The sequence below is a fragment of the Chanodichthys erythropterus genome, chromosome 3, assembly GCF_024489055.1.
Source record: "Chanodichthys erythropterus isolate Z2021 chromosome 3, ASM2448905v1, whole genome shotgun sequence".
NCBI lineage: Eukaryota > Metazoa > Chordata > Actinopteri > Cypriniformes > Xenocyprididae > Chanodichthys > Chanodichthys erythropterus.
The window spans coordinates 35,379,272-35,523,450 of NC_090223.1; the positions used below are offsets into that span (position 1 = coordinate 35,379,272).

Sequence of the window (144,179 nt, forward strand, 5' to 3'; positions counted from 1 at the left end):
AGGCTAAGGTTACCATTAACCCTGGGTTTAACAATTACAAGTGCTGGTATGTTTAAGAGTAATGAAGCATTGTTCTTGAACAGAATTAAAATTCAGTATAAATGGTAGACATCTAAACATGCTCATGTTAAAAATGAACCTGGGTAAACAATTTCAAGTATGCCAAAAGCTTAAAAATCAGCCAAACATGAACAAATACAGCAAACACTCCAATGAAGACCAAAGAGGTTTAATTATAGATTTATTTGACCAACAAAATGGAGTAAAACCATTGAGACAACAATTGTAACCATCACCACATCACTATTCCATTACTTATTTCTCCCACTAAAAATGTAAAACTAGGTCAAGTTCAGTAAAACACAAGCTTTAATGGGGACATGTATCAGTAATGATACACTTCCACAGGCAAGTCAAAAAAAGGAGCAATCTAGACAACTAAATCCATAGTAAAGAAGGACAGGGAGAAAATCTACAATACACAAACAAGATCAGAGATGCATACTAAGAAAAAAAGCATTTAGAAACTGATTTGCACATCTCACCACATTGAGTCTGGGTCATACTCAAAGATCAAATCAAATAGAGACCACAGACTGAGTACTTACCAACTCCAAGCATATCATTCATTGTGCCAAACACTGAGAAACTCATGACAGTGAATGTTCCCAAAGCCACTTTGCGTTTCGCCTTTTAATTGTGAAATGTGTGCAATACATTAGTGAAGGTGTAAAATAAGTTTTTGCAACGTTTCCTATATATACTTGAGGGGGAAAAGGTCTTTTTTTGTGGTTAAGAACAAACTCTAAGGTCTGTCAAAGGCCTTCTGGCTTTGAATGGAGTCCCTTGAGCCTTCTAGTTACACAGCCCCCCACACCCGCTCCAGCAGGAGACAGCTCAGCCGCAAGTCGTGCATGACCCTGGGCCATCCAAAAACAGAGGCCAGAGCATCCCTCGAAGACCGGATCACCCTTTCCTTCCACTCTCGCAAAAATGTAGTCTAGAAACTCGCTAATTACCGCAGACCTCTGCTTTAAGAGTGGATAAACTGTCTCCTGCAAATTTTCCCTGTGGCAAATCCTATTTGTTTTGATAGTTGACAGACGTTTATTTGTTGTTGATACAGGGGTCGGTTGGGGGGGTAGTTCAAGCCATGTGCCTTGTTCCCCCCCCACCCCGCCTCCCCATCTTGGTGAGCTCCCACACATCCCGGGGAGACAGATGCAGACCCATTTCGTTTTGTTAGCTGGATCGCCGGATGTAGCTGTGCTACGGGGATCCGGTGTGGGCCTGAGGGAGGGTCTCTACACCCCCCCACACTTTCCTGCATGGTGCTCTGTGGCTCCATTGCCCCAGACCCAGTGGATTTTGGTGGATTTCTACCCTCGCTGGACCAAAGTGATCTACAAGGATCCCGTTCACACCCATGCCGTCCATCCCTCGTACAACTGTGCCAGGTTGTCCACGTTTGTCGCCTCTTTGATGACATAATCCACCTTAAAGAGAGACACACGACAACTTATATGCATTAAGAAACATGCACAACAGTAGCAGTACGGTCTTATATGTCAAGGACGAATGCTCACCTGCTCAGTGACACTCATTCTCCTGTTAGGGTCTACATCTCTCCCTTCCAGTTTGGCCTTCACCCTCTTCCACACACTAACAGCGTAGGAATTCCTCTCTTGCACAGCTGTAGGAAAAACTGCTGATCAGTGATCTTAGCAAAGCTTCAAGTTGATGCATAGTAGGGTTGGGCGATGTCTACCAAATTGGCATCGGATGATGTCTACAGTAAAACATTGCGATAGAGGGGGGCTGAGCATTTGAGCATCAAGCTCAACTTCCATTGGAATTAATTAAAAACGCTTGCTGTGCTCCGCACCGTTAATGTGGCACACGTCTGGAGAAAGTGAGAATGCACACAGAGCTGAAAGGACTTGAACGAAGCACATTTGGCTTTAGATAAAATTATTAGGGGATATAGTGCTGAAATATCATTACCACAAACGATCCTGAGTGCTTGTGGTGTGATCCGCACCACTGTTTGACGTGCTGCTCACTTCAACTAGAAACAGAAAAATGGTGCTACTGTTTTGTCTCGCAGTCCGGATGGAAACATGCCGGGGTTCGGATGCGGACCACATGAATATCAGTGGTTTAGTTTGTGTTAAACATCTAGTAGCCTATAATTCGTTTGGCATTTTTTGCACAAAATCTTTACTGTTTAAGTTATGTTCATTGAACTGTTATTAATGTAATTTGTATTGTGATTGGGAACAACTTCATTATGTTATGTTACCTAATCCAAAAATAAATAAATATATATATATATATATTTTATTTTTTTTGAAGTAACTGTGCGGAAATTGCACTGGCGATTTAAGAAAGACTCCCCCCCCCTTTTTCTTTCAAATTAAATTTTTATTCAGCAAGGACACATTTTGTAACATTATAAATGTCATTACTGTTCCTTTTAAACAATTTAATATTTCTATTTAATATAAATGGAGTTCTTTTAAACTTTCTATTCATAAAATAATCCTGATAAAACGTATCAGTTTCCACAAAAATATTTAGAAAAACATTTATGATGTTTCTTCATCATATTAGAATGATTTCTGAAAGATCATGTGACACTAAAAACTAGAGTTATGATGCTGGACATTTAGCTTTGCCACAGGAATAAATTACATTTGAATAAATAAATAAATAAAAATAATAATAATAATCATATATACATATATATATATATATATATATATATATATATATATATATATATATATATAAACAAACTTTTGAACAGTAATGTAATATAATTATCAATAGATGTTAGAACATAATCTGGTTTAACACATGAGCAGAGTTAACTTGGTTCTGAAAAAGCACTTGTGACTGATCAAACTGTTGAAATATGCAGATGTAAAGTTCCTACATTTGCAATATATTGGAGTGATGTATGAGATCAAGGCATTTGCATTATGACTAACCTCTCCCAGTTTTGGGATCCCGCACAGCTCTTTTGGGGCTCGGGGCCAGTCCTTTACTGTTGATCATTAGAGTGCTGGGGGGAGTGTCCGCTGGGGTCCCAAAGTTTCGAGGAATTGCTTTGCGGGCATTCTGAGACATGCTGTCCGGCTGGGTCTTCACTCCGCTACAGCGCACTGCTATAGTGACAGGAGGACCAAGCTCAGCAACACTGAACAGAAATCACCTACAAAAAATGTAAAAAAAAAATCAACACCTTAAAACTTACCTGCAGCAAAGCTGGTCTGGACTGTGGAAGTGGGACTCACACAGTCACTTCCTCTCTCAGTGACAAGGGGAGAGGCAAAACCCACCAAGCCATTGTAGATGCTAGGGAGGAAGAAACATTTAGAACTACAAAATCCACTTGGAGGACATACAAGTTCTGTTCTGAATCCAGTGTAAGTGCTCACCCCTGGCTCTGAACCTTTAGCTCCTTCAGGGTAGCAGGAATCTCCTGCAGCAGCTCAACCTGCTCTTGGCTGCGTGGTTGACCTGTGGCTTGCACTACTGTGAATAGCACTATCTGCACATTATCTTGCCATGCCTTGTATTCTGACAGGAACTGACGCACACTGCCCTCATAAGTCACTTCCTCTCCCTCTGCAAGGGCATTTTCCTCATCCTGCCAAATTGAAAAGCAGCTAACATTAGAGCAACTAACAAAAGCTATTCTAAAACACACAAAAAACTTTTTGGCAGCAGATAGGCATCCAATAAAGGAAACAAATCAACCATTTGAATATTACACACCTTTGCCATTGCACGCAGTAGGTGCTTGACATCAGCAAGTTGGCGGTTGTGACTGGACAGGATGCCTTTAATGGAGTCCACCAGAAGCTGTAGTGTCTCTGTCACGCTCTCCAGCTGCTGCTCTCTGTCCTCCTGCATGGCTCTCTGACTGGACATCTCCTGGGTGAGGTGATTCTGCGCATACACCAGCCACTCAGGCCCACCAATGGACAGATCCATGGCAGGACTCTGTAAAGACACAATCAAGTGGTTTTCAATTTGAAACTGATGATGACAACAGATTACAGAAAAACAGATCACCAAATACTTTGGCAGATAGATCATACTGGTAATCACATGTTGTGCTGTATTATATACACAAAGGAATGTTGCTGGTTCAGCTTTCAGAGTCACTGTCAAATACATTTCAAAGTGAAACTTGACAAGGTAGTGTGATTTGTTGGGATGCACCGAAATTAACATTATACACATTATTTTGACAAATGAAAAAATTCCAAATGAGAGTCATGGATAATTGGATATGGATAATTAAATAATGTCAATACGCCAATATATAGTAACGCACAAAAGTAAGATTTTTACTTTGAAAATAACTGATACTTTTATTCAGCAAGGATGCATTAAATTGATCAAATGTGTCAAGTCAAGACATTTTCTATTCATTAAAGAACCCTGAAAAATTTCTGAAGGATCATGTAACACTAAAGACTGTGGCAATAGCTGCTGAAAATACAGCTTAGCCATCACAGGAATAAATTACATTTTAAAATAGAAAACAGTTAATTTGAACTGTAGTATATTGAATATGTATATTGGTGGTGTAGTGCATTTTCAATATAAAATGTAAAAATCAAGCGACACAAGCAACACCCACCAGTCTATGCAGCAGCTGAAGTTCCAGAGGGGACACAGAGGTGCTGAACTGAGCAGCGTAGGAGCAGGTGGCCTGGCATCGTTTCACAAGTTCAAAAAGTGTGGCATCCATATTCAAGGCTTCAGGGGTGCGGGTACGTAAACCTTCGAAGTTGAGGATGGTACTGCAAAGAAAAGTAACCTGGTTGGCACGCTGACTCTCCTTCATCACCAAGGCACGGCGTTCTGCTATAGTGGCCTCAAAGTCCTGTAGCACTGGGGCAAGTGCGGGGTTTGCGCCACCTGCCCACTTCAGCCTCTGCTCTATGCTGCCCTCTAGACCTGCCAACTTCTCCTGCAACACAAAACCGAAAATGGTTTAGATTAAAAGGTTTCTATTTCACATTGACATGTCCTCCAAAACAAGCAAAGGCTTTAACCTGGACGCTGCCAATAGAAGCTTCATCTTGACTGAGTTTGTAGAGCTTCTTCTTCATGTTGCTGAGGATGATGGAACGAGGCGGGGGACTGACCGTCATGGGCTGCGTCCTTGCACCGATAATGTCCTCATGCTGCCACTGATGAGATGGATTGGAGGGTTACAACCAAAACCGCTGTCATTTTTTTCATAAATAAAACAGAACCAGTTCTTACCTGGAACATCGTGATGTGAAGCTGAGTCCTCTGCAGGCTGACCTTACAGGCTTCAATGCTGACCTCCAGACGTCGCACCAGGTCCAGTTTTTTCCAGGCCGTGTCGTAGGAGCTGGCCAGCACTGTGGCCCTGTTGAGCAGCAGCTGGGATATCCGCCCTGCCTGCACCCCTTGCTCTACTGCCTTCTTGCACAGGTCATCCAGAGAAACTTTTCCCTCAGCGCCAAAGTCCTTGGCCTCCACCTGGGCGATAAGGTCCATGCCGAGCGCACTGAGAGTGCTGCAGATGGCTAGGCCCAGAGCCTGGGTGGGGAGCCCCATTAGCATCTGCCTCACAAAGTCTGCAGTGAAAGCTTTGATGGGCCGCATCATCTGGTCCTCGCTCACTACAGTGGAGCCTCGATACAAGGGTTTCACTATGGGTACTGGGCCATTAGTGGCTGGAGGCTCATCTGTGGGTGTAGGGCATGTTCCTGCCGGGAAAAGTGAGAAGGGTGCCTAATCAAGAGCCTTATTCTGCACTATAACATACAGGAGTATATACTGCAATTTATTAAAGAAATGTTTGAGGATAAAAAAAATTCATTAGCTGTTTACCAGAGAGCGTCTGTGCAAATGACCCACACAGACGGAAGAAGTCTCGGATGGTCTGGAGTCTCTTCAGAAAGAAAATCTCTTCCAAGACCTGCCTGGTCTGAACATTATCAAAGAAATGGACCTGTGTAGCTCTTGACTCCCTGATCACATCCACTTTTCTCCAGGCAGCAGGAACATCCATAGAGTTCAGCTGAAGGGGAGAACAGGATTCATTCAGATACCACTCTAATCTAATAAACATCTCAGGCAAGTGGTCAGCTAAGCACAAAAAAGAAGGAAAACCTGACCACCCCTCAACCCCACCCTTTTTGAGTTTGAGGTAAAGAGCTTTGATTTAACACAAAAATCATATTACAATTATTTTGTCTTTTTTTTTTTTAAATAAATAAATAAATAAAAATATTCTACAGTTGTCTCAGTTCTAGTGTTGTCAAAAGTACCGACTTCGATACCAAATCAGCACTGAAATTTTAAAATTATGCTTTGAGTGGATTTCGGAAACACCTGATTGGCCATTGAGTTCACGATCTCAACATATATGTCTGTGATTGGCTACAATGATCAACGCACGGCAGCGTTTGAAAGCGGGAGCATTTGAAAGACCGGTCCGCTGATAGACGCGTTGATCATTGTAGCATTGATCATTGTAGATCAGTGTAGTGTTTACGAATCCATTTAACAGTGCTAAATTTTTTTTTTAAATTTCAGTATTGACTTGGTATCTAAGTTGGTACTTTTGACTACACTAAGTTCACATTCTGTTGTTCTTGTAGAAACCATTTAATATGACTATTCAACAACAATAATGTTAATAAAAAATGCTTATTCTATTAAAAAATAAAATGAAAATTAAATTATATAAAAACAAACAAAACAAAGAAATACATTACTATTGTAATAAAACTATTGAACTGTAAACAAAAAATAGCATTTAATAGTATGTATATAATTACATTACAGCCTTTGTAATTAAGTTGTACTAATCCATTTCATGTTCAATTCACATGGGTCACATTTCTCAAGTCAGACAAATATAGAAATCCACAGAAAGACAAAAAAAATAAAAAAAACAAAAAAAAAAAAAAAAAAAGAAGAAAAACATCCCTGACATCTGTATTCTTGAAATTCAGTGCAGGTTCAAAGAATACCTAAATTGCAGATCAGACTCAAAATATTAGGCAATATTATACTTCTATCCAAAAAGCATTTTAGCTATCAGTTTTTTACCTTGTCAATTAGAAGTCCAAAAGCAGCCTCCAGCTGTGCAAACATGCCATCAAAAGCTACCAACAACATCTGACCAGCACTCATCTTGGGCGTTTCCTGCACAGAGCTCTCCATGCTACGTGGCTGGATCAGTTCTGAGTACTGAGCCCGCAGAATCCTGACAAGACAACACACAAAAAAGAGACACAAAGTTAAGTCTGTCCTAAAAGTAAATCAGCTTTTACATACACTGTAAACATTTCCATGTTACCTGGTGACATCCAGATAGTGGTCATCTGGATCCTCCTCCAGGCCCATGGTGGTGTTGCGAAGGTGAGCCTGCAGAATCTCCCCCAACCTCTGCAGCGAAACTCCATCTGCACACTGATCAATAAGTGCATCGAGCTCTGCTAGCATGGTCTCTAATGTGCTTTCCCCCTTCAGCATGCATCGCAGAGCCTCTGGGAAGATGATCTGACGGAAGTTTGTGTTGAGCTCCTTCAAATATTAATAAAACATGTTTGAGAGGGGAAAAACATCACTGAAATCACTGAATACCATTAAACAATGAGAACATCCTTACCTGAAGACAGGTGTACACGCCATTGGCCAGGTAGACAACTTGCGAGGTCTCAGCAGGACTGAGGATATCCAGGTCATGTGACAGAAGCTGGCACTGCTGCAACAGTTGCACAAGGCATGTAATATTCCCACTCATACTGCAGAGCTCCTCCAGGAACCAGGCGCCATCACGGGAAGTCAGTTCTACCAGTTGCTCTCCGGCACTGGCTGCTGCTCCCTCCATCACCAGGTTACGCCTGCAAAGCACAGAAACATACTGTATCCTTTAATCCTTTAAAGACAAATTTGGGCATGGAGGACTAGAAAAATCTCTGGAGGTTTTCACAAATAAAAACCACAGAAACAGACCTGGTGAGTGCACAGAGTGCAGAGACGATGATGCCGGCCAGGCTGAAGGAGCTGAGCTCGGCGTCCTCATGTAGGAAGACTTTAATACACCGCTCAATCTCCTGCAGCTGCTCCTCACACACAGGCACACCGGCACCCTCTGCTTTCAGACGCTCTACCTGCCGCATCAGCCGAGTGTTGGTTTCTGCTGCGTGGTGCTGCAGCGCCATCTCGATACTAGACAGAATCTGACACGTGGCAGGAGGGGGCTGGGGTGCAAACTGCATTTCATACCTAAAAAAACAAAAAAAAAAACAAAAGTTTCATTTATATTTGATTAATAATGTATCATGAAAATTAAATTGAAAGTCACAGAAACCTTTGTGATTATAAATTTAAAAATGATTGCAATTATTAAAATTTAATATTTCCATGTTTTTCAGGACATAGGAACCCCTAAATTAAATCTGTTCATCATATGAAGCGATCGTGTCTCTTCAGAAAACTTGCACTAAACCACTCAATTCATATGTATTAGTTTTACAATCCATTTATAAACTTTTTGAAGTGTGGTAGTTGTGTAGCTATCAATAGTTTGTGTGTTCTGAAGACGTACAAAAGTCTTACAGGTTTGGAACGACATAAGGATAAGTAATTAATGACAGAATTCATGGGTGAACAATCCCTTAAAAAAAAAAAAATCTTACTGACCACAAAGGGAAGGAAAAGCAGCCAATAAGTGTTCAGCATGTTTTTTTTTACTAATAGTGAACAATCAGTAGATGAACTTACTGGTGATAGATTGTCTGGCAGTGATCAACGGTCATGTCACACACCAGCTCCTCCATCCACTGTTTCCACGTGTGAACTCTGTGTCTGTGCAGCACTGCACGGGGGTACAGCAGGGCCACAGTGGCGTAGCTGTGCAGGTGCTCAAGACAGCCACGCAGCTGAGAGCGCCGCTGCTGTAACAGAGCGCTTACCTCCGCCTCCAGCGCCTCACATTGGCTGATCAGATGTGCCTGGCCTGCATTCTGCAAGAAAGCTGTTGCTGGCACATAGCTGGGTGGACCTGCAGTTTCAAAAGGACCAAAAGAACAAATTGGAAGTTTGTTTCTCATCATATTTCAATTCATATTCAGTAAAAGAACCCAAAACAAATTTTGTACCTAAATCAATAGGGCTACTGATCTCCTGAAGGAGGCTGGCAAGCTGGGTGGCCTCTAAACTGGCAAAGGCAGCTTGATACTGAGAAATCCACTGATCCAGATCTGACAACTTCCCCTGAATGGCATCCTGTACAGTCCTCTGCCTGGACTGCAACTGAGTGTGCTCAGAGTATCTACAAAGGGATGGGAAACAGAACAAGAACCTTTAAAATGTACAATCAAATCTACACCAATGATAAACGATCAAGCAATAGTCATGAACAGCTGAACATGATTCCTTTAAAACACTGGTTCCCAAACTGGGGTACGCGTACCCCTGGGGGTACGTGATGTGACAAAAGGGGGTACGCGAACAAAATGAGTAGTTCATTTAATTCTACCTTAAAATTAAAATCGAGCATGTATTTCTAACTGTCAAAATGTCATAAATTAGGTACATTTAATCAGATTACCTCATCATTTGCAGTCAAAAATAACTGTATCCACACAAGCAGCATGGCATGCATATGATAGACTGCGTAGACTGCACGCTCACTTAAATTGCGCTAAATTATTGCCGTTCTCGACAATGCACCTTTGTAAAAGTGGGGAATTTAGCACTTACTCTCATGAAGAACAAATAGACACAGTTAATGGATTAATATCGATTTAAGACTCAAACTTTCTCCGATACAAAAACATACCTTGTGTGAGTTCTTGTATTTAATGATTATAACGAGCAAGAATGCAGTTGTTCCCAAATACCCACATGACTGCAAACGTGACATACGACAGGTCAAAAAATAAAATCTACATTTTAAACACAGTACTGTCATACTTTATTTTGCGATGAAATAATAGTTCTAACGAAAACCACAGCAGAACTACAACACGTCTGTTTCGCGAACAATTCTGCAGCTTTGAACAAATCGTGAGTCAATGGTTCAAAGATTCATTCAAACACACTTGCTTCGTTACTGAATGAATGACTCACTCATAAAAACAGTGACTTGGTGCCACCTACTGGCGGTTTTACTTTAATATTTAAAAGTTGTACTTAATTTTACCCATTGCATATTTCTCTATTGAGCATTTTTTATTTAAAACATAATAAAATAAATAAAGTTATTCATAAAGGTAAAAAAAATGCACTGGAAAAATCAATTTAGGGGGCAAATGTTGTCCCTTAATGGTAAAGGTGTGACTGCAGTCGAAGTGGAAGAGAGGGGGTACGCAGAAGGATGGTAGTCACTTCAGGGGGTAAAAAGTTTGGGAACCACTGCTTTTAAAAAAAAAACAACAAAAAAAACAACAACTATCTGCTGACCTGTGCTCCAGGGAGTGGATTGGATGATCTGCTCTGGTGTCAGCATCCTCCAGAAACTCCATCTCCTCCAGCAGCTTGCCCTGCACTTTCTCGACCTGTGTGAGCTGCCCCTGAAGGTTCAGGTACTCCTCCACTGCCTCCTCCACCTGTGGCAGTACACCAGTCATCTCATCACGGTTCTTAAACCAATTCACCTGAGAAACAAGAAGAAATTTATTTGTACAGCGCTTTTCACAATACACAGTTTCAAAGCAGCTTTGTGGAAATTCATGAGGTTAATGTTTATATCATAATATCTTCATACCTTATAGTTGCATTTTTAGAGCTGAGCGATAATACAGTTTGCATTATGTGACGATACAAGCAATCAAGCAGTTGCGATATGCTATACAAATCGCACAACACAATTATTTTGTATGTTTTCAGATAAAGTTGGACATAATTTCATTGGCCAGCTCTTTATATAAAGCTGGATATATTAGTTACATTTTGTGATTAAATAAATCAGGCAGTTGAGTTTTCCTAAACGGTATGCAAGTATTTAATTTATATTCAACTTTATATGTAGAGCTGTGTAATACTTTATGATAGTTAACATTTTGTGACAACATAAACCAGTTTGTGTTAATTTTTGTCCCATCCAAGCTTAATAAAAAGAAACAACTATAATTAATCAAATCGTGATTAAAAGTGATACAGAACCATGGCTCAAACAATGGAAACAGTTTTTAATTGGACTATGGACAATTCCATGTGCTGCAAGCATACCTCACATTTAAGTGCATTTCTGTACAAATTGCACATTTCAGAATTTGCAATTCTCACCTTAATCTCAGCCACACGGGAAGAGAAGAGGCTACGTGTGATGTCTCTCTCCATCTCTCTCTTGCTCTGCTTGTTCTCCGCCTGCTGGCCACCTCCTCCGTACACAGCTCCTGCAAAGCCCACCTCACCACCTGCTGTCCAGTCCACCAGGGGGTCATACACAAATGCCTCTAGAAGAGTCAAGAGGGTCTCCCTACCACGCCGCATTATCTGGATCACCTGAAAGGGAAGGACACCATTCCAATTTGTATGCACTTTCTAAATTAGACATTAAATTAATCCTTCATTAAATTAATTCTCACCTGTTCACAGGAAAGCCTAAAGATGCCCTCCACTCCTGTGACCCCCAAAGCGGTCTCAATATTGTGTGTCATACGGAAAGGAACCTTTTCTGGTACTCTCAAGCTTTTTCCTGTCAGGATAATGAAGTATTTATATGTCAATGCAAATGAAGTGTTTGGATACATTTTCAAATGAACAAGCACTCACCTTTCTCAAAACAGACATTGTAGTCAATGTGCACCACCTCGCCTGTTGTCATATCAATCAGGACGTTGTCCAGGTGACGATCCCCCAATCCAATGATGTATCCCACCATTGACATCACAGCAGTAGATCTGGCATAAGACTAAATGAGACACCCAAGATTGTGTTACTTATAATACGATGATGAACTTAATCTAACACTGTGCCGAACATGGTTAGGACATGTGAATTGTGGTTCTTCTAACCTGAGTCACGCTCCACCACTCACTGGGGGTGGTACAGGAGCACCAGAGCTCCTTTGCCAAAAGGTTAGGGGGCGTGGCCTCCATCAGTTCTCGTAGAACGTCTCTCATGACACTCAATGGCCAATCACGGCGAGACACATCCAAACTAAGCCCGACAGCCTTTAAGGCAGGACTGATCTTACTGTAGTAGAGCTCACTAGGCCGTGGGACCATGGGAAGATTCTGAGGCTGCTGGAAGGAGTCCTGTGCCTAAATTTAAGAAAAGATACTACATTATCAAAATGTTTAAATGTATGTTTACACATAAATGTCCATAATAGATAGTCAGTTGCCATAACATAAACAAAAGTTCCTGGAATAGCATAACCACTTAATTAGAAGAGGATTACTATGGGAGGGGGGAAATTTATGGAAATTTAACACTATGGAAATTTAAAATCTTTTTGTTGTTTTTTTGCCATTTAAAATGCATCAAGATTTGCTGTGCTTATATTTAGGTCTGTACAATTTGGTTAAAAGTATCAATATGACCAGAAAAAAAAAAAAAAAAATCAGGGTTCGTACACATTTTTACCAATAAAATTCCATGACTTTTCCATGACTGTTCCATGACTTTAAGTAAAATTTCATGACCTAATGTTTCATGAAATGTCTATGTATACATGTTAAATAAGAAGAAAATCCATGTTACACCCAACATATTTTTACTAAAATAAATGACAAGCTTTGTAGTGTACAGTAGAATATGAAATATTTATTTAAATAACGCTTGCACACAGAACGCGTCTTTGCGTCTAAAAACGTGAGACGCGGCGCTCAGGAGTGGTTTTTAAAAAAGCGCAGCATAGAACGCGAGTGTCTCGAAACGCGCTTTTGAGACGTGATAAAATAACGACAATAACGGAAATAATAGAAATAGGCAAACTGCAGAATTTACAGATACAAGTTTTGACATGGAAAAAAAGAAAATAAGATAATAATGAGCGCCTCCTCCATGTTGCCATTATATAAAACAGTTGTCATGCCAACTCGCAACGCTTGCCCCGCCTCCAAGTTCTTCTGATTGGTCCACTGTTTTGGAACTGACATTGATGAGCGGCGCTGCGTGTAAAAGTTGAAACTTGACACGGCACCTTAAAAACGCGGAGCTCATGGGAGAGGCGCAACAATGTTAAACTAAAAAATAAATAAAAGTGTCCAGCAACACTGTCCTGAGCAGTACCTCTGCAGTTAGGGTTTCGTTTCTGGATACAGCACTCAAAATGGTCCCTTGTTTTACAGTGGATGAGAGGGAAGCACCGCAGCTGGGAGCGGGCGTCATGTCAGTCGCACAGATGAAAAAGCCAGCGATTGGGTTGGAAGCAGTCGAGCACACAGCTGCATACTTTTCATCATGAAGCCATACATTTTTAAATCTGCATTTCCCTGGCATTGCTACACAATACTAACATTAGCTGAAACTGCGTTACCCCAGGCAGAGAACGTCACGTGACGGATAGTGCGAACGTTAACTATTGTAATTTGACTAATATTATCAACTATATTCGAATATACGGAGATTGTGAAACAAATTTCCATGACTTTTCCAAAACTTTTCCAGGCCTGGAAATTGCCATTTTAAAATTCCATGACTTTTCCAGGTTTTTCACGACCGTACAAACCCTGAAAATATATAAATATATTTATTATGATTACTATTACTAAATATCCATCAAAATAAAAATATTACTAGTAATATTTTGCTGTGAAACAGAGCATTTAAAAAATATATAATTATCATATTATTTGACAGTACAACTCTAAAATTACCATACTAATATTTATGGCTGTTATATTTCCTTCATTTTCAAATGTTCAACCATCAAGCTTTTTTGGTGCTTCTCTATTATTGACAACAGCTGGTTTCTAAGTGCTTCCCATTACAATTACACATTTAAATTTTTTTTAAGTTAACGTAGTAATGGAAATGCTTTGTTTTTTTATGATTTTAGTTTCGGCTAACTATAATAACCCTGGCAACCACGTTATGTAAAACACTAACAATTTTCAGAAGTGTTTTGTGTTAATTTTCATCCTCACCTTCTGGGCTTGGACGACAGCCTCACGCTGCTGCCAACGTTTGTACAGGCCAAATAGTGGAGTGGCTCCATCCACCCACTGAATGAGGCCTGATCTGGTGCCCAGCGGTGTGACGGAATAATGACGAGCATGAAACCTCGGACTCTCCTGCTGATTCACCTTAGTGAACATGGTGTTGACGATAGACAAGAACTGCATGATCCTCTCGTCCAAATGCAAGTCCTCTAATCCTAAAACACAGAAATTGGCATGCATTAAAGGGATAGTTCATACAAAAATAAAACTTCTGCCGTCATTTACTCACGCTCATGTCATATAAAGTGACTTAGATTAAACCACTGGATTCATATGAATTGCTTTTACAATGTCTTTATAAACTTTTTGAAGCATCAAAGTGTTGGTGAAATGGATTTTAAATGGAGGGATAGAGGGTTTCATTAAAAGTATCTTTGTTTTTGAAAAATGAACATAAGTCTTGTGTGTTTAGAACATCATGAGGGGAAGTAAATGATGATTTTTCCTTTTTTGAGTGATGTTCTTAACATGAGGGTAAGTAAATGAATTTTCATTTTTGAGTGATTTTCTTACCCATGTTTTGACTTATTCATACCTTTGAACAGGTAAGGATAGTTTCTGCCATCAGAGCCTAAGAAGTAGAGCTTCTTGGGTTTAGTTTTAGTTGGCAGGATGGTGATGGTGTTGCCTACACTCTGGATGGTCACTGCATCTGTAGCAGACACCTCCCCCGGTAGCGCCATCTCGGTGTTCGCCATGGCAATCAGGCGTGGGCTGATTTCATCCAGCCTCAGGAGGTAACTTGTTCGTTTCTGCGCTCTCTGCTGCAAACTCAGCATGATCTGTGACAGGACGAGTAGAAGAACAAAAGGTGAAATGCAGAGCATGCATATCCTTTTTTTTTTTATTTCATACCATCAGAACTCCTATGCACACCGCTGTACTAACCTGTTTGAAGGGCACCCAGCTGCTGGCAGGATTGGCTGGATTAAGAGGGTTCCTAAGTCTCTCTAGAGCATTGTGGATGGCCTCTCCGTACGTCTCCTGAAACCACGCCTCATGAGGTGTCTCTGCTGGAGCAGCAGTGATGCTACGTACGTGATCCAGTGCAAAAACCACAGGTTTCATCAGAGCAGAATGCTTCTCTCTCATAATAGCCACCTTCTCATCCCTAATCCACAACAACCACAAGAAAGAAAAAGGAAATTTGAATTTAAATGATTTTCGAAGAGGCAAGAGTCACGCTTAGTAATGCAGTTTCTTCTATATCGATTTCCAGGGTCATGACTCACTTGCGCAGTGTGTTGTTGTTCTGAACTCTCTTCACCTCGTCCTCCAGCTGTTGAATCCTGCGCAAAACATGCATGTGTTGCTGCTGCAAGACCCCCAGCCAGAGCTCGTCCCAGAGCAGAGTGACCCTCCTCAGCTCACCCACCAACATTTGCACCTGCACACACAAGAACCAACAAAACAACTCTTACACACAATGGCCTTTAACACAATCACACACTTACAGAAAAGTAAAGACATTTCTGTAATACCTGCAGCACCATGGTGGGGTTTGCAGAGGAGAGCTTGTCTACAATCTTGCTGTAGCAGTCCTGCATCATGGCTTGGTCCTCGCTAGAATACATCACCATCTCCTCCCCGCGGGTGCTCTCCTGTGAAGTAGGCCCACTGCCCATCTCACTCTCACCTCCACAGAGAGCCTCTCCCTGCATGTTCCCCAGCAGGGTTGGCAGGGACGATGGCAGCTTATTACCTGAAAGAGGTGAAAACATTGAATACTAAACTTGAATACACACTCCCTTAATGGAGAACTTATTGGATGTTTAAGGCAGTGTGTCCACCAAAGCATTTTATCTATTTTTTGAATTGTCTACAATTGGAGTGCTGTGTATTTTAAAATAGCCAAAAGAGGAAAGAGGCACTGAGTGCTTCTAATTTTTTTCAGTGCCAGAACCAGTGACCAAGAAGAAAAACTACAGTGATGAAAGCAAGAAAATGAAGTGTCAAGAGGGCAGACACAGATTTTTACTAACTAATTTTACACCATCTTACCTGAGCATACAAATATGAAAAAATTTCATAATGACATGGCTGATATTGCTGGTCTCCGAGTATCCTTGTCTGTACCAGAGGACAATCCTGGACTACCACAATATTAATATGAAAAATAATGCTTACTAATTAATGCTTAATACAATTTGTTCATCATGGACACCAGGGCTGGGACAATACATATCGATGCATCACAATTTGTGGATCGATTCTGATATTTGGATAGACTGGATGGATAGAGAGTCAGACTTGTAACCTAAAGGTCATGGGTCAAATCTCAGGTCTGGCAGGGATTAACGGTGAGGAGAGTGAATGTCCAGCGCTCTCCCCACCCTCAATACCACGACTGAGGTGAGACCCTTGAGCAAGGCACTGTACCCCCAACTGCTCCCCGGGCCCCGCAATAATAACTGCCCACTGCTCCGGGTGTGTGTTCACTGCTGTGTGTGTGCACTTGGATGGGTTAAATGCAGAGCACAAATTCTGAGTATGGGTCACCATACTTGGCCACATGTCACTTCACTTCATGTCACTTCACTTAACAGCAGATGGGACTCTAGGCTAATTTTTAACTGCATGCTCAAATGCTCATGAAGAAGACCACTCGTGCGTTCAGCTGAGACTGAAAAAGTATTTGCACCTCAGAATGCTTCTATGATGTGAGATTAATGTAAACAGCCCACTGCAAACATCCTTGGAATTCGCTTCAACCTTTTCTAACTTAATGAATGATATTTTATAGAATGTTCAAGCGATGTGTTTAAGGGATTGGAAGGAATTGGGATTGGGATTGCCTGCAAGTACAGTACATACCTGCCGCCTGAGCCTCTCCGCCAAGAGAGATAGATCCCACAATGGCAGGGTAGAGAATGAGGTGGGGTGAATCTTGGGCAACTCTGCAAAGCAGGCTGCAGATGCTCTGTCGAATGTAGGCCTCAGGGTGATTTAGTCTGGAGAATAACTGAGGAATGATACCTAGCGAGAAAACAGACAGCATAATCCATCTGATGCTAATAAAAATATCTACATGATGTATAAACAAAGGAGTTTATTACTGTATTGAATATCCATGTTCCTACCTCTCCAGGGCGCAGTGGGGGTGGATGCCAGGCCGTGCTCAAGACCCTCTCTCAACTCCCCAGCATGCTTTACCAGCAAGCGCAGCAGACGGAGGGTTGCCATGACAATGACATCATCGCTGCTCTGTTTGCTGCTCTGGCTGTTCAGGAGCAGCTTTGGATCATCTTCATCTATGGGCACCTGATGATCAAGACACCAAGAAAATTTATTTATATAAGAAATTTGTCCAATCGCTGCATAAATACTGAAGGAATCCGCTGACCTGTCCAGCGTTGAGTTTGAGGAAGGTGAAGTATGCCCTGCATGAGACTCGGTACAGGCTGAAGATCCGATCAACCACTCTCCTCCACACGCCGATCAGCCCGTCAGTCACAGTGTCCTCCACCTCAGAAAGCCATGGACATGCACTAAACAGCTGTCGGCCGATCACATCCACCATGTCGTCCTCCTCATCCTCTTCATTCTGCAAGGCCATGTCTTCATCCTGCAGGAACACAACAACACATGAATACAACAAAGCCAAACCTATTCACATCCTACAGTGCAAATAAATGAACTTAGTCTTAGGCATAAATCTTAGTCTGAACTTAGTCTGAGTCTTTGGCATAAATCTACATAAAAGCAGTATATAGACAAAATAATACCTACATTACAGTTTGGTGTCAGTAAGATTTATTTAAAGAAATTCTTTATTCAGCAAGGGTGGATTAATTGTGGATAAATGACAGTAAAGAATTAAAATATTACAATTATTTCACATCAATCCTGAAAAAACTAACAGTTTCCACTAAAATATTAAGCAGCACAACTGTTTTAAACATTGATAATTATAATAAATGTTTCTTGAGCAGCAAATCAACATTAGAATTATTTCTGAAGGATCATGTGACACTGAAGACTGGAATAAATTTAAATTACTTTTTAAAATATATTAAATTAGAAAACAGGAATTTTAAATGACATTTCACAGTATTACAGGTTTTACTGTATTTTCGATCTAATAAATGCAGCTTTGGTGAGCAACTGACATTAAAAGAAGTCTGTCAAAAACATTTTTTTAATGACCCCAATATTTTGAAAGGTAGTTTATTGAAATAAATGGTCTCTGTTTTGTGTTTTCATAGTGTGTAGTGTTACCAGTTTGAGACCCATTAATCTATAATCATTTGTACAAACGGTGAACTCCATAACCTGAATTCCTGCTGGGCGACACATGGCTTGACCCAAAATGCCGAAAATGGTTTCCTTGTCTTCATCACTGGTGCCTGCTGGGAGCAACTCCTCTATTTCTTTCTTCTCTCCAAGGAGCAGAGGAACCCCCTCTCCTTGACTATGAAAAAATAAAATAAAAATATGCAATATGAGCACATCCATTTTTTCCCCCTTTTTACTAAATATTTACATTTTTCATAGTTAAAAATACCTGGCATTATCCACAACCTTCCTGCCCCATCTGTATGCCCAGCTGGCAAGAGCAGCCCATGATTTGGCCACTTCAGGAGCCTGAGTAGTTGAGAGCTGGTACAGCTGCCCAAGGACAAAGTCTGGCTCCCCAACGCCAACACTGACTGTGAACAAAACAAACCTTTGTGTTCATGAAGGAGAAACAATGCCAATCAAATACTAATACACAACATAAGTCACAATGTAAAATGCAATACTATTGTCATATTAATCAACCATTCAATGACACAAATAAAATGGCATTAATATTATGCTGATATTTTAGTGGGCCAAAAGACAAAGTCAGGTCTGTTTTTACCTGTAGTCTCAGTAGTAATGTGTGGCATTCCCTGATCTTCCAGTGGCAGCTCCAACAGGCCGGAGATGTTTTTGGAGAGAGCTGAGAGGCTAGTAGAGCCAGAGTTTTTCTTCACCACCATTTTAAGTTGTGGAGTCAGATCTTTCCAATCAGCCAAAAGCCACTTGCACAGAGTGAGCACAGAGCGACATGCCGCACGTTCGCACTTCCCAGAGTGACAGTACGAAAGTGCACAGGAGCTCAGCATTTCCATAGCAGATACAGACTGACCTAAAAGGGGAAGAGGAAGTGCTTAAAGATTCAGACTGAAACACCACGACCAAGTAAACTGGCCCAACTAAGACAACTCAAAAACACTTACCAGCAGCAAACAGAACTTTAGCCTTCTCGATCTCCAGCTCTGGTCCCCATTTCTCCCCAACAGTGCCCTCTAGTGACAGCTGCCTGAAGCTTTGCACAAGGTCCTGACCTTCAGAGTCATCTGCGGATGGCTTGCTGCACAGGCTCAGCAGACGAGTAGCCAGGGCGATATTTCCTTGCTTACGAGCAAATTTCACCGCAGTCAAACAAAGTTCCATCAGATGAGAGTCCACTGGAGCAGAGGAACCTGGAGGAATCATTGAGTTAAAGGGGTACTTCACCACTGGCAAAATGGGCTTTTTCAATAAAACTTGGATGCCTATACAGTAGAAAGTCTTTATAATAAATAAATAAATAAATAAATAAATAAATAAATAAATAAAGGGTGCTACATGACTAAAGTAAACAGAAAAACTTCCCTTTTGCCAAATAATTAGAACACCCATTATGCACTGGGCATGTTTCCATCCGAGGCCACTCCCACCAGCCTGCTATGAATACACTTACCAGAGTCAAATAGCTTTCTTAAGTAAAAAATACTTTGTGGCAAACTTTTAGTCCTAATGGCATCAACTTGCATTGTTCCCAGTATTGGTCATCCAGTTTGAAATGTTGACTATAAACAGTGTTTTAGGCCAAATGGAGAAAAACAAAAAAACAAAAACAAAAAAAAAAACACTGAAAGAAACTGCTGTTCTGCCAGTTCTACCCAACCCCTGAAGCAAAGCGCTGTCTCGTACAGGTAGGAAAGCTATTGCCCTAGCGTTCCATTTTTAGCTTAATGTTTAAAGAATAGATAAAGTACGATACAATTTTCAGTGATAAACCTACCTTTACAATAGCTGTCCTGTTAATAACCCCTAAATCCGACCGTTACACTTTAACAAAACTTCATATTCATAAGTCACACTTATACATAAGTGACAGATCTACCTTTGAGTTTTTGAAAGAGCTGCCGCTGGAAAGTGGTGTATCGGAGAGCATGCAGCCATGGCTGAACATCCTGCTGCTTGCAGGTGGTCAAAGCTTCACTGAAGAGCGGAATAAGACAGTCCTACAGAAAGAAAAACAAAGAAAAGGGATGTTTTTTAAAGGGAAATGACCAAGTTATAATGTATTTGCACATTTATGAGGTTGACATGGTGGCTCAAACCTCTGGGTGCTGGTTACAGAGGGAGTTCTCTAGAGAGTTGGCACAGTGTAGCTGCAGGGTGCTGAGGGTGGGCAAGGAGTCAGACAGGGTGAGAGTGGAGAGACGCAGCGGACCCAGAGAGATGCGACCAGTCTGCTTCAGGAACTTCACCAGGGTGCTGAAGTTGAATACATAAAAGTAGAACTACTATCAATAAATGCTCAATACTCAATTTGTAGGAAAATTTACTATAGCTATATATTCACTTACTCAGATGATACGAGAACCTTCTGGTCCTGTTCGTGATTGGTTGCGGTGATGGCACCCACAGCGCTTCTGAGCAGCTGTACCTCAATGGCCTTCTGGAGTTCTGACGGGTCTGGACTCAACACAGCAGGAAGAAGCCTCTTCAGGTCTGTCAAAACAAAAGACAATTAATTCATACTGCACCACAGTGTTGAGTGAAGCTGACCATAAAAACTGATTGCACATGTTCTGACCAATGTAAAACAAACAGATCATGATTAAATTATTAACAAATAAGGATTTTTTTTTTTTTTTTTTTCATAAAAATGTTATGGAGATTATCCTTACAAACAGCAGTTTCCATTCAAAGAAATATTTTTGAGCCAAGCATAACTATATGATGGAAAAATGATAAAAATTCCAAACAGATATTCTTTTTATTGCCATGTCTTTTCCCAAAAATTCACAGCTATTTCCTGTTTTACCATGACAATGGCTGTTATCATACCAATCTTGTCTTTAGTTGTAGAGTTGAGAAGGCCATAATCCTCCCCGGGGAGAAGCTCTAGTTGGGCACGGCACTCTGTAAAATCCCCCTCCTCAAACCTGCTCAGTGCTCTAGAGGACAGACAGACCAAAACAATTATTTAAACAACTCTCATACCTACAGTCAGGAGAAATTCATTCAGAATCATGTTCAACAGTTCTGCTGCTTCACACCTGATATAGTTAAAGTCTGTCTTGAGATTGACACTGGAACTGCTGCTGTTCTTTTTGAGGTTCATCATGCTGGCCTGCCACTCCTGTACAGACTCCCAGTCACTCAGGGCTACGTAGCACTCACAGGCCTTATTAGCCAGGAAGTTCAAAACCTCTGGAGAGCACTCACTGGACTTCAACAACACAGTTTTTCGTCCCTCTCCTATTAAAATAGTCAGGACAGATACAAACAGAAACATCATAAAATAGATCAGGGATCAACAACTTCTGATATCATTAATGATTAGCGATGGGAATCTTTTGGAATCTCATGATTCAATATAGTAAAACTACACAGCACAAACATTTCTAGAAGTTTGTTTCACATCTTTCATTTCTGGATGATAGCAATTCATTTTTATAACCGTGGGCTTTGTTTACAATAGCGCATTTTCGTTTTAAAACGCACAACTTTTGCTACAGCTATGCCCGTTTACACTTCTCCGGCGTTTTCGACCCTCGAAAACAGAGACTTTCAAAAATGCTGCAGGGCCTCTTTTAGTTTGAAAATGCCAGGGTTGCATTTTAGTCTAAACAGACCAAAACGGAGACTTTTGAAAAGGATGGCGTGGCTGCCCATGTTCGCTCTGCGTATCTCTGACGATCATGTAAACAATAACATGGGGACTGAACTGCAATCTTTGATGGCTTTGTTGTCATTTTCAGCAACCACTGTGCAGTTAAACTCTTCATTTTTAATACTGCAGCTACCTACATGGCCAAGAGGCAACCGTTTACACTTGTACGCACATGCCCAGTGTGCATGAACGTTCATGTGACGAGAATCATTTTAATTTTAGAATGCAGTTTTAAAACAAAAACGCACTAGTGTAAACGGGGCCTTATTTCATGTGTTCATTCAAATGGCAGATTCATTTAGAAACAAAGCAAGTCACCATCTTTATGAACAGGTCATTGAATCATTCAACTCATTTAATTCAAAAAGTATTGAAACATCATTGTCTGTTGCATGGAGATGTGTAACGGTTCAATTCAAATAAGTAGAAGATAGAACTGTTACTCATATGTGAATCAATTTAGTGTGATTTGTGTGAACTCCTCACCACTGGCGGTGTGTTTAGGGCTGGAGGTGTTGGTGCCAGTGAGTTTCAACAGGGAGCGATCAAAACCTTTAATGGAGCAGTCCATCCCTGTGACAGCACACAGCTGCTCTTGGTACTCTAATGCCGCCTTTTCAAACCTTGGGCACAATGCAAAAAAAAAAAACAACAACATTTAATGAGAACAGAGTGACAAGACAAATTTGTATGGTATAAACTGGGTTAATTATTTTCAGAACACAGAACACTTACTTTCCCTCTGCCTGCAGTGCCACTGAGCCCAGCCAGCCCAGACTCTTGCCAGTGTTGGCCAGACTCCAGGCTGCTAGACCTTGTATGGCCTCAGGGCATCTCAGCTCACACAATGCCTCCACCAGCATGGTGACTGGCACTTCCATTTCAGGACCCTACAGGACAAAGCAGAGAGCAAAAACTATCAAGTAAGGCTTTTGGTTATTAAAGTCCAAATGGTGTAGAGCCAGTGCCTTATAATCATATATTTGCAACATTTAAAATGTATTACATAAAATTAAATGTGTGAAGGACAGTGAAACATCTAAAAAACTTAAGATTTTATTTTTGTTTAATCCACATTTTCCATTTGTTCACAAATATTTTTTGTACCCTCTGTTGAACAACACTGGTTTAAGTCTTACTTGTGCACTGCTGTTCTTGATCTCAGTGAGCAGGTCAAAGCCATGACGGACTGTGACTGCTGGCTGACCTGAGAGAAGGCCCACTCTCATCAGTGCCAAACGAATTCTGGTTAGCCAGTCCTGGCACGTCTGTCTGTTTGTGTAGAAAAACGTCCGGATGCCCTAAATAAAGAGATGAAAAAATTAAACAAAAATGAAGATAAAAACATGAAATGCCAGTGGTAACCCCCATTAATAGTCCTGGAAAAAATAAAGCTAGCACTCCACAGTGTTAACATCAAGGCTAGCTGTCTATATACAGAGGACAGACCTTTGGGGGTGCAGTGAGAGCGCTGGCGCAGCCTTCATAGGCATTGTACATGAGTTTCTCCAGGTTTTCTAGGAACTGCAGGAGAAGAGCCAGGCGGAGCTGATTGGTGTGGTGACCCTCATCACTCTCTCCTCCACTCCAGTGACTCAACTCCTGCTCTGTGTTCAGACTATGAGCCGCCAGGCTGCGGATCATACCTACAGCAGCACAGGGATAAAATTGATTCATACACAAAATATATATTTATTATTATTATTTTTTTATTATATAGAAATTAACTCTTATTTTAGCAAGGACCATAAATTAATCAAAAGTGACAGTAAAGATAATTACAAACAAAAGATTTCTATTTCAAAACAATTGCTGTTCTTTTGAACTTTCTATTAATAAAATCAATCCTAAAATGTATCACAGTACACAAATACAAATATATTAGGCAGCACAACTGTTTTAAACATTGAAAATAATTGTTTCTTCAACAGCAAATCAGCATATTAGAATGGTGTCTGAAGGATCAAGTGACACTGAAGACGGGAGTAATGAAAAAAAAATAAAGTCCAAAGTCACAAATGAATTAGTTACCCATAATGTATTCCAGCTTTAAATCTTTTTAATCATTTTTTTTTTTTTTGAAGATTGGTCATTAAATTCACTGTAATCACAAATACATGGAATTGAACAACCAGCACAGTCTTCAAAATGTATAGTCATACAGATTTTGAATGACTTAAGGTGAGTCAATAGTGTCAGAATTTCAATGAGATGAACTATTCCTTTAATAAATCTGGGAATGGTTTTGGGATCAGTTAATACAAATTACAAAAGCAAAATTTCACAAACCCTCAATGGTCTGGAAAGTATCCTGGGCTCGTCCAAGAGGAGTACGGAGTTTAGAGAGAACAGTGAACTGAGCAGCCTCCCACACTGCCCACTGCCACAGCACTGCTTCAGTCTTCAGCAGGGCACGAGGAACCATGGCAGAGTCTTTCTTCTCCAGCCGCTGACAGCTGTGGTACAGCCTCTCCAACCAGGGCTCCTTACTGCAAATCAAAGAATATCTATTAAACACAGGGTTCCCACTCTTTCATGAACACCAGATACAAGGACTTTAAAGCACCATTTATTTTATATCAAGCACCTATCAAATTCACATCCCAGCATATGGAGCGTCTTGAAAGATCTCTTACAGTACTTAACATTTTAACCCTCCTATTGCATTTGCATCCTTTTTAACCCAGAAGAGGTACAGAATCATTTATTTTCATTTACATTAATTTTGGAAATATATTAAAACCATTTGCAGCTTCCTTATCTCTAATGTTAACAATCTTTTCACACTAGTTTTGGTTTTTATTTTTTATGAATCATTACTTGAATAAAAACATTATTATATAGAGTCTTTAGTTGTAGAGTATAAATATATATATATATTATATTTATAATATTGTAAAAATTAATTTTGCAATTGAGTGAAAAAATTATATATGTTATAAGGATTATATGGATCGTAATTGTGGCTTATAAAGTCAGAATATATACAATATATTATAGATATAATCTTGCAGTTCTGAGAAAGAAAAAGAATTTAGAGATATAAATGAGCACTTCTGAGAAAAAAAAAAAAAAAAATTAAAATGCAATTTATACATCATAATTCTGACTTTTTAACTCGCAATTGTGAATTTCGGGTGGGGGAAAACACCCCCTTGGGGGAAACTAACTCTGCATAATATTCTAATTAATAATTAGGGGTGGGGGATATTGCAAAAATATCACGATTCATGATTTGATCAGAAATCTTTTTCATGTTGGTTTTGCTATTTTTCCAGTGACTGAGCAGTACAGTCAAACTAATTTCCCTATATATTAAAAAATTAGCCTTACAAGGTAACACATATATATATATATATATATATATACATATATATATACATATATATATACATATATATATATATATATATATATATATATATATATAGTTACCTTGTAAGGCTAATTTTTTAATATATAGGGAAATTAGTTTGACTGTACTGCTCAGTCATATTTTTATCTTCATCCACTTTTTTTTTATATATATATATATATATATATATATATATATATATTATATATTATATATTATATATATATATATATATATATATATATATATATATATATATATATATATATATATATATATATATATATATATAAAAAGTGGATGAAGATAAAAATACTAATTTCTAAAGCCGGGCACACATTTAACAACTAGCTAAAACAAGACTGTGCTCAACATAAAAGCGATTGTTTCCTGTGACTGAAGCCGATTTAAATACTTACACAGAGAATTTGAACACCGACTGTAATCGCAGAATGAACGCAACTGACTCTGACTGAGCGCGATCAGTCATAAGTATCAATTTACATTCATAATCGGCCTTACAATCATTAAATGTGTGCCCGGCTTAAGTTTCTTGTTAAAGCTACTGTATTAAAGCAATTTAAAAAAAAAAAGGAAATTCTGTCATTATTTACTCACCGTAGAAGTTCTTTTAAACCTCAATAAATGTGTTCTCTTGAACAGTGTTTTTTTTTTTTTTTTAAGAATGTTGGAAACCAAACAGTTGTTTGTCCCCAGTGAGTCCCATAGTAGGAAAAAATGTCAATGGGTACCAGCAAATGTTTGGTTACCCACGTTCTTCAAAATATGTTCTGACAGAAGACAGAAATTAATACAAGTGTGGATAAACTTTAGAGTGAGTAAATAAAGAATTTTTTGATTTTTGGTTGAACCACCCCTTTAAGGACATGTCGCAGCATGTGTTTTCTGTCCCTTTAATTATCTGACACGCATTCGATTTTCTCTCATCTGTTTACTTGGAATTTACACTTAACCGATGGTGTAAACCTGTTGTGTTTTTGACGGTATCAACAGAGTAAAATGCAAATGATAACATTGTCCAGCAAATGCAGTGTTTGACAGGCTTTATAGAGTGTGCGTGCTTCGGGTGTATCTGCTCAGAAAAGCATGGTTTAAAGCCTTGCTGGTTAAAAACTGATGCAAATAATAAACTTTTGTGATTGTGAATAACTGCAGTGTTCCGTGAGTATAACTCTACCGCTGTGTTAACATGTTATGTGAATGTATGGCGCTTTGTCTCAACATACTGTGTAGTACAGAGGCGCCAGGACTGCAACTAGCACGATACAAACGTTATTTCTTCAAAAGCAGATCATGCAGTCCTTTTAATCGATCAAAATTGCACACCCCTATGAAGCCGCCTTTCACCCCCTAGCGGCAGTCGCACGGAACTTTGAAACTGGTCGTGAAGAAACCGGTTATTATTGTTCCTCTCAGCTTTTCACCATGGTAAACAACGATTTTATTGAATGTAATGTTAATGCATGTATGAATATATCCAAAATGTAGTTGAAAATGTATTTCAAATTTAATTCAAGCACTTTCAAGGACAAATATTTGTTTTCAAGTACTTTCCAGGCCTTGATTTCATGTGTCTGAAAGCACTTTCAAGGCGCGTGGGAACCCTGTAAACAATTCAGAATATAATGACTCCCACCACATGCACAGCTTTTATTTTAGCTGAGGATCATCTACATTACAGGGTTTAATAAGTTCCACTAACAAATAAAAACATTCAAATGAACAAACATGTACCCATATGTTCTCAAAAAGTTGAGAATAAACAAAATCCTGGCCACCAGAGCGGCTGTACGCTGACGTCCAGGCTGCCTACTCACCCTCCACGGTGGACCGTTCCATACAGAATAAACCCAACAAGGTCAGAGAAGTCCTGTGGGTGGAATGTGTTGCTAGGCACTTTGCTCATGTGTCGGCGGATGGCCAGAGAAATCTCCTTAATCTCAGAGTGACTCCGGGCACTGCTGGGAGACAAGCCAACAATTAACATCATATCAACTAAAGCTGGAGATAAAACAAGGTAGGTTTTATTTCTCCTCCCCCAGGTTTATATTGTATGGATTGGAGGCAGATGAAAAAGAGTCTGGCGAACCTCAACGCGATGTGCATGGGTACAGATCTCAGCAATTTCCCAAAGGCCTGCCGAACTCGGACTGCTGAGTGGACAAGCTGCACTCGGCACACGTCCACACACCTGCAGAGAAAGAGGAGACAGAACCAGTGCTGATCAGACAAGATGTTTTTTTGCCCCCACCTCCAAAGAGCAGGAGGAAAAGTTGCAGCACTAATGAATGTTCCTGCAGGAAGACCGTGTCTAGCAGCAGAGAATGTGTGATTACCTCTGAAAAAGCTCTGTGGTCAAGGAAGACGACAGAACCTGTAGACTGTTACATGCCTGCAGACATATGGTTGGGTCTTCATTCAACGCTGCACAGAGGAATATCAACATGTAAATGCACATTCACTTGGTAACCAGATTATTATTTTCTTAAGCCATTATTTGTTTACCACCTACTGATCTGGAGAATTGTTTTGTGTTCATAACATTGTTTTGCCTCTGTGAACTCAAAATGCAGAATTAATAATAGGGATATTTACTCACAATTCGCCAGCAACCCTTTGCAGAATTTGAGAAAGGATGGGAGTGAGAACAGAGGGGAGTAAGTTTCAGATTTCTTCATCATCAAAGACACCTCCAAAGACCAAGTGAGTAACAGTCGCCTAAAAATGAGAGGTAAAAAAAAGACAAATAATAATTATTGTCGTGGCAATACAGTGAAATTACAAGCAGTGGGGTCTGAGACCATACTGAAAATCTGCGATTAAAAATCTCATTAAAGTTTAAGGAATCAGAAAAAATTAAACAAAAAACATTATATCGAGTAAAATAAAAAAAGAAATGGGCTAGTTAAATTAAAATTTCTTTGTGTTTAGGATGTATCTTCCTTAATTAAAAATCTAAACTCATGTAGAGGTTTTCACTGAAATTATGACTGAAAACAAAATTAAGAAAATTTGAATTTGAATACTGAAAACACTTCTGTTTAACATTTTTGGACCCCACTGTACACGCTAATTTTCTAAAACACTAAACTGTTGCCATATGCAGATAAGTAAGGAATTAAAGAAAAGGTATAATTACACTCATCACTGTACAAGTGATTATAGCATCTGAAAGAGCAAGCGGTTCAGATATATTATCACAACAGGACTCATTATAGACAGCAGTGTGAGCTGTGTACCTCGCCTCAGGGTTGAGATGATCCTTGCTGAGCAGCATACCCAGCAAATTAAGGAGTGTGCTGAAATGCCTTTTGGTTGCCGTGGTAACTGTGCTGATGACAGCACCGTCGAAAAGGGATGGAGACGAGGAGCTCAGGCTGCTTGAGATAAAGTGATCATGTCTTGAGAAATAAAGAGAGAGAGAAAAAAGAAAAAAAAAAAACAGCAGTCTATCAGTAATCATGCCCAGAGTGAGTGAGGCTCAATTCAAGCTTATGTCCGAGTCGAATGACAGTGTTCTTTGACAGTTTTATGTACACTGGGGGGTGGGGGTGGGGAAACACTTACAATCTATGATTCACCCATATAGCACTGCATAATTCATGAAACCACACTGCCACTTGCTGAACACTGAATTCAGCGTCTCAGTATTGGCTCAGCATTATAAATGTCTTCACTGATCAATTTAATGCATCATTGCTGAATAAAATGATCAATTTCTAAAAAAAAAAAACAAAACAACAACAAAAAAAAAAAACACCTTACTGACCCCAAAATTTTGAACTAGTGTAAAATGAAATAATAATCTGAATATATTCAAGAGTTTTCCATTTCATGACAGTGGGAGCCCTGTACATTTTTCAGGTAGCATCATCTAGATGTTGCATTGTTACCTGGTGCAATGAGAGTATAGAGTGTAGAGCACTGCATACTGGACAGCAGGGTGATGAACTGCCAAATCAGAGTGAACTACAACCAGATTCTGACTGAGCAGGGCAAACACAGTAGGAGACAAAGCCCACATCTGTAACACACATAAAATATAAGTGTTACTACTCTTCCTGATGTAAAAGTTACAGACTATGACAGCATCTCAAAACAATTATTTAAGAAATGAAGAAAAACTGAGTTTGAATTCATGCTAACCCCGATGAGGGAGTTCTTTGTGTTGCCAATGGTGGTGAGAGCACTGAGGTTGAAGATGAGGATAAACTCAGCCCTCTCTGGGCTGAACTGCAGCTGGCTGAAAGCAGGATGTTGTATGTGAGGACAGGCGGCAGACAAACCCAGAGGGCTCAGCAAGCTGTTCAGTGCACAGCCCATCTCGCCCAAGACCAGTTTATAAGCTGCTTCCAGGATAGGGATGTTCTTCAAGCTCAGCACAGCATGATACACTCCATGTGCTGCTGCCATTACCTGTGACACAAACCCATTTAATAAGTGTTAACTCAATGCAGTTTGACACGTTACGTTTGATGAATTTAAACAGCCGTGTTTACTGATCGTACCTCTCTCTCTCTGTGGAAGCGCAGCTCCAAGAGTTGAGAATTTGGGGCCAACAACTTTTCCACAAAAGCAGCTGGGAGTTTGGTGTTTATCTGGTCAACAATCTACAACCACCCAAACAAATAGATTAAATGTGTGAAAAATAATTTTAAAATCACTGAAAAACAACTGCAGAAGTGAGGCCAGTGAACAATATTTACATAAAGCCCATAAATTCTAGTCTGGTCTGTCGATTATTGGATTAATCGAGTCAAGTCCTACCAGCGTAAGCAGCGTGAGGACGGACATGCTGTATTCTGGTCCGCAGCACTGGCAGCTGTCCAGCTGGTCTAGGCCATAAGATATTACAGCATCAATCAGCAAGCTGCCCAAGTCCATGCTCACCAGCAGAACACACACACACTCATTTCCAGCTGTCAGCACCGCCTCCGAAAAGAACACCTGCTTAGCTGTGGTGACACAAGCCAAAACACGGTTCAAAACCTGTAATCAAGAAAACACCAACAATTGATGTCTGATCAGTTAGGGATTGTATGCGTGGAGTCAACGTGTCAAAAACTGTTGACAGCAGTTTATCTTAGATGATCTATTTGTATTGCAGTTAAACAATTAAAACAGGGGTCATGCATGTTGGATACTAACATCAGTGACATATGCTTCTGTGATCGGAGGCCCACGGATGGGGTTGAATCGTTCTCCGATGCTGTGCACAACAGTGCTAAAAACTCTCAAAAGGGCTGCCAGTTTTGGCAGGGATACTGTGGGAGGGGGAATGTCCTCATCTCCTGATTCTCCAGATACAACATGACTCAAATCCTACGAAGGAGAGTGTATTAGAACCTCAGACATCTCATAATTAAGGTACAATGGGAAATTAATCGAAAACTGTTTACTTTACCTCAGCATATGCCTCCATATCTTCCAAAAACTGACCCAACAGTGTGGTTGAGAAGGCCAAATCCGCCACCCAAAACTGCTCCAGACTCTGTAACCAGCCTAAAAAGATAGAATGAGACAGGTTAGACAGGTTATTTCCCAAAAAGGGGAAATGAAACTAAATATAAAAATCCCACCAGACACTTGTTGAGTAAGAGACTGCTTCTGTGTGTGATCTATATGCCAGCCAACTAAGATATCCACTGTGTCCTGGAAAACAAAAACAGGCGTTTATTATCAAATTTGTACTTTCAGATTTTAGGATTAAAGTTAAGACTGCTTGTCCTTCTTACTCTGAAGTTGGTGCTGAATATGTGTGGATAACAACGGGCCACCAGCAAAATACACTTTACACTTTGGCACAACAGTTCCGGTGTGTCCAAGTTCTCCAAGATAGACTGAAGGCTGCTCATCACCAGCTGAATGAGAAAACGGTAAAACTTTTCAGCCACAGAAATAGATTAAAAGCGTAATAGAAGAGAAATCTGAGCTGAATAAATACCTGCATTACTGCTGAAAAAGCCTTCTTCTCCCCTGCTGTTTCAAGTGCTTTGTGCACTGCCACCAGGTACAGCAGCTTCACCTCATCCTTTGTGGACACACTAAACTTGAGGAACATCCACTTGAAGATCCTCTCGGCTTCATAACTGAGGGCGGCACAGAGCAATCCCAGACAGCATGCAGCCTCCTGCCTGAGCTCGTGCAGGAGCTTACTACTGTAAATCCAAACAGAAATGCATAGAATCTTGTGATAAGGTATTGTAGGGGTTTATTTTTCAAAAATGAGTAGCTGATTGCACGTTATATTGCAATATCCTAAATTGTAATTATTTTATGATGTGAGAAACGAGTGTAAGAGATTGGCTGCTAGGGACAATAGCCAAATATACATTTTAAATCGGTCAGTTTACAAAAATATCAGACAGCAAAATGAAGTGATTGAGAAATGGGAATCAAGTATGTCATGTAGTAATGGCCAGTTAAATGCTTTATGACTAGGATTCAGTGTGGTGCTCATGATATGAACAATGAAGTGCTAAATATATCCCCTCAAGAGTGAATTCTGATAACCCCACATTGTGTTAAAAATAGGTTGTGCGGTCGCACCTCTCATTCAAAATGTCATTCAGGGTGCTCAAAATGGAATCCAACTGTTTCACTAGGACCTGTAATGCATGAATACAAACAATACAGATTAAAAACACTAATTCCAGGGACACATTTAAATCCATTTGTGCACGTCAGATCATACCACTTTATTTTCAGAGTGCACAATGAACTCCCTCATTTGTTTCACAGTGGCCAGTCTGCGTTCTCGGTCATCTTCCCGTGATGCTCTCCGCAGAAGATTGGCCAGACGAGACTCCTCAGAGTGAGCCAACGGTCGGTCTGGAACATAACAGAGAATGTGATGCTGGTAAATAAGCGAATTAATGAGTCTTAGTTAATCTGCAAGCAATGTATGAGTACTGAGAGGTGAACATACCCTGTGATTTCCTCATGTCCTTTGTAGCTAAAGCACGGTTTCCATGCTGAAAAGTGGTTATATCAGAAGTCACATCATTGATTCTCAACTCTTGCCCCACCGACTTCCAACCATAAGTATTTTCAGAGAGGCCTCCATCAGCATCATATTCACCTATTAAGCAAGAATACTGTCAGTTTCCTTCTCTAAAGGCATAACATTTGTTTGTGAAAACACAAGATGGGCCAAAACATTGTGCCAACAGCAAAGTAGGTGCTATGATTCATAATCAGGGCAATACGAATATAGGCTCCAGACTGCAACCTTTTTTCTTGCCAGCGCGAGTAAGATTGCCCACCACGTTGCCCTGCTGATAAGATCTGCCTTTTCTGTTGCATATGAAAAACATCAAACGGCAAACGAAGCGAAAGCAAAATGAAACCACCCTTCACATTTGAGCTGTGGACCGTTTATCTGTTTGGACCAATTTAGAAAGCACAGAGTGAGCTCAGAAGGTTTACTCGTGAGGTGATCTCGTTCATGTGACATGTGCTGGGAGGTCTAGTGAGAAAGCGTTTGAATTCGCTGTGAGATCTAGTAAGAAGCATTCAAATTCAATGCAGAATTTAAACCACAGCAGATCTCAGATCAAGTCAAGTCATTTATTGTTTATTTATTTATAACTATATTCAGCAAGAATGGAGTTGCACTTTGCTAGGAGAAGAGTGAAATGTTATTACAATTTAAAATATCTGTTTTCTATGTGAATAAATAGTAAACTGAAATTTATTCCTGTGATCAAAGCTGAATTTTCAGCATCATTACTACAGTCTTCAGTGTCACATGAAAACTGTGGAAACTGATATATTTTATTTGCCAGGATTCTTTGATAAATAGAAAGTTCAAATAAACAAGCATTAATTTGAAATAGAATCTTTTGTAAAATTACAAAATGCTTTCCTGTAGCTCAGTGGTTAGAGCACTAGCAATGCCAAGGTCATGGGTTCGATCCCAGGGGATTGCACATACTCAGATACAAAATGTATAATATAATGCAATGTAAGTCACTTTGGATAAAAGCGTCTGCCAAATGCATAAATGTAAATGAAATGTCTTTACTATCACTTTTGATCAATTTAAGCCTAATGTGTCCTTGATGAATTATAGAATTAATTTCAACTTAAATGAAAGTCAGCTTAAAGAAATGGTGCACTTATGTTTGAAATGTGATTTTTTAATATAAAAAATGCTTGTAAATGTGTGTTCATGAAAATTCGGTGAAATTTTAATAAAATCTGGTTTCAATTTTTTTTATAAAATTGATTGTTTATTGATCTCTTTCAATAGATTTTTAATGAAATTTAAAGTCTTTGTGTCACTTGGAGCGACCACACATCATGTGGTGCGACCAATAATAATAATAATAATGGTATTAAATTAAAAATAAAATCTCATTTCTGTGGCTGAAATATGAATCACTGATACAGTATGTTTAAGTGAATGGCATTTTTAAAACATTTTTATCAATTTTATGCTGTTTTCGGGAAAAATAAGTGTTAAACTACATTTAAGGTGGCAACTCTGAAGTTATAGAGCAAAAATATAAGGTCATTCTTTACAGAATCTCAAACAAACTGCAAATACTTTGATTCTAATCACTTTAATTACAGATAACTTGTAAAAAAAATAATAAAAAGGAAATGAATTAATTTTAAGATAAATCACAGTTGCACCATATGACTTTTTTTAAGGCTATGGCCAATTTTATCTAGATTAAAAAAAAAAAAAAAAAAAAAACTAAAATCACTTAATTTAAAATTTTAATATGAATTTATGTGTACACAACATTCTTAATGTTTGAACAATTGCAATAGATATTTTTTGCATTTTAAAATTGGCCCGTCGAAAATTTTTTATAATACGTCATTGACCCATATCTCCCTATAAAAGCTCAAACTCAGTGCCTCACTGTCAAATATGCACGTATATTACAGTATAATCTAGGGGTGGGCAATATAAAAATTTCACGATACAAGTAATATTATTTCACAATAAAATTATTTTGGATTTTTTTGTTATTAAAAACAACAATACAAAAATAATAGGACAAATATATTGATATTGATATAATATTTTAAATCTCTATCAATGAATAATTTATATCAACACAATATATATCATCATACTTCCCAACTTTAGATTAAAAAAAAGATGCTAACAATCTAATTAAATATGGACGTATTTACACAAGGAAACTCTGGGACCTTCCAAAAAGAAAGTGAACACTTGCTGGAGTTACTTTCTCTTTTTATTTCTATAAACAGAAACCTTAACCAGGGAGACACACAAAAGATGAATCAAACAAACAATCAACAAACCTTCAGATACCAGCCCAGCACATGGTTATTGATGTTGAAAACCATAATAAAGCGGGTGAAAAACACTGGGGCATGTAATCCAGCTGATTAAAGCCAGGCTAAACAAAGGGTCGAATGAAGCACGCACCTCCTTCTTCGAGTATGTCTGTGGCAGTGAAGGCATCATTGTGCAGTGGTGGGGTGCCAGGCCGGTCAGAGGGCAGAATGTCGAAAAGAACTTCTGAACCACGGTCTCTAGAGACACTGCACTTCACGCCGTCCTGGCTGGCTGACAGACTGTTGCCTCTGAAAAGCATTCAATATACCATCAGTGACTTCACAGACGAAAGTTTTCAGTGTTTCTAACATGTTTTTGTAGCCAATCACAGACATATCTGTTGAGCGCATGAATGCAACAGCCAATCAGAAGTGTTTTAGTTGGTCAGAATCCGCTCAACAGTTTTTATTCAACGCAAGTTCTAGACGCTCGCAAATCCTTTCATTATAATACTATATAAAGTATAAACAATATCAGTAAGAGCTTCATTGCATTGCATTCACAGCATAGACAGTTTCACTGATTGTAAGGGAAGTCTTTGCTGGAGTGCAGCTTTGTGCACCTCGTGTTGAACAAATAATTGTCAGCTTCAGTGATTACAATGGCAGCGATCTTCACTCGCTTTCTGTAGCCTTACAGAATATATATTTTTCACATGCTACCAACTACACATAGCAAAGTCTCTGGATTGACAACTGTATTTAAATGTGCGACAATCCGAATTACAGTGATAATCAATAATAAACCTGCCACTTTTTCTATGTAATGTGATACTTTGCTGTAGACTGGGTAAACCCGGCCTGATCTGCCGGCGATTTGATTTCGCCCGGCAACTCAGTCTGGAAACCCGTACATTCATTTCTGCTGCATCTGTTACACTTTTGCGGGAACTAATCACAGACTGGTTTTTATCCACCTTCCTCGCTATTGGCGGGTGTAACACGATGATGGTAGAGAAGCGACAGCAAGCACGACCGTCAATCCAATTCCTTTTAACCTCTCGATGATGCTGAATGACTTCTTTAGTTCAGCAAACAAATCGCTCGAATGGGTGTAAATATCACTCACTTTCAATTTTTTTTTCCTCGCAACCTGCAAAAATCACTCTGCCATTGCTGCTTCTACAAACCGCTGATCAATGCTACAAACCAATACAAACTAAACCTGTCTGGAGTTTTCGCGTCGCTCTGCAAAAGTACGTCACCCGGATCGTTGATCTGATTGGTTGAAGGACTATCCGACTGCGTGAATAATGCTCGTTGATCACGCCACTTGTGCAGTAGAAAACACATACAGACTCTCCAGACCAATGTTCAATTTGAAATTGAGCTTGGTCTGGTGATAACCAGACAAACTTTGTTGTTAATTTTACTAACTTTACACATCAGTCACTCAGTGACTTTTTACATATAAATTTACAGATTCTTAAATATAAAATAGTTCTACGCACTGATGTGTTTTAATAATGATTATTTTTTATTTCATAATTAAATAGGACAAGTTAATATTATAAACTGTTTCTTTGGATTTATTTTGGATTTATTGTCAGTACTGGGCTCGCAGTTCACATGGGTAGAGAGTAGGGTGGATGACATGGATATGACAAGTCCATTTTTGACCCAAGAAAAACCCTTCACATCAAACATGTACAACCTTCTTCTGTGGAACACAAAATGATAAACTGCATCAGTCCACTTCACAAAATGAATGCATCATTCAGGTTTAGTGAATCGGATCAGTTGATTCACTGAAGAGATCAATGAACTCAAAAAGAATGAGGATTCAATCACAAATTCTCATTAACTTTTTTTTTCTCTTCATTTTGGAACTTGAAATGAAAATTGAGGATATTGTGTTGTGTTGTTCAAAAACTCGTATTTTGTGTTCAATTAAATCATACAGGTTTGGAACATGTGAATGGAAGTGGATGAGTAGATGACTGAACCTTCCTTTTTTAGGTGAATTATTCCTTAAATAATCTGGATTTACCAACATTTTGAATTCCAACATTTTATAAATATTTAATGTTGATTACTTACAATATCTGCCAAATCTTCCTAATATGGCAGAAATACCAATAATACTCACAAAAATACTCACAATTTGAACCACTCACCCGATAAAGATACAAAGTCAATGAGCACGATTAACCAATCTTCCAGGTTTTTCATAAAATTACATCTGCATCCGGGACTTCTGGACAAGACGTCATTTGACAGTCCAGCTGAGATTTCATTTTTCCACATGGTTTCAAATAATGCAACTCAACTGAACCAAGCTGTGAATGAGCACTCAAAATAAATGCATCAAGTAGTCGTTCCAATGTTCATATACTGACTGGACAATGACCATTTGATTTTAAGGCAAACTGAAGACTGAATTCAAACAATTAACCAGTTTTTAAGCTCAAAGTCCAATACACTCGCTGCCAATTCACAAGCTTTCCAGACAAACAGGAGGCACACAGAACTGACTGACAATCAGTCCAGGCTTCACTCGGCTTGTCCGAAATTGATCTATAAAAATGTTTAAATTAAAACAGTTTAACCTAGGCCTAAACTTTTAAGGTTATACATTAGAAATCAGATGCACAGTAAGGGGTACAACAAATAATGCTTAATAAACTGTCTTGAAGAGTTGAAAAAAAGAAGCGCTAAATCAGTACAAGACTGATTTATGAAAATATGATCCCGTCTGTATGCAATACACCTACAACATGAATCGACTCCGCTAATGATGAAATACTATGAAGTTATGTAGCGTGTGGCTAAACGTGTCAGACCAGACGCGTGTTTCCTCACACAAACCACAAATGAAAGCCACGACACACTGGACACATAAGCATGTCCGTCGAAAATATAAATCACCGCCGTTATAGTCACATTTATGTTCAGTCTACAAACCAACGCTGGCAAACAAACAATAACATGATAAACATCGCCAGCGTTCACCGATTGTTTGTGAGTTAGCTTATGCTAACATCTGCTAACCAATCTGAAGAATTGAGCATGAGCGTTTGACATTTGTCGGTTTAGCTGTGCGGTGTTGTTATTCCCACAGACTGAAGCCCAGTGACATTATCGTGGGGTGTGAAATGAGACGAATGCTTAAAAAAGCCTCCTCACGTGGAGAGAGAGGCTGTTGTGTTTGATAAAGTGGCGGACGAAAGCAAGGCCTCGCTGAAGCTTCGGCCTGTAGTGCGAGCGCTCGGCCGTGTGGTGCGCTACTGACCTGGGCTGCCAGTCATTCCAGTTTCGCTGCAGTTTGTGGGCGCTGCTCAGCCGAGACCCGAGGGCTTTGCGGCTCATTACCTTCCCGAAGACAGCATGACCCGTCTAACACGGGAAGAGTCTGCAAACAAACCCTGATTTCACCGTTCACTTTATGTCCATGCACAGGTTTGAAAAGCACTGAGCGTGTTTGAAACTGAGAGCCAGCGGCCTGACCCTCCCATCTATTTCTCTACTCTTTCCTTCACAGCGGTTCACACGGCAGCAGCTCCATCTATCGGTGGACAGAAGTAACTGCAGCGCTATTAGTACCTAGGCAAATTCATTACGCACAATGGCAGAAACACGGACGTACTTAAAATAACTCCAAGGCTGTTTGTTTTCTTGAAGCTTAAAATAAACGAGTGCCAAGTGTAGGCTAAGCAGAAAAAGAGTAATTAACTGAATGTGATATTTCACCTTTTCACTCGAAGCAGAAAATAGAAACATCTGTTGGTGTAGCCCGATTCAATGTGTGGTTGCCTAGTGACAACAGGGAGTCTGAAATGGAGAAAAAAGGAAGAGAGCGTCAACTAGAATAAGAAAACAAGGCAAACCAAAATTTTAGTACTGAAACGCATCTTGTATGAGTTTCCCATTCATCATAAAGGTTCAGGTTCATTCCTATGTCCTCCTTCAATCCTCACACAGCTTCAGGCGATTAGCGATTCTCTGTTACATGCATGTAATGAATCTTAATTTTTTTTTTTTTTTTTTTTTTTACCGGAATAGTCTCTCTTTCTCTCTCAAATCAAAATTTCTTCAGCTTATGGTTTTATTTTTAGTGCATTGTTCTTGGTAGACATTTCTCCAATTCTCCATAGTAAAAAGATATAATGTTTTTTTGCATGAAGTACACATCTGTAGATTTTGTTAACTATTATTGTTAACAGCTTATATGGCAACAGATGGGACTTTAGTCTTATACAAAAGCATTTAATTATTAGGCCTACATAATATTAACATATTAATAAGAAGAAAATGTGTTTGTTGCATAGTTTGTAGTTCATTATTCAAGGTCAAACTGTTATTTGCACATCCATTTACCACACCCAGGGTTGCATAATTATACCACAAGATGGTAGCAAGGAGCTAAAGGAGGCCCAATATTTTTCTTTCAAGTCTTGCAATGACATCCAGTAACACTCAAGCCATTGCACTTGTTCCAGCAATTAGAAAGAGATGGTCCACTGAAAGCTGCCCATTCTCTCATACAGAGCATTGCTGCTGTGATATGTTTTGTGGCACCACTGCCCAGCTCAATGCATGGATTGAAGTTGCTAAGCAACAATGTGCACAGTAAACACTGTAGGAGTACCCAGGGATGACAGCTGGTAACTTACGGAGATTATCTGCCTCACAGTGTGTTATTGCCGCCTTTGAGATTAATTGAGACTATTTAACTAGCACAACCCATTATCGGCCATGTTTTTGTGTTTTTTTTTTTTGAAGCACTACAGAAAGCAATGGGAATTGCTCATCTGAGGTCAGCAGAAAGCTCTCATAATTAACAATATGTGCAGCTGTTCGATTGTCCTGCAACAGGAAGTGCTGAATGTCACAGCTGTTGCTTATCTAATGTGCACTACCTTCTGCACTACACCTGAAGGATTACAAGCAATGTAGGGAAATGTTGCAAAAGGTAATTAGAGACATTTTCCTGAAATGAATCATTCCCCTGTTGAACAAAAAAAGCATATGCTGGTTAGGTATGTTTTGAAGCATGGAAGTTGGTTTATGCTGGTCCTTTTTGAAGTTGGTTTGAGCTGGTTTAAGATGGTCAAGTGCTGGTCCTAAACTGGTGGACCATCTTAAGACCAGCTTCCATGCTTCAAAACATACCTAACCAGCATATGCTGTTTGAGTATTTTTCAGTGTGAAATGTGTAACTTACAAGTTACAAGAACGTATTTTTGTGAATTCTGCTGGTGATATGTTTTATCACATGTCTGCACATCAGCTGGCTTTGAACTGACTCAAAATCAATACCAGACTCAAAAAAGATATTTTTAGCTTGCTCACATGTCTTAGTTCATCTTCCTCAAACAGATCATGCGTTCGCCCAATGATGGATATGTCTGAACTACTTTCTCATTGTTGGCTTGGTCGAAAGCTTGGTGATCCAGGGAATGAATTGAGTGTGGCTCCTAGTCCATAAGGATGACTTTGAAGAACCCTGATCAGTAATGTATATCCAGTTTATACAGTGAAATAGGTGGTCGTACATGTAAATGATGCTGAAAGCTATAAGAAGGACTCATTTGGAGACCATATTTATCAGCGATCCCATCTGAAAGTCTTAAATGGAAGTCTTCTTCAGTATAAGAATGAGTCATATCTCCACTCTCTTGCCCTTAGCTGTTATAGGCGGCAGCCCTCACAAAGATAAAAGAAATTCTGGGCCTTTTATAGCATGGGCTCCGTAGGTCATGAGATAAAGCAGACACGCTATCAAATGCAAGACGGTGTCAGGGGAGACTAATGGAACTAAACAAGTAGTGTGAAGTGGGTGTTCAATAACTCTGCAGACAAGCTGGACATCATGATACTTTCAACAAATTATTAGTGTGAAATGTTTCCATGGATTTGAAGGTAAACCATATAACCATTGGTTATTTTCTTGCTTTATTCTAAGGCCAAACATATTTGAAGCATCATTAATCTTTACCCACTCCCGGTTGCTGCGTGGACACTCTTTATATCATCTTTTCCCACTGATGCCATGAATGAGGTTGGGCAATTTAATTTCACAAGTTAAAGAATCAAGAAGGAATCGCAGGTCAGTTGTGTTTAATGTTTCTGCAACAGTGCAAATTAGATGCAGGCCATCTGGTTATGTAAAACGATGGTAAACTTAAAAACTGAATACACTGTAAAAAGTAATACGCTCTATCTACTCAATAAAATTGTGTCAACAGATTACAAGCAATATTATTAATTAAATTCAACATATAAGAATTGAGTTAGAATTAATCAAATTAATTCCTTAAAAGTCAACAATTTAAAGGTGCAATATAATTTTGCAGTAAAATATCCAAATCCATACGTTTTGTTCACTTGAGTACTTACAATATCCCAAATGTTTCCAACTATTTGTAAATCATGAGAAAATTGCAATTTTATTCAAGGCTCCGGGACGTGTGATGAGTCGTCAATTGCGTCATACGCAAGTTACCCTCGGTTTCCGGTTTTATTTTGTAGAAACCATGGAAACGCTTTAATATATTACATGTTTTAATAGAGAAGGGAACAATTGTTTTGATATATTTATAGAGCAAAAACAAATTATTGTTATATAACTCAACATGTTTAATATTATTATTTAAATCTATTTTTTTTTTTTTTTTTTTTTTGCGAGTACCATGCTTTACCATGCCTCAGAGAAAAACACTATTTTGTGAAGTAGCTAACATAGCAGAATCAGATGCAGCTTTATTTTTAGTAACAGTAATACGGAATCAATACGTTTTAAAATTAACTGCATGCCATTTATCAACACAAGCCATCCAGCATTTAATATGATATTCTAAAATCGATCTATCTTACTGCAGTGTGTCTCAAACAAGTGTCTCACAGCAGCCGCCGAGTGAACGCACAGAGTAATGTTATAACATCATTTTCAACACTCTCAAATGTGTCTAATATGATAAACAGAGCTGTGTTACCTCGTAGTCATGACCGGAAAAGCGGAAGCAGCGCCGGCGACTGTGTCATAATAAAAGTTCAGCTCCCACAACACTCAGTCCTGCTCTGCTTCATATTACAGTAACGTTAATAATCGCATCCATGAACATGATTTCTTCCCGAGTCCTATCCCGAATTTAACAACCAGCTGTGAGGTGAAGACCACATATCCCAAGATTCCACGCTCAAATTTGCCGTCATCAATCTATGCCTTTGTTTTGAATAGGCCTCTAGCGACCTCCAACGGACAGAAAATTGTACATATTGTAGATTTAAAATGTGTAATATTAGCAAACACCATTACCAAAACCACAAACTGACATAAAAAGCAAAGAGTCAAACTGCCCAACTAAACGAAACACTGATCAACATAATAGTGACAAACATTTTCAATAAATTCAACATCAACATCTAAACCTCCGTTAATTTGTGTGTTTCTCTGTCCTTAAGTGATTCTGCTTGTTATCATCAGGTGTCTTCAATGATGGCAATAAAAAATAGAGTTCTTAATTCATCTTTGATGTTTAAATTTTGTTTAAATTTTAATCGTTTTAAATGGTTGACATTTAAGGAATTAATTTGATTAATTCTAACTCAATTATATTTGTTGAATTTAATTAATAACATTGCTTGTAATCTGTTGCTAAAATTTTTTGGAGTAGATAAAGCAAATTACAGTGAATTCATAATCCTCTAACAGACTTAATATTGACAGATATTTCACCAATAAAAATAATATTGATTGATACTGATTAATAATATTGATTAATCTTAAATAATGACATTTGAAATGAAATGAAATTAAAATAAATATGAACCAGATCTGAATCCAGGCTATTTTAAACAATAAAATAGTGTGAATTAATTTATTTACATACAAAAGACAAAAAAAAAAAAAAAAAAAAAAAACTCTCTTTATATGGCAATAATTTAGAGTGCCATCAGAAATCATTCTAATATGTTAATTTGTTGCTCAAGAAGCATTAATTATTTTTTTGTGCTTATTATGTCCCCCCCCTCAATATATGTAGTAAATTGTCCGCCCAGTGAGAATTACATTGAGTTAATGACCCAAAATAACACTTTTAGGCTCTTGGGTTCTCTCTTTCTCCCTTTACAGGGTCTGATGTCAGTGTTCTGGACTTGACCAAGTAGGAAGAGTCCAACAAAAAGGCAGAGGCTGAGAGAGGCTAACACACCCTCTAATCTCCCCTACACTCCACACAGTCCTGCAGCACACATGCTCACAAACACATACACACACACTTCTATCTCATCTCTCTTGCACTAAACATGCTCTGTTGGGAATTGAGTTTAGCCCTACTGTTCACCGGCTTCTCAGCGTGGGCTCTGCCTTCAACCAACATCAAGATCACACAAGGTGAGTGCCACCAGAACCAAAGACAAGGAGACAACGCAGACACAGATAATATGCTTTAATTAGCTTCTTTAAATAGGAATAGATAGTCTCAAGCTAAACCAGAGCTGCTTTGCCAAGTTATAGATGCTTCTGTTTGTAATGTATGGTTTTAACCTCTATTTTGCAGTCAGTTGTCCCATTGAATGAGAATGGGACAGTACATAAATGCTATGCTTGAAATGTTTTATTGATTTACAAGAGCTCAGACTAACAGTGAAAGCACCTTTAAAGGTTAAACATGACTCATATTTAGTAGGCAAGAAAAGTTTTCTTGTAAAATATATCAAGTTGAAAAAATATTGCCACAATACTAGTAATGCAGTTAACACTTAATGTAGTAATGCAGTTAACACTTTACAATAAGTTTCCAGTTGTTAACATTAGTTAACATGAAATAATACTTTTAAAGCATTTATTAATCTTAGTTAATGTTACTTTCAACATTACTAGATTATTAAAATTAAACTTTATAAAGTGCTTTCCTTATCCACAAATCCCATAACATTGAAATTAACTGATCAATTATTTATTTAGAAAGCTTTTTTCTGACATTAAGCTGACTTAAATTATTGTAATGTATTTAAATAGTGTATAATATATTTAACATTTTATGTGGAAAGTGTACCATATTGGTTTTTGTTGCTTAACAGACTTTAACTCGTGCACAGCTCAAAGTAAATTGAATCCAGGCTGCTGTAAAAAGGAAACAATGACAATATAGTTTGTAATCATCTAGATACTTTCCAGATGATGTTTCAAATAACGTAACATTGTATTTTTGTCAAGTGTTTGACCTATTATACGCTCATATCTGATTTAAATCCAAATAAACACTGCTAAAGGATTTAATGTCATTACCATTTCCTCTAGCACTGCCCCTGCAACTGTCAGACTCAAACCAGCCTGTGACATGTCCGCTCTTCTGGACTGAATTTGAGGGTTACTGTTACCGCTTCTTCCCCTTGAACCGCACCTGGGCCGAGGCAGATCTGTACTGCGCTGAATTCTCAAACGGACACAAATCAGCCAAACTCACCTCCATCCACAGGTATGATTCCTCACCGACAATGCTGAGATCCCACAATTTGTCTTACAGTACAGGATTTTGCTGGACATTTTATAACACATGCACTTTTTAATAACTTTTTTCATTATAGCTGGGAGGAAAATGTGTTTGTCTATGATCTTGTGAACAGCCGTGTACCAGGAATTCCAACAGATATTTGGATTGGCCTTCACGATAGAAGACAGGTAAACATGATATCATTCTCTATTAAGCGCAACACAAAACATTCCCACGCAGTGCATTTTATGAATGATTCATTGATATATTAGGTTGCAATATTAAGCAGATTCTTAGTTACACCTAAAACACATTAATAGCATCACTTACATGTGTTGTAAAAGGCAAGCCCAGTCTGTCACTAATAATCTCATGATTGGAAAATATAGTTTCTTTGAGTGACGTTTAATCATCTCCAGACACTGGTCAACCAATATTTTGGTCTAACACCAAGTTGACGTTGATAGTTTATGAATGACGTAACAAATCCTCTAAGTGGTAAAGCATTGGTTTCAGATGATCCAAAGCTCCTGATCTGTGAACTCATGCCTGGCAGATTGACTTTATTTATCACTTCAGCGTCAAAGGGCAAGGAACTAGAAAACATGATAGCATTGTTAATCATAGTTTGTTGGTAGGAGGGCACTATGGAGTGGACAGATGGGTCACCCTATGAATACAGTTACTGGGATGGAAATCAGCCAGATGATGGCATCCATCGCATCCCCGAGGAGGAGGACTGTGTGGAGATCTGGTACAGACAAAACAGTGGTGAGTGTTGCAATGAACTGAATCACTAATTATTATGGCTATTTGAACAACTGTGAATAATTTAGTTAATTTAGTAGAAATAATATAACGTGATAAAACAACAACAAAAATGTATAGCACTGCTACCGTTCAAAAGTTTGCGGTCGGTAAGTTATTTTTTAATGTCTCTTATGCTCATCAAGGCCATTATTTGACAATAAATACATTCAAAATAGTATTATAGTGAAATATTATTACAACTTAAAATAACTGTTTTCAATGTATTTCAAAATGTAATTTTGGCAAAGCTGAATTTCCATCATCATTACTCCAGTCTTCAGTGTCACATGATCCTTCAGAAATCATTGTAATATGCTGATTTGCTGCTCAATAAACATTTATTATTATTATTATTATCAATATTGAAAACAGTTGTGCTGCTATTTATTTTTTTATTTTTTTGGAAACCTTGATATATTTTTTTTCAGGATTCTTTGATGAATAAAAAAAACTTACTGACCATAAACATTTGAACAGTAGTGTATCTACAAAAATACTATATTAGTAAAGCTTGTTCACACCAAGAATGATAACAATAACTATAACGATAACTATATTTGCATCCACACCAACGAATGATAACGGTCTGTTTATTCTAAGCTAATGCGCTGCAGTTTTAAAGTGTTTTGTGCTGTTCTTGTTGCATTTACATGTCCTCAGCATGCTATGTTTCGAGTGAATAGCTAATGTAATCGATCTAATCTAACAGTGAATTTACCTGACAAAGTCAATATAGTGGAATAAAAACAACGGCTAGTCTTTTTCACTGCGACCTCAAAGGAAGCAAGACAATGTTGTTGAAACTTGCACTGGATACCTGAGAGGTAATTTTATGTTACACTGTTTGCTAGCCTGGCATAATGGTGTAATCGTTAATATTTCTCACCATTTATTCCGAGGGTATGACTGATTGTTTTCCATATATCCATTTTCTTTAAAGTATCCTTGAAAAGGGGGGTTGACTTGCAAACAGTGGTGGCTTTTTCTGGACCTCGGCGATTAACTTCTCTGCAATGTTGTTTGCCATTTTAAATATGCGAGGCGAGCCTTTAAAGGTGCCCTAGAATTAAAAATTGAATTTATCTTGGCATAGTTAAATAACAAGAGTTCAGTACATGGAAAATACATACAGTGAGTCTCAAACTCCATTGTTTCCTCCTTCTTATATAAATCTCATTTGTTTTTAAAGACCTCCGAAGAACAGGCGAATCTCAACATATCACCAACTGTTACGTAACAGTCGGGATCATTAATATGTACACCCCCAATATTTGCATATGCCAGCTCATGTTCAAGGCATTACACAAGGGCAGCCGGTATTAATGTCTGGATGAAAGGCATTAGACAAGGGCAAAACGTCTGGATCTGTGCACAGCTGAATCATCAGACTAGGTAAGCAAGCAATAACAATAGCGAAAAATGGCAGATGGAGCAATAATAACTGACATGATCATTGATAACATGATATTTTTAGTGACATTTGTAAACTGTCTTTCTAAATGTTTTGTTAGCATGTTGCTAATGTACTGTTAAATGTGGTTAAAGTTACCATCGTTTCTTACTGTATTCACGGAGACAAGAGCCGTCGCTATTTTCATTATTAATCACTTGCATTCTGTATAATTCATAAACACAACTTCTATATAATTATTTATAATTGTTATTTATAATTCTTTATAAATCTCTCCAACAGTGTAGCATTAGCCGTTAGCCACGGAGCACCATCAAACTCATTCAGAAGCAAATGTAAACATCCAAATAAATACTGTACTTACGCGATTAGACATGCTGCATGACGAACACTTTGTAAAGAACCATTTTGAGGGTTATATTAGCTGTGTGAACTTTGTTTATGCTGTTAAAGGCAAGTGGAAGCTCTTCGGGCGTGGAGCACGAGATTTAAAGGGGCTGCAGCCTACATAGGCTCATATTTATTGATGCCCCAAAATAGGCAGTTAAAAAAATAAAAAAATAAAAATCTATGAGGTATTTTGAGCTGAAACGTCACAGACACATTCGGGGGACACCTTAGACTTATATCACATATTTTAAAAAGACGTTCTACGGCACCTTTAAATTTGAATGGATTCTGATTGGCTGTCAGCTGGAAAAAAAAATCGTTCTGAAAGTGATTCCAGCGATATCATTATCAATTATCGTATTATCGTTATAGTTGTGGTGTGGACAGTTCTATTCTTCTATTTAGAATGATTTTTAGAACTATATCTTTATCGTTATCTTTTGGAGTTATTGTTCTTGGTGTGAACGGGCCTTTAGAGTACTTTTTGGTGAATCAGAATATTTTATAATTAATTCTATTTTTAACTGATTGACAGCCCCACTAATTATGTAACATTACTAAGAAAAGGCATTACAAATTGAAGAAACTGTTTGCATTTTTCATTTTTTGCAGCACTGAGGTCTTGGAATGACAACAACTGTGATAAGGCCTTTCCATTCGTCTGTAAGATTCCTACACTGGAAAACTAACCTCAGATCTAAGATTGTTTTTCCAGTTTTTTATCATCAACAATGACACACCAACATCCCTTGATCACAAGATGTCCACTCGTCTACATCCCTGCAGTGATGATGGCCTCTCTCTAACCTGTTATAGGCATTTCACACGCATTTCTCTCCCCCTTTCCAATTCCCTGTCCCTAATTACTGTTGCTGTTTTCTTGTTCCTCTGGGGCCATGACTCATGACACACACATTCCTCTGTTTAACACTTAAAACTGGAAATTAACCTTTTTTTTCTCACCAGTGGTGCTGTTGATAATATGTTGATATTGTTGGGAATTATAGTTACAGTTAGAGACCTGCACTGGTCTCCACAGAGTTGCAGTATTGGTGTTATAGACTAAACACTTAGTTCACAAGGAAAAATGAGGTCCCCACCCTTAATCATCTGGCTTTTCTATATTTGCAGAACCCCCAAACATTTATTTTTGTAAAAAGATGGTCATATTTTTGGATGTGGATGTGTCCATATAATGACTCCTGAGTCTGGATCTGGCATCCGGAACACTGTCCATGTCCGTCTGTGCACATTTTATCTATCAATGACCTAGAAGGTGAGATTCTGAAAGAGAAGAGATTTAAGTCTTTGTTGACTGCAAAGCTTCAAAAGACAGAAAGAGCTTAACCCCAGCTAGGCTTTTAACCTTTCCACCTTTCCTGCTTTTCTCTCCAGCTCATGTCCCAATTAGTGACCAAAAACTCTCTGTTCTTATCCACACACAGCCATTGGTAAAACAACCTTGCGCACCTAAATTTTCACCACTGACAGGGTTGAGCAAAATTCAGAATTTTTTTTTTTTTTCAATTCATGAGATTATTTGGATTTTCACTTTTTAAGTCATGAGCTGATTTGGATTTTAAATTTGATGGTTTTACAATTCAAAGAAATTTAACCCAGTCACCTGATAGAGGAGTTTGGTGATGAAATAAATAATTACATAATTTTCACTAATTTTCCATCCTTTTTTATGTTAACTTTTGCAAGATAGACATCGTTGACCATCGCGTTCACGTCTTTTGCAGTGTCTTGCACTGTTGTACATTAAATGTATCTTCATTGCTATGCGTCTTGTGTTTTTAAACGTACGGAGTCCCTAAAGGGACATGGTGAAGGGGGAAAAAATTAGATGGTAAGAAAAATAGTTTGTCAATGCTTTTGTGTTCTCCTGCAAAATGTTTTGCATTATCCCTAGAAACTTTGTATTCGCTCGCAAAACTTTTGCGTTCGTTTTGTGAGTGGACGCAAAGTTTCTCGGGAGAACGCAAAACATTTTTCCAAGAAATGCATTGACATAATTTCTCTTCAAACATCTCATATTTTTTTTTATCTTTAATTGCTATTCTGAATTGACTTTTTGTAATAAATGCCCATGACACAAGGCAGAAATGTCCTATTTTGAAATATGTCAAGAGCAATATTAGAGTTTGTTGATATGATCTCATCTGTAAACATGGTAGTTTTGAGCATTTTGTGCCTGACTCAGACCCAGGAATAATGTTCACAGTGGGGTTAAGCTGTTCCCTTGTTGCTGAAGACAAGTAATTAAGCGACCCTCTTCTAGCCCTCTAGAGTAATTATCTCCCTCTTAAAGTCTGCAGAGGGAACATTTTTACACAAACAAGCCTGAATAATTTTTGTGATTTAATTAGTGTATTGTCAGGATCATCACTGCAATTGCAAAATATTATGGTTTAAACAAATATTTCAAATGAATAACAGAGGGATAGTTCACCCATTTTTTTTTAAAGCCAATGATGTTACTGATGCCCAATTTGCACTAAAGAGCAGGTATATGAAATAGGTCTAGTATAGTAGGTCAAGTATAAGATGATTTACACTGCGTTCCAAATTATTATGCAAGTGACACATCAGTAGGATTTCAGTACAATAAACATTCAGATTTTAGTTTTTCTAAGAAAATGTTTGTTTGTTTATTTATCCATGTCTTTTTAGATAACTAGTATCAATCTCAGACAAAATAATTTGCCATGTCTATGGAAACCCTACTTAGACGTTGTTCTGCTGTGCTCTAAATCACTCACAAATCTTATGATAATTTGATAATCTCCATTCAGTTTCACACAATATTAGTTGTTTTCATGCCTTTTGCACAACATTCCACCATTTCATGCTTTTCATCTTCAGAAAGATCTTTCTTCCTCCCCATATTGCATGAGAACTGTGACTTGCTCAATAATGTAAGTAGGGTTTCCATAGACCTGGCAAATCATTTTGTCTGAGATTGATACCAGTTATCTAAACAGTTATCTAAATGTTTATTCTACTGAAATCTTACTGATATGTCACTTTCATAATAATTTGGAACGCAGTGTAATAATAAAAAACCCTTCTATTAAAAAAAATAAATTACAAAACATACTGAAACAAAGGGAGAAGCCCAGTAACAAACATCACTTTAATGCATTGTGGAACAACCAAAAGACAGTTTCCTCACTTAACATCTCTCTGAAGGATTCACACATTACAATCACTGTGAAAGAGACCTTTAAAGGGATTCTGCTGATTTCTTCTCACACTTAATACACCATGGACAGCATCAGCGTAACAAGCTCTCAGAGGGTTCAGATCAGACAAGACAGTGGACTAAACATTATTATTATTATTATTATTATTATTATTATTTTTTGGACATAGTTAAAAAGTTAACTTTGAAACCAAAATTTCAACAACCTTTTCATTTATGATTTATCCATATTCTATTTCTATCCATTTCTTTTTTCACCTATTGCAACATGCATTTGTTCAGTACTCTTTAAGTTATAAATCTACACAGATATGTTTTACAGATAAATATATATCTATTATTATATGCATTTAAAAAAAAAAAATCTAAATAAATATAAACATTTTCACTGGCACAGCTTCATTATTATTATTATTATTATTATTATGTGTTATTATTACCACTATAATCATTTGTACTGTCATCTACACTAACATTGACATTGGTGGAAACATACAATTGACTCTTCACCTGAAACTCTCACACAGGTCACACACAAGAAAGATTACGAAGAAAGATACAGTAATGTTTCTGATTGCACTTTGATTCTATGCTAACTACATTGTTTTCCCAATCATATCTTGTTTATGCTTATGTACTTTATAGACTGACTGAGAAAAAGACAAAGTACAGCTCCAACATGTCGATAATATACAGTATATGAACTGAACTTGGCAAAAGCATTGGACTAGGTGTGAAGGTGATAGAGCAAAGAGAAATGCATCTATCTGCACCTTGGCGTGGCATTATTGCCTAAGCTGTGAAAGCATGTTCACTGTTGTGCAGAAACTAATGCATTTATACAGTGATAGAGACCTCTACGGAAGCCTTGAGAGGCCATAAATGATTACTTCTGTCTTTTGTTGGGAGTCTTTTGATTTGATTTCTTAACTTGATTTCGAAACAACAAAAGAATGATTTCTCATGTTGCTGTTTTTCAAAAGTCAGTAAGAATTTTTAATATTTTTTATAGTATCTTAGTTATCTTATGCTCACTAAGGCTGCATTTATTTGATCAAAAATACAGTAATATTATTACAATTATATATTTTAAAATTTAATTTATTCCTGTGATGTAAAAGCTGAATTTTAAAAAGCATTATTACTCCAGTCTTCAGTGTCACATGATCCTTTCGAAATCATTCTAATATGATGATTTGCTGCTCAATAAACATTTCTTATTATTATCAATGTTGAAACTCACTGCTTGATATTTCTGTGGAAACCGAGAGGCATTATTTTAGAATTCTTCGAAGAATAGAATGTTCAAAAGAACAGCATTTATATGAAATAGAAATCTTTTGTAAATGTCTTTTGATGAATTGAATGCATCCTTGCTGAATAAACATATTCATTTCTTAAAAAAAAAAAAAAAAAAAATCTTCCTAACCCCAAACTTTTGAAAGGAAGTGTATGGATATAGAATTATGTTCAGGAGAAGACACGAGAAATATAAGAAGTGAGCAACATACAGAAAAATTAAAGTAAATAAACCTTTGGTATATTCAGATCAAGAAAAAATTCAGTCAAGAGTAATATAATAAATAAATAAAATAAAATAAAATAATGCATGGCCTCTTAAGGTTTCTGTAGACCTGTCATAAGTGCAAACATTTACTAAACACACACTCACAAACACTTAAACACAATCAAAGGTCAAAATGTGCACGGAGAACAGTGATACGGATCACAAAACACAAGCTTTGGTGTAAAATCGGATTTGAAACATTCAACCTGTGAAATTAAAGCTACTTCAAAAACTGCAATCATATTGAAGTCTGAAAAAAAGAAACAATATGATTATTAAGACACTGCAGACCATACCAGTGGTTTGGTATAGTCCAAACTGCCTGAGCCTCATAACCGCTCTTCCTCTGGACACCTGAGCAGCCTGAATGCAGCTGAGGATCAGATGATGATGAGATTATTTATAGTATCAATGTGATAAAAAGAAAACATGGACAGCAGGCTTCTGCTCATCATCATGAACGGAAAAACTCTCCGAGGTCTTTTCTACGATCTACGTCTCCCCATTATATTAACGGTAAGGGAGAGTGAACACAAATAACACAGAGATAAAGCCCCCCCATTCTACAGAGAATCGATTCAAAGACACTCAAGACACTCGAAGATGTTTGTGTTTTAAGTTTTAGGCCAAAGTTCTTTCCATACAGTAGATCACTGACTCGTATTATGTGACCTCGAGAGAAGCGGGAGAGACGCGGTCACACTCGGCACGGGAGCGCAGACTGTGCCACTGTTCCACCGGGGTGCGCTGGGAGCTCATGAGCCGCCGCCAGTGCGTGGTTTCCTGCAGGCCAGTGGAGAACTGGCCAATCACGATGCGACCAACAAAATCGTTGCTGCTCTTCACGTTGTGCCCGTAAACTAAGAAGGAAAAGGCAGAAAAACAATGTTACATCCAGAGATAATCAGTCTAACACCTTATTTGCAATAATGGTTGCTTGGAGTTTCTGTACTGTGAATTAATTATACTGTAGATCTCATCCCTCCACCCACTGTTTTATACACACAAATCAGGGTTATTAAACTTGCTTTATTTCAGCTACAGTTGCCGAGGCAACATTTCTCATTTTTGTTTAGTTTAGTTGAAGTACTTAACCCTTAAATGCATACATCGGGTCTTTAGTGACCCGGGACGTCATTCACTACCCTCCTCCTCATTCATTTTTTAAAGTTAGACATCAACCTTCTTGGTATTCCTCAATCAATTCATTATAAAGAACATAACAAGAAAAATATCATAAAATTATAAAAGAATGCCTATTGTTGTATTCATTTTTTGTAAAAATTGTATAGGGTTGCAAACGACCCGAGGTGTGTATGAGAGTACATTTATTTTTTTCTGCACAACAATAATTGAATCTTAGATGATGGAATAAGTGCAATTCACCTTTATTCCACAAGGTTGCAATGTCTGATACACAATGCTGAAGTGACGACTCATTCAGACAGAAAACGAAATAATAAGAAAAACATGAAATGGCTCAGCGATTTACTGCAGAGCAAGTACTGAACGCAATTATTTGCTGAATTTACTGGCAAATGAGCTCTGACGAGGACAGTGTTGATAGCATAAAACATTTATTTTATTCTTCTGTAATTGTTACTCTAATATCAGAGGAGTTTTATATTATCGCGACAGGTAGAGATCCTTCCGTGTTAGATATAACGTTAGATCCGGGTCGATAAAGACCCGAATATGTAAGAATGATTGGCGAAACAGTCATGCATTTAAGGGTTAAATAAAACTTAAACTAAAACTACTAATAGTTAATAATAATAATAAAAACAAATTTTAATTAACAAAAACTATAATAATATATAATCAGTGATACTAAAATAACACTAACACAAATGTGTCCTCTCATTTATTTGGCTTATTATTCATCTTTTCTGTCAATCTATTTTTCACCGCCTCAATCCAATTTTGTTAATGGAGTCAGGTCAGAGTATGAGGCACTGTTAATTTCATCACGTTGCTCATAAACAAGATTGAAGACTTTTCTTCCTGTTGATTTTCCCCTCTTTCCTGTAACTGGCACTGGAGTGCTGGGAAAATAGCAGGAAGCGCAAATAATATTGTCACAAAGCCCAGAGGTGGCAGTCAATGATGCAGCCGCACTCCAGCATCGCGACTCCAGCTGCAGACCAGAGCTGGTGAAACACCGTCTCCAAGCAACATCAGCTCTTGAGAAGAGCTTTATCCAACTGAACGCCAAGGACTCCTTCACCTTGGTGTGGCTCAAGTATACAGCTAAAGCTCTTATTACAGCCTACAGGAGAGTACACAATATGTATCTCGGCTACTCCTTATCCTCAACACTATTTGAATTCAACGTGTGAATTAAACCACATAAAAAGGATGGGAGACACTCCTATTTATAGTGGACAGTTTCTTTTTTTAAGAACCTTCAGTTAGCTTAGTTGATGTTCTTTGTGGATCAAAACGTGAAATGTGGTGAATTTTGAAAAATATCAAAATTAAAATAATAATAATAATAATTATTATTATTATAATTATTATATATATACACTACCGTTCAAAAGTTTGGGATCGGTAAGATTTTTAATGTTTTATAAAGAAGTTTCGCCTGCTCACCAAGGCTACATTTATTTAATTAAAAATACAGTAAAATCAGTAATATTGTGAAATATTATTACAATTTAAAATTACATTTTCAAATATTTTCAAATAGAAAACAGTTATTTATTCTTGTGCTGGGTAAAGCTGAATTTTCAGCATCATTACTCCAGGCTTCAGTGTCACATGATCCTTAAGAATTCATTTTAATATGCTGATTTGCTGCTCAAGAAACATTTATTGTGCACAGATGTACAAAATATTTGTGTACAATATTTTTTTTTCAGGATTCTTTGATGAATAGAAAGTTCAAACGAACAGCGTTTATTTGAAATCTAATCTTTTGTAACATTATAAATGTCTTTACTGCCACTTTTGATTGATTTAATGCATCCTTGCTGAAAAAAATATTAATTTCTTTAAATTCTTCTCAAAAAAATAAAAATAAAAATTCTTACTGACCCCAAACTTTTGAACGGTAGTGTATAATGCTACAGAAGCTTTGTATTTCAGATGAATGCTGTTCTTTTGAACTTTCTATTCATCAAGGAATCTTGAAAAAAAAGTATACAACTGTTTTTAACATTGATAATAATCTGAAATGTTTCTTGAGCAGCAGATCAGCATATTAGAATGATTTCGGAAGGATCATGTGACACTGAAGACTGGAGAAATGATGCTGAAAATTCAGCTTTGCCAACACAGAAATAAATTACATTTTATATTATATTCCAATAGAAAACAGTTATTTTAAATTGTAATAATATTTCACAATATTACTGTTTTTACTGTATTTTTAATAAAATAAATGCAATCTTGGTGAGCAGACAAAACTTCTTTTAAAAATATTAAAAATCTTACCGATCCCAAACTTTTGAATGGTAGTGTATATATATATCAAGTTGTTCCAAACCTGTATGAGTTTCTTTATTCTGTTGAACACAAAAGAAGATATTATGAAGAATATGGGTAATTGAACAGATGATGGGAAAAAGTACTATGGAAGTCAATGGGGCCCATCATCTGTTCAATTACCCATATTCTTCATAATATCTTCTTTTGTGTTCAACAGAAGAAAGGAACTCATACAGGTTTGGAACAACTTGAGGGTGAGTAAATGATGATTGAATTTTCATTTAATTATTCCTTTAAGTTGTCCGCATGACTGTTGCGCTACATTGCACAAGACTCTTAAGACATTAGACTTCAAGAGTTTAATATCTTCAAAATCAGTTAATTCAGTTCATTAAACTATTGTGAATTACTGAATGAATGAATGATTGATTGATGAATCCAGTTCTTGAGTTCTTCACTCCCAGACTCAATGATCTAGTCGCGATGCCCATTAAAGGAGAAGATTATCAGCGAAAATAAATACATTTCAGTCAGTTTTTCAGAAGGTTTGGAATATAGTGCAAAAGTCAAATAAACCACTTTACGATCATTTTATGATGTCCCTCTGCATCCTTTTTGACATTTAAAAGTAAAACATGTTTGGAACAACACAAGGGTGAATAAATTATGACAGAATTTTCATTTGTGATTTTTTTGTTAATTTCTAACCAGAGAAATTAGAAATTATTTTTCTTATAATCCGATTATTTAAAGGTGCCCTAGAATCAAAAATTGAATTTACCTCAGCATAGTTGAATAACAAGAGTTCAGTACATGGAAAAGACATACATTGAGTTTCAAACTCCATTGTTTCCTCCTCCTTATGAAAATCTCATTTGATTAAAAGACCTCTGAAGAACAGGCGAATCTCAACATAACACCGACTGTTACGTAACAGTCGGGATTATTAATATGTACGCCCCCAATATGCATATGCCAGCTCATGTTCAAGGCATTACACAAGGGCAGGCAGTATTAAAGGGATAGTTCAGCCAAAAATGAAAATTTGATGTTTATCTGCTTACCCCCAGCGCATCCAAGATGTAGGTGACTTTGTTTCTTCAGTAGAACACAAATGATGATTTTTAACTCCAACCGCTGCCGTCCGTCAGTCAAATAATGCTAGTGGATGGGAACTTCTACTATAAGAGTAAATAAAACTTGCATAGACAAGTCCAAATTAAACCCTGCGGCTCGTGACGAAACATTGATGTCCAAAGACATGTGCGAGAAACCGAACAGTATTTATATCATTTTTTACCTCTAATACACAACTATGTCCAACTGCATTCATCACTCGATTCGTTTGGTCTGATCGCGCTCTGACAGCGGCAGTGATGTCTCGCGCATATACTTCAATGAGAGCGAGACATCACTGCTGCTGTCAGAGAGCGATGAGACCAAACAAATCGAGTGAAGAATACTATACTCACATGATCCGAAGCATGCATGCAGTATGCATGACGAACATCTTGTAAAGATCCATTTGAGGGTTATATTAGCTGTGTGAACTTTGTAAATGCACTGTATTATAGAGTCGCGAGCTCGATGGGCAGGGAGCGCAAGATTTAAAGGGGCCGCAGCCTGAATCGGTGCATAGTTAATGATGCCCCAAAATAGGCAGTTAAAAAAATTAATTTAAAAAATCTATGGGGTATTTTGAGCTGAAACTTCACAGACACATTCAGGGGACTGAATGTTAGACTTATATTACATCTTGTGAAAGAACATTCTAGGGCACCTTTAATAAAAGTTTGTTAAACCACATTTACACGTCCTCATGCTCAGCAAAATTTATGTCAGTCAAGAGAGAAACAGGATGGCTGACATCATGAGTTTAAAGCAAAGGAACGGGCGTGGTGAGTGTTTGGCTCAGACGCATGCACTGGACTCGCTATGTTGAGCTGATGACATCATCGGCATGTGTCACATTCAACAGTCCTGAGGGAGCTCTCCTGCTCTAAATCCACAGTCAGGATGAGGTACAGATCGTTCCTGCTCACTCAGAATGGGAAATACTAAGGCTGAGGAGACGAAGGCATCAAGTGTTATCTTATAATGAATGATTATCTCTTACTCCACACAATTGTGCACAATAATGCACAATTGTGTATCAAATAAAGCATATTTGTAAAGTAAAGAGGGAAATCTTCAGCTCAAAACATCACATTTACTGCAGTAAACCAATATACAACAATTATGATGAGATACTGACATGAACACTATTATTTACCCCACTATCATGTGAGTTTGGAGAATGGAATTTAAAGGGATAGTTCACCCAAAAATGAAAATTTGATACCCCCATAATGCGAGTGGATGGGAACTTGGATCAATAACAGTCGAAAAAACATGAATAGACAAATCCAAATTAAACCCTGTGGCTCGTGACGACACACTGATGTCCTAAGACACGAACTGCGTTCCAACTCGCTTAGTGAGGTCTGATCACGCTCTGACAACGACAGTAATGTCTAGCACTCATTGAAGTATAAGCCGGGTGTGCCTCATACATCCTGAAAAGTGTCTCTTTGATCGCCCCCTGGAGCCTGGATGCAGTACAGGTCATTAACCCCGCCCGCTCAATGCAGATGAATGAGTATTAAGTTAAAACATAAAAATAAATTATGCTTCAAATAAAATTTTCCGAAAGATGGATTTGGTCATTTAAGGTAGTTGTTATCATGCTGATATATATTCAATTGTTCGTTTTTGTGATAAGTTTGATTTTAGCTAGCAATTTGGTGCTATAGAAACAGGGCGTGTCATCGTGATGTTGATTGACAGCTTGTTTGAGGACTGTCGGGGCTTCGAGGGGAGAGTGAAGATAAAAAAATAACTATTAATTTTCAGTTTCTTTGTTATTTCACACCGACAAAATTAGTTGTTCAGCAGTAAACTGTACTAACTGACCTACAGGATCTGACGGATATCTGAACTTTTCTCGGTAACGTTAAATGTGGACTTCATAAGCTAATTAATAAACGTTATTAGTCAAGATAACATGCCTAACGTTAGCCATGACGGAAAAAAGCAGGTGATCGTTATATGGTAGTTAGTAATTATTTTTATGGGTATAAAATAATAATTAGCAGGATAAAACTAATGATAGCTTACTCTAATTAATTATAGAGCACTGTCTACAGCAATCGATCTCCTGTAACGTTAGTTTAAACCTTTTATTTAAAATGGCAGGACCGTTTCTGACATTTTAGAGTTGTTTCTAGTGGCATATTATATTGAGTTTATCTACTGAATTTGCTGTTTCAAAAATATTATTGCTCTAGAAACAGAATAGCCTATTATTTTATAGTTGGAATTTTAAATTCGGTATAATTTTTATAGTCTATTTAAAATACATCAATGATGGCACAGCCGTCTGGGCCTAAGTTTGATACCGCGACTCCACCTCCGGGCTCCACTGACGATTCCTTCTGCGCATGCCCAGGTTCCAAACTGACGTTTTTGCGTAACGTGTCAGCGCCCATCGGCGTCCCTTATGGCTTCAGTTCAATACAATGGAAGGAAGCGGCGTCGCATCGTCCATCTTTTTTTACAGTCTATGGTATAAGCGCGAGACATCACTGCTGTTGTCAGAGCGTGATCAGACCTCACTAAACGAGTGCTGAACACAGTTGGACATAGTGGTGTTTTAGAGGTAAAAAATTATATAAATACTGTTCGGTTTCTCGCACAAACCGATCGTTTCATGTCTTAGGACATCAATGTGTCATCACGAGCCACAGGGTTTAATCTGTATTGTCTGTCGTGTTTTTTTTACTCTTATAGATGGAGTTCTTATTGACATGCATTATACTGCTGACAGATGGCAACAGTTGGAGTTAAAAATCATCATTTGTGTTCTACTGAAGAAACAAAGTCACCTACATCTTGGATGTCCTGGGGGTAAGCAGATAAACATCAAATTTTCATTTTTGGCTGAACTATCCCTTTAAGTATCATTATTATAATTAAGCATTATCATTGATTGAGCATGTGAATAAACAAAATGAATGGTGTTATATTACTATTATTATTAATAATAATTATATTTTTATTATTAAAATGCTAACTAAATTATCTGATATCTCATTATTTTAAAACACTGGGTGGTGTATTATATCATAATAATAGTAATAATAATAATAATAATAATAATATTATACAATCATTAATTTAGTGTTTCATATTATTAATTTTATTAAACAAACAATAAATATATTTTTTTTAATTATTAGATAATTATTAATAATTTTTTTTAATTATTAGAATGGTAAGTAAACTGTTGGGCTGCTTTAGAGAAGAGTTGTTGTAGTAGAGTGTTGTTGCCATCATTTTACACCAGACTGCTTCACAAACGAGGGTCAATTCAACACTGGATTTGGACAAAAGATTAACTTGATGGCACATGCTAGTTGATGAGTTGAATCAACTCCACATCAGCTACATAAATGTATCCATTAACTATTCAGAAACATCCAATTACATTCTAAAAGTTGTAATTTCTTGAGTCTCTCCATCAGTGTCCGACTTGAACAATGTTAGGCTCATTTTGGCTGTGTGAGATTCTCCAGTTCTGTTTTTGTTGAGCAACCGGAGCACGAGCTGTTAAAGCTCCACCCTCTTCTGGAAAGGGGGCGAGGAGCAGCAGTTCATTTGCATTTAAAGGGACACAAACAAAAACGGTGCGTTTTTGCTCACACCCAAATAGGGGCAAATTTGATCTGATATAATAAATGATCTGTGCGCTATTTTGAACTGAAACTTCACAGACACATTCAGGTGACACAAGACTTATTTTAAAACTGGTGAAAAGGGGCATAATAGGTCCTCTTTAAAACACTGGACATTTGTATTGCATTTTGCTTATGTTACCTCCATATACTCATGCAAGTACATTTATGTCACTTCGGTGCCTTAAAAAGTCTGTGTAAACACACATTTTATGATAAACAGAACAATCCAAATATCTAAGACCACTATTGAAAGCATGCCACCTATGATGATGGGCACAATTCTGACCCCTTCCAATGCACATAGCTGCCTAATGGGAGTCATGTTGAACAGAGCCAGAAGATCTGTTTCCACTCACTGCTTATGGATAGCATATGGACATAACACCACCATTAAACTTCCATTACCTGCTCAGCCAGAGGGATCCTTCAGTTAAAGACAAAGAGAATGATAATGGTATACGCGAAGATTTAAAAGTAAAAGAACTGACAAAAAGAGTGAGCTAAAGAGAAGAGAGAGAGACTCATCAAACAGACCAGGAGTGAGAGACAGAGGCCCAGCAGGAGTTGGATTGCAGGCAGTGTTTGATTGCAAGTCTTTGTAGTCAGAAACATCAGAGAGAAGCGATGGGCAGGCGGCCCTGGCTGGTACCACTGGGAGAGACACATGCTGACCGGCCTAGATGGGGCACAGGCTACACTCAGCCTTTAGCGTGACATATTCCTGTATTTAAATACCATTGTTGACTCAGCACAGATTAAAGCTGAGGAAGCCAGTGAAAACTACACGTTGTGCTGGGTTTGCTGCTCTGCACGGTCTCAAATGGCAGGTTAAGAGCGTAGGCTACTCTCAGCCCTATGCAATCACAGTGCATGGCTGCACCTGGGTGATGAGTGCAAATATTAAATGTCAGTGTGTACCAGTGCATGAAATCTCAGCATGAATAACTGTCCAGGTCAGGTTCTGACTGGCAGCATCGGTAATTGAATAAATCCTATTGGAATTTAAGAGATCCATAATGAGGTGCCCCATGGCAGCTCGTAGTCACAAGCTAGATTACACTAATTATAAGGAATTGCAACAAATCACCTGGTTAAAAATTGGCATGTCTTATGTGTGGCTTTTCACCTTTACTGTATTGGGTATCCAGCTAGATAGCTTCAACTGTTATTAATAGGGCTGCGAATTTAATATATTAATTTAGTGTGATTTAAGAAAAAAATATATCACAAAAAAAAATATACTTCTGTTCAAAAGTTTGGGGTCAGTAAGATAAAAAAAAAAAAAAAATTAAACAAGTCTCTTAGGCTTAAAAAGGCTGCATTTATTTGATCAAAAATACAGTAAAATCAGTAAGATTGTGAAATATTATTACAATTTAAAATAATTGTTTTCTATTTTAGTATACATTTCTTTTAAAGAATTCTTACTGTTCCCAAACTTTTGAACTGTAGTGTATATATTATATTAAAAACATAATGCATATAATGTCAATTAAATTTATTTGATCAATTTTCCTAGCACATGAACCCTATATACATGAAAAGGTAAATTGTATTTGTATAGAAAAATTTTATTTTCTCGAAAGGTCATCATAAAGACTGCACACATATTTCATTGTGTAGAGTTCTGTATGTATGTTTTTGTGTGTGTATTTTCATATTCAAAACAATACCTGTGAACACAAGACTGACTTCACACAGGTCCTCTTGGGGTACACGGAAGCTAAAGGACTCGTTGTAGCAGGGGTCAATGGTGCCCCTCATACAGGACGTTTTCTTAGTCTTCATCAACTTAAGACCTGTCACCAGCTGCACCTTCACAAAAGGATCTGACAACAGAGAAATAGTAGCTTGGTTAAAGTTTAACATAAATTGCCATCTGAAACAAATTTCACATCTGTAATGTAACATTTCTGAGTGAAACAGGATACTCAGTGATAAAATATTCCGGGCAAGACTTGATTTTATCCATCAGGAACTGATTAGATTATGAAAGTGCGCATTAGGCCTACATACCAAAATGGAGCCAGACACACGGTAAAAACGAACACATTTTTTAGTTAACTGTACTTAATGTCTTAACTTAATTCGAAAAATCTAGTAATTTGTTACTCAGAAAACTCAAGTTAACATTGATTGATTGGTTTGAGTACCATTTTGACAAGCAGGGCAATTCTTATTATAACTTTCACTCATTGCCTCCACTTCTGCAGTTATCGTTATCCTTAGCTGCATTCACTCATTGTCCAAAGTCATCTTGAATGTTGAATTGTCAAAACAAGTGAAAATTTTAAGAGAACATCACATAAGTTGACTTGATAATTTGATGTTGATTTCCTTAAATGGGTTTGTTTGAAGTCATTCAAACAAGATTTTGCATATGAAATATTCATTTAAAAAAATAAATAAAATAAAAATACTTTAATGATGAATTCTGCCATCTGCTGGTTAGAAGAAAATCTGTAGGAATTACAGTTTTATAAAAAGTGTTTTGATCGTATATATCCAGCAGAATGCCATAGAGATTCATTCATATTTCTGGATGTGGCTCCCATCTTTTTTTTTCCTAACTATTTTTGATAAATTAGATTTTAGCAATAGCAAATTTGCCAAAACAAAGGATAAACAGCTGTTTAACTATTTGTCAACTCTGTGGCTAAAGTGATGTCAGCATAAAAGAAAAGTTGTTTCAAAGGTGAAGCAGCTATTTCATTATAAAGACAAACAATTACATTAAGAAAATAAATTCTTTGTTGCTTAGTTTTCTGCAGTTATTGAAATTCTGCTATAGGTTCTTTGAGATTTTAAAGAGCAGAATGAGGAAAACAGATATAGATTTACCTGAACCTTGGCACATGTCTGTCTGAAGCAGCTGCTTTGCTCGGATGATGTCCACATTTAACCTGCCAGCACTGGGCAGGTAGTTTAAGGACAGAAGAAGCTCACCAAGCTCAACCTCATTCTGAGAAACATTACATTAGAAAATCAATGTCATGATAATGATGTCAGTAAATTAACACTTTTATACTACTTTTTAAGTGTCAAATACTGAAATGAAAGCTTTATGTCAGAGTCATTTTACAATGAAAGCATCTGCAACATGAAAAATTGCTGGTTTGTTCAGATAGTTTTTTGACAAATGCTTCAGGGTAAAAATTGGAACAAGAGACAAATACAAAACTGCTCAAAATACTGGGGTCTGTAAGCTTTTTTTTAATGAACCGAATGCTTTTACTTAGCAAGGATTGATTAAATTGATCAAAAGTGACAGTAAAAACTTTTATAGTGTTACAAAAGTTTTCTATTTCAAATGAATGCTGCTATTTTGAACTTTGTATTTATGAAGGAATCCTGAAAAAAAATGTATAAAACATATAAGGTAACAACTGTTGTCAATATAGATAATATTAAGAAATGTTTCTTGAGCAGAAAATCAACATATTGTAATGATTTCTGAAGGATCATGCACTGAAGACTGATGTAATGATGCTGAAAATTCAGCTTAGACATCACAGGAATACATACATACATATATATATATATATATATATATATATATATATATATATATATATATATATATATATATATATATATATATATATAAAATACACATTATACACATATAAAATAGAAATATTTCACAATATTAATGCCTTATCTGTGTTTTTGATCAAATAAATGCAGCCTAGGTGAGCTTAAAGGATATCTTTCAAAAGCATTATAAACTCTTACTGACCACAAACATTTGAACAGTGGTGTATCTTTTTTTAAGTCACATATTAACCTCTCAAAATACAAGGTTAATGTGCATTTAACACATCATAAACACAGATCTTCTAGGACGAAAAATTAGGAGTACTGTGTGCATTCTTTTGAGGCAGGGCATTCTGGCATATGGCTGCAATGATTTCACATTTTACTAAATAACTTAATTTAGTTCTATGTGACCTAACTTCATTATGTTCGTCATTGTGCAAGTGGCACACCTAAAATGAATAAAAAAAAAAAAAAAACTATAATGTGACTCAGGTGAGTGGTATTACCTGAGAACTGGGCACCAGGGCCTTCCACCAATGTCCTCCCTTCACTAGATCGACCTCACTAAGAGGAAGAGAGACTTTCCCGATGACACAGTGCCGTGAAAACTTGTCAAAGTCGACCACAGAGAGCAGAAGGGTGCGCCTCTGGGCCTCCAGGAAGGGGAGCTCAAAAGTGAAGCGCTCTTCAAACACGGGGTTCTGGGTCTTGCGTTTAACTCCAGTCTGCCTGGAGTTCTTGTGGTCGGGCAGCAGACTCATCTTCACGTAGGGGTTTGAGTGGGCCATGTCTTGGCGAGCACCGTCGCACGTTACCGGAGGGGGCAGATCCCGGGCCTCGATGACTCGCACGCTAAGGTGGCCATTGATAAGATCGTACTGTGTGCTGAAATGTAGCATGCCTAGTTTGTACCGCACAAGGATTTCTTCATCTGTCAGAGAGTCAACATCATCACTGCACGAGTCCAGAGAGTACAGATGAGGCTCCAGTTTGCGGAAGTAGTCATCTGGTGGTGTCGGGGGCTTACGCAGGGGCTGCACCACTTCTTGCCTGGGTCCCATTGCCCAAAATTCAATCGGCTTTACATCCACCATAGGGGAGCTTGGCCGTCGGGCGTTCAGACCTACGACATGGGAGAGCAATTAAATAAAAATCAAGTCATCGTACTAACGCCAGTCTGGTAACATTGAGAGTGAAGTCTGGGCTCACTGGAGAGCTGGCCTGCCAGGCTGAAGGTGGATCGGGAAGTTTCTGCGGTGGGTGGCCTGCAGCTTGTAGTGGTGTCAGATTGAGCAGGGGAAGCATGTTCCTGAGCCATGATGTGGGAATTTGTGCCTTTTTGCTCATTGCTTTCATTGACACTGAAAGAGATGACTTTGTTAAGCCTTAATAACACTACTGACAAATTCCCTGTTGAAAAAAACAACGCATGTTGACATTTGCAGTACTGTTCAAAAGTTTGCGGTCAGTATTAATGTTTTTAAAAGAAGTTTAATTAAATTAAATGAGTTTGTTTCACTCAAATAATAATGAAAGTTCATTGTACTTAATAGCAAAAAAGTTGCATGAACTCAAAATTTCATTGTAGTAAGCTGAACTTAATATGATTGAGTTGCAGCAGATTTGTAATTCCCAGCATGCTTTGCGTCAGACCATATAAATAACAGTTGAAATTAAGTGTTATGTTGGGATTCAGGGGGGTTCTGTTATGTTAGTTTTATAAGGCTGCATTTATTTAACCAAAATAAGTAAAAACAATACGAAAAATATTATTACAACATAAAATAACAAGGAATCGAACCTATAACCTTGGCGTTGCTAGCGTCATCCTCTCCTGTTTGAACTACAGGCAATGTTACTATCTTAACAAGCAAAACTTTCTTGGTCAACCAGCTGCAGCAGAAAGACTAGTAGGGTAATATTACTATTATTACTTTGCATGAAACAGTATGATTACAGATGCTTCTGTCCATTAAGTCTATCACACAAATTCATGCTGAACTAGTGCCAACTGCTGCAAAGAAACCACATTTAGAAGAGGGAATAAACTTTTGTTAGTTATACTATTTGGATGTCAGTACATACACAGCTTAAAATATGACAAAAAGCAGGGTTTGTTGACCATCATGGTCTGACAATGAAAAAAGCAGACAAATCAATCATAATATGCTAAAGAAAAAAAAAAAATATCGGCATGAACTAGCAAAAGACAGTCAAAATATCTTACAATTCAGCTCTTCAATTTGTTGTGCATATCTGACACTGTGACTGAATCCACTTCTTTAGTCATATTATTGCTCAGTATTGTGTAATATCTGTTACAACATTATCTTCTAATCCAGTTGTTTTCCAACTACAGAGGTAAATATTCGGTGCGGGATATCTTTGTGCAGGCCTGAGTCATCCCTTGGGGATCATCAAGGACCCTTTGTGTCCATGACTACAGCTCAGAGGGAGATAGTTGTCATAGCAACGGACGATTCTAAAACAAATGGCCTTAGGAGCAATGCGAGGCAATGAGAGAGGCTGGACTTACAGGGTGAGCTATATGTCATGACTGTACAGTCACAGTCTGGAAGTTCAAGCTCTATTCAATTAAAGACGCATCCCTTATATCTCCAATGTGTTACGAATTGAACACCATTCTATGATCACATTTTTTTGGAGCTCAACTCATCCAGCCATTTTGTCCCTGTTTTTTGTTTTACACAAATATCCAATTCCCACAAAGCATGAGCTCAGTCAAACCAGCATAAACCAGTAGTCTCTGGTGACCACATCATCTCCAGTCCTTAAACAAGTTTCACAACAGGAAAACTGCTGATTGGTGATAATGTGTATTGCAAAATGGAAAAATAGACATGTATGACACCTTTGTTTAGTCCTGGTAAAAGTCATTGAATGATGTCATTAAAATGGATACTTGTAAAAAGCTTGACAGCTTGTGGTGAATGTGTGCATTCAAAGAACAAATTATCCCAGCAAAAACATGAATCACTTCTCCATTTAAATCATATTACCCTTGTTGTTCCTGCATGGGAACACAAATAGCTCCACACCCCAGTCATTATGAGCTTGAGTAACAGGGCATAGACAAACAGGATCCTAGAACGTCTCAGGAAAGCCATCTGTTGCATCAATATCACTTCCATTAGCCCGGAAAACCATTGACTACAAACTAGAGCTACATGATTTACTGCTCTGTTAACAGTAGTTAAAATTAAGCTGGTAATTTGCAATGTAAGTACAGAAGTAAAGAAATTGTAACTTTGTAAGAAGTATGATGCCATCACCTTGTACTAAGCAGTGTGAATTTCAGCATTACATATCATTTCTGCAGCACGTATACGATCAAAGTGTGCATTAAATGTACATGCCATAAAGTGTTGCATACAGTTTAATATATCTAACAATGCAACATGCTCGACCTTCCATTTTTAGTATGACAAATAAACTGGAAGCTATATCAACAATGCATTACACACAGTCAAACCAAAAATTATTCAGACATTTTTGATATTTTTTTACTAGTGGGTGCAGGACACTATGGTTCATTTATGTAAGTGAGGATAGCAAAATAAAGTAAACTGTGACATATTATACCAAAAAATTCTTCATACAGTGGACTACCAGTAAAATTGATAAAAACTTGGAACCAAAAATTATTCAGACACTTTGACCTGACCATGTTTTGCTTAAGTGTTATCTGACATAATTAAGATTATTTTTTTCTGACACTCTGAGATCTTGTCATATTTTATTACCATTTTTTTTTTTAAACTATAGTGAATAAACTGAATTAATGAATGAAATGTTCAAGGTGTCTGAATACATTTTGGTTATATATATTATATATATATATATATATATATATATATATATATATATATATATATATATATATATATATATATATAGCAACATATAGTATGTATACTATGCATATCAGTATACAGTATGAAAACACTGATGGAGAAATTATATGTAACAATGCAATAAGCTGCACTATGCTTTCAATTAAAAAAAAAAATCAGCAGAGTAATTCTTCATTCGTTGGAGATAAGTTAAGATATTTTTACATGTGAATTGAAAATTCATTAAATAACCGTTCTAAATTGTAGTGTATGATACTGTTGGCATACAGTATTGAATTCCAGCATACTACTACATTCATAGTCATACTGAACATAGCCTCTTTCTTGAATTTTTTAATCAGACTGCTGACACTTTTTTTTTCTCACAAATTTGGTTTAACATGCAAACTAACTGTATTTATTATCAACTTCATAACTGCTAGCACCATTTGCTTAATTAAATATGAAATATATTGAGGTCATGTGACAATGTAGCATACTACTGTTTATAGACTACCATTCAAAAGTTTCTGGTCATGCTTTGTTTGAAAGAAATTAAATACTTGGATTCAGGATGCATTAAATTGATCAAAAGGGACAGTAAAGACATGTATAATGTTCTATAATGTTAATGTTCCATCTATAAAAATATTTCTATTTCAAATGAATGCTTTGTAACTTTCATCAAAGAATCCTGAATATAAGTATTTTTTACAAAAATGTTAAGCATTGATAACATAATAAATGTTTCTTGAGCAGTAAATCAGCATATTAGAATGATTTCTGAAGGATCATGTGACACTGAAGACTGGAGTAATGATGCTGAAAATTTAGCTTAGACATCACAGGAATAAATAAAATAAAATATATTAAAATAGAACACATTTTTGTAATAAATTGTAATAATATTTCACAATATTACTGATTTTACTGATTTTTTGATCAAATAAACAGCCTTGGTGAGCATAAGGAATGTCTTACAAAAAAAATATCACATAAAAAAATTGCACCACCCCCAAACTTTTGATAGTGTATACTGTGTATCGTTAGAATAGTAAAATCATATAGCTCAGATATTAGGTAGATATACAGTCCATACTGTGCAGTATGCAATAAACACAAGGCTCGAATTCCATCCCAAACATAACCCAGAACACACCATCCATCATCAAAAACAAGCCTTTAACAAATGGTGCCTTTGGGATTGTCTTGAGATTTGTTCAGTAACTTTTTCAGTCTCAATCTTTCTCTGACTGTTATGGTGAGAGAGCAGACAGATGAGATGAATAATGAGTTGTTCTGGGTTATTTGCGACATGTACGGGTGTGTACTCACAGCCATGATGGAGTCTGAGCTGGAAAAGGCCCCAGAATCTCCACCTCCTCGTCAGTGGACTGACAGCAGCTGCACTCCCAGCACCACTGCCAACAGGAGCGGCACGACCAGCGACACAACAGGAAGTCAGACAGTCTGGACAGAAGACCCTGTGACCAAGACCGCAAAGGGACACAAAGAGACTCAGTGCATCAAGGATTCTTTTTTTATTTGTTATTTTCTAGTCAACTGCAGCTTTATAAGTATAAATGTAACAAGTGCCTCAGAGAAATAAATTCTTATATCTCTATTGGGACTCTATTCTAGTGGGACTTTGTAGTAAACCGTAGAAGTCAGAGCCAATCCACCAAAAATCAAGTGATTTAATTAAAGATATCTTAGGATGCATTAAATTGATCAAAAGTGACATACAATAAGCACAATTTTGTTTCCCATTGTGACATATGCTTCTTAATGAAACAGGAAAATTGGGCGGGACAAACATTACTCAGTCACTTCTCAGTGTGACCGTCATTAGGTTGAACAGAAATGAGGCCAGATGTTTGGACAGAAGTCCTTCACGAAAGAGATGTCAGTCTTTTCACCGCACAACTTGCTTCTCTTTGATTCAGACTAACTGACACCAAAAAGATGAACACAACACAACAAGATCTAAAAAGCCAAGTCACGCTCACCTCCGCCAAGGCTGAATAAGTTCCTATGGTTGGTTAAATAATGAATGACTTGAGACAGGATGTTGACTGTAAACAAAATCTAGCCCAAAAGATACAACTCTGATTGTGTAAACACAATCTTTTTCTTTTTTTATGGATGCAGGCAAGTTCGTTTCAAAGCATTTAATGGTCTGAAAGTTTTGAGGGTGTCAATCTTCTCACTAAATTTCTAACTTATTTGGGGTCATGCATGTAGGGATAAATTGTTAAACAGCACCTCAGAGCTGCTATAAAAATACAGTAGCTATTTTTTCTACATCATTGCTAATGAAGAGATATGAGAAGTTAGAAGGTTGAATTAATTACTTTTCTGTACATACCTCATTGATGGGTTCCAACTGTTCTTTTTCAAAGGTTGAGTGCAGCAGAGGGTCGAGTTCATGCACAGGAAAGAGAGAGAGAGAAAAAAAAACAGTGAGAGGAAAGGTCTCTTTACTGAATGTTCACATTTTAATAATTAAAATGAATGAAATCTGTTAGCAACATTTTGTCAAATTTTATTTATAAAATGTATACTATTATTACAAATATTTCATTATGTTCATGTTTTTTTATGATATACACTAATATACACTGGTAAGATTAAAAAATAAACAAAAATAAATACATTTACTTTTATTAAGCAAGGGAACATTGCATTGCTCAAAAGTATCAGTAAAATATCATTACATGGCACAAAAGAATTATTAAAGTTTTCATAAAATATTAAGCAGCACAACTGTTTTCAACATAATATAAGACATGATAATAATAATAAATGTTTCTTGAGCAGCAAATCAGCATATAAGACTGATTTCTGAAGGATCATGTGACACTGAAGACTGGAGTAATGATGCTGAAAATTCAGCTTTGGAATAAATTACATTTTAAAATATATTAAAATAGAGCACATTTTAAATTGTAATAACATTTCACAATCTCATTTATTTACAATATTACTATTTTACTGTATTTTGATCAAATAAATGCAAGGCTGACTGTAAGAGACTTCTTTCAGAAACATTTTACTGACCCCAAAGCTTTGAATGGTGGTGTATATATTAAGTAAATATGCTCCCTGAGGTGCTGGTCTGATTGAAAAATAAAAAAAATGCAGATAACTTTGAAGCTACATCCAGTGAAGAAAAAGTTTCTATAACCTCAAATATTGTCCTACTTGTTTTGTATTTTGGGTATTAAATTAAGAGCACTGTAATAATCCACCTTTGAACTAAAGTGTTATTGCACTAATTTATTTTGACAAGCATCCCAATAAACCACATTCTAACTAATCTGTTAAAAAAAAAAAAAAAAAGACTTTATAAGGGACAAAATTGTTCAAGATTAACACATCTGACTTCTTACACACTCATGCACCCCAGGGACTGTTATATTCCTTCCCTTCAACACCTGTGAATATCTACAGGTTGATTTCTCTCCCATTCCCCACCCCCTGTTCCTGCTTCCAACCTCAGTCCAGCTCTCTTGCTCCTCATCAGTGTCCCAATGTTGTCTAAGCAATTAGCTGTGGATGTAACCATGGCAACAGTGATACGAACTCCTGTCCCTACCAGCCCGCACCTTGCTGCCGCTGGCTCAGGCAGAGATGACGCATTAGGGTCACTGAGATAGGAAGGATGGGACACTGTCCCCACTGGTCCACATGGCCAGGGGTCTTTAGCACAGTTTCATGAATCATAATACTGCATTCAGACACACAAATACACCGCAACAGAGTTTAAACATCGAAAAGAAGCTGCATTCATACTTAAATCACAAAAGCCATCAGTGAGTCTGTCTGTAGCCTACACTGTTTTGAATGAAAATATTACTCAGATCTCAAATCCCACATAAATCAATTGCCATTTAGTTTTTAATGTACATAACATAGAAAAAAAACATGTCCATTAACATATTTTGAGAATTAACTCATCAAATCCTAATATTTCATCAATAATAATAAGACATTAAAGTGAATAAATACACACAAATCATACCTATGAGTTGAAATGGTTTCAGGCCTTGACCAGAAATAATCATCAAATGAAAAGAACAAATCAGATTATGAACGAATGAGCAAAGGAAGACACATATGAAGATGAAAAGTGTAATCCAGAAGGATCCAGATGGGAAAGTGTGTGTGCGGGACTCACCTGTGTGTACGCCATCCTCCTCTTACTCTCGCCCCACTGTCTCACTTCCCATCCAGTGCAACATGACACTCTCTGGATCCAGATTTACTCAGTAAAAAAAGAAAGAGAGTGAGAGAGAGAGAAAAGAGAGGGGAAAAAAAAAACTGTAGATGACTCGAGTAATGAATTCAGGTCTCTATGGACTTGGTTCCTCTATCCAGCCTAACAAAATCTACTTCAAGAGTGATGAGCCAAATACAAAACAACAAACAAACCCCCTCTTCCCTCTCTATATCTATCTCTCTATCTCCTCTTCCTCCCCATCATCTTCAATCCCACCCACCCAGACACTCCTAATCTCCCTCTCTTTCCTGCCTCCCTCTCCAGTCGTGCCTAGTCCTCAGAAATGACACGCAAGACAGCCAGCTTTCCTCTCCCTGGAGAGAGCAGCGCCCTCCTCCCCTCCTTCCCCCTCCTGCCCTATGTTTCTTTCAGAGACCAGTGACTCATCCAGGTTTGCAGAAGCACTGATGTATATCAAATCTGTTATATGCATCCCTCCCCGCCTCCTCCAGTCCATTTTTACAACACCTCGCTGGCTGCAACCACTTGTTGTTTACTTCACCACGAACAGAGCGTAGAGGCTGAGGAGAGACGGGCAGACGGCAGGTGAACGGGCTAATTGCTGCCACGGCAACACGTTACATGGGGAGTTTATGAGAGCCGGGGTCTGTGCGGCCATCTGCTGCTGCTCTGTGACTGAGGTACACCGACGTGCTACCATCTTTAAAACATGACGCACAAGTCATGGGAAGGTTTTGGAGAGTCTATAAGCTGTATATGATGGTCATTTCTGACACAGCATTGTAACCAGAGTGGGTGGATCACAAGGAACTTTAAAGTAAGATTCCTTGGAAACGGTCGGGGCACTTGACCTGTTGCTGTGTCAGCTGTTCTGACACTGAACGGCCTCGCTCACCAGATGAAACTACGCATCTACGGAGCATGTCAGGTTATTGGGTGTAGAGTTTCACAGAGAGTGTTCGACTGATGTATAGCACCTGAAAAACATACACTTGAGTTAAAAAGTTTTTTTTGGAAAGAAATTAATACTTTTATTTAGCAAGGATGCATTCTATTGATCATAAGTGACAGTAAAAGACTTGTATAATGTTTTAAAATATTTCTACTTCAAACAAATGTTTTTCATTTGAACTTCATATTCATCAAAGATTCCTGAAAAAAAATGTATAGGTCTCTCCAAAAAATTAAGCATTACTCTAAACTAAATCTCACCAACCCCAACTTTTGTAATTTCATTCACTTCAATATATTTCTAGTGAGCATTTCACAATACATTTGTGCACTTTACAAAATGAGTGTAAATATTAAAACAGTGCTTTACAAACTGTCTAGTAAGTAAGGCAAAGAGTGCCAGGGGCATGGAAAAAACAGGAAAAACCTAAAGATATTTAAGTTAATGACGAAGGAACCTTGGGAGGAACTAAGACTTAGGAAGACTCAGACTGGAATAGAATAGAATAGAATAGAGTAGAATAGAACCAGAAAAAACCTTAACATATGTAAGTTAATGAAGAAGGAACCTTGGGAGGAACAGACTTAGGAAGACTCAGAATAGAATAGAATAGAATAGAATAGAATAGAATAGAATAGAATAGAGGTGTTCCATTAAACCACAGCATTTGAAATTAATAAGACTTAAGAAACCGTTTCAGGTAAAAAGACTTTAGGTGAAAACCACATTGTTTCTGTAAATACAGGAAAAGGGAAAACATTTATAGGTTGGAAGGATGACATAAACAATTGGATATAGATATAATTAGATTAGATTAGATCGATTAGAATTAGATGAGAATTTAGTGATTTTTTAAGTGAATTTTCATTTGTTTCTGCTCTTGAGAACCTGTTGAAAGGCATGCCTCATAAAAATCCAGACTTACAGTGACCTCTGCTGTTATATTAAAAAAGGCTCTTCTAAATGCATCAATGTAACTGAAATCCAGTTTCATTGAGCGGTTTGAGCATGATATGAAGTAAATGATTACAGAAATTTGGGGTGAACTATTCTTTTAATTGTAGCTGCCATTTATCTACTCAAAATTCCAAATGACTGGGTTTAAAGAGAATGTTTAAATAAACATATACAGCCCACCTACACCAGAGACATTTGTCACATTTGAAATCATTATTAGAGAGAAACAGACAATGTAAAGATACAGCACGTTTTAACTTGCATACTGTGAGATTGTTAAAAGCAGAACTGACTGTGCTTTTAATTAAAATCTAAATTAGTCGTCCCCTAAACAGATACTGACCTCAAGGTGGCACCCACATTCCTTCCCAATCACGCGTCCAAGACTTCAGAATACAGCCGTGGTTTACTTTGCCACCAAATCAAATCCTGCAAGCAAGTGCATCAATTAAATGATAATTACAAAGGATGAGATGATGTCCTTATGTTAGAGAGCACCAGCTTTGAGCCACAGTATAATTTACACTCAGCCACATCACTCTAAACAGAACACTATATTGAGAATAAAAACTGCCAGACAAGACTATACAGACGATAATTATCCTGACTGTGACTTAGTAAAGGAAATCAGTTTGCGTGTTATAGCCTAATTATGAAAAAAAAAGAAAAAAAATGAAAATGTGCCATGTGACATATATGTAGACGGCACTGAGAAAAAGAATAATTTTAGAGGTATTCGAAACATAGAACTACACAAAAAGATTATAAGATACATTTTGTACAATATATCTCACCACCTGCTTATAGAAAAAGATATGGCAGATAAAAATAATAATAATAATAATAATAAATTGCTGACTTGACATGTGCAATCTTTTGGTTCTGTCTCCATGTCCTATTTTCTCTATCACTGTCAGAAAAAAAGAAACAATTATTTCAGGTGTTACAATAAACAAATATTCAACAAATCTCTGTGCAGTCCAAAATATAGATATTTATTTCAATTCATGTATTAAAATACATGTATAAATTATATAATACACACAGATTGTTTTACTCTATGTACATCAAGTACAATTTCTTTTACAATCAACTTACATTCACATACAGTACCAAATATACATTAAATTACATATACATTAATATACATATACATTCAACATTAGTTCATCTTTATTTTATATTGCTTGTTTTGGACTACATTTAAGCATTGTTTTTAGAGCATGTTCTTTTTCATTTCCTTATTTCATTTTCTGTTCTGCTTTTCGAGAACAGACAAAAATAAGCTTCAAAGAAATTTGCTTAGGTACCACAAACATTTCCCTGCAAAGTTGATAAAACTAAGATATATCTAACATAAATGACCACGAACACTTAGTTTAATAACAGGTAGATGGACGAGGTTTAAGCAGGAAAGAGACCAACAAACTAACCCTGTGACACTCAGTACCAACAAAAGATCAATAAGGATCCCTGCTGCCTTTGTGAAAGTAAATGCAATCAGCCATTAAAACTAAAGCTATTGCATAAATAAGTGACCCTGGGCTGAGGTAGTCGTCTCCATGGTGACAACCTATAGAGCCATGTCTCTGAGGGAAAGATCACGTGCACACATAACGGGGTCCCTGTAGACAGGCAAGATGAAGTGAAGCTATGCCATCAGTGCCTTATTCTCGAGTGTGCCAATTAAGGTATTAAACCGAGGTGAACTAAAGCACTAATTATGATTTGACATATCAAAGGAACACTTTAACAATCAATTAAGCAATACTGAAATTGCTACAGTTATGAAACATTATTCATTCATTCATTCAAAATAAAGAAAATATCTGGTTCTGTAAGACACAGCAGATGATTTTTACAGTGGTCACACTGCAGTTATTCCCTTCAAAACAGGATGTTCATCTGTTTAGGCTGGCATTACTAATACGGTGTGTGTGTGTGTGTGGAAAATCTTTGGTGTATATGCTGTTTTGACTGCTCACTACCCCATAACCATGACAACATGGTCACCCTGAGTCAACACAAGTCTAGCAGCTCTCAAATGCATCAGTTTCATGTCCAAACACCTAAATCCTAATCTCCAACCCTGCTCCTATACAGTACCTTTCTGCAGACCTTGCTTTTCAAAGTCTGTCCTGCAATTACAGTACAATACTGATTTGTACAGTACTAAGACTGATTTGTTGTTTGTATTGCTATACCTACTGAATGCTACTCTTGTGCTCTAATCTAGTGCTTTGACTGCTTCCTTTTGAGAAAAACAATCCCCAAATTAATTTAACTTAATTTTGAAAAGTCAGATGCAAAAAAAAAGAAAAAAAAAAAAGATATGTGACATTAATTTCTAAAAACATAAACCATTGCTGTGTTCGGCAACACCAGTTATAGTTGACCTTTACTCTGCATCAATATATTTGCAGTGAACACCTCTGCCAAGGCTGGTCCTCTGTGGTCGCCCGAGGCGAATTAGGCGAGGGAGGTGGTTCCATGAGTAAGCCAGTCGGGCGGAGACCATATCAAGGGTGATGTCACTGAATTCCGCCCACAGGTTGGAGGGTACAGTCTCCCTCACAAGTTTGGGTAGAACGACAGAGTCTGGCAGAAGCCCATTAATGCCTCCAAGGAGTAAATGGCAGAGAGCCCGAGACTGTAGGCTTTCCCTTAGACTGCGAAGGAGATCATCCAGCCGGTCCACAAGGTTGCACTCTTCCCAGGCCTCAGGGGGCGTACTGAGCAGCAAACGAAGCCAAGCGGTCTTCAGAGCATAGGACGAAAGCACTCCTCCCCATTCAGCTCCAGACTTCTGGTCCAGCGTCTCCCCACTGAGGTTACGTACCTCTTTTAGGAGTTGAAGGCACTTCAGATGACAGGAGTTAGAGGGCAGTCTACCTTTTAGCCATGCCAGCAGTCTCTGCTCCTGCCTGGGAAAGTACACTGTCCAAAGGTCTTCTCCTCGCTGAGCCCGCTGGGATGCCACCAAGAAGGCACCATCACCGAGAGGAAAGGCTGGAATCAGCCGAATGCCCATGGAGATGTGGCAGCAGACATAATCGGAGCGGGGTGTCAGACGGAGGAGCACTTGCTGCTCCTCACTGAGAGACAGGCTGAGGGAACAGCGCTGCTCAAACAGGAAACGGAAAGTAGCGAGGCAGCGCTGGGTGGCCGTGTAAAACCAGCGCTGTACGGAATCCGGGCTCATCTTATAGACACTTTGAGCATTGTGCAAGTGCATGAACGTATCCGTGAAGGCCTTGTGACGACGTGCCCACTCCGCCTTGCGAGGCGTGTTCAGCGTGCACAGAGGTGGCCCTCCATGTTTGTCAGTGCAAACACTGGCCTCCAGTTTCAGTCCACGAGGTGCCCGCAGAGGTACAAGGATGTCGAAGCAGTCAGGTGAGCCCACCTTGTGCTCCTCGTAGGAGCTGCCGATCTGGATGAAGTCACCCCGGAAGGCCAGCGAAGACTCCGGAGGGACATCGGTGCGACCGACCTTTACAAGTTCACTCACCAGCTTGGCAACATGGGCTTTGCTGTGGCCCAGCACATGCGGAGAGAGACGCACATGCCTCTCATAGTGATCGTCCAGTAGCTCTCTCTTAGAGACACCTAATTTTCCGTGCCCCTCCGGGACTTTGTGGAAAGCCCTCCTAGCAGAGCCAGGTTGAGTTGAGCAGTACTTTATGAAGAAATAACATAAAATAAATGCTAGGATGTACTTGAAAAGTGTGACAGCTCCAGGTCCTTGATCAGAGCAGTCGTTCCCTTGGTCCTCAGATCCACTGATGATGTACTGGTGCAGTAGCAGAAGAGCGGTGAGGATACAAGTGACCAGCGGCCAGAACAACCTGAGGTTGAGAGTGTAAACGCTCATCCTCCTCCTCCTCCTCCAGTCTACTCCAGCTCTGTGGGAAAAGTTAGGGCTAGCCCATGCCAAACCAATCATCCAGATGCTGAAAACAAGGCCAAGCTGATGTTCTTTTAGCCTTCTCAACCAGAAACCGTTGTGTAAGGGGAAGTTCTCCAAGTGAAGTTTCTTTGCGGATGCAGCATATGCCTAGGGCAAGAGGAGTCCTCTCATTCAGGATGTTTGAAAATCCCCCCTTTTGTCTCAAGTGAGCACTGTGTGAAACGAGAGAGCAGGCTCTCAGTGTGTGAGCTCAGAGGAAATGCCAAACTCTTGAGAGAGGAATTTCTGTTTAAAAAAAGAGGCGTTCAAAACCCAGAGCCTGTCCACACGCCTCCTCCCTCTTCTCTTAAAGAAACAGATCTCAAAATGTTTTCTGACAGAATGGGCACTGGCTTAGAGATTTACACAACATGATAATACCAAATGCATTATTAGGAAAACCAATTTGATAAAAAAAAAAAAAAAAAAAAAAAATCAAATGTGTATTATTAACATAAAGAGTGCTATACCTAAAGGACAGTTCATACAAAAACTCACCCTCATGTCATTCCAAACTTGTATGACTTTTTTTCACTGTAGAACGCATAAAAGCATATATTTTTCATTAATACCATCACACAACTCCTTTTGTAAAATGACCAAATTAATTATAAAAAATGATGTCAGTAGAGGTGTGGCCCTTGTAAACTACACAGAAGGTCATTGAGAAAGTTTACAGAAACACTACACTCACACACACACAACAAGTATTTCTCTTTGAAAGGAGTGTCACAGTAATACGTCTGTATCTTTGTTGATCTGTTACCGACCCCTGACCTCAGCACAAGCCTTCCCCCGGTCACCCCTGACCTTGTGATACTGAACAAGAAACCACTGTCATCTCTCTTAATCAGTCCACAGAGTGCTTTTGTACTGCTGTATGGACATAAGCCTTTTAATATTATCTTGCTTTATTATAGACACAAGTTTTTAGAATGGCTTATTCAAAGCTTAGTCAAATACTCCTAATCACATCTATCCCAAATGCATAAAGCCCTGTGTACAGAATTTGAATTTAAACTTAAGCAAATAGACAGTCAGTCCGCTGTTCACTTCATATAGGACACACCGAGGTAGCCACAAACAGAAAACCACACCGTTCCCACCCAGGGCATGTTTCTACCTCTGCCCTCTGAATTTCAAAACAAACGGTGCCCATGGTCATGAAAGTTGCGCTTTAAGTAAGGACACACACAGCAGCACCTGGCTAAGTCGCACAAACCTGTATGACCCGTCAGAGGATAAACACAGAGACAGCTCGTTAAATATGGCTGATTGAACTGTTTAGATAAAAAAGTATAACTGTCTGTTGGAACTAAACAGATGCCTTAGGAAGGAAGTGATCTTCATGATAGGGAACTAGAAAAGGCAATGGACATTACTGCAGCGTTTCAGTCATGTACCTTCTTATCAGTCTTCTTGAGCTATTTTGATAGTGATGTAGCCCACTCTAAAAATACCAAGCTGTCTGAAGTGGGATCAACAACTACAAAACAACAGATAAATGCATTGATGATTTGCAGTTAAATGCAGCCCTCCTCCTGCAAAAAGAATGTCATGTGGTTAGCATCCGTGTCCTGAGGGAAACAAGCTTTAAGAAATAACATGATTCATAACACTGATGCATAATAAGCTTCTGAGCACAACACATACACTGTCCAAACTTGTTTGTGCTAATAAGAGAAACAGCTGAATTCTTAAGACATTTACTACTCTTAATGTCTTTAGTGGTGAAGGTTTGACAGTCAAATATCCAGAGATATTTTGTGTATATTTTCAGCATTTAAAAGAGCTTCAGATCTCGGAAAACAGCGTGCTATTAAGACTTAAAGACATGTGATCTGTTCACAATGAGCAACTCATGCAGTGTTTCCAGATGGGTCAGCTTCCTCTGACACAGACTTATTATGTGAATAAAAGATTGTGTGGCAGCTTCTGCATTACATTAAGCAATGCAAATGCTTATATGGAGGGTATGTTTAGGAATAAAAACCTTCTGAAGCAGGAAAGAAGGGGAGTAGGGGCGGGAGGCAGCCTGTGGGAAGTGGGCAGTTGAAAACCTTAACCACTTTGTGTCTGTTAAAGGTTACATGTGGTCACAGTTGATGGTAGACTGAAAGCTGAGGAGTACTTGTAGTTACACAGGGATTGCATCAGCCTTCTTCTCTCTGAATGCGAGTATACAGTAGCTCTGCCCCCTAACAGAAACTGCCAAACTAAACAGGCCTCTCAACTCTTATCCAGTACAGTCAGCATAAAAGACTCTAGACGAAGAGGTGGAAGGGGCCCGGAGTACAATTTGTGCACTTCTCATAGCCTGTTCTCTTCTTATCAAAGTTTCAAACTAAATTCACCAACTGGCAACATATTAAAAATAACCCTCAGATACAGAAACTGAAATCCAGGCTCTCATACTCTCTGTGGTGTGTCCAGGCTGACTTCATGCCCTCATAGATTAAGTCATGGGAACCACAGGGAGATGGAGACAGCTGTTTCCTGCTTCTCTGCTACATGGATTATGTTACATGTTTTCATAGCAACCCATGTGATAACTTCCCCTAATGCTGTATGCAAACATCTCTGACAGTTCCTATATATTCTAAGATAACAAATGAGCATGTTTATAGCATGCCATATACATTTATATATCTGTGATCTTTCTTCTCGCATAAAATTTCAACAGATTTCCCTGTTGTGACTGGTGGCTGCAAATTACCTTTAACTTAAGAGGCAAAGACTGCCCTCTTGTGTTCCAAGTGGTCTGTGCAAACACACACATCATGTAAAGACATTTGATTTTAATGTTAACGCAATAGTGATTGATAAAAAGTTACAGTATGTTATTCCTGAATATATTCTGCTGGGTGAGATAAAATAATGCAAGTCATGTATAAAATCTCAATAAGCAGATTTTAAACATTTATACTGCTGTGAGGAAAAGCACTAGAAAATACTTCATGACGGAATATGTAATTTCTGCTCCACTATTGTTAATAAACTGAAACTGCAAAAATATGATGATATTTTATGATGATAAAATATGAGGTGATATCCAGGCACCTGCAAAAAAGATGCACAATGTGTCAGCAATACACAAGATGGCAGAGCATGAACATCTCTGTGGCTCTATAAAAAGAACTATTAAAAGGATTGTAATTGAGGTTGTATATTTTATTATGCTAGTTCATGCAGTCACAAATCACGATGTCACATGGCATTATTCAGACTTACTGATTCAGCATCATGCTCCAGTCCGGTGTCATTGTGCTTCATTTCATCATCACGAAATTCTTTAATGATCTGACACCCACTCACACACACACACACACAAAAAAAACCCTACATATCAGTAGTCAGTCAGTAACATGTTATTCATCTGCATCATACATATATTATTCAGTAGGGTTTTGCGTCTGATATCACTTTTGAAAATTATTCTATTTAGATATTAAAGGATTAGTTCACTTTCAAATAATAATTTCCTGATAATTAACTCACCCCCATGTCATCCAAGATGTTCATGTCTTTCTTTCTTCAGTCAAAAAGAAATTAAGGTTTTTTGATTTTGATTGACATTCCAGGATTATTCTCCTTATAGTGGACTTCAATGGAGCCCAAACGGTTGAAGGTAAAAACTATTTTCAGTGCAGCTTCAAAGGACTTTAAACGATACCAGACAAGGAATAAGGGTCTTATCTAGCGAAATGATCTGTAATTTTCTTTAAAAAAATACGAATGTATTTGCTTTATAAACACAAATGATCGCCTTGCAAGTTCTTCGCCATTCCGCCTTCTGTATTCTTCAAAAAGCTTACACTTCCTACACCTTCCCTATTCTACTTACGGAACGAACGCACACTGTAAAAAATGACCGTGATTGTAACAGTAAAAGACTGTAAAAATGCTGCGGTTAAAAACTTTCAATTGGTTTACAGAAAGTTTCCGTACTATATACGGTGAATAACTGTAATAGATCTAATGGTACATTTAATGTAATTTTACGCTAAAATACCGTTAAATTCACAGTTTTTGGAAGTGAAAAATAACAATTCATTGTAAAATTTACAGTGAAAAAACGTAAATTGACATTCCCACAATTCCCTGCGTGACACTTCACATTTGATATATTTTTGTTGAAATAACTCTTTCTTCTTAGTTTTTCTCATTTTTTTCTAATCAGTTATGTACATTAGGGTTTTATGTTACATCTAATGTTGTGAAATTAATGTTTATTGCATTTTTAAAATGTCATGCATGTTTCCTTGATGGTGTTTAGTGTGTGTGTGAATGACACTGTGTGCACCTTCTATATGTTAGTGTTGTCCTTCTCAGCTTGTGGAAAATCTGCTTGTGATCATCATGTGACTCTTATCACCACTGTGTTTGGTGACTGTCAGTGTATTATAAAAGGTACAAAACAGATATTAGTTCTTCATTAGGTTGGTAAATTAACATTACATCAGTTAATGAAATATGTTATTTTACCGTAAATTTAACAGATTTTTTTATGTTGCTACTGTATTTTTTATGGTAAAGTTCTGGCAACCACAGCTGCCGTTTTTTTACCGTAAATTTTACTTGGATGTTTTTTTACAGTGCAGCGCCAGTTCCGTTTTTTTCCGTAAATAATCCTTTAAGCTACTATTTCATACAAGCCCACCATGTCTTAAGGCTTTTACCCACCTGTAGCAGTTCTGTGTACTTCTCAGGATCGTTCTCCATAAGAGTTCTGATCTGGCTGTTGTAGTGCTCTGAGATACTCTCTTCTACAGCCACAGTGCAGACCATCACCCCTTCTTTTCCCGAGAGCAGAACCAGCTCCTGTCCAAAAAACATAAGACGTGTGACTTCCAGACATGCTGCATTGACTCTTTCTAGTTACAAATAACTTAAGTACACAAAGGGTTCTCACACCTTTTGACCAATGATTTTGTATGACGACTTTTCCAGTCGTCCGTGATATTTACCATTACTGCACTTAAAGGTGCTCTAAGCGATCCTGAGCTGAGTAACTTCCTGTTGATGTTCGAAGTCTTGTCAAACAAACAGAGGCTAGCTAGACCCACCCCCCCTCCCCTCCCCTACGTGCTTCCTGAAACATGAACACGCATTAAAAATCTTTCTTGTCGTTTATTGGCTGGAGCGTGTTTATTATGTTTTGTGGTCCAGGCTGCACCAGTTTGTTTTTATTGCCGTTTTCGGAGCTTGTGGCGTTTTTTTTACAGTGTGTTCAGGGGACAGGCAGCTAGCGGATAGTGAGGAGATGTTTGCTGTATGTGACAAAAAATGTTTTGGCCTAAAAATGCGTGACATCGCTTAGATCACCTTTAAAAAAGAGCAATTTCAGTTGAGCAATTTATTGAAATGTATTAATTTCTATAATTTTTCCATGCCTGTAAATTACTATTTTACTCTCCCCTAATATTTCCAGGTTACGTGGGAACTCTGTACATAATATTTTTTTTTTTTTTTTGTCTGCACCAGCATGTTGTACAAAATCTTGTACAAGTTTCTTGGACTGAATTCTTGAGAAACATTATTTTTTTAAAACAGAGAAGAAATAATGTAACAGCATTTGCTATATTCCACAAAGGAAGCAGGAGGGTCGGACACACTCTGTTCTCACCCAGTATCTCAGGTGCTGCTTCTCTTGATCCCACATTTCCTATAACAGTAAATGAAAAGTCATAAGTTGATATTCATCATCAAAATAATTCCATATTAAAGCTGCAAGCAGCGATGAAAGGGCCCTCTCACCCGGGGCCACCTCCACCCGATGTCCTTAGGAAAACAATGAGTAGGGGGTGACATGCATGTAAGCGAGTAAATACAGGAGAAATATGGCATAAGTCATTTCGACGTGCCATACTTCCTGGTGGCCAGGAGTATTATCAAACATGTAAAGTTTGGGGCAGATTGGACATTGTACACTAGAGTTACAACAACTTCCTCCTTCATGGCGAAACATCAGACTTTGTCAGGCCCCCATGGACACGCCCTTCAACGAAAACTCTTTGACCTTTGACCTAAATACATCAGACCTCACTGAACTTGGTCTTTCTAAAAAAACAAACAAACAAAAAGATATAACAATTTAATCCTTCCAAAAAAACAAACAAAAAAAAAAACATTACCATTGTGTATTATAATGGCAGTGAGTGAAGATGAACGTGTTTGAGCTGAAGAAAGTGCTTCCATCCATCATAAACATGTACTAAACATGGCTCTGGGGGTAATAAAGGCCTTCTGAAGCAAAGTTATGAAATAAAATATCTAGCTTCCGCCAGAATGCTCACTGCCAGCTCAGATGCATCAGGATATTTATTAATATTTCTCAGATCATGTTCATCAGAAAAAAGAAAGTCATATACACCTAGGATGACTCGAGGGTGAGTAAAGCTTGGGCTGATTTTCATTTGAAAGTGAACTAATCCTTTAATATGCAGGAGCTCTGAGCACTACAACAAACATTACAAAAATAAACATCTACCGTGATAAACATCAAACATTAGAAAAATACTGCATAATTTGGCATACATAAACATGCTTGTTTCTAAAGCCTCTTTATTAATGTGTTTTGCTTTTCATTTTCAACTTCAAGTTTCAACTCTCAAAACTATGACATTTGGGAAAAAATGTAAATATCAAAGCCAAAATCTGTGAATATAATTCCTTGAAAGAGAAATACTACAACTGTGTAGTCATAAGGACAGTTATGAAACTGTATTGGTGATACTTACATTTGCTGTTTTTACAAAGTCGACCCGTTGTCGGTAAAAGAGTCTGTTGAGAATCACGAAGCATAAACTGAGGTCACAAAAAGGGACAAATATCATTAAAAGAAACCGGGTGGTGGTCAGTGTTGCACGGATGCCGTTTACTGATGCTGCTTTCACAAGCCACTCAGGCGCAGGGCCCTTTTGTTTTTCTAAGGAGAATTATTTTTTTCCGTCATCCGGGGCTTTTGGGGGGCCTTAACATGCTCAAAAACTCAAAAACTGGCACACACATTGGAATCTGCAGCCATTAGGATGCCACAAAGGATGGGACCTGGGCATGGCAGGGGGGCTCGACAGCACCCCCTTGAATAGTGTCCAAAACCATATATCAAACACGCTTGCATGTATTAGTATGAAACTCAGTACACATATAGACCTCATCGGGCCAAACAACTTTCATGCTCTAAGTTATATGCCAGCTCAACAGGAAGTCAGCTATTATGGGTTGTTTGAAAAACGCACGCTCTGGAATTTGATATACTCGATTAATCCGGTCACCACTAAACTTGGTCAGAATTAAGTCAAGACATTGAGGATGTAAAATTGCAAGCAGATTTTTGATATCTCGAACGCTTTGGTCGTGGCGAGGCAACAAATTTATAGTGAGAAAAGGGAAACAGGAAATGTGTTACCTCCCGATCAGGACTCGGATATATGTATTAGGGGTGCAACGGTTCTCGGTAAAAAATCGAACCGTACGGTTCTCCACTTACGGTTCGGTACGCACTTGCACCGCGGCCCATCCCGAATGACGATGCATCTATTGGTTAATGGTTGTTTAAAATAGCAACGTGGAAAACAGACAGAGTTTAGATAATGTATGTTTCAGTCGATGGATGCACAAAACGTTACAACAACGATAATCAGAAAGCGTGGACAAAACAGTCACTCTTTGTAAACTGTTAACTGCGAGTGCCTACTGTAATGTCCAGTCATTTACGCCGTCATCACCCGGGTGTTGATAGCGCGCGAGTGCAGGTGAGACCTGAACAGCACACGTTGCTATCTGTGTTTAAACTAAACTCATTTAAGCCTTTCTAATTTAAACATTCAAGAGCAAGACGCGAAAGAGAACTCGCACGCGCTGTGAGAAGATTTGTGTGCGCTCATCCGAAGTGCGCACACGCTTATTCCAGTCAGCGCGCAAGTTTTGCTCTTCAGCAGACAAATTCATACAAAAATTATGTCAACATGCCCGTCTTAGCGAGTATCCTAGCAAACATAGTCGGTTATGTCTTAAATGAACGTATATCAGTCGAGAAAGACAGCGCAACTATTCCTGCTGCCTGTATTTAATGTTAAATCAAAAAACAAATAACAAAGAAATCACTCGCTGCTCTTGACTGAATAGCTTTTGTAACTTCAATAATGATTAATCTTTATTTATTTTATACAGTAAAGATAATATGCAGTGATATTTTATATTTGATTACTATTTGATTACTGTTAGATACCTGAAAAACCTGAAAAGCACTGTTCCTGGATCTGTTTTTTCGCTCTTCTTTATTCTTTTTTATGTAGGCTATTATAGAAGTATCGGATCGGGACTCGGTATCGGCAGATGCTCAAAATCAAATGACTCGGCAAAAAAACGTAATCGGGACATCCCTATTTATAACCTCTGCATACATTGACTGATGTTTATAAAACTTCAGCTGTGTGCTCATTGTAGGAAGCCGATCACATGGATGTGACTATTGTGAGTCAAATTTATAGCGCCATTAACTGGCAGCAGGAAGTGTGTTACTTTCAAAATGCTTTAAGATCACCCTCAAATTTTTACCCAATTTGCTTCAAACTTCATTAGAATAATGTCAAGACATAAAAAATGAAGACCTGTAAAAAGATTTTTATTTTTTTTCAAACGCTGTTGCCATAGCAACAGATCAAACTTCAATATTTGTTTTGGATGGGGGTTAGTTTAACCTACAGTCACCAAACTTGGTACACACATTGTTCTCATTAAGCCGGACAACTTTCTAACTAACAGTCATTAGCTCTGACCAACAGGAAGTCCGATATTTTGGTTTGTATGTGGATTTTTTTCACCCTCTTTCTCCCTCTCTCTGTGGCACCCGTAATAGGAGTTGTGCGGTGAGGCTCCGCCTTCACTCGTGTGGGACGAGTCCTTTGCTGCGTTCCAATTCGCCTACTTATACTACGCCCTAAACGTATGTACTCTTTCTGTGAACAAAAAGTACTTACTTTTGAGTGTGTAGTAAAAGAGTAGACAAGCTTTGGGAAATACTAACACGTCATACAATCGCGTCTTTGCTCTCTGTCGCATCCTGTCACCGTAAACTGGCCTGTCAATCATCTTACATCCTCCACATTTCATTTAGTTTATTTCCTACCGTATCGGAGAGAAATACTGCACGTTGATCTGCAGTCGCGGGTCTTTCATGTGGAGAACTCTCCTCTTATTAATGCATAATTTTGCATTTAAAAGTTAATGGCCAATCGGATCTTTATAAAAGTCCACATTTGTATTTGCAGATGAAAAATAACACGGGTAACATTAAATATATATTTTCTATTAGGTTAAACTAATTATTAGTTACTAAAATATCTCAGCGTCGATCGCGTATATCCGCCATGTTTTGTAGTTTTTAACACTTTTTACTCGTGTTTGTAGTTCTGAACTGAATCCTCTTCCAATGCGCAATGGGTTGTGGGCAATATTAGCCTTTATAGTGTGCACGGATCCACACTTCGAAAATCTACCGCACATAGTATACCATCCGGGGACTTTTGGCATACTCTTTTCAACATACTATGCTTTGGGACACACTTATTTTAATCTCACATACTATTTAGGATGGATAGTATGGACATTGGAACGCAGGGCTTGACTCATTTGGTGTGTTTGAGTTCGTCGAGGTAAGAGCTCTGCAGGTGAAAACATGAACACACTGGATAGTCTCTTTATAGTACAAAATGAAGTTGTGCTTATAAAAAATGAGCCACTAACACTGTTTTTCATGTTTGATACTGTAAAGCTGTTTGATTTTAAGCAATCTATTGTATAAAGTGCTGTATGACGTGACGTGACTGGAGTGCTACTTTGCAGAGCTTGTGCTAACATTCCCATGCTGTTATGATCAGACGCTTTTCTTATGCTTTCTATAATAAATGCTTGCTGTTTTCTCATTTTTGTTGTGTTTATTTCGTTACTGAGAAGAAAGTGCATGGCACATATGTACATATTCATCTAAACGTCAATCTTAGCAGTGTGGTGCGGCGTCACATGTTCATTTACAGTATATCGCTGCTCACGCATTTCGAACTTCGTTTTACTCCTAAACGAAGAACGTAAAAGAACTTAGTTTGAAGTATACCGGGGCTGTAGAGTAGGGGTTGGGTTAGGTGATAAAAAATATCATTGACCCGATTTAAAATCAATGAAAGTCTATGCAATGTCCTCATTAAGACAGCAATACAAACCTGTGTGTGTGTGTATGTGTGTGTGTGTATATTTTTGATGAACTTATAGAAATATTGAACTGAAAATGATAACTTCACACTCATTTGAAATTGAACCATCATGTACAACACGTCTTTAAATTAATTATTTATTGAATTAAACAGGGTTGAATTTTTTGACGTTGGAATTAGGTGGATGTTTTCTTAGTCAAACACATTGATCTTTGAAGATTGCTACAATTTTATGGTGCAGTTAATATGGGATCCACCATATTCATTATCATAAAATCATTATTGTCATTTCACCAGATGCAGATATTAATTGTCCACACCTCACCTCAATGCCAAAGTTGCTGCGTGGGTTGTACATTGCTGCAACATCACGCCAGATGTCAGTCAGCGGGTTATAGGCCTCCACACTCCGCAAACGACTGGCACCATCATAACCACCAACCTTTAAATAAATACATTTTTTATTATGTATTCTGTGCATTTGTATGCACATCCATGCATGCTATTTACACATTTGCAACCTTTAAACTGTGATTGTATAAATATATTTCTATATTTGTGTCAGGGTTATTATAAACTAAATCCATAAAAAACATTCACACTGTAAAAAATAATTTTCATGATTTGTTGTCATAAAATCTTTTCCTTTGTCAAATCAACTTAGATAATTAATGTAGTTCAGATAACAAAATATTTTCTGTAAATTAACCCAATTGACTTCGTTGTATTAAATCAAATCTTTATTTTCAATAAACTCAAAATTTTAATGCAACCAGGTAACTTACTTTTTTAAGTTAAACCAACAATTCTTTTTTACAGTGCAGTTAACAGAAATAAAATAAACTTTAACTAATTAACTTTAATAAATTATTAAAATATTTAAAAACTTATTTATTTTAAACTTTAAACATTTTTTGATCAATAAAAACTATCTAACTAATAAAAATGACAAAACACAACAAAATTACAAACATTTTAAATATGTATATATGTATATGTATATATATATATATATATATATATATATATATATATATATATATATATATATAACTTTCACAGATTAATAAAACTCTGACAGAAATTACAAAAACATAAAATTACATTAATACAAATATTATTTAAAATATTAAAAATATAAAATAAAACTAATCAAAAACATTTAATATATATTCAAATATAAAAACTATAATAGTATGTCAATGATACATAACACTGATATGCATGTTTAATACTCACAGCATACACTAGATCTCCGTAAGTGATCACACCGACACCACTGCGGCGGCTTCTCATGGGAGAGATGAGAGTCCACTGGTCTGTTTCCGGGTTATAACTCTCAGCGGAAGAGAGACACTCGATCCCAGTAAAACCACCACAGATATAAACCTGAAAAACACACACAAACATGACATACATGATGTTTGTGCACAATTATCACAGATTGTTCAGAAAAAAAAACTGTTTACAACACTCAGTATATTTGATATAATATTCCTGTTTTCATATTTACACTATGCTCCTTCTGCTTTACAAGAATTAAGAGTCTCCAGCAGAAGAGTGTGGAGTCATGGGTGAGTGTTCTTACCCTGCCCTGCAGTTTGGTGGCGCTGGCGTCACTCCTCTGTTCATTCATGGGTGCTGTCAGTGTCCACTGATTGGTGTTTGGATCATAATGCTCTGCTGTTTTAAGCCGTTGATATCTATCAAAACCACCAATTGCATATATGAGCCCATCCAGAACAGCCACACTTACATAGCATCGGCTTTCATGCATGGGGGCCACCTGCAACACATCAGATACTTTACATCAATGTCCAAACACACATCAATAGACTATCACATTGGTTCTGTCCTATCAGTTGCAAAAATTACAATGGCATTAACACAATTTTTTTAAATAGTATTTGGAGAACCATTATTCAGTACTATGGTCCATGACAATATCAAAGTCAAATCTGACACCTTGACTGTACAATGGTACTTCTTTTGTAAAGGAAGTTACATGTTGACCTACAACATTACTCACCTCATGAAAAGTGTGAGTGATGAGATTACATTTCCTCACGCTGTTGAAATACTCCACACCATCATAACCACCGACACAATAAACAAACTCCTCCAGGACCGCTGTACCATGATAGGCTCTGGGGCGCTCATCATCTTGAGTTACACTGACCCAGCGGTCTGCCTTCACATCATATGCCTCAATCTCATTGGTGGGATTGCCACCGCTCCATCCTCCGACGGCCAATAGGATCTCTGAGGGCAGACGTGGGTGTGTCAGTTGATGTATGAGCTCTTGGTTGGTGGATTCATCCATGCTGAGGTCAAACATAGTCTTCATTGCATTGATGATAACAGGCTTGCAGGCTTCATTCTCCATCACCAGTGGATTGTTCTTCACATTATTGATCAAGTAGTCTGATGGCATCAACCCCAGTCAAACCTGAAGTGAAAGGAGAGTTTAGACTTTCAGAGCTGCTAGACTGTTGCAAGGCTGTTGCTAAGCAGTTCAAAGTTCAAAAATGAAAAATTATTTTCCAAAATTTCTTAAGATGTTAAGTCTTGTGTTCTGAAAAATGTATTAAAATTTAAGGATTAGTTCACTTTCAAATGAAAATTATCCCAAGCTTTACTCACCCTCAAGCCATCCTAGGTGTATATGACTTTCTTCTTTCTGATGAACACAATTGGAGTTATATTAATAAATATCCTGACGCATCCAAGCTATAAGTTATAAAGTAAAATATCTAGCTTCCGCCAGACCACCTTCCATATTCAACTTATAAAAAAAGCTTTTCTGTAAGTTGAATACGAAAGGTGTAGGACGTAGCGTAAGGCGTTTTGAACTGGAAGAGGCGTTAAACTTTTGAATATGGAAGGAGGTCTGGCAGAAGATAGATATTTTACTTTATAACTTCTTAAATATGCATATTTTTCTTACAGAAATGCATCGCTTTGCTTTAGAAGGCCTTTCTTAACCCTCTGGACGTATGTTTATGATGGATGGATGCACTTTCTTCAGCTTCATACTCATTGGTCCCATTTACTGCCATTATAAAGCTCAGATGTGTCAGGATATTTATTAATATAACTCTGATTGTATTCATCAGAAAGAAGAAAGTCATGTACACCTAGGATGGCTTGATGGTGAGTAAATCTTGGGCTAATTTTCATTTTAAAGTGAACTAATCCTTTAAGCGAGTTTATGCTTAAAACAAGAAAAATATCTGTCAGAGGAGGAAGAAAAAATTAAACTTGTTTGCCATTTGATTTAAGAATATTTTCTTACCCCATGTCAGGATTATTGTAGTTAAACTAAAACTAAAACCCTAAAATAAAATGGAAATAAACTTTAACTTAAATAAAATATTAAAAAAACTTAAACTAATTGTCAAGACACCATTTCTTCATTTAGTCTGATGTATACTAAAATAACTAAAACTGAAATAAAATTAGATACAAATTATAGACACAATTAAACAAACCAACCATAAAAAAAATAAAAATTAAAAAAAATGTCAACACTTTAGTATGGGGAACAATTCTCACTTTTAATTGGTTGCTTATTAGCATGCATTTTAGCTGTTTATTAGTACTTATAAAGCACATATTAATGCCTTATTCTGCATGACCTTATTCTACATCCCAAAATCCTACCCCATTCCTAAACTTAAATACTAAAACAACTACCTGACTAACTATTATTAAGCAGTAAATTACGAATTTATTGAGGCAAAAGTTGTAGTTAATAGAGTAGTTTTTTGTAGTAATTGTAGTTAATTCCCCATACCAAAGTGATACCAAATTAATATAAATGACAAAACGACAAAACAAAATTACAATTTTAAATAAAATTATAGCAGAAAATGTATCTTGATTGAAGAGTTATTTGATATTTGTAATGTAAAACAAGACAAAACTCTCTGTTTTACCTTTGGCAGAAGCACGGCAATGGTTTGCTTCCTGTTTTCAGGTGCATAATTAATCCATTGGAGGACTGCTTCAAAAACCACCTTCTCCTGTTTAACATTCAGCTCATCCTTTCCAACGAGTTCTTCAAGTTGTTCCAGCGAGAGCTCCAAGAACTCCTCAGGTTCGAGCAGAACCTCCTCAAAGTACTGCAGGATGTAGTGCATTGCTTTATGGTGGAGCTTCGAGCAGGAAAAAAAGTCCTCTGTAAACCTGCAGATGCCAATGCAGTTCTTTGGGCATAAATGTTCCTCCAGGAACTGGCAGCAAGCATCAACAAGACCCGACACCAAAAACTGATCAGCTGCCACCAAGAAATTTTCTTCTGTGATGAGTGCAGATCCTGTGTATGCAAATTGAATAATCTGAGACAGGGAGTCTTGGGATATTCCTGGAATTTCATAAAATAGTTTTTCTGTGCTGCTCCAGTTGTTGGAGAAAAGAGCCCTGTGAACAAAATTCATTTTCATGCATTTATATATTTGGACCGCTTAGGCAATTTCAACAATATGATGCTGGCAGTGGAAATTATGTATGTAATTCTAATTATGTCTTGGTAATTTGCACACAATTGCAGTTCAAATGCGTCTCCTCACCTAAAGTAAGGGCTGAAGGCAGACAAGATGATCTTGTGCGCTCGAAATTCTGCGCCATCTGTCCTGATGATCACGTCAGTGTGTTCGCCCTGGAAACATGCTTCATCAAACAAATTAAACGCTGTTTCACTTATGTTAGTGTACTCCATGTTCTCTCTGATGTTGGTCTTTAAATGTATTTCGTCTTCTCACCTCAAAACTCTGATCAAAGTAACCTCAGGTTTGAGTCTTTGTGGCGACCAAATGCTCAGCAGAGTTCTAGAATGTCTTTGTAACATCACAGTTGCAGAGCTTGAATATCAGTTTGTGTTGGCTACACAATTATCATGGAATTTGCTTTTATCAATTATTTTTGCGTGAAACATTTTCACGGTAACAAAGATATTAAAATTCATCTAATAAATTATTTTATTGGTGAGTGACCTATAAAGCATGGGATAATTCATTTGAACATGCAATCACCATTTTGATTGCACAAAACACACACCATTTTTGACAGCAGGAGTTTTCTTGCATAGTGTGACCCCAAACAAGTTTAACAGAGGCCTGTATGAAGAGGTCACACAAGGTCACACATAAATAATCATTTTCAATCAGTGTAGTCCAGATTAAAATGTTTAAATTTGAAAATAATTAACCTATTATGTTTCTCCTGGTCCGGTTAGCGTTCAGATTGGCAATTTTATCACCGAACCAAAAGATACCGAACCTTAAGGCATAGGGATACATTCACATTGTGATTGGTCGGATTTTATGACGTATTGCCTATTTTGAGACGGAACTTACCGAACATTCAAAACAATGCTGTTTTCTGAGGTAAATGTGCTCGTTGTGTGTGCGTAGCGGTGCGTAGCCTGCATGTGATGGTATTTTGGCCAGCTGGGAACTCGTGAAGAGCTTATAAAATGTGTAAAGTAGTAAAAACAGCGGCGGGAATCCATCCGTCACACACACAAATGATCTGCTGCGTGAAGACACGCGTCTGATGCCTGTGATGGGCAAACTCGCGACTATGACGAAAAAAACCGACATGCGTGAGGATTCTGTCCTTTTTAGGGTCTCGTCTTCCTGTTTTTGGTTCGGTTACATGTCTTTGGTCCGTGTTGCGTTCATATATCATTCGAACCGCACCAGAGTTCGTTTGGAAGCGGACAGAGACCCATCTTTTCAGCGGTCTTGGTCCGCTTGTTTGGTGCGCACCAGGGTTCGGATGGCAGCGTTCACATATGTTCAAATGAACCGCACTAACCGAGCAACCGCACCAGGGTTCGTTTTAATCGAACCAAACATGACAAGTGTGAACGCACCCTAAGTATTTAGTGCTGAGATGAACACCATTGCAAATACAAAAATCTGAATGGCAGTTTAAAACATTCAAAAATTGTTCAGAAACAGATTAGCAACTGCTTTGTTTATGGGGTTACCGGGGTTGTTGTCAGATCATTGGTGCTCATGCCTGCTGTTTTTCCTGTTTTGTTTTGTTCCAGTTCCCTGTGCCGTTTGTTTCTCATTGGACTATCTGTCAGCAGACGACACTCAGCCCATTGACCATTTTGCTTTAATATTTCTCTGTTTCTAAATAAACTGCAGGATCCTGAGTTATTTTCTGACAAAATGTAAAAGTTTCTAGCTTAACTGCCTGCTAAAACATTTACAACTGATCCTTAGATCCCTGTGTGTGTGTTTGTGTGAGTCTATTTTACACTCTTTATGGTTTAGAGTTTAACCCTTTCATTTCAATTCTGCCTGTATTACAGGATAAGAAATCTCTTAGTGTTTTTCTCTTTTTGAATGAAAAAAAAAGGCATAGAAGTTCATTAATAGTGCACTTAAAACATAGTTTTATATAATTAGTTAAAATTTAGGTTAATAAAAATTTAAGATAAACACATCTGGTATTTGGTATATTATTAGTTAACCCTTTCATTGCGGTCTGCAGTTGCCTACATTACAGGATTAAAAATATCTTTGGCCTTTTAATATCAGTTTGAATAACAAAATAAATGCATAACCAGTTCATTTATAGTCCCTTGACAAAATAGTTGTATATAATTAGTTCATGTATTAGGTTAATAAAATATAAAATAACGTTAACATAAATAATTCTAGAAGTACAACATTTTGAGATGCAAAATGATAAATTTACATTTACTTGAAGCTCATGTCACATGCAGTTTTTCTAAACTTAAATGATCTCATGGATGTGGCTGTTGTGGTTCACAGTCATAGTGGCACCTGCTGGCTGCAGTAATTGTGGGGTATTCAAATGACTTTTACAAAGTCTTTTTACATTTACTCGCTTTAAATGCATATTGCCCATCATGCACAGTTGCCCTGAAGCTACCAGGGTGGTGATGGTGCCAGGGCTTGGGCCTGTCATTGCTGCTTGCAGCTATATTTGTTGTTGTTGTTTTTACCTAGGAAACTCGTGTTTACGATCATTCCAAAGGCACGTGAAGTAAGAATAAACACTGGTGTGAATGACACCTGGAAGCCAGACACATTAAAGTTAGAAATGGCCGTGCCTGCTCTTACCTGAAAATAAAGTGGATTGGTTTCTAATTAACGTCTTCTTCTTCTTCTTCTTGTCTTTCGTAAATTGACTGATCTGAAGTCGTGTTTGTGTGTGTGTGTTTATTAATTTTAATGCATTGTTTTATATCTCTATCTATTCCATTGATGCCATGTTTGGATGTTTTTGTTTGGAAATTTAAATTATTTTGAAGTAATATATTTATTCTTTAATAATTTGATTATTTCATATGTTCAATGAATAAATTAAGTAATTTAATGATTCAGCAGGCAAATTTTTTAGTTTCATGTGAGGATGTAGCTGCCAAAAACTTAGGTAGGTAGGTAAATGTTTAACAAACAAGTAATGCTTTAAATTATATTTATTTGTTTCTTATTCATTTTATTTAGTTTGTTGTTATACTGTTTAGTTACTTCACTTTAAAGATTACATATTCCAAAAGTATATGGTAAACAAAACATTTAGTGCCCTGATGCCATGTTAGTTCACACATGGTTCAAGCCCTTATAAATGGTGATAAAAATAAAAAGATAGTATATTTAAGAAGTAATGGAATAGATTATTTATTTTACTGTATTGTGTTGCACACTTATATCTGGATGGTACTCTGCTGGATTTGTTGATATTCTTGTTGTTTGTGTAGGAGATGCTGTCATTGTGGACACAACTGAGTGGGCGTCTGCTGGTGGGGGTTGACATTGCTCCTACAGCGCATCTGAATGCTGCCATCGCTGAGATCAGAGAACAGGCCTGCTGCTCAAGAACCACTGAAAGACTGAAGCACAGTTCAAATATGGGGTAAATAATTTTAGAAGCAAACACAAGCACACACACACACACACACACACACACACACACACACACACACACACACACACACACACACACATGGACTTGATGCTCTTATTTGTCCTCTGTCTTTTTCTCTTTTACTCTCCCATTTACACTCTTAGAAATAAAGGTTCCAAAAGGAGGTTTTCACAGCAGTGCCATAGAAGAAACATTTGGGGTTCCCCAAAGAACATTTCAGTGAACAATTCTTAAAAGAAAAATAACATTTTTAGTAATCTAAGGAACCTTTTGTAGAATGGATAGGTTCCATGGAAGTTATTTTTAAGAGTGCAGGCAGAAATGGATGGTTGGATATTAGACTGAAAGCTTTGCTTTCCTTTTTATTATATGAAATATAGTCATATATAATCTGTTTTACCTCTTAATATCTTATAGTGTCCTAATACTCACCATAACTATAATCCAATAGATATTGTATGTAAATTGCATGTAGAGTATAATCACTTTACCTCATCCCTCCACACAGTGGCACTCTCATACAGCAAAACAGCAGCAGTAAACCCCTTTGAATTGTGATTTACCAACATAAATCTATTTTCAGACATGTATGAAATGGATGTTTCTTGTGAAACTGGGCTTGCTGAAGTCAGTTAGGGATATCTTTTTCAAAATGTTGTAGAAGCGAATTCACATTATATGCAAAGATAATTTCTTGATCACAGCTATTGTATCATTATGCATGTATGGGCATTACCTCTACCATTGTATTCAAGACAAAGATTATTATTCTTTTTAAATAATGTGTATAGTAGTTTCTGAAATATTTTTTTCTTGGAAGTTTAAATTCCCAGGAAATGCATCATCTGATAAAACGTGTATGTTGAATGCAGTGTAAAGGCATGTTCAGGCCAAAGATGATAACTAAAATTGTTCAAATTCTTTGGGAATACAGACATCCACACCACAGCTATAACGATAACTGCAGAGAGGATTTTTTTCCCAGCTGATGAACAATGAGCATTTAAAGCATCAGGTAACTGCACCATGCACAAACAGAACATCATTGTGCATTGTATGGATGCTAATATGGTATCAGTATAGTTACAGCTAAAATCACCCTGGATAAAAATGTTTGCCAAATGTAAATGCAGATTCATTTTGTTCTTAACAGTTCCTGCAGTGTCCAGTCTTGTATTTGGTTGAAATTTGAACAATTAACATGTCACTGACACTGGGTAAGGTGACCTCCTGGATCTCTCACTGTAATCTTTAATTCACATCACTGCACCTTCTGCAGTTCAACTTTGACACTGTCAGTTCAATACTGATCTTCTGCGCTAATATTAAAACCCTGTAAATTAGCTTGAACTCTTGCAGACCCCACATATTAAGGCAACCTTTGCCCAATGCCCTGCTCAGATGTCTTTGAGATTTCCTTTAGGTGTGTCCTTTCACAAATTACCACTTCTCCTTTTGAGAGCTCCAGTGAATAAACAGTTTATCTTCCAAATGGAAATCAAAAACAGAAGTGAGGAAAAAAAAACACACACAAAATTTCACACTTTTAAGAACCCTCCAAAAAGGTCTACTGCAATATAATGAAATATTTCCAGTTTATGTGTTACTTTTTTTGTTGCTTGTTTTCTTGAATGTATTTAGAATGGCCATCACTGAAAAAAAGATGCTTTTTGGCATCTATTTATTGGCATAATTGGCATGAAGCTAACCAGCCAAACCTTGAGCCACAGAATTTAGACTTTTTTGGGACTCTGCAATTAGCTTATTTTGTCCTATCTCAGTTTAATTAAAGGGTTAGTTCACCCAAAAACGAAAATTCTACGCACTCCGAATCACTGATTCAAAACAAAAGAGTGTGAAGCTTTATGAAGCAGTGATATCAGATATCACTAGATAAAGTCGTTATTTTGTTTTTTTGGCGCACAAAAAGTATTCTCATCGCTTCATAACATTAAGGTTGAACCACTGTAGTCACATGAACTGTTTTAAATATGTCTTTAGGAGCTTTCTGGGTATTGAAAGTGTTAATTATCTTGCTCTCAATACAGGCCTCATAGAGCCATTCGATTTTATGGAAAATATCTGAATTTGTGTTGTGAAGATGAACGAAGGTCTTACGGGTGTGGAACGACATGAGGGTGAGTAATAAATGACAGAATTTTCATTTTTAGGTGAATTAACCCTTTAAGTATTTTAAGAATGTACAGCATTAAGTACAAGTGCAAATCTTATTTATTTGGTCATTATTAATTGGCATTTCCAATGACGTGCATGGACATGCATACACACACTCAAATGCACAAATACACAACAGCATAAGCAAAATGGGAAATATTTTCCTTGCAGTGCAAAATAAATACACTAGGGAAAGAAAAGAATACTGCTTCAAACTGCAGCATGGGGGAAATCCACACACCTGACTCGATATACCCACAATAGCATCAGAAAAGCACTTGCCATCTGTTTACAGCAGATCTCCACCACCCCATTACAATGTGCAACAATGCTCCAGAGATATCTGTTAAAGAGCTGACGTTTAGCCTGTTGTATTGTGTACATTTCCATGCAAATGCCACAGCACACAGAGAAAGAAACATTTGATCACTGCTCTTATTTGAGGATAATGGGGCTGTAGTATAAAGAATGGAACAAGCAGCAATTCATTCCTCATCTCAACCACTGAATTAAGACCTTAGAACAGACTTGTTTTTATTTTTGATGTTGGTTGGTTATAGTGCTGCAGTCTCTTGAGGCTTGCTCTCCACAAATATGGTACTTTGACCTTGATGACTGGATTGCTGGTGCGTTAAAGGAGATATCGGTCCCCTTCAGTTTTGGGCAAGTAGTGATAGTTGCTTGTCAATCCTTGAGTTTGCCAATTATAGCTTTTTTACTGATACATTTGCATTGATGTTACTGAATTGTGAGTATTGAGTTGGCTGGAAGGACATTATTAAGTGCCTACTGAAGGAGTTATTCAGCACAAGAGGAGTTTAAAGATGTAAAACGTGCTCTGCCAGTTCTTTGATGCAGTAATTCATTCTTTTTTATCTTCGTCTCTGTCTTTTGGTTCCCATGGTTCAGCTGCCCTCTTCAGGCATTAGGAATTTCCAAAAACATATTACAAAATATTTACACAGGACCATTTCCAGCTTAGGGCGAACAGCCTCGGCTCTCATTTGAGATTTTGAATAACACCAATACATATAGAACCAAGCCTTCAGGCTCAGTAAAAAGGCGAAGGTATTACTATGAAATTGCAGAATAAATATTTATTTGAAAATACCTCAGCAGTGGCAGGAGTACAGACAGTGTGTATTGTTCAGAGGGATCTCTGCCCTGATGAGGGAGTAAAAAAAAAATCACCCAGAAGATGGTTTGACTGAATAACAACACAATGGCTGCCTGATATGAGAGCGGATTTAGCCTGCAGGAAGCATAAGCAAACTGTAAATACACATCTGAGGCATTCTACTGACAGAAAAAGCAAATCCTTTAAAGTGTGGGATATTAGAGAGGTATTAGATCTGTTTAAATGCTCTCAGATCAGATCATTTTACAGAGTTCAAATGAGCCTAGAAGTCTGGCTAGAAAGCTAAAGAAGAAATTGTGCTAGATTTATTACATTGGTAAATGTATATGCAAACATTTATGATATCAATAACACATTAAGCATACAAGTATGTGTAAAAAAAGCTACTATATGATTTTGGTTAAGTAAAATGGCTGACTTATACAGTATGTTTAGCAAACCTGCTGACTCATAGGAGACGTCACCATGTCCCACACCTCCAGTTTTATGATAGCCCTGCCCAAAGGACACATGGTGGCCCTGATGTCCAGGTGTTTGCCCTCAAAGTTAATGCCTGACCCATTAGCCTCCTCCCTCACAAAGCCCTGTTGATTTTTTTGATAGTACATTTCTTTATAAAGGGCCTGGTCACACTCCTTTCCTTTCGGGTAGATACCTATTGCAAACCAATTCTTATACAGATTATAGTCCCATGGGACAGAAAACATTAGGGCCAGGGTCTCAATGTAGTCATTTCTGCTTCGCTCGAACAGGTCGTAGGTCAGAACCCCCACGCTTCCGGTGGCGTGAGCGCTGGTCTTGCTGAAAGTGCATACTTCAGTCTTTAGGGGGCGCACTGTGGGCTGAGGTGGATTTGAGGCTTCACCACTCTCCAGATAGACCCTGTGGGATTTATACCCATGAATAATATGCAAACACACACACACACACATATTCTTATTGCTACACAACATGCATATTTAAAGGAATAGTTCACCCAGAAAGTTACATTTTTCAAATTAAGAATTTTTCAACAATTTTGTCCATAAAATTTAAATGTCAGTTGGGTCCAAAACAACATTGTATGGACAAAAAATGTTGTTTAAAATGTCTTTTGTGTTTCACAGAAGAAAGTAAGTCATACATGTTTGGAACGACATGAGGAAATGTCCATTTTTGGTTGAACTATCCCATTAAATGCATTTCAAGCTCCTTTCCTTGAATACATGTTAAGAGACAAAGTTTTAGTTTTGAATGCTTGTTTGAACATTAGTTTTGTTTCTGGTTGTAGACTCACTTTGGGTTGATGAGACAGTAGCTGCTTGTCAGGTTGGTGATCTCTATGGTGGCGTGTCTTCTGCTGCTTACGTTGGCAGCGGCAGCCTCAGCAGACTCAGTCATGATGGTGGACGATAGATCTGATTGACGACTGAAAAGGGATGCTGTGAGAAAAGAAGTCTGCACCTCAGTAAAAAGAAGTGGAAATGCAGTTTTGTTTACACTACATGGCTGCAGTGAAAATAAAATAACCTTTCTCTTGTTTTTCTATGATATAAAGTTTGCGGCCACAAGTTAATTGTCCTCTATTTGAACTACTGTGCTGAATGTGTTGAATTCAATGTTTTATTCTTGAAGAACACCCTGTACTTGTGTGTGCAAACACTACAGTATAAATGTAAAAAGTTCACATATTCTCAGTGTTAACAAGCGCATAAACAGAGTCACAGTAATTACACGCAGAGACAGAGACCTCCACCTCCACCTTAACAACCACTGTGCCTGTAGCAATCTTCAATTTTATTATGCTCTGCTTTAAAAGAGGAAGCAAAGAGTGTGAAAAAGTGTCCATAACTGAATAAACTCTTGCCATTTTATAATATATAAAAGGATATATTAGCATTTAGTTTTGATTATAAAGTTATGATTATAAAGCATATTCCGTCTCCATGAGAATGAAGGCTTACCTCTTTGGTACTCCGGAGTGCGTGTATGTGTGTTGCTCAGTAACGGTGCGTTCTGAAATAGTCACTGTGTTTTTACTCTGTCCCTTTCCCTGTAATCATGATCAGCAACAAGAACAGTTCAAGTACCTACCTGCGAAAAAAAAACAAAACATGCTTATTCAAATTTAGTGTACACCCTCTTTACTCACAGACATGGATACACATGCACACACACATTTCAGCTCAATCACTGTCATGGGTGGGAAAATGCTTGGAAGAGTTCCACACCCATAACTGTTAGATTTGTTAGGCCAGAACAGTGAAGTTGCATGCACAGATTTGTCTCAGAAATGACTCAGATTTACAGGAGTGCATTTTAGGTGGGGCTTCTTGATGATCAATCTTAATAATTTGTTTTTATAGCGTTTAGTACTGCATAGTTTGTTTGCTTTTTTATTACGAAACTTTAAGCAAGACTAGGTAAAGGGTTTGGATGGGAATTTTTGTTCTGTGATATGTTTTTAATAATAAGCCCAGAAATATTCTCACTCCTTGCTGCTTTAATCACAGTGGGAAAAATGTTGTTCATAGGAATAAAAAAAAAAAAAAAGGAGGCAACAGTTTTCACAGATTTTTTTTTTTTTTAGTTTTTTTATTTTAATTAAATTCATGATTTTTGTAACAATTGTCTGTTCTGATTACTTAGACTTAAGAGGTGTTAAATGTTTTTAAATTGTTCAGTATTGTGCTTCATTTGACGTTTCCTATTGGTCTCCCTTGTAAAGCATAGTGAGGTCATGGGTTTGATTCCTTTGCATGAATTTAGGTATACTTATACTTATTTATAAATTATATATATATATATAATTTAGGTTTCACTTTATGTTTCACTTTTAACACATTCTGTTGATTATAAGTAATGTTGCACATTCATGCTACATGTATACTAACTCTGATTAGAGTATTAGTAGAGTATTAGTAGACTGGTAGGGTTAGGGTTAGAATAAGTTTAGAATAAGTTTAAATATATCTTGTGTAAAGAGTACCTGAAAACCATACTAAAGTAAAAGTATAGATACCTTAGAGCAAAAATGACTCCACTACAAGTTACAAGTCACCAGTTTCAATAGCACTGGAGTAAAAGTCCTAGAGTGTCTGATTTTTTCAATACTTAAAGGGTTAGTTCACCCAAAAATTAAAATAATGTAATTTATTACTCACCCTCATGTCGTTCTACACCCGTAAGACCTTCGTTCATCTTCAGAACACAAATTAAGATATTTTTGATGAAATCCAAGGGTATCTGATCCACACATAGGCAGCAATGTCATTGCACCTTTTGACCCAGAAAGGTAGTCAAAAACATGGTTGAAATAGTCACTGTGACTACACAGTGACTACAGTGGTTCAACCTTAATGTAATGAAGCGACGAGAATACTTTTGGTGTGCAAAAAACAAAACAAAAATACCACTGACCCACTTGAACCACTGTAGTCACATTGACTATTTGAACTTTCTGGATGTTAAAAGGTGCAATGACATTGCTGCCTGGATCAGATACCCTCAGATTTTATCAAAAATATCTTAATTTGTGTTCTGAAGATGAACGAAGGTCTTATGGGTGTAGGACGACATGAAGGTAAGTAATTAATGACAGAAAATTCATTTTTGGGTGAACTAACCCTTTAAGTATTTTACTCATACTGAATATAAGCTCAAAGATGCACTAGTCCGCAACACCTAAGAGACATGCCAGTGAAAAACAAGAAACAGTTTATTTGTGAGGAGAGCAATCCCCTGTTCCCATTCAGTCGGTCACGTTCGACGTACGTCGGACAGACCGACGAATAGGAATCTCGCTAGAGAGGCCAGTCTACTTCGAGTGTAACTAAACAAGCCAATGCACATTGGCATGCAATCATATGCATCAGCTGCTCGCCTCGCAGCGCGGGTATATAATGAGCAGCAGGTGCGTTGCATCTTCAGCTTTTCGCTTCGGAGCCAAACCTTCTATGAAGACAGCTACTGAAAGCGAGTGTGGTGAACGAGTCTCTCTTCAAGACGTCTCTTTGTTGCGAGGTGCAGGCGGACAGCGCAGCAGCGGGGCCGATTCTCCTTTTGTTTTTGTTTTTGCCTTTAATTTGATTGAGCAAAGCGGTAATCAGCGTGAAGGCCGTTCTCACGGCTGGTGAAACGGTGCGCCTAGAGCGCTAAAAAGCTGTTGTTACAGCTGGTAAGAGGAGCGCCTTCAAGGAGAGTGCACACGACAGGCTGCACATTCCCTGTCTGTGCTGCAGCGGCTATTCCCCTGCGTGCTTCAGCACCTAAAAGAGTCAGTCCTTGAAAGAGCTAACACGAGTAGTTCGCGTCTTTTTAAAGATGTCGTTCTACTTGTGTGTTTCTGGATGCGGTCGTTACCTGGCGCCTCGGGATGGTCACCAGCGCTGTATCGCGTGCTTGGGCTTAAGGCACGCTGAGGCAGCGTTTGTGGATGAGTCATGTACCCATTGTGGGAAGATGACCATCGCGGAGTTGCGGTCGAGACTCCACTTTCTGCAAAGGGGTGGAGTCCCGGTCCCGACGCCTCGCTCCAATCCTCCTCAGAGGGTTGCTGCGAGCGGCGGGGCTGGTGACTTGAGGATAACGGTGAGCGCGCTTCCTTCGGGGAACCAACCCCCTAGGAACCCTCCCCCTCGTGCGCTCCGCAGCCAGTAGAGCTGCCCTCGGAACGTGGTGGACCACCCCAGAGGTGTGTACCATCCGTTTCCTTCGGAGCTCCCCCAGACGACCGGATGTCGATCGCTGCATCGGAGGGTGAGCCTGATACTTCTGGGGAGGATGAGTCGGCGCAGTTGCCTCCTTCGGGGGTGACAACTGTGCCCGACACGGACCCGGAAATGATGGCTATGCTTTCCCGGGCCGCCAACAGGGTCGGGCTCGTGTGGAATCCTCCACCGTGTCCCGAACCCTCGAGGTTGGATGACTGGTATCTCGGGGTGGCCAGGGCTGGTTCTCAGCCCCCCACCCCAGTGCCCTTCTTCCCGGAGGTGCATGAAGAGCTCACGGGCACGTGGACGGCACCTTTTACTGCCCGAAACCGTGTCGGTGGGTCCTCCTCCCTCACCACCCTTGATGGCGGGGCAGCGAAGGGTTACACGCGCATACCCCCTGTGGAACGGGCCGTTGCTATGCAACTGTGCCCTAACTCCACCTGGCGGGGGGAGCCGTCTCTCCCTTCCCGGGCCTGTAAGTACTCGTCGGATCTTACCGGCAAGGCTTATCAGGCCTGTGGGGAAGCTGCCTCTGCCTTACACGCTATGGCGTTGTTGCAGGTCCATCAGGTCCATTCGTGCCGCGACGGACCTCGCGCTTCGAGCGACGAAGGTTACGGCGCGGTCAGTGGGTCGTGCGATGTCCACTATGGTGGTCCAGGAACGCCATCTCTGGCTGTGTCTTGCGGACATGAGGGATACCGACAAGGTCAGGTTTCTTAATTCCCCCGTGTCCCAGACCGGCCTTTTCGGCGACGCGGTCGAGAACTTTGCCCAACAGTTCTCGGCTGTACAAAGGCAGTCTGAGGCCATCAGTCACATCCTGCCGAGGCGGTCAGACTACCCGTCGCCGAGGGCGCCCCCCTGCAGCCGCCCCCGCTCCCGCGCCCCAGCAGCAGCAGCCTCCATCCAAGCGGTGCCGTGGAGCCGGTCGCGGGCGGGGCGCCCAGCCCGTCCAGCCACCCCCCAAGAAGAAGGGTGGCAAGGCCAAGTCCAAGCGGCCCTAGGACGGGCGACCCGGAGATGGAGGGGACTGCTCTTCAGGAGGTGGTGAATGCACCACTCCTTCCCCCGGAGGAGGGCCGAGTGGAGAATCTTTTGTTGTTTCCTTTTGTTCCGCCGCTGGCTCAACGGCCAGCGGTACCCAAATTTTCGAGAAAAGAGCAGTTTCCTTTATCTCCGGGTCCGAAGAGGGCTCGGAGAGCAGTGGGAGGGCTAGAACCTCACCACTCTCATCCACCTCTTCTGTCGCCAGCGGACAGCAGCGAGCAGCAGGTAAGCAAATCCTCGACTGCTCCCTCTGTCCACCCGTGGAGGCAGGTAAGTGTTGCACAGCACACTGTGACCCCGCTTCGGGCCGCCTCACACAGAGAGCCTCCCGGGCCGCGTCCCTGCGTTCCACCTCGCTGCCCCGCGGCGGGTACGCCGGTGGTCCCTTGGTGCCGCTGGTGCGGTCTCTGGGAGCCTGGCTAGCGCTCCCAGTCCGTCTCGCTGGCTCCTCCGGACCATCAGGCTCGGCTATGCGATTCAGTTCGCCCCGGCGTCCCCCAAGTTCAGGGGCGTCCTCTTCACTTCAGTGAAAGATGTCGATGCCCCTGTTCTGCGTGCGGAGATTGCAGTCCTACTGGCGAAGGACGCGATAGAGCCGGTCCCTCCAGCCGATTTGAGGTCAGGGTTCTACAGCCCCTACTTCATTGTACCCAAGAAAAGCGGCGGGTTACGACCGATCTTGGACCTGCGAGTTTTGAATCGGAGCCTTCACAAGCTACCGGTCAAAATGCTTACGCAGAAACGCATTTTCGAGTGCATCCGTCCCCGAGATTGGTTTGCAGCGATCGACCTGAAGGACGCGTACTTTCATGTTTCGATTCTTCCGCGACACAGGCCATTCCTGAGATTCGCGTTCGAAGGTCGAGCATATCAGTACAGAGTCTTACCCTTCGGGCTGGCCCTGTCTCCCCGCGTCTTCACGAAAGTCGTGGAGGGAGCCCTTGTTCCCATGAGAGAACAGGGTCGCATTCTCAACTACCTGGACGACTGGCCCATTCTAGCACAGTCTCGGGATCAGTTGTGCGAGCACAGGGACTTAGTGCTCAGGCACCTCAGCCAGTTGGGGCTTCAGGTCAACTGGGAGAAGAGCAAACTCGCCCCAGTGCAGAGGATCTCTTTTCTCGGTATGGAGTTGGATTCGGTCGAACGGGTAGCACGCCTCACAGAGGAACGTGCTCGGTCGGTGTTGAACTGCCTGAATACGTTCAATGGCAGGACAGCGGTCCCACTGAAGTTTTTTCAGAGGCTCCTGGGGCATATGGCGGCTGCAGCGGCTGTAACACCGCTCGGGCTGCTTCATATGAGACCGCTTCAGCACTGGCTTCACGGCCGAGTCCCGAGATGGGCGTGGCAACGCGGCACGTTCCGGGTGCCAATCACTCAGGAGTGCCGCCGAACCTTCAGTCCGTGGTCGGACCCTTTGTTTCTCCGGGCAGGAGTGCCCCTAGAACGAGTGTCCCGGCATGCTGTGGTTTTCACAGATGCTTCTGCCACCGGCTGGGGTGCCACGTACAACGGGCATGCAGTCTCAGGGGTTTGGACGGGACCCCATCTGCATTGGCACATCAATTGCCTCGAGTTGCTGGCAGTACGCCTTGCGCTGAGCCGCCTCAAAGGCCTGCTTCGCGACAGGCATGTACTGGTCCGTACGGACAACACTGCGACCGTTGCGTACATCAACCGCCAAGGTGGTCTACGCTCCCGTCGCATGTCGCAACTCGCCCGCCATCTCCTCCTGTGGAGTCGGAAGCATCTGAGGTCGCTTCGCGCCATTCATGTCCCCGGTGTGCTCAACCGTGTGGCCGACGAGCTATCACGAGCTGCGCTGCCCGGAGAGTGGCGACTCCACCCCCAGGTGGTTCAGCTGATCTGGAGAGAGTTTGGAGAGGCTCAGGTAGACCTGTTTGCCTCACCAGAAACCTCCCACTGCCAGTTGTTTTACTCTCTGACCGAGGGAACACTCGGGACAGACGCACTGGCTCACAGCTGGCCCCGGGGCCTGCGCAAATATGCGTTTCCCCCAGTGAGCCTACTTGCACAGACCCTGTGCAAAGTCAGGGAGGACGAGGAGCAGGTCTTGTTAGTTGCGCCTTACTGGCCCAACCGGACCTGGTTCCCAGAACTCTCACTCCTCGCGACAGCCCCTCCCTGGCCCATTCCTCTGAGGAAGGACCTCCTCTCTCAGAGACGGGGCACTCTTTGGCACCCGCGTCCAGACCTCTGGAAACTCCATGTCTGGTCCCTGGACGGGACGCGGAGGTTCTAGGTGACTTACCCCCCGAGGTACTTAACACCATCACTTCGGCACGTGCACTGTCTACGAGACGTGCTTACGCCGAAGTGGAACCTGTTCGTCGAGTGGTGCTCTTCTCGCCGAGAAGACCCCCGAAGATGCTCGATCGGTGTCGTGCTTTCCTTCTTGCAGCAAGGGTTGGAGCGTAGGCTGTCCCCCTCCACCCTCAAAGTCCATTCTGCTGCTATCTCCGCTTACCACGACCACATAGATGGCAAATCTGTTGGTCAGCACGACCTGGTCGTCAGGTTCCTTAGGGGGCGAGACGGTTAAATCCTCCTCGTCCCCCCTCCATACCCTCTTGGGACCTTACTCTGGTGCTCAGAGCACTCCAGATTGCTCCCTTTGAGCCTTTGCTGTCAGCAGACTTAAAGATTCTCTCTATGAAAACTTTGCTGCTGGTGGCATTGGCCTCCATCAAGAGGGTAGGGGACCTGCAGTCATTTTCGGTCGACGAATCGTGCCTAGAGTTCGGGCCGGGTGACAGCCACGTGGTACTGAGACCCCGGCCTGGCTATGTGCCCAAGGTTCCTACCACTCCCTTCAGGGATCAGGTGGTGAGCCTGCAAGCGCTGCCCTCGGAGGAGGCAGACCCAGCCCTGGCTTTGCTCTGTCCAGTTCGCGCCTTGCGACTGTACATAGACAGAACTCGAAGCTTCAGGACCTCAGACCAGCTCTTCGTCTGTTACGGAGGCCAGCAGAAGGGAAAGGCTGTCTCCAAGCAGAGGATGGCCCACTGGATAGTGGATGCCATCGCCCTGGCTTACCAAGCTCAGGGCGTGCCCTGCCCGCTCAGGTTGCATGCCCACTCCACGAGAGGTGTGGCATCCTCCTGGGCGCTGGCTCGTGGCGCCTCGCTAACAGACATTTGTAGAGCTGCGGGCTGGGCGACACCTAACACGTTCGCTAGATACTATAGCCTTCGTGTCGAGCCGGTCTCCTCCCGTGTTCTCGCCTCAGGTCAGAGGCACGGAGAGGCCCCGGCTTAGTGTCGGCTTGCTGCGCTACATGCGCATTCTATTTTCCAGAGAGTCCCTACGGGCAGACCCTGTTGAGTCCTCCGGTTACCCTTCGGCAGCCGACGTGGCGGAGCGTCTGGCGCCAGGCCTATACTCCGTTGTATCCTTGAGAACCGGATTTAGGCTGGGTTCCATATGTGTGACCCTACGGGGGATCCCATATGGCTTTTTCCACGGCTGCTCCTAAACGAAGCCCGTGTCTTTCCCTCTGGGAGAACCCATCTCTCACCGAGTGGAGTCACCCCAGTTCTTCCATATGTTGTACAACCTACAAGGTTAGTCCATATGTACTTATCCATATAACTCCTTCGGGGAAGGATATGGCTTCCGCAGCGTTCCTTATCGCATGTAAGGCTACGCTTTCCCAGCGTTATCCAATTGTCGCACTGAGTGGGTTTTGGGAACAACAGTGATCGACCCTCTCTGCGTGAGCCTGGTCCCACCGTCCTTAGGCAAGGGGTTACAGGTGGCTCACGACAGAGCGCTGGAAGAGGGCAGCCCCTGTGGCGCTTTGGTAGGGATTCCTATTCGTCGGTCTGTCCGACGTACGTCGAACGTGACCGACTGAATGGGAACGTCTCGGTTACATAGGTAACCCTCGTTCCCTGAAGGAGGGAACGGAGACGTACGTCCCGTCGCCACAGGCGTTGTCCTGCTGATGCTGCCGCCTGCTGGGTTCGGCTCCTCAGCGAAAACCTGAAGATGCAACGCACCTGCTGCTCATTATATACCCGCGCTGCGAGGCGAGCAGCTGATGCATATGATTGCATGCCAATGTGCATTGGCTCGTTTAGTTACACTCAAAGTAGACTGGCCTCTCTAGCGAGATTCCTATTCGTCGGTCTGTCCGACGTACGTCTCCGTTCCCTCCTTCAGGGAACGAGGGTTACCTATGTAACCGAGACGTTTATTTTGATATATGATTTTAAAGTTGAAATAAAACTGAACACCTTAGTATTGCGCTAAATCAAAGTCGACACAACAATCTCTTAAGCGTCAAGTCTCAGTTAAGCTCAAGTATTTAAAAAGGGCAAAAGTAAACCCATTCCATTCTGAAGGTCTTCAATATAATATTAGTAAAATAATGTTAAATATAATTAAAGCCTAAAAAAGTCAAAGCTTACTTGCACTGGACATCATGTCCTCATCTCAAATATAAAACACCTGTGATTTAGCAACTAGTTTTTGGCGATACTGCTTATTTTGTGGCAGAAATAAACCACTGCAGAAAAAGTTAAGTGCAATGCAAAATGTAATGTGTAATTGCATTAATTGCTCAAATGTATTGGAGTAAAGAGTACATTAAAAATGTAGTGAAGAGAGTAAAAGTTGCTAATATCTTTGATACTCAAAGTACAATGTATCCAAAAAGATACTTAAGTACAGTAACTAATTACATTTTCTCAAATACTTTACACTACTGATGTGTGTGTGTGTGTGTGTGTGTGTGTGTGTGTGTGTGTGTGTGTGTGTGTACGTATGTAGCTATATTTTGGGAACAAATTTGTACCCAGAAGTGACCAAAACCTGACAAAATCTCCAAAAACCTCCTTTTAGGGATGTCCTCATTTGTAAAACTGGTTTAAAAATAAATTAATTAAAGGTTTTTTAAAAATGTAAAAATGGAGACAGTTTTCTGTGATGGGCAGTGTTGCCAAGTCCACGGTATTCCCGCGGAATTGGGCTACTCTTACACTGCGGGTTGTTTTTCGTGTCCATGGGTTGAATCGACCCAAAATAACATGATATTTAGTCACTGGAATGCAAATTTTTCCTGTGGAGTCCCACCAAAAACACAAATTTTACCCCCCACACCATGATTTTTACTGTGGCATCCCCCTGAAATGCGATTGGCCTTCTTTTGGGCTAGTTTTGAGGGCGGGTTTTGTTGTGAAAACCTGGCAACCCTGGTGATGGGTAGGTTTAGGGGTAGGGTTAGTATGAGGGAATAGATTATACAGTTTGTACACTATAAAAAATATTATGTCTATGGAATGTCCCCATTTAGATAGCTAATTAAATATGTGTGTGTGTATAACGGAAACATAGAATGAGTATTCAAAACAATTGTTTTTTTTTATTTAGAAACATTTTTGGACAGCATAAATGCAGGTATTAATACAAACATCAAAAAGTGACATCAACATTTAAAAGCAGAATGCCATGTTCATTATTATTTTGCATATGATGAATAAGAACATGTAAAGTATATGAAGCAATTTTCAATTACTGCGTTAAAGCTGATTTTGTTTAATATTTAGCCCATCTTCTCATACACCTCTAGCTTAATAATAGCCCTGCCCACAGTAGACATGGTCGCCCTTAAGTCAACTTTCTTTCCTCTGTAGATGACTCCAGATCCCCCTGCGTCTACACGGGTGAACTGGCTGAAGTCCTTTCCCTCATACATGTGCTTGTACAGGGCCTTGTCACATCCACGGCTGCTCTCAAACAAACCAATGGCCATGACATTTTTGTAGAGGTGGTAGTCGAAGGGCACGGAGAACAGAATGGCCATGCGCTCAGTGCACATTTGATTCTGCATGTGTAAGAGGTCATAGGTCAAGATGCCCACAGCCCCAGTGGCAGTGTTGTCATCCTTTGTGAATGAGCAAACCTCAGTCTTGGCGGTGCGGATGGTGGGTTGGGGAGGATGGAAACTGAACCCACTGTACATGTAGACTCTGAGAGAAGTTGACATTTGTCAATAATGTATTATAGAGATGTACAATTACAGTAAATAACAGAGTAAATAAAATGAATTTGCCATACAATTGAAATATAAGTCAGTCCCCTTCACTAACTGCATTTTTAAAGAGTTTTTATTAGTTTATCTGGTAACTTAATTTACTTTAAGTGAACTTAATGTAAATGTGAAATATATCTGCATATGCTCAGGCATCTCCTTACTTTGGATTGATAAGGCAGTAAGCACTGCTAATATTGCTGATCTCCACTGTACAGTTCCTGTTAGTGTTTATAGTTGCTGACACGGCCTCTGCAGTCTGCATGTTGGCGCTTCTTCTTGAAACAAAAGAAAGATTAAAAAACTGGAAAAATTCTTTTGAAAAGATAATTGCAATAATTAGCAAAGTCTTAAAGGGTCAGTTCACGTAAAAAAATATTGTTTCATTTACTTTATTACATATTACTTTTACTTAATTCTAAACATGTATGACCTTTTTTCTTACATTGAACACAGAAGAAGATATTTAGCAGAATGTCCAAGCTGTTTTTCCCCATACAATGAAGGTGGATGTGGGCTAAATGTAATCACCAGTGCGACTTGGTCAGAATTTTAATTTTTGAGTGAATCTTACCTTTTAAGCAGATAAATTATAAAGCTGACCCTACAACATTCTAATCAAATTCATTTGATAGCCATGTGCTTAACATTTACACATCAATCAAGGCAAAGCCTAATCTGTCTTCATGTCAGTAACTAGGCAGTAAATGTGTGACAGCAGGTACAGGTAGACAGATGATTGTTTTCTACAGTTTTAGCTAAGGCGCAAAAAGATTTCTAATAACAGGCCTGATGGCACGGCAGAATATGCAAGACACTTGCGGGCTCCATATGGCTCTGAGAACTAAATTGTTAGCAAACACAAACGGTGATTCAGTGAGCTGAGAATCAAAGACATGCACATAAGCGATGAGACTTCTCACCATCTTTTCAGCACAGATGAATTAAGGGTTAATGCTCATTTCTGTCTTTAAGATAAAAGCTTTTAACTTATTATTTTTTACAGTGCACACATGACACTTGACACAAACTGGTTAATAAGTACCTGACAGTTACCTGCTAGTAACAGATGCTGCTGCTGTTGAGAGAATTGAGGGTTTGCTGCTCTTCTGTTTCAGCGTAGATGAACAAAGTGGTGGATGAATGACAGAGAAACTTGTAGACACACACAAACCTGCTTGACAAACCCAGGCGTGTCCTTTTCTTTCCTCTCCAATGCTGACGGGAAAAAAAAATGCAGAAAGATTTGTGGGAGAGTTTGATGGGAGTTGACACAGTTAGATTGACTAACTGCTTTGCATCTTCACAATGCTCTATTTAGAGAATTCATGGGCACACAGCCAGTAAAAATGCTGGAAAACTCCATCATGACAACAGGCATTTTGTAGAAAAAAAAAAATCACTGGCTAATTCTGCAACAATTCATATTTTAATAGGTAGATTAAGGACTCAATGCTATGATTGTAGGACACTTGTGCAATGTTTGCTCTATGCACTTTATTATCAAAGCGTGTTAGAACATCTCTCTCCTAAAAGTGACACTGTGTGATTGAACGTATCATGGTCCGATGAAGCAGAGAGTGAAAACACACAGCCGCACCCTTATCGCTGACAAAACTGAGACTGAGAGTGTTGAGTGTCCCACTGCAAGTACAGGCATTTCCCCTTCGTTCCAGCACATTTTAAACTCACTTAAACAGCTGGAGACTGTGTATGCATAATTTGCAGAAATACATTTAGGGTACACTCACATCTCTGACGGAAAGTTCAGGGCCATCATTCATTTTCCAACAGGGGGCAGCAAATATACACCTATTCACCCAATTAGTCCTCTTCTAATTATGAAATCTTTAATCCGAGAAATAAAAAATCAAAAGCTAACCTTATGATTAGATGTATTTCAGTATAAAGTCCACCAAAAACACATTTTTCAAAATATCCCATAGCAGAAAGACATTACAGAAGGAAAGTAATACAGTTTTAAAACAACATAAGGGTGGGTTAATGATAACAGTAGATTGAATTTTGTATGAACTATACAGTAGCTTTATTTTTTCCCCCTAACCCTCAGATCTGAACCTACAGTAAATGAATAATTCGCCCAAAAAGGTTCTTTGATTACATACTTTTTTTTGTAAATTTAAAAGATTTGTAAAGCTTCATGAAGCAGTGTTTTGAAATCGCTCATTACTAGATATTGTTGAAAAGTCGTTATTTTGTTTTTTGGCGCACAAAAAGTATTCTTGTCGCTTTATAATATTAAGGTTGGACCACTGAACTCACATTAACTTTAATTAATATGTCTTAAAATATGTCTTTAGTACCTTTCTGGGCATTTGAAAGTCTAAGTGAACTTGTTCTCAATAGAGGCCTCACTGAGCCATCATTGTAACGAAGCTGGACTCAGGCAGGGATCCATGTGCAAAGCTTTTATTAAAGGTGAGCGTGGTTGTACAGACAGGGTCAAACGGGAACAAACAGGAACAGCAAGGGACAGGCAGAGTCGTGGTCGGGATACAGGCAATGATCAGGACAGGCAGATATCACTCACAGGTCAGTATACAAAGCACAGGTCAGGGGTAGGCAGCAGAGGAATCGTAAACGGGTAACAGGCAAGATCAACAACAGACAAGATCAACAACAGACAGGCAGACAGGATATAAACGCTCAGAATTGCAACCAGGGTAAACAAGACTCTGCAATGAGGTGGTGTGTGAGTGAGTCTTTTATAGTCCAGGTAATGAGCTACAGCTGTATGTGGCAATTGGTGATTGGTTTGGAGTGTGGATGTGACAGGCAGGGAGGATTATGGGAAATGTAGTCCAGGAACTGACAGGAACTTCAATTCAATTCACATTTATTTGTCAAAGCAGCTTTACAGAGAATGCATGTCAACATTACAATTTAAAGAATGCAGTTAGCAAATAATGTAATAATTTAGGCAATTAATTTACAATCACTGTTAGCAGTTTAACTGAACGTAGACGCAATGAGCTCCTGGAAAAATTAATTACACCAACAATAATTAGGATATAGAAATTGTGCAATTTGCATGTTGATCCAGATGATTGCGTCTTCTGAAATCCTTGCAGGAGTTGGTACCGTCTCTTCATAGGTGTTGGTCATCTGAGGTCTTCTTAAGAGGCTGGATCCAAACTGAGCTGAAGTCCTCTCTAGTAGGCAAAAAAGAAAAGCAAATGGAGAATAAGTAGTGTAGCTGTTGTTCATAACATTAAGCAAGATAATGATAGTCATGTGCAATTGATCTGATATGAGATGCATTATGTGGATGCTTGCCTACAGATGCGTCTTTAATCTAGATTTAAACTGGGTGAGCGAGTCTGAGCCCCGAACATTATCAGGAAGGCTATTCCAGAGTTTAGGAGCCAAATGTGAAAATGCTCTCCCTCCTTTAGTGGACTTAGATATCCTAGGTACAACCTGAAGTCCAGAGTTTTGTGATCTTAAAGAGCGTGAAGGATTGTAGGGCGATAGAAGATTGGTAAAGTACACAGGAGCTAAACCATTTAGAGCCTTATAGGTCATTAGCAATACTTTATAATCGATACGGAACTTAATGGGTAACCAGTGTAGAGATGATAAAATTGGTGTTATATGATCACTTATAAAATAAGTGTTATATAATATATTTTCTTGACCTGGTAAGAACTCAAGCAGTTGCATTTTGTACTAATTGTAGCTTGTTTATTGAGGATGCAGGGCAACCAGCTAATAATGCATTACAGTAATCTAGTCGAGACGTCATGAAAGCATGAACTAACTTTTCTGCATCAGAAATAGTTAACATATTCCGTATCTTAGCAATGTTTCTGAGGTGGAAGAAGGCTGTTTTTGTAACATATGGGGGGCGTTATGTCATGAACTGACCGTGATCATGACAGAACGCCCCCTCCCGGAAGGCGCATCCTTGCGGCGTAAATGGAACAGACAGGGAAGGGGGGTGGGTGCATTGGATCTGTAGGCAGACGGGAACGGGGTCTCCAATGCAGCTCCAGGAACGCAGGCAGCCATGGCGGGTCAGGTGCCACGGTTAGCCACGGCAGGTCAGGAGTGTCGGGAAGCCACGGTGGGTCAGGTGGTTTGGGAAGCCACGGAAGGTCAGGAGTGTTGGGAAGCCACGACGGGTCAGGTGGTTCTGGAAACCACGGCAGGTCAGGAGTGTTGGGAAGCCACGGCAGGTCAGGTGGTTCTGGAAACCACGGCAGGTCAGGAGTGTCGGGAAGCCACGGCAGGTCAGGAGTGTCGGGAAGCCATGGCAGGTCAGGAGTGTCGGGAAGCCACGGTGGGTCAGGTGGTTCGGGAAGCCACGGCAGGTCAGGAGTGTCGGGAAGCCACGGTGGGTCAGGTGGTTTGGGAAGCCCAGCAGGTCAGGAGTGTCTGGAAGCCACGGTGGGTCAGGTGGTTCGGGAAGCCACGGCAGGTCAGGAGTGTCGGGAAGCCACGACGGGTCAGGTGGTTCTGGAAACCACGGCAGGTCTGGAGTGTCGGGAAGCCATGGCAGGTCAGCTGGCTTGGGCAGCCACGGCAGGTCAGGTGCAGTGGCTGGCCCTGGTGAGACAGAGTCCGTAGATGACCACGGTGGGTCAGAGTCCATAAATGGCCATAGGGAGTTATAGTCCGTGGGCAGCCATAGCAGTTCAGAGGCCGTTGATGGCAGGGCAGGGTTTCCACCCATAAGCTCCCCACCCTCAGGTATATGGCCCCCCCCAAAAAAAATTCTTACGGAATTCAACGGAGGCCGTGGCAGGTTCGTGGGCAAGGGGCTTGGATGGCGCCGGCAAGGCAAGGCGCTTGGGTAACGCTGGCAGGGCAAGACGCTTGGGTGGCGCCGACAGGGCAAGCAGCTTGGGCAGCGCCGACAGGGCAAAGAGTTCTGGTGCGGAGTCTGCAGTGGGCTCGGCGAATAATGGAGCGGGCTCGGCGAATACTGGAGCGGCCATCTTGTCCGTAGACACAGGTGGAGCAGCCATCTTGTCCATAGACACAGGCGGAACGGCCATCTTGTCTGTAGACACAGGCGGAACGGCCATCTTGTCCGTAGACACTGGTGGAATTGAGTGCGTAGCAACCGGCGAACTTGAGTGCGTAGCGACCGGCGAGTTGGAACGCGTTGCAACCGGCGAACTTGAGCGTGTTGCAAACGGCGAACTTGAGCCACGGAACCCTCTCCACTCCCGGACAGAACCAGAGACGTGACGTGATTCTAGACGATCAACAGAGACTTGACTTGGCTCTGGAAGATCAATGAAGACGTGAAGTTGCTCTAGGAGATCTGCAGAGACGTGACAGGTTCAGAAGATCAGTGGAGACGTGATGTGATGTTGTTGTGGTAGCCGCCATTTTGTGAGTGTTCTCTTTAGCGGCCGCCATGACGTGATTCACCATGGTGCCGCAGTCCTCCGCGATACCCACAGTAAAAAGTGAACCAACAGTGAGCAGGGCGAAGTCCAGAAATTCCATGAACGATCCTCGGGGACCAATAGTAGCTAAAGAGTTCTTTAGTGCTTCGTTTAATCCATGAACAAAGAAGTCATTGAGGGCACAGTCCGGCAGATCAGATAAATAAGCAATATCCAAAAACTTCTGAATATGTGCCTTGAGGGTACAGTTACCTTGTCGAAGGCTGACAAGATGAATTGCTGGGTCCATGCTGAGGCTTGAAACGCTCATAGAAGCTGCTGGATCTGGGTATGGCGAAGTCTTCTGTAACAAAGCTGGACTCAGGCAGGGATCCATGTGCAAAGCTTTTATTAAAGGTGAGCGTGGTTGTACAGACAGGGTCAAACGGGAACAAACAGGAACAGCAAGGGACAGGCAGAGTCGTGGTCGGGATACAGGCAATGATCAGGACAGGCAGATATCACTCACAGGTCAGTATACAAAGCACAGGTCAGGGGTAGGCAGCAGAGGAATCGTAAACGGGTAACAGGCAAGATCAACAACAGACAGGCAGACAGGATATAAACGCTCAGAATTGCAACCAGGGTAAACAAGACTCTGCAATGAGGTGGTGTGTGAGTGAGTCTTTTATAGTCCAGGTAATGAGCTACAGCTGTATGTGGCAATTGGTGATTGGTTTGGAGTGTGGATGTGACAGGCAGGGAGGATTATGGGAAATGTAGTCCAGGAACTGACAGGAACTTCAATTCAATTCACATTTATTTGTCAAAGCAGCTTTACAGAGAATGCATGTCAACATTACAATTTAAAGAATGCAGTTAGCAAATAATGTAATAATTTAGGCAATTAATTTACAATCACTGTTAGCAGTTTAACTGAACGTAGACGCAATGAGCTCCTGGAAAAATTAATTACACCAACAATAATTAGGATATAGAAATTGTGCAATTTGCATGTTGATCCAGATGATTGCGTCTTCTGAAATCCTTGCAGGAGTTGGTACCGTCTCTTCATAGGTGTTGGTCATCTGAGGTCTTCTTAAGAGGCTGGATCCAAACTGAGCTGAAGTCCTCTCTAGTAGGCAAAAAGAAAAGCAAATGGAGAATAAGTAGTGTAGCTGTTGTTCATAACATTAAGCAAGATAATGATAGTCATGTGCAATTGATCTGATATGAGATGCATTATGTGGATGCTTGCCTACAGATGCGTCTTTAATCTAGATTTAAACTGGGTGAGCGAGTCTGAGCCCCGAACATTATCAGGAAGGCTATTCCAGAGTTTAGGAGCCAAATGTGAAAATGCTCTCCCTCCTTTAGTGGACTTAGATATCCTAGGTACAACCTGAAGTCCAGAGTTTTGTGATCTTAAAGAGCGTGAAGGATTGTAGGGCGATAGAAGATTGGTAAAGTACACAGGAGCTAAACCATTTAGAGCCTTATAGGTCATTAGCAATACTTTATAATCGATACGGAACTTAATGGGTAACCAGTGTAGAGATGATAAAATTGGTGTTATATGATCACTTATAAAATAAGTGTTATATAATATATTTTCTTGACCTGGTAAGAACTCAAGCAGTTGCATTTTGTACTAATTGTAGCTTGTTTATTGAGGATGCAGGGCAACCAGCTAATAATGCATTACAGTAATCTAGTCGAGACGTCATGAAAGCATGAACTAACTTTTCTGCATCAGAAATAGTTAACATATTCCGTATCTTAGCAATGTTTCTGAGGTGGAAGAAGGCTGTTTTTGTAACATATGGGGGGCGTTATGTCATGAACTGACCGTGATCATGACAGAACGCCCCCTCCCGGAAGGCGCATCCTTGCGGCGTAAATGGAACAGACAGGGAAGGGGGGTGGGTGCATTGGATCTGTAGGCAGACGGGAACGGGGTCTCCAATGCAGCTCCAGGAACGCAGGCAGCCATGGCGGGTCAGGTGCCACGGTTAGCCACGGCAGGTCAGGAGTGTCGGGAAGCCACGGTGGGTCAGGTGGTTTGGGAAGCCACGGAAGGTCAGGAGTGTTGGGAAGCCACGACGGGTCAGGTGGTTCTGGAAACCACGGCAGGTCAGGAGTGTTGGGAAGCCACGGCAGGTCAGGTGGTTCTGGAAACCACGGCAGGTCAGGAGTGTCGGGAAGCCACGGCAGGTCAGGAGTGTCGGGAAGCCATGGCAGGTCAGGAGTGTCGGGAACACTCAGAATTGCAACCAGGGTAAACAAGACTCTGCAATGAGGTGGTGTGTGAGTGAGTCTTTTATAGTCCAGGTAATGAGCTACAGCTGTATGTGGCAATTGGTGATTGGTTTGGAGTGTGCATGTGACAGGCAGGGAGGATTATGGGAAATGTAGTCCAGGAACTGACAGTGATCATGACAATCATATTTTCATCAAAAATATCTTAATTTGTGTTCTGAAGATGAATACAAATTAAGAATTAGCAGAGATTGAATGACAGATACACTTGTAGACACACACAAACCTGCTTGACAAACCCAGGCGTGTCCTCTTCTTTCCTCTCCAATGCTGACAGGAAAAAAAAATGCAGAAAGATTTGTGGGAGAGTTTGATGGGAGTTGACACAGTTAGATTGACTAACTGCTTTGCATCTTCACAATGCTCTATTTAGAGAATTCATGGGCACACAGCCAGTAAAAATGCTGGAAAACTTCATCATGACAACAGGCATTTTGTAGAAAAAAAAAAAAACACTGGCTAATTCTGCAACAATTCATATTTTAATAGGTAGATTAAGGACTCAATGCTATTATTATAGGACACTTGTGCAATGTTTGCTCTATGCACTTTATTATCAAAGCGTGTTAGAACATCTCTCTCCTAAAAGTGACACTGTGTGATTGAACGTATCATGGTCCGATGAAGCAGAGAGTGAAAACACACAGCCGCACCCTTATCGCTGACAAAACTGAGACTGAGAGTGTTGAGTGTCCCACTGCAAGTACAGGCATTTCCCCTTCGTTCCAGCACATTTTAAACTCACTTAAACAGCTGGAGACTGTGTATGCATAATTTGCAGAAATACATTTAGGGTACACTCACATCTCTGACGGAAAGTTCAGGGCCCTCATTCATTTTCCAACAGGGGGCAGCAAATATACACCTATTCACCCAATTAGTCCTCTTCTAATTATGAAATCTTTAATCCGAGAAATAAAAAATCAAAAGCTAACCTTATGATTAGATATATTTCAGTGTAAAGTCCACCAAAAACACATTTTTCAAAATATCCCATAGCAGAAAGACATTACAGAAGGAAAGTAATACAGGTTTAAAACAACATAAGGGTGGGTTAATGATAACAGTAGATTAAATTTTGTATGAACTATACAGTACCTTTATTTTTTTCCCCCTAACCCTCAGATCTGAACCTACAGTAAATGAATAATTAGCCCCAAAAAAGTTATTTGATTACATACTTATTTCTCATTTAAATATCTTGTGTTGAGCAGAAGAAAATAATTCATTTAGATTTAAAACAACTTGAGGGAGAGTAAATTATGACATTATTTTCATTTTAATTCTCATTTTAATTCCTCTTATTTGAACTTAAAGGGTTAGTTCGCACGATTTTTTTTTTCCCGAATCAGTGGTTCGGATCGCCAAAGTCACGTGATTTCAGTAAACGAGGCTTCGTTATGTCATAAGTGTTTCGAAATTTCAATAGTTCACGTGACTTTGGCAGTTTAAAATGCGATCCGAACCACTGATTCAAAACAAAAGATTCAGAAAGCTTCATGAAGCAGTGTTTTGAAACAAAATTATTTAGTGAAGGCCGATTTCAAAACACTGCTTCAGGAAGATTCGGAGCACAATGAACCAGTGTATCGAATCTGCTGTTCGGAGCGCCAAAGTCACGTGATTTCAGCAGTTTGGTGGTTTGACACGCAATTCGAATCATGATTCGACACAGCAGAATCATGACACTCCGAAGCTTCATGAAGCAGTGTTTTGAAATCGGCCATCACTAAATAAGTTATTTTGTTTTTTTGGCGCACCAAAAGTTGTTACGGGTGGCTGGTAGAGAGATGAGGCAGATACGGATTTCCACGATAATAGAGACTTTACTTCAAACAATGGCAATGAACAACAGACAGACACCTTAACAAAACAGAGAACGGACGAGGAGTGCAGGGAGTGAGTGCATTATATAGGAGTGCTAACAATAGAGTCCAGGTGCAGGTGATCTGTGATGATGAGGAGCAGACGAGGGAAGTGAGTGCAGGTGTGGAGAACAGGAGGATTCTGGGAAATGGAGTCCAGGGAAACAAGGGATCTGTAACAGTACCTCCCCCTCCCGGTAGGCGCGTCCTCGCGCCGTAGATGTAACAACCGGGAGGGGGGCGGGCGCCCTGGAGACCTCAAACCGGAGCAGGGGGATGAGTAGACTGGAGTGGAGGTCTCCAGGGCGGGCTCAAAAGCCATGGCGGGTCAGGGGCCGAAGGCAGCCATGGAGGGTCAGGGGCCGAAGGCGGCCATGGTGGATCAGGAGCCGTGGGCAGCCATGGCGGGTCAGGTGCAGCGGGCAGCCATGGCGGGTCAGGTGCAGCGGGCAGACATGCAGCGGGCATACATGGCGGGTCAGGTGCAGCGGGCAGCCATGGCGGGTCAGGTGCAGCGGGCAGCCATGGCGGGTCAGGAGCCGAAGCCTTCGAGGCGTTGAGCCCAGGCGTCGCTGAAGGACTGGCGGGTGATGGCGGAACCGAAGGCTCCGCCGACCGAAGCGCAGCCGGGGCTCCAGAAGGCCGCAGTGAAAGCAGAAGGACAGCCAACAAAACGAACACCGGGGGGAGTGAGGAGGCCAACTGAATCCGAGGGACGGAGTGACGGAGCGGAGACGGAGGAGTGAAGTCCAGAGGGGAGGGCAGGCTGATGAATGACCAAGGTGTGAGTGGAGGCAGGATGGAGACTGGTGAAGCTGGAGGACTGATGGGCAACGGTGGAGCAGAGGGAGGTTGGAGCCGGGGTGAAGGTAATCGCCCAGAGGTCCGAGGTGGAGATCTGGGCGAGGGGGCTTGAGGTGGAGGTGCAGTATAGACATGACTTGGAGGAGGCGGGAGAGGGAGGCAGGGAGGGAAAACAGTCTTTGGGCTGGAGAGTTCAATCACAGAGACCATACTAGGAGCGGCTGGCTCGGCGGCGGCGGCTGGAGCGGCAGGCTCGGCGGCGGCGGCTGGAGCGGCAGGCTCGGCGGCGGCGGCTGGAGCGGCAGGCTCGGCGGCGGCGGCTGGAGCGGCTGGCTCGGCGGCGGCGGCTGGAGCGGCTGGCTCGGCGGCGGCGGCTGGAGCGGCTGGCTCGGCGGCGGCGGCTGGAGCGGCAGGCTCGGCGGCGGCGGCTGGAGCAGCTGGCTCGGCGGCGGCGGCTGGAGCTGAGGGCTCGTAGGCGGCGGAGACTGGAGAACTTTGCTCGGCGGCGGAGACTGGAGAACTTTGCTCGGCGGCGGAGACTGGAGAACTTTGCTCGGCGGCGGAGACTGGAGAACTTTGCTCGGCGGCGGAGACTGGAGAACTTTGCTCGGCGGCGGAGACTGGAGAACTTTGCTCGGCGGCGGAGACTGGAGAACTTTGCTCGGCGGCGGAGACTGGAGAACTTGGCTCGGCGGCGGAGACTGGAGAACTTTGCTCGGCGGCGGAGACTGGAGAACTTGGCTCGGAGGAGACTGGAGAACTTGGCTCGGAGGAGACTGGAGAACTTGGCTCGGAGGAGACTGGAGAACTTGGCTCGGAGGAGACTGGAGAACTTGGCTCGGAGGAGACTGGAGAACTTGGCTCGGCGGAGACTGGGGTTGAGGGCCATTTCATCCCCTCAAATACAATTAAAATCCCCACAGGCACTGGAGCTGGCTCTGTGGGGACTGGAGCTGGCTCTGGAGATACTGGAGCGGGCTCTGGAGATACTGGAGCGGGCTCTGGAGATACTGGAGCGGGCTCTGGAGATACTGGAGCGGGCTCTGGAGATACTGGAGCGGGCTCTGGAGATACTGGAGCGGGCTCTGGAGATACTGGAGCGGGCTCTGGAGATACTGGAGCGGGCTCTGGAGACACTGGAGCGGGCTCTGGAGACACTGGAGCGGGCTCTGGAGACACTGGAGCGGGCTCTGGAGACACTGGAGCGGGCTCTGGAGACACTGGAGCGGGCTCTGGAGACACTGGAGCGGGCTCTGGAGATACTGGAGCGGGCTCTGGAGATACTGGAGCGGGCTCTGGAGATACTGGAGCGGGCTCTGGAGACATTGTGGCCGCTTTCTTCCTCCCTCCTCCGCTTACTGGGCCCAGTAGCGGAATATGGGTCCAGCCTGGGGCAGGCAGGGAGTTCGCTGGAGCGGTGTGCGGAGGAAGCCGGAGGTTGACTAACTGGCCCGGCCAACCGTGTTTCTGGATGGACCGGACGACAACACTGATCCTGAACCTCTTTCACTAAGAATTTGGAGCCATTCAACCACAAAATTAAATTGATAGTTTCGCTTAAGGAGAAACAAAAAACAGGTTCATCAAAACGGATAGTGTCGTCATCCAATCCATCCAAAAACAGGGAGATCAACTGAGCGTCGGGCCAGTTAGACAAGTAAGCAAGCTCAACGAACTCCTCCACATACCTCTCCAGCGAACGTCCTACCTGCAGGAGCCCGATAATGCGTTCGCTGGCTGTTAGGGTGAGAGGCGCTGGAGGAGCTGGATCCAGGGAGCTGGGGAAAGTCTCCATTTTTTTTTTTCGTGGAAAATCCGGTCGGTTTAGGTCCGTTCTTCTGTTACGGGTGGCTGGTAGAGAGATGAGGCAGATACGGATTTCCACGATAATAGAGACTTTACTTCAAACAATGGCAATGAACAACAGACAGACACCTTAACAAAACAGAGAACGGACGAGGAGTGCAGGGAGTGAGTGCATTATATAGGAGTGCTAACAATAGAGTCCAGGTGCAGGTGATCTGTGATGATGAGGAGCAGACGAGGGAAGTGAGTGCAGGTGTGGAGAACAGGAGGATTCTGGGAAATGGAGTCCAGGGAAACAAGGGATCTGTAACAAAAGTATTCTCGTCGCTTTATAATATTAATATTGAACATCGGATTTCAGCTAAAATATCTTAATTTGTGTTTCTAAGATGAACAAATTACATTATTTGTATACATTATTATTTTTGGGTGAACTAACCCTTTAAGTCTATTTTGTGTTCACTGAAAGTACATTTAAAGATTCAACATGAGAGTTGAGCATATTTATATGCAATAATACAAATGATTTTGAATTGTTCGGATTATAAATGCTTCTTTACAGTAGTTCCCATAAGCCATTGATTTATTTTTCTTCTCTTTACATTGACCAAGAAAAGCTTAAAGTGGCTTTTGGAACTAGTGCAACTATAGCTATCCAATAAGACACTAGATTCACATTCTCTCCACCTGCCAAGGTAATTCAGCATTGGCTGAATCCTTTCAAAAGAAATCAAAAGCTAACCTTATGATTAGATGTATTTCAGTGTAAAGTCCACATCCCATTACCTGAGCCAATGGAGGCTCTCTAAATGCATAGAGCTGCCGTACATCTGAAGGGCTAAAGATTAATCCCTGGAGCCTATGGAGCTATTCACAGGTAGGGCCTTTCAGATGATGGACTAATAGGTATCGTTCTGGGGTTTGTGTGTGTGAGTGTGTGTGGTGGGGGGTTATGCAAACAGAAGTGATTACACACAGTCAGGCTGCATGCAGCAATCTCTGTGTGTGTGTGTGTGTGTGTGTGTGTGAGGGGGTTGGAGTTGTCGGTTGATTGATTGTTAAGGGGGACGAGAGGTTCCACACACTCACTTTGTGATGAATAGGCTGTCAGATGCCCTCCAACTACCCAAACAAGGCCGTGGTAAAACAGGCATTTAAGTGATTACACCAAACGTGTAAATATTAAACGTCCATTATGGAGGGATTATATATGCTGCCACTCCACAGATGAGAGGTGAAGGTGGGAAAAAAAAGACAGTGATGCGGGGATGAGAGAAAAATGTAATAGAAAAAAGGACAGGTGCTCAAGCTACATATTTGTTGTTTCACGCCCGACTAATGTTTTTCTGTTTATTCTCCACAAGGACCAAATCTCAGGCATTAATCACATTTTGAGAGCGCTTGAGGTGCGTTTTGTCGGTGTGAGGGAATTTTGTGTGTGTATGTTTGTGTATCGGATGCTTTAATTTGTCCAGGCATGTTACCGCATCCCCATATTCAAATTAGCTGAGATAAAGAGCGTTTGCAGAGATGCAGTGGGGTCTGGGGCTAGGGAATGTGTGATTATTTATCTTTTATTTAATGATGATTTGTGCAGTGTGCCCTTTAATTCCTCTGCAGCCCGGTAATCGATAGGGCGGCGTGCGACATGAATACATTTGCGTCCTCTCTAGGTAGCGAGAGCGAGGCTGTAACCTGCAGGAATTATTTAAACTGACCTGTCAAACAGACAGAAGACTGAGAAGATAGGCTTGTCCTTGAAGGGATACCGAATTATATCGGATATTCAAGAACTAGACTCAAACTAGTTAATGCCAAAGTTTCTGCTGAGAGTCGTGACCGTTTTGATTTGTAAAGTGTGTCATCACATGAATTTCAAATATTAAATAAATAAATGAAACGAGTCAAGTTGAGCGGTTTATCTGAATAAACCAAATTGGAAAATTAATTAAAAAAAAGGTTAAAGTAAAATATGTAGTAAATAGTGTAATATTTGCAGTGAGAATTATGATGTGAGGTTGCTGTGTGCATCTGATTTCAATATATCTTAATTTTTTATCAGTTCTATAATTAAAAATTTATATCCCTTGTGGTATCTGTTGCTTCAGAAATGTATCCATTTAATTCAGTAGAATGTAAATTTTCCCATCAAACATTTGTCAGAGTTTTGTCAGACGTTTTGTCTTCCTTCCTTCCTTCCTTCCTTCCTTCCTTCCTTCCTTCCTTCCTTCCTTCCTTCCTTCCTTCCTTCCTTCCTTCCTTCCTTCCTTCCTTCCTTCCTTCCTTCCTTCCTTCCTTCCTTCCTTCCTTCCTTCCTTCCTTCCTTCCTTCCTTCCTTCCTTCCTTCCTTCCTTCATTGTTCACAAAGTTTAGTTGTCATATTTGGGACAACTGTCATTTTTCTTTTCCTCTCTCTTTCTTTTTTGTCTATGGTTTCAGATGTCCCTATCTCCCTCATTCCATTCATCTTTAAAATGTCTTTTACAGTTCCTGTTTGTCTTCTCGTTCTCTCTTTCTGTAAGATTCTGTCATGTTTTAGCTCTGCTATACTTCTGATTGCTCCCCAAAAATTGGCTCTAGTCTCTCTATTCTTTAAAGCCAGGGCAGTTATCATACCATTGTTTCCATCCTATTCGTCTCTTCCTTTTGTTCTTCTGTCAGTGTTACTCTTCTTCGTTTGTCAGGAGGACAGTTTCTTTGTGTTATGTGGCTATTATGCTGTCCTCTACAGCATTTATAAAGTAAACACTAAAGCTTTAAAGGGATAGTTCACCCCAAATGAAAATCCTGTCATCATTTACTCACCTTTGTGTCATTCAAAACCTTTCTTTCTTCATAGAAATCAAAGGACTCATCTAGAAGAATGTCCCAGCTGCTCTTTTCCATAAAATGAAAGTGAACAGTGTCTGTGGACTGTAAACATTCACTGTATAAAAGTTTGGACATTCTGCTAAATATCTCTTTTTGAATATATAAAAAAGTAGGATGACTTTGTTTAGATGACAAATTACAGAATCACTATTTATTCAGAATCACTTTATTTATATAAATGAGTACTTATAAAATTTATAGTATGAACACTTTAGACATTCTACCAACTATAACTAACTTTGGAATTACAAGTCAATTAACTCTCATTAGAGTAGACTGTTAGCTTAAAGTTAGGCTTAGTAGAATAAAGGCTGGAATACATGACTTAAAATCTGAACATATTTGACTAGGCATCATATACTTGCCAACTTTGTAAATGGTTACCGAGAAAAACTGGGCAATCATACATTAAACGACTTAATAAAATGTCCAAATCATTCCGAACAAACTCGCACAAAAACATGCGCTTCATTGCTACGAGATGCATGACTGATGTAACAAACATGGATGTGCAGGAGATGACCGTACAATAGTAGTTGTATTTTGTAGTGTAGGGGTCCAATCCTGCTTCTCAACGGCCACTGTCCTGCAGAGTTTAGCTCCAGTCAGCTCCAACACACTTGCCTGGAACATTCTAGTGAGTCTGAAGACCTTGATTAACTGGTTCAGGTGTGTTTAATTAGGGGCGGACAGGAGCACCCTTGTTGTAGTGACTTTGTGTGCTGAGTCACAAAAGAAAAAATGAGCCAAGCGCATTTGGATGCGGTCTTGGGTAGGTAAACGCGGTCAGTTTGTACTCTACAGATTACAATGGGACTTAGAGGTGAGTGGTCTCGCTCTAAAAATACTGGGTTAAAATTGGTCATACCAGCAGTTGGGTTAAATGTTTGACCCAACCTGCTGGGTTGTTTGATTTAATTCAACTATTGTTTAAAAATTACTACATTGCTCGCCTAAAATGAACCCAAAATGGGTTGGAAATTAACATCTATTAATATGTTTAATAAATGAACATTTATTATGAAGTTTACTGAATAAAAATTAAATTACACTCTAAAAACTGTTGGGTTAAATATGGACAAAACCAGGGATTGGGTTGTTTTCACCCAGCCATTTTTTTCAACCAATTTTGGATTTATTTTTTTAGCCAGCAATACAGTAATATAGTAAAAGGCATGTTTTTGCTCACCCCCAAATAGGGGCAAATTTGTGGGGTATTTTAAGCTGAAACTTGACCAGACCAGAGACTTATATTACATCATGTGAAAGAGTGCATAATAGGTGCCTTTTAACCCAACCTGCTGGATTTGTCCATATTTTACCCAGCTTGGGTTGTTTTTAACCCAGCATTTTTTAGAGTGTATTATTGTAATTATGTATCTGATTTTTAATTTCCAACCTATTTTGGGTTAATTTTAAGCCAGCCATATAGTAATTTTTAATCAAAAGTTGAGTTAAATAAAACTGCCCTACCCAACTGCTGGGTCAAAACAATTATCCATTTTCTTGGGTTGTTTTTAACCCAGCATTTTTTAGAGTGTGTAGTCAGTTTCTTTATCTATGCTGAGGACATTACCATTGCACCTCATATGCTAAACAACCAGTAATATTTTTTTTAGATATTTGATTTTTTTTGAATACCATTATTGATTTATCACCAAAGCCAACATTTAACATATCAACAACCAGAGTCTGATCTCTCTCAACCTGAAGTCTATACATTCACAGTAACTGTTGCCAGTTCATTTAGAATCAGACATAACCGAAAAATTACTTCAGTAAGAGAGTCATTTGCAAACTCACTGGCTAAGTTTGAGTCAAACTATTTCATTTATCTTTTTTTTTTTTTTTTTTTTTTTAACAAAGAACCTGTTCATAAGAGTCATTTGTTTGCAAATTGGACATTGTCTTGTGTTTGCTGTTACAAGGCAAAGCAGGTGTTTTCCAGATTGTAGTCAGTGCAGACTAGATTTTATATTGATTTAAAAAGAGTTTCAATTAGTCAAATTACTTTTTGTTGTTGTTGTTGTTGTTACATTTGCAAGCATTTTTGTTGCCTTCTAGAGGCTGAATCCCTGTGAGGGTGAGTAAACAATGACAGAATTGTCAGAAATGATGAAAAATGGAGCCATAATGAGAAAAGAAAAGTGTTGAGTGAAAGGACACAGAAAGGAAAGTGAAGAGAGGAAGATAAATCAATACTTTCTTGTCTTGCACTCCAGTCAACGTGCATACATGGGATATTTCCTCACCTTATATGTTCTCTCATGCCTCTCTGCTCCTTCATCCCTCATTCACTTGTTCACTTTTCCTCCACAGACATATCCTCTCATCCCTCTTTTATAAGAAATATAATCCCATTGATCTGAAAACCAATGGGAAGCCTTTCTCTGTAAACACACAGCCGTTCAATAGGAGGCCAGGGACTCTATTGGGAATTCACGACAGGTGTGTGTGTGTGATGATTACTGTAAGTTGTGTGTGCATGTGTTCTATATCTGACTTTTGAGATCCTGAGTGGCTTAGAATCAATTATATATCTTATTGCCTTCCTGTCTTGTCACCCCTCATCTCCAACATGCTCACGCATCATCCCGGTGTCGACAGAGGGCATGAACGCCCACGTGTGTGTGCGTACGTGTACATTTTGTTCGATTTCTCTCACTCCCACCAGTGCAATTAAGCGTTGTGCTCAGTGGACGAGGGGATCAAAGGTGTGATGGTTCTCTTTTGACTGCAGATGAATGCAGAGCGACGGCACAAACGGACCAGTATGAGTGTGGTTATGGATTTCTGCCCCCGTTCCCACTCTTCCTAGCCTGTCGCTCCCATCGCAGTGTGTGCGAGTGTTTAAGAGTACGCACATCTCTGCGTAGTGTGTGTCTCAGCAGAGTGAGAATGTGTGTTGTGACAGGCCGTGGCCTTAAAGAGAGCGGAGTCCTTTCCTTTCCTCAGACTGATGCTAAATCATCAGCAGACAGTTTAAAAGGCCACCACACAGCTTTTTACTCAGTCTCTGTCACTGTACATGAGTCCTGTTTGTGAGAATAGGGACACATGAGATTGTCCATGTTTGTGCTCCATTATGCACATTTATTTGCATAATTGTGAAATTTTAGCCTTTTTTAATATATATAACAATGTATTATTCTGTTTGCTGTCAGAGTCTTTGAGTGGCATTTAGTTGCTTAATTTTATAACGTGTAAGCTTTAAGAGTGGCCCTCTTCTGGAAACACATTCAGCTCTCCAATTTAAGCAAGACTGACAGAAGTTCACTTGAAATTATATTTTAATTTTGGTAACACTTTACATTAAGGTTCCCTTTGTAAAGGGTTTATAAAGATGTTTGTTAATGAGTAATAATGCAGTTATAACTGCATGAATAAAAAGGGCGACTTTAACGCAATCCTTGCCAAATAGTGAGACGTTTTTAACTCACGTGTTATAAATGCTTAATAAATTTATTTATTAACACTTATTTAACTCAAAACCAGACTCCTGGTTTATTTCATGATGCAGCAAAAATTGACTATCATAATTAGACTGAAGGGTGTTGTATTTGTGGTTTTCTTATTAATATCTCATGACTGCCACTTTTCTTACTATGTTGCTTACCAGAAGTTTCTGTTTTACCCATAAATGGTTCACAGGTTTCCACTTTACATTAAGGTTCATTTTCATAGGTTATTAATGTTTATAACTCATGAATAAATGGTTCACAAGTGTCCACCCTACATTATGGTTCACAGTTAACTAATACTGGAATTAATTTTTTTCATTAATATCTCATCAAGTTATGGTTATTATCTTATGTTTTATTTTCAAAATAATAACCAAATAATAACCAATAATTAATAACCCTTCAAGGGTTAGTTCACCCAAAAATGAAAATTCAGTCATTTATTACTCACCCTCATGCCGTTCCACACCCGTAAGACCTTTGTTAATCTTAGGAACACAAATTAAGATATTTTAGTTGAAATAGAATAGAATAGAATATTTTTGGTGCGCGAAAAAAAACAAAATAACGACTTATTTAGTGATGGCCGATTTCAAAACAATGCTTCAGGAAGCATCGGAGCACAGATGAATCAGTGTGTCAAATCTACTGTTCGGAGCGCCAAAGTCACATGATTTCAGCCGTTGGCAGTTTGACACGCGATCCGAATCATGATTCGACACGCTGATTCATTTATGCTCCGAAGCTTCCTGAAGCAGTGTTTTGAAATCGACCATCACTAAATAAGTTGTTATTTAGTTTTTTTTGGCGCTCCGAAAATATTCTCGTCGCTTTATAATATTAAAATTGAACCACTGTACGCACATGAACTGATTTAAACATGTTTTTAGCACCTTTATGGATCTTGAGAGAGGAAATATCATTGCTCCCTATGGAGGCCTCACGGAGCCATCGGATTTCAACTTAAATATCATAATTTATGTTCCGAAGATAAGGTCTTACGGGTGTGGAACGGCATGAGGGGGAGTAATAAATGACTGAATTTTCATTTTGGGGTGAACTAACCCTTTCAGTCTAATAGTCTGATAGTCAATTTTTGCTGCATCATGAAATAAACCAGGAATCTGGTTTTGGGTTAAGTACGTGTTAATAAATACATTTAATAAGCAAAAAACGGCTCACTATTTGGCAGGTATTGCATTAAAGTCAGCCTTTTTATTCATGCAGTTATAACTGCATTATTAATGATTTATAATGCATTTGTAAATGACTTATTACTCATTAACAAACATCTTTATAAACCCTTTACAAAGGGAACCTTAATGTAAAGTGTAACCTTAATTTTTTCTAAATGTTATTATTGTTTATTATATATGTGTGTTTTATATGTCTTTCCATAGATCTCCAAAGGTCAAAGGGACCACTGAGGGTCTTATAGCAGCATAATTTATCTTCACTACAGGAATATTACAGGCTATTAATCAAAATATGGCATTATATGGCTCATACAGTCCACAAGGTTGCACTCAAAGAGATGCTGAAAAAACAGAGGGAACCTTGTTGTGATGAGATGGTATATCAGTAATCTGATTTGATAATACTCATATTTGGCCTAGGAAAGTTTGAAAAGGCTAAATTCACTTTACTGTGCATACGTACTGTAAACCCTCATAAAAGCTCACTAAGATGATACAGATAGAACAGACATAATCAAGTTCTCACACTATTCTTTCAGAATCGTAATATGAAGAGTGATATGAATGTGATATGAAGAGTGTACAAAGTAACATATCTTTAGCAACAGTGTGAAAGTGAATAGCACATAATAGGCACAGTACTGAGTATGAACATAGATATGTGTCACATGACTAAACATACATCCTCATTTTCGAAAGCCTTCGTTTTTGGTGTTTTCAAATTTATCCACTTGGGAGAGAGCGTTTTCAAAAAAGCAAAATTTTTGCTGGACAAAAATGCAACCTCTGTGTTTAAGGAAGGCCAAAGTGGAGAGAAAAAGATGCATTTTTTTAGTGTGGACAAGGCCACAGGATTGATGACGGCCTGCATCTAGTGCTGGAGTTGTAAACCCCATGATTTATTTTCCTTTATCTCTACTGTCATTTCAATAAAAAGTGCCAAAAGCCCAAAACGAAAAAGTGTCACTTTTACCAAGTCTCCTTGAAAATTCCCTATTCACATCTTGTCTTAGATTTCTCCCTCAGATTAGTGACATCAGTTCAGCAAGTCCTAAAACTCCTCTGACAACGTGCAGAAAAGCCTTTACACTCTATAGCACAATGAGCTGACACAGACTTCCCAGGAGAAGTTCATCCATGCGTCACACATGCACAGGCAAACATCTGCTCAAGCACAAATGTCAGTAAAGAAACAACATTGAAATTTTATCTTAAGAAAGTTTGTTTCTTTACATTTTTTACATGTGCGAAAGTCATTGACACGATGGTACCTGTACATGTAGGTTGTTGTGAGTCGTTGCTGTGTAGATTCTGTGGTGTTTTGTATCATGGTGCTACTGTACTGTATGTGGTTGCTAGGGTCTTCTTGCTGATTGCTAGGTGGTTGATTACTACAGTAGCTCAGTAATTCTTAATGATTTTCTGATTTGTATATGACTTTAGTCCCTCTTTTAATCTAAATCCATGGAATATTTGCCTGTTGTATCATCCATCAGGTGAAAATAATAAAGTAAAGGCACATATCGTGTCAGTAAGGTGTTAATCAATGACACTTTATATAAATATAAGGGAGGCATGTATCCCTTCAGTATCTGTTTATGCTTTTTAAAAATACAGATATGTGATTTTTTTTTTTTTATGTTTTTGAAAGAAGTCTGTTATGCTCACCAAGAGTGCATGCTGATTTGATGCTCAAGAAACATTGATCATTATCAGTGTTGACAACAGCATATTTGTTTTTTTAATTTCATGTTTTTTTCAGGATCCTTTGAATAGAAAGTTGAAAAGAACAGCATTTATTTCAAGTTTATTTCAAAGAACAGCACTTATTTCAATGTAAATGTCTTTACATTATATAATTCCATATGGTATGTATACTTTCTCCATATTTTCGCCATGTGTTCTGGCTTAAGGTATAAATTTAGCCATTTGCAATTACATTTTGTCTTATTTCGGGCAGAAATGCTTCTACAGAAAGTTCAACAACCCTCACTATTTATATCCATTTGGAAGTACAGTAACTTCTGCTGTTTCAGAGAACTGTCAGGCCCCAGAACCTACAGGATAACAGTTACAAAATACACTGTGAATTTGAATCCACCTCAGCACCCTCCTGAGAGAACCCCAGGGAGCAGATGCGGGATTTGTGTAATGGCTGTTTGTGAGTGTTGTATGGATCATTGTCAGGCCTCACAGAGAGAAAACAGACTCCTTGTGAGAGACTCAAATGTACAGTTACATCTCCCCAGTATATAAGTTCTCTTTAAGCCACTTACTTGTAACAACTTAAGTGGAAATGACCATCAGTTTGCCTTTATGGTCAATAAAACTGAAAGTGTACATGCTCCCTCGGTGCGTATCTCAATGTAATAAGGAGCCTGCAGACAAGAGGAGGGTTATGGGAGAGATATTGCTCTCCAAATCATGTCCATTTTGTTTGTTTAGTTCTTTTCAAAGTGATTACTGTTTTGAAGCAGAATTTAAAACAGTAATTTGTAGGCTTGCTGCGGTAGTCGTTGTTACCGGTGATACACGATGTTCAGCGATTACATTCCTTGTGCAACACCGCTAACACCGACTACCGCAGCAAGCGTACTAACAGTATTTAGTGCTCTAAAACAGGACTGTATTCTGCTGCCGGGAATTGAATGAGGAACTTTCAAATTTTGACACACGTTTGAAATATGAAATCCTGATTCGTATTAATTGATGTGGATATTGTTGAACACAGAGACAAATCGTGCTCATCTCCAATGACCCCGGCGAGGAAAATGAAAGCCCACACCCTATCAGTAAATAAATCAATCAAAATTTAATTCAGACTTGCTCACGGTGACCTTCACTTCGGCGGTCTTATAAAAACGGCCATCATACCACGTGAATTTCATTTACGGCCTCCTACTCTCTGTCCTCTAAAAGCAATAAGGAGTAATTGGGGATGGCACTCACTCATACCAAATGATCTTTTTCAGTCCTCCACACCGAGCTGTCACGGAAACACAATCCTTCTCTCACTCTCTCTCGTCCTTTGTCTTTTCTCTGTCGCTCGCTCTCTTTCTCCTCGATGCACATTTATCCCATTACTCTCACTGTGGAGACTAATTAACTCTGCATAAGTGAAAATGAGAATTGGTTTCTAGTGGGTGTTGGACGCATGACAGAGCCTCTCAATCCTCACGTATACACACCTTTGGTTTCTACTGTGATTGTTAATCTGTATGTCTCCAATTAAAGCCCACTGGAGGTGTCATCGCCATGTCATTAGGTGTGTGCTCATTAACACTCAAGGGTTCACTCGTCCCACTCAAGACCTGGCACAGCCTCATTTGTTTCCCTGTGTAATGAAGGAGAGTGGAAATGAGCATTATACGTTTGCTTCAATTAAGAAATAGCACATGAGCAAGGGTGCTGTTGCGCTGAATATCTGTACAATTGTGATTCACAACCGTGCTGATATCCTAAACAGAAACCGGGGATGTAAGGGGACATCAACCACCACTTGTATTGACCAACTAGATTTGAGGATCTGAATTTTGTGTCAGTCAGCCAAGTTCATTGTGCAGTAGTAGTGGATCAGTCAATTACTTGCCACCTCAATCATCACTTCAGGTTCAACAAATATCTGATAAATTGTACTTGTAGTATGTTGCATTCCAAAATGTGACCACAATTTAAAACGCAACAGAAGTACAGTATGAATTGCATTCTCCTCTATAGTTGAACTAACATAAATTTCGTCTTCTATCTATGGTGAGTTTTCCATTTCAGTTCAACTGATCTGGAGCAACAGTTTAAAAAGAATATTGCTGAGCAAATCAGTTAAAGTCAATACATTTATAGCAATTTACCTGAATATTTTCGCATTCGGTTTATGACATCTGAATGTAACTCTATCACCCCCTTGAGGATCGATTGTTACAATCATATCAATGCATGCATTTAAAGGGTAGTTCATCCAAAAATGAAAATTCTGTCATTAATTACTCACCCTTTCACACCCGTAAGACCTTTGTTGATCTTCAGAACACAAATTAAGATATTTTTAGTTGAAATCCGATGACTCGGTGAGGCCTCCATAGCCAGCAATGACATTTCCTCTCTCAAGATCCATTAATGTACTAATTAATACATATTTAAATCAGTTCATGTGAGTACAGTGGTTCAATATTAATATTATAAAGCGACGAGAATATTTTTGGTACGCCAAAAAACAAAATAACGACTTATTTAGTGATGGCCGATTTCAAAACACTGCTTCAGGAAGATTTGGAGCATAATGAATCAGCACAGTTCAGAGCGCCAAAGTCACGTGATTTCAGCAGTTTGCCGGTTTGACACGCGATCCGAATCATGATTCGACACGCTGATTCATCGATGTGGGTGGAGACACTTTCTTCAGCTCATACTCGTTGATCCCGCTCAATGCCATTATAAAGCTCGGATGTGTCAGGATATGCTGATATCAGGACACGCTGATGCTCCGAATCTTCCTGAAGCAGTGTTTTTAAATCGGCCATCACTAAATAAGTTGTTATTTTGTTTCAAAACACTGCTTCATGAAGCTTTTCCGAATCTTTTGTTTCGAATCAGTGGTTCGGATCGCATTTTAAACTGCCAAAGTCACGTGAACTATTTTTTTTGTTTTTTTTGGTGCTCCTAAAATGTTGTTGCTTTATAATATTAAGCTTGAACCACTGTACTCACATGAACTGATTTAAATATGTTTTTAGCACCTTTATGGATCTTAAGAGAGGAAATGTCATTGCTCCATATGCAGGCCTCACGGAGCCATCGGATTTCAACAAAAATATCTCAGTTTGCGTTCCGAAGATTAACGAAGATCTTACAGGTCTGAAACGTGAGTAATAAATGACAGAATTTTCATTTTTGGGCGAACTAACCCTTTAACCAGTAAGAGAAAGAAAAAGAAGAAAAACATTAAGAAGTTTTTTGGGATTACAAAACATTTCTTTAAAGCAACACTTGCTCACGTTCCCCCATGTGGTCAATGAGCGCAATTGTCTGTTACCAGTGTCGTAAATACTGTCGCTGTATAAGCTTCCCAGTAGGCAGTGCAATACACCTTGAATTTGTTACAAAAAAGTACAGGACAGTAAGAAAAATGTACATACAGGTCTCCATCCGTTTTGTAACCCGAGTGTAAGCTCGTCCGATATTGATTCGTGTTCGGGCTCGTGACTGATCACTCTCTCTCTTTCTTTTCTTCACTTCCTCCGACAAAACCCTCTTTGGTTTCATTGCTGGCTCTGCAATGGCGTTTGTTTTGAGATTTGCATGTTAGATTGTTTCGTTTTCTAGTTAGCTGTTGGTTAACTCCACCCAGGCTACGAGTAAAATATGTGACGTATGCCGTAAAGCGGATCACACTCTTCCGCTGGCAGGGGGATGGGCGGGGCTGTGTGTACCAACCCGAACACGAAACTTGCAGAGTGTGGTTATAGCCGCTAGGAGGCTGCTCAGGTAGCAGCGACAGTAGAATTCGTCCGGTTAAGAGTTGTTCTACCACTGACAAATACTACAAATTGTTGCTTTAATAATAGTAAAAAGGAGTTTTATTCTTATTATGTTTCATGAATCTGGCCCCTAATTCTAAAAGAGTGCTCGCTGAATGCTTTGACCAATAGCATGTAAACAAAATTCACAAGAATAATCAAGAATCACAGTGTTCATGAATTACCAGCTTTTATTGGAACAGCATGACAGAACTTCCTTCTGTGCGAAGGCTGTTGGTCAAAGGCACTGTTCAAAAGGCTTGTATGAATAGTATGGACTGAAGAAAACACTAGCGGAACTCTGTTGCCTTGTTTGTTATTAGAGGATTATGTTAGTATCATGGCAGGAGTCAGTGCTCTCTGAAAACAATAATGCAAAGGGAACAGATGTGGCCCACTGTGCCTGGCAACACATGAAATGTCAAGTGCACTTGAAAGAATCACTGTGTGCAGAATCAGGCTTACACAAACACTTTTTTTTCTTTCTCTCTCTCTCTCTCTCTCTCTCTCTCTCTCTCTCTCTCTCTCTCTCTCTCTCTCTCTCTCTCTCTCTCACACACACACACACACACACACACACACACACACACACACACACACACACACACACACACACACACACACAGATGAAACAGAGCCCTTCTTATAGGCTTTTAGATTGTATTCAGCTTCCTCAGTGTTCTCAACCTGCATATATGCTATTATCTCTCATATTTTTGTTATTTTATGCTGTTATTTGCTATTTAATCATAATTGATTTGACTTAACCTTCCAGACATGACTAAAACGTTTGTTTGTGTCCATAAGCAGTTTTATAGACCATAACTGTAAGATCTTGGTCATACTGTTGATCTAAACTAATTTCTTTCAGAGAAACTGCATCAGATATGAAAATGTGGGGATGCTCTTTGAATTGCATTAGCATTAACGTTTTTAAAGGTTAAAGGTGAAGTGCTATTTTTTTTTCTGTTCAAATACTTTCTCTTATCTAAGCTTAGTGTTCAGAGATTATAAGCAAGTTTAAGAAGGTTTATTTCCCTGGAAAGTGTACACACTGTGTCTCTGTGGTGGTATTGAGAATCCTGACCAGCCCGACATAGCAACACCGGCTCGACCAATGCCGTGCATTTGGGGGAGGGGTTATCTGTTTTCCTGACCAATGACAGGCAGAGGGATTGTTTGGGAAACGTGTTTGAAAACTGTCATTATTCATTCAATTTCATTTGATGCCACTATAGTGAAAGTTACAACCTTCACATTTAAAGGGATAGTTCACCTAAAATACATTGGACCTCGTTGACTTTGATGTTAGTAAATGATTTAGTAAATGATGACAGATTTTTCATTTTTGGGTGAACTATCCCTTTAAGAGTCATGTGCCATCAGTATGAGGTTAAATAAACATGTCTCATAGCCCTATTCTCTGTGGACAGATTATATGCAAAAGAGGATCCATCAGAGAATAAGGCTCGGAGTGAGAGTCATTGATCTCCTGTGCATCCCGATCAGCAATAATCACCCCTTCCCTGCTCTGTTGATGCTAACCTATCGATCTGTTCCACGCCCCCTCTCTATACACACATTTATTTTCATTAACATAGCTACACACATGGGCACTTTAGACATCATGGAGAGACAAACTTGCACACAGTCCCATGGGGCACAGTGGCCAGGGGTCTCTGACCACTTGGGGGCCCCAAACTGTTGCAGATATTATGCATGTAAACAAAAACAGTTTTGTTTTTCCCGAGCAATTGCCTGATCAGTGTAAAATTCTGCCATACTAAAGAAAATATTGTGATCGATATATCAAGAAGCTATTAATATTAATATTATCTGTTTTGCACAGAGAGCAGAGGGGAATGTTCAGAGAAAGTTTGCTGTACTAGAATGAAAGACTTAATTCAGTTGTTTGAAGTCTAATCAGGAGTTGAATTTGAATTTGAATGCAGGGGGTGGAATTTACTGAATAAAATAAAGTTAATGGAATTCTGGGGGGAAAATTTAGTGTTTTTCCATCAAAACCTTTAAAGGATTAGTTCACATTGAAATGGAAAATTACTCCAAGCTTTACTCACCCTCAAGCCATCCTAGGTGTATATGACTATCTTCTTTCTGATGAACACGATCGGAGAAGTATTAATAAATATCCTGACTCATCCAAGCTTTATAATAGCAGTGAACAGGGGTCACGAGTATGACCTGAAGAAAGTGTCTCCATCCACATCTTTCCATCATAAACGTATTCCACACGGCTCCAGGGGGTTAATAAAGGCCTTCTGAAACAAAACGATGCATTTGTGTAAAAAAAACAAAAAAAAACATATTTAACAAGTTATGAAGTAAAATATCTAGCTTCCTCACAAGCCACCTTCCGTATTCAAGTTACAAAGAAAGTGTAAACTGGCGTCATGTCAGTTACACTTTTTCCGTAAATTGAATAGGAAAGGTGTAGGACGAAGCATAAGCTTTTTGAACTGCGAGAGTTTTACAGTTTCTGCGCACGTTGAATACGGAAGACGGCTCATGCGGAAGCGAGATATTTTACTTCATAACTTGTTAAATATCGATTTTTTATTTTTTTTTTCACAAACGCTTCGCTTCAGAAGGCCTTTATTAACCCCCTGGAGCCGCTGGAGTACGTTTATGATGGATGGAAACACTTTCTTCAGCTCATACTTATTACACCATTATAAAGCTCAGATGCGTCAGGATATTTATTAATATTTCTGCGATTATGTTAATCAGAAAGAAGAAAGTCATATACACCTAGGATGGCTTGAGGGTGAGTAAAGGTTGGCCTAATCTTCATTTCAAAGTGAACTAATTTAATAAGCATTCTCAATTTAGTTTTGAATGCCTGCTGTTTAAATAAGAGGGTCATGGAGGGTGTGATTGGATTTGTTCTCTGTAGTCCAGGATGGATCTTTTAATAGGATACACAAGCACAGTGAACAAGAAACATTTAGGAAAGGTATACCGAATATTATGCCAGCATCTTGGGAGTTTTTTTAAACAGTCCTTATACAGCATGTATGTTAAAAACCTATTAGGTTTTCCTCCTGGTAAAGTTCTCCTAACTGGGTTTTTAATGAAATGTAAGTAATAGGCATTAAGGAAAAGGACTGCAAAAGAGTTTGTAAGAGATGGGTTATTAGAAAGAGAGGAAGAGCTGTGAGGTAGAGAAAACGAGAGACTGTTTTAATTAGTGTGGTCATCTGAGGTGGCTTGTTGAAATCACCTCATATTAATGAGACATGACCTATAACCAAAGTCACACTGACTTCAGCTAATAGTTACCGTTCTCCTTCAGAGCAAAGCAGAACGGTGCACGGCACCACACACTCCCTCGACTCACAAAGCTCCCGCTGTATATAATCAGCACTTTGTCTGAGCTCGGAGACAAATCAATACGTCATAAATATATGCTGTAATATTTATTCATGGATGATCTGTGAGCCGCAGAGGCCACAAATCTAATTCATTCAACACTATTGTGTACAAGCAGGAAACAACAGCAGCCATTAAATACAGCCCCATCGACCAGGCCAAGAGATTCCAACAGTGCCACGTCCGATTGTGCCTCGCGGACACACTGGAGCCAGGGATCTATCCAATCACAGTGCTCAGACAAAAATCCACTGATGCTGCAATGCCTTCTGGGACTCTGCCTGCTGTCAGGCCGCAAGTTTGGGGAGGCGTTTTGTTTATCAATTCATTTATTTTGCAAAAAAGAGAAGGATGAGCACTTATTAACTTCTCTCTTGCCCCACTCTTCCTCCCAAAGGTATTCCTCCATAAATAAAGGGAGTGAAGATCTTTGCATAATTGTTTGTTTCTCTTTAAAAAAAAAGTAATTAAGAGTGTGGGATTGAAGGGCATTGAGCCAGAAGAGGAGTCGAGGGAATAATTAAGGATTGATCAACAAGAGAGACATCTACAGGAACTTCAGTCTGTTGGCACGATCGCAGATGGCACTCTCAAAATATCTTTCTTGTGTGCATGTGTTTGTATTTGTGTACGCTTGTGTGTGTGTATGTGTGTGTATGTGTGTGTGTGTGTGTGTGTGGGTGGTTTAAAGGGGCCTTAAATTGTGAACTAAAATGTTGGACATAAGGCACTGGGTGAAAGGTTCAAGAAAGAATAAGGGAAGTAGAAATGCCAAATGCATCTTAATTTGACAAAGTTAAACCTGGTGAGGCAAAAATGCACTGTAAAAATGATGATTAAAACCATTCAAAATTTCACATTTAATTCAATGTGTTAATTGCTGTTTCTTCGTAATTATTTGTACAAATTTGCAATTTCTTAGTGAAAATTGTTTCAAAGGAAATCTTACACCAATATTTTTGTTCATTGTATAGGGAACTGGGTTATTATTGTTAACTAAATATAAAAAATTCTACTAATAGACTACTGATAGTCTAAAGAGAGTTAGTTGACATGTAGTTGCAAAGTTACTTAGAATGCCTAAAGTGGACCATTGAAATAAACTTTAACCATACTATAAGGCTTTTTTGTCCACCAAAGCATGTTTTCCAGTAGCTAGCATACTTTTCCAGTTGTTTTCAATAGGAGCACTGTGTTTTTTAGACAACAGGTGCGTAGCGAGGCACTGAGCATTTTTTCCATGCTGAAGCGCTGAGCGCTCTGTGTTTTTTACCGGTCGCCTCAAGTTGAAGAATGCTCAACTTTCAGTTGGTGTCCATTGACGCGGAGCAGAGCGAGCATTTTAAATTCATTCCTATGGAAGTCGTGCTTCACTCTCGTGAGGTGGATTGTGGGATTGTGAAGCTTGACATCCATAGGAATGAATTGAAGACGCTCGCTCTGCTCCACCTGCTCCGCGCCAGTGGACATCTACCATTTGAGTAAAATGCAACGCTGTCACATTTTAGTCAGCCGTCCAATCAGAGTGGAGGAGGAACTGTCACAACATTCTTGCTGTACAATGACATCAACAAGCAGAGAACGGAACAAAATGGATGAGAAATTAATATTGCTGGTCTCTGAACATAGCAAGTACTTTACATTGTGTCGACATTTTTAGTCTGAAACAAATTATCTGCGAAATCACAGTGCCGCATATATTTTGTAGCAAAAAAAGCATCTCAACTGGAAAAAAAAAATGCTGCGATGCCGAAGCGTTCACAGATAGCTGTTTTCAGCAGAGCATTTAGCGTTTTCAGCTGGCTAAAAATGCTTTGGTGGACACATGGACACTCAGCCTCAGATGTAACGCCCACAGACCGTTGGCTGAATTTCTAATGCATATGGCATACTTAACTGGAAACACTTCAGGATTTTCAAAGTCGTCATCTAGTTGGTTGGATTCTACAGGATGTCCGGGAGACATGCGTGTCTGTTCTTTAATGGTCCGTCTGGAAACAAATGCCGTGACACCAAACCCCTTCATAGAAGAAGAACGCCATCATGTTTACAACTGTGAGAATGAGCGCTTAACAGGATCAGCTAAACCAGGGGTGGGGAATGTTGATCCTGGAGGGCCATTGTCCTGCAGAGTTTAGCTCCAACTCTAATTAAACACACCTGAAGCTAATTAAGGTCTTCAGGATTACTAAAGTTATAGGCAGGTGAGTGTTTTTTTCAGGGTTGGAGCTAAAGTCTGCAGGACAATGGCCCTCCAGGATCAACGTTCCCCACCCCTGAACTAAACGCTGGTTTTTTAAAAGTATGTGACGTTCGCGGCTCCATTGTTGCAGTAAACTTGGACAATGTTCTTGAATTAATAACTTATTAGATGCATGCCAGTCTGTTATTGTAAGGACATCAACTCTACATTTTTACGTCCCTAAACATGACGCGGAACAAAACAAACTGTGATTGGTTGCGTTACATGTCAGTCAAACGTCCTCTTGGGCAGTCCTTGGCCAATGAAAGCTGCGACAGAGTCCAGAACTTCTGCCGTCAGTCTGAAGGTCAGGCTATGTGAGACTACACACAGACTAATATTATATAATGCAGTAGCGTCTCCTGGTCATAAATTTAGGTTGGGCAGATTTTTCTATGGTCTTGGTATGGAGAGAGGTTTACGTAAGCTATGAAAATAAGCGGGGCAGCCTGAAATCTGCCCCAATGGCTCTCTATGAGTGTGTGCTGCAGTTCCATTTTTCACCACAGATTTACATTGGAAATTTGTGGGGTGCTGTATAGCTAGGGATGGGCTCTGAGACCGGCTGCCCCACTTTATCATAACTTACGCTTACTTTACGACTTAAAATATTCTAGAAAATCTGAAAAATATTTGTTGCAGAATGCTGAACACATTTATAATTTATTTTTATTTCAGTGTATTTACAGGTCTATGTTTGGATGAATAGCTTGGTGGGGCTCTGCCCCACATGACCTTACAAACGAGCCGTGGCTTATATAATGTTAAACTAACACTGGTATGGACATGCAATTACTAGAGGTGATGTTTCTCTCCATAGCCTGGTAAAATGACACACATCCAGAGCATCCCATTCACTAACAAGCTGGACACTGACTGACAGACAGCAGCAGAGGTGGACTTGCAAAATGTAACCTGTCCACAAAATCATAAACTAGTGGCATGTGGTGTAATATTGCAACTGGAAAGCATAAGTATGTGATGATGCCATGAGAGATGTGTGTCCTTGATTGACAAAGTGTCAATTTTATCAACCTGTGTTGATGAAACAAACTATAAGGCCACTAAAATCAGTTTGCAAGCTTTGAAATGTCAGGCCCCTCTGCATTCAAGTGGCCTGTCAAGATTCATTTGCAGTTAAATTGAGTTTAATATACAGTGTTGGGCACGTTGCTTTAAAAAAATAATTAGTTTAAGTTACTAGTTACTTCTCACAAATAGTAACTGAGTTACATCATTATAAAAGTTACTAATTACCAGGGAAAGTAACTATTGCGTTACTAAAAATGTCAAGTAACTTGGATGCCCCCAATATTAAATACAAGTCTAAAAATAAATTATGCTTGATCCGACTCATGACTCATGATCCGCTCTTGCTCACAACATAAAAATTCTCTGTACTGTACTATGAGTTGGTAGCCATTAAAGAAACGTAGTTTCATATTTATGTTTAAATAGGCCTATGTTATGTTTTATATTAATCTATTTAATTATGAAAAGTGAACTGCATGAGTAAGAATACATCATAAGATGCACAATATATTGGGAGACATGGAGTGGGTCAGATATGATTTTGACCACTTCATTAAGTTTTGTTATGTAGAAAGCCTTGCTTTAAAGTGAATTTCATTTTGTAAAAATTGTATCTTAATTTTAATCAATGTTTCATCAACCAATTTCCTAGATTTAATAAATAAGAAGCAAATATAGCAGACAATATAGTCATGAAATAGAGGTGCCGGCACGATCACTTGCACGTGAACTCGAGCGCATCTTATAGGCTAAAATGAACCGAAACTCAGCGTAGGCTGCTTGCCTCACAGACATGAGAAACATTAATAGAAATCTATAGAAAATCCATAAATCTATAGAAAGCTTGAAATGTCTACTTTTAAACAAAATAATTAAAAACGAAAAGAAATAGGCTACTCTGATTATGTAATCCGAATTAAATGTGAATTTTATCTCTAGGCGCGTCCACTATGCGGAGATGATGAGAGTCAGTTGACATTCTTCATCTTTGCAGCAGACACTGACTCAGAAAACCTTAGTTTATTAATAAACAATTAAAATGTCGCCTTACTGTTTTTTTGTCACATTCATAATCATTATTTTTGCCGGTTCTTTATGGCAAGCTTTATCTGTGCACTTGAGTGCTATATAGCCTATATTACGTAAACGCTCATTATTATGGTTTGATCTCTCCAGTATTTAAGAAATTACATTAATATAAATGTGATTAGTCAACTAATGGATAGAAAAAAATTATTTCACATATCTTCGATCCAGCATGTCACATGTCGGGGTATTCTGGTTTGAGCTCACGCTCCGCTTGCATGCTCTGACACAGACACACACACAAAGCATCGTACGTTATTATAAGTTTAAAATTGTTTTTGTGTATGACTGACCTGTACTATTTCTTTACAACAAAACACTTTGCAGGTCTATCATCTGTAATCACACACCAATCATCATCATCAGTTAGCCTGTGTCCCACCCCAACACACCAGAGAAAAAACTTTGAAGGTCCTATTGCTGAGAGAGAGCCTACTGGGATTAAAACCGCTTTAGTGAGCTCAATTATAGTAACGCGACATTTTATTGTCAGTAACGGTAACAGCGTTGTAACGGGGGAAAAGTAATTTGTTTGATTACTTGTTACTGAAAAAAGCGTTTATTTATAACACTGCTATTCCCATCACTGGTAATATACTAGTAAGTCTCTAGCAGCACAAATATGGCTAGCTCTTGCAAAGTCACAGTAGTAGCTGCGTGTCAGG

The 144,179-nt window shown here is 39.4% G+C and overlaps 6 protein-coding genes and 1 pseudogene across 8 annotated transcripts; 1 reads left to right on the forward strand and 6 right to left on the reverse strand.

Annotated features, from left to right (window-relative positions):
• Positions 1-230: 230 nt before the first annotated feature.
• Positions 231-38,257, reverse strand: smg1 (SMG1 nonsense mediated mRNA decay associated PI3K related kinase). Of its 2 annotated transcripts, none has more exons than XM_067381963.1 (62): positions 38,034-38,257; positions 34,893-35,050; positions 32,409-32,561; positions 32,175-32,311; positions 32,030-32,088; positions 31,425-31,638; positions 31,216-31,341; positions 31,060-31,132; positions 30,885-30,982; positions 30,629-30,802; positions 30,248-30,469; positions 29,989-30,090; positions 29,627-29,896; positions 29,374-29,504; positions 28,720-28,881; positions 28,080-28,198; positions 27,817-27,904; positions 27,570-27,671; positions 27,298-27,438; positions 24,394-24,593; positions 23,554-23,750; positions 23,244-23,405; positions 22,840-22,994; positions 22,591-22,727; positions 21,488-21,689; positions 21,276-21,385; positions 20,792-20,936; positions 20,543-20,699; positions 20,323-20,443; positions 19,391-19,636; positions 19,030-19,299; positions 18,691-18,835; positions 18,459-18,597; positions 17,530-17,751; positions 17,267-17,447; positions 17,001-17,162; positions 15,668-15,888; positions 15,419-15,573; positions 15,075-15,297; positions 14,722-14,968; positions 14,112-14,341; positions 12,033-12,281; positions 11,791-11,929; positions 11,604-11,713; positions 11,302-11,520; positions 10,477-10,670; positions 9,171-9,343; positions 8,794-9,073; positions 8,023-8,295; positions 7,676-7,910; positions 7,364-7,590; positions 7,114-7,270; positions 5,887-6,076; positions 5,290-5,762; positions 5,076-5,213; positions 4,658-4,990; positions 3,784-4,011; positions 3,444-3,655; positions 3,260-3,360; positions 2,994-3,170; positions 1,587-1,693; positions 231-1,496 (listed from the first exon to the last, which is right to left on the reverse strand). In XM_067381963.1, exons 1-62 carry the CDS (start codon positions 38,108-38,110, stop codon positions 1,419-1,421), a joined length of 10,926 nt encoding a protein of 3,641 aa, XP_067238064.1. In that variant the 5' UTR covers positions 38,111-38,257; the 3' UTR covers positions 231-1,418. The 2 variants fall into 2 exon arrangements, with proteins under 2 accessions (XP_067238064.1, XP_067238063.1); XM_067381962.1 differs by having other exon boundaries at positions 27,298-27,441.
• A 4,621-nt stretch (positions 38,258-42,878) lies between these two features.
• Positions 42,879-48,700, forward strand: clec19a (C-type lectin domain containing 19A). The gene is made up of 5 exons (XM_067381969.1): positions 42,879-43,136; positions 44,046-44,223; positions 44,333-44,426; positions 44,877-45,009; positions 47,462-48,700. Exons 1-5 carry the CDS (start codon positions 43,049-43,051, stop codon positions 47,536-47,538), a joined length of 570 nt encoding a protein of 189 aa, XP_067238070.1. The 5' UTR covers positions 42,879-43,048; the 3' UTR covers positions 47,539-48,700.
• Positions 48,701-48,890: 190 nt separating this feature from the next.
• On the reverse strand, positions 48,891-73,918 carry syt17 (synaptotagmin XVII). Of its 2 annotated transcripts, none has more exons than XM_067381967.1 (8): positions 71,406-73,918; positions 69,594-69,611; positions 68,561-68,709; positions 64,581-64,732; positions 63,878-64,494; positions 62,673-62,793; positions 61,505-61,660; positions 48,891-52,484 (listed from the first exon to the last, which is right to left on the reverse strand). In XM_067381967.1, the coding sequence occupies exons 1-8, from the start codon at positions 71,418-71,420 to the stop codon at positions 52,288-52,290; spliced, it is 1,425 nt and encodes a 474-aa protein (XP_067238068.1). In that variant the 5' UTR covers positions 71,421-73,918; the 3' UTR covers positions 48,891-52,287. The 2 variants fall into 2 exon arrangements, with proteins under 2 accessions (XP_067238068.1, XP_067238069.1); XM_067381968.1 differs by lacking the exon at positions 71,406-73,918 and adding an exon at positions 70,723-71,389.
• Positions 73,919-74,361: 443 nt separating this feature from the next.
• LOC137017576 (inositol 1,4,5-trisphosphate receptor-interacting protein-like 2) lies at positions 74,362-77,433 on the reverse strand. The gene has a single exon (XM_067381966.1). The coding sequence runs from the start codon at positions 77,321-77,323 to the stop codon at positions 75,776-75,778; it is 1,548 nt and encodes a 515-aa protein (XP_067238067.1). The 5' UTR covers positions 77,324-77,433; the 3' UTR covers positions 74,362-75,775.
• Positions 77,434-81,967: 4,534 nt separating this feature from the next.
• Positions 81,968-92,263, reverse strand: LOC137004409 (kelch-like protein 10; annotated as a pseudogene).
• A 5,974-nt stretch (positions 92,264-98,237) lies between these two features.
• On the reverse strand, positions 98,238-100,793 carry apnl (actinoporin-like protein). Its single transcript, XM_067374517.1, has 3 exons — positions 100,711-100,793; positions 100,044-100,188; positions 98,238-99,649 (listed from the first exon to the last, which is right to left on the reverse strand). The coding sequence occupies exons 2-3, from the start codon at positions 100,145-100,147 to the stop codon at positions 99,199-99,201; spliced, it is 555 nt and encodes a 184-aa protein (XP_067230618.1). The 5' UTR covers positions 100,148-100,188; positions 100,711-100,793; the 3' UTR covers positions 98,238-99,198.
• Positions 100,794-110,080: 9,287 nt separating this feature from the next.
• LOC137011580 (bryoporin-like) lies at positions 110,081-111,741 on the reverse strand. Its single transcript, XM_067374528.1, has 3 exons — positions 111,626-111,741; positions 110,734-110,844; positions 110,081-110,507 (listed from the first exon to the last, which is right to left on the reverse strand). The coding sequence occupies exons 2-3, from the start codon at positions 110,832-110,834 to the stop codon at positions 110,081-110,083; spliced, it is 528 nt and encodes a 175-aa protein (XP_067230629.1). The 5' UTR covers positions 110,835-110,844; positions 111,626-111,741.
• Between the last annotated feature and the right edge of the window lie 32,438 nt (positions 111,742-144,179).

What these genes read in the sequence shown, in the direction of transcription:
- smg1 (XM_067381962.1), bottom strand. Translation starts at nt 38,110, where the DNA reads ATGAGCCGCAAAGCCCTCGGGTCTCGGCTGAGCAGCGCCCACAAACTG. An exon ending in CTTTTTCAGCAGTAATGCAG is followed by an intron (nt 31,342 to 31,424) that starts GTATTTATTCAG and finishes TTTCTCATTCAG; the next exon opens with CTGGTGATGAGCAGCCTTCA. An exon ending in AAGGTTCTCGTATCATCTGA is followed by an intron (nt 20,700 to 20,791) that starts GTAAGTGAATAT and finishes ATTCAACTTCAG; the next exon opens with CACCCTGGTGAAGTTCCTGA.
- clec19a (XM_067381969.1), top strand. Translation starts at nt 43,049, where the DNA reads ATGCTCTGTTGGGAATTGAGTTTAGCCCTACTGTTCACCGGCTTCTCA. An exon ending in AAACTCACCTCCATCCACAG is followed by an intron (nt 44,224 to 44,332) that starts GTATGATTCCTC and finishes TTTTCATTATAG; the next exon opens with CTGGGAGGAAAATGTGTTTG. An exon ending in CTGGTACAGACAAAACAGTG is followed by an intron (nt 45,010 to 47,461) that starts GTGAGTGTTGCA and finishes CATTTTTTGCAG; the next exon opens with CACTGAGGTCTTGGAATGAC.
- syt17 (XM_067381967.1), bottom strand. An exon ending in GCTCAGACTCCATCATGGCT is followed by an intron (nt 64,733 to 68,560) that starts GTGAGTACACAC and finishes CATCTCTTTCAG; the next exon opens with TGTCAATGAAAGCAATGAGC. An exon ending in AGTCAGTCTTGTGTTCACAG is followed by an intron (nt 52,485 to 61,504) that starts GTATTGTTTTGA and finishes TTTCCTTCTTAG; the next exon opens with TTTACGGGCACAACGTGAAG.
- LOC137017576 (XM_067381966.1), bottom strand. Translation starts at nt 77,323, where the DNA reads ATGATTGGTTTGGCATGGGCTAGCCCTAACTTTTCCCACAGAGCTGGA.
- apnl (XM_067374517.1), bottom strand. Translation starts at nt 100,147, where the DNA reads ATGACTGAGTCTGCTGAGGCTGCCGCTGCCAACGTAAGCAGCAGAAGA. An exon ending in TACTGTCTCATCAACCCAAA is followed by an intron (nt 99,650 to 100,043) that starts GTGAGTCTACAA and finishes TAAATCCCACAG; the next exon opens with GGTCTATCTGGAGAGTGGTG.
- LOC137011580 (XM_067374528.1), bottom strand. Translation starts at nt 110,834, where the DNA reads ATGCAGACTGCAGAGGCCGTGTCAGCAACTATAAACACTAACAGGAAC. An exon ending in TACTGCCTTATCAATCCAAA is followed by an intron (nt 110,508 to 110,733) that starts GTAAGGAGATGC and finishes AACTTCTCTCAG; the next exon opens with AGTCTACATGTACAGTGGGT.